We start from the raw sequence: 142,703 nt of genomic DNA on the forward strand, positions 1-142,703 counted from the left end.
ACCATCATTATCTAATTACAGAACATGCTGTCACCCCAAAAGAAGTTCCATATCTATGACCAGTCACTTCCCCTTCCTCCTGCCCCCACTAATTGCCTCTCTGTCTTTATGGATTTACCCATTCTGAGCATTTCACACAAATGGAACCATACGTGTGGGCTGTGTGGCTGGTTTTCTCTCACTTGGCAGAATGTTTTCAAGATTAATCCATGTTGTAGTATGTATCAGCTCTTCACATTTCTTTATTGTCGAATACGAGTCCATGGTGTGGATACGCCATCTTTTATTTATCCATTCATTAGCTCATGGACGCTTGGGTTGTCTCCACTTTTTGGCTGTTATGAATAATGCTGTATGAACACTGGTGTGCACGTTTTTGTATGAACATATGTTTTTGATTCTTTTGGGGATCTACCTACCTGGGAGTGGAACTGTGGAGTCATATGGTGATTCTATATTTAACTTCTGAGAAGCTGCCCAAACTGTTTTCCACAGAAGTTATACCATTTTACATTCCCACCAGCTATGTGTGGTTCCAATTTCTCCACCTCCTCACCAACACTTGTTATTTTCTTTGCCTTTATTCTTTCGGCACATATATTGTTGAGCACCTAGCTGGTGCGAGACCTGTGCTTGGGCTAAGGGGTGCAGGGGGACTGGGCCCTCTGCCAGGGCTGTTCTGGCAGAGCCAGGGGGACACAGACATGGAACAGTGGCAGCTGGTGGTGAGTGAAGGAGTAACAGGGGCCCGACCTGCGAGGGACGAGCAGGGCAGGCTTCAGATGTGACGTTTATGCCGTGGCCCCCAGTCCCTGCCCTGGCCCCCTTCCCAGCCCTCCTGCCCCTGGGAGGCGTGATGGTCGGGTGCCAAGTGCCTTGGTGCTGCTTATCTGAAGATTCCCCTCCTTGCCCGAGCGTCACCCGCTAGAGCCTGTCCCTTTGTGTTGAGCTCTCATCTTTAGCCGCCCCATGTCAGCAGCCCGAGCCAGATGAGGAAACTGAGGCCTGGGGGAAATGATTCACCTAGAAGACAGTAGCAGAGGGAAGACCAGAGCCCAGATTGCCAAACCCGCAGTCTGACGTGTTCTTCGCTCTTCTGGGATGAGGCTTGGCATAGCATGAGGCTGGGGGGAGGGAAGAGGAGCTGGCAGAAGCCTGAAAGGGGGGCCCAGGGAGCAGGAAGCCAAGCTTCGAAGATTTTTCCCAGGCTAGGGGGAGGAGACGCTGACCAGATTTGTGTGAGTGAGGGGTGAAGAGGGGAGGTCCCTGGGGCCCGCTCTGACCAGTTTCTCCTCTCCCCAGTTTTGGTTGTTTCACTTGCCCCCTGAGACCCTGGGGTTGGCGGGGGGTTGGATGATATTGGGGTAACTCTTAGTCAAGCCCATCTTCTTCTTGGGGGTGGGGGTAGGGAACATCAGCCTGCCTTCCTGTCCCCACCAGATCCCATGGCCTGAGGGAGGAGGCCTGGCTGGGCCCAACCCCAGTGGGTGCGGGTCAGCTAGGGCGGGGCCTGGCTGACCGAGAATGTGACCATGTTGATGGCCTCTCCCGCTTTCACATTTGGAGCCTCCAGGAACTAGTGACTGTCCCCAAAACAATGCTGGGGGGATGTTTGCTCAATGAACTCATACTTTATAGGGTTAAGTCAAAATGCGCTCACTGCCTTACTCCAAACTCAGTGACTCACCGGTCCCCATGGTAAGTCCCTGGCCGGACCAGGTGTTGAGGGTGAGCGGGGATAGGGTGGAATGCAGTCCCTGTCCTCTCAGACAGTAGGAGAGGCCCTGGTTCCCCCACCAGCACACTCAGGGCACTGGAAAGCCAGTGGCGGTGGTGCTGATGGGGAGCAGACAGCTGGGACCAGCCTGACTGGGGTGCCCAGGGGGTGGGCTGGCAGTCCCAGGCCCAGCCTGAGCCTGGAACAACATTTTGCATCTCCCCATGGTGACCTGACCTGGAGGAGGGCATGGCAACCGACTCTAGTATTCTTGCCTGGAGAATCCCCATAGACAGAGGAGCCTAGTGGGCTACAGTCCTTGGGATGGCAAAGAGTCAGATACGACTGAACAACTAAGCACAGCACACATGGTGACCTGAGCTCAGAGTGGAGGGGAGGGGAGCGAGAGGGGAGGGGAACGAGAGGGCAGGTGGGGGGCTTGAGAGACACGTGGTCCCTCCCATCCCTCAGAACCGGCAGGTCGAGGAGCATGAGGGAAATTCACGCCCCAGATTTATTAAAGACAGTCCCCATGTGGGGTCTTGGCTTGGTCAGGGAACTTTGTGGCTCTGTGGGAGAGGTATCTGTTCCCATGTCTTTGGTTCTCTCAGGTTTCTCCGGGGCTGGGGTACATCCTTCAGGGGCTCTGGGCACTGGCAGAGAGACCTCAGACCTGCCTTGCCTTTCCCTCATGCTCCTCAACCTGCCGGGGCTCTGAAGGATGGGAGGGACCACATGTCTCTCAAGCCCCCCACCTGCCCTCTCGTTCCCCTCCCCTACCTCATTTCTCCTCTCTGGGGGCTCAGCTCACTCTGGCTGACACTATCTCTTGACCTTGTCCCCCGGCAGCCCCCAGGCCTGTCCCAGTGGCTGCTGTGAAGAAATGTGAGTGGTGGGGGGAAGTCCAGAAGATACTATCCTCGAAGTGCCTCCTGCCGCCCTGCCTGCTCAAGGCCTCACTTCCTTATCACGGAGCTTTCGTGGGGCTTCGGGGACGATTTTCAGCTCTTGAGCAAAGGGCTTCTGAGGGATTGGCTTTTCCTCAGAGCTGCCCTGCTACTGTGGCAATGTGGGATGGGGATTTTGGCGTCGCCAGGGACTCAGTGTGGCTGAAACTCCCTCTGGGCCAGCTTAGCTGCTGAAGCATTAGCCCTTGGGGCTGCCACAGCCAGGCCTGTGGCCCTGTGAGGACAGAGAGCAGGATGGCATCGTGCCTTGGGGGTGAGCCCTCCAGTGGGGCCAGAGCCCTGACAGCAGTGAACCCAGGTGGAGGATTTAAAACCAATGAGGTGTAGAGCTGATTCATTTTGCTGTGCGGTAGGAACTAAAGCAACATCGTAAGGCAGCTGTACTCCAGTAAAAATTAATAAAAAAGAATGGAAACTAGTGAGGTACTACCTTAGGCTGGTCAAAGTGGTTCTTGAATCCTGCCTTTGTGGACAAGTGGAGTCAGCTAAAAAAAGAAGGAGCACAGGGAAACTGTGTGGTCAAAGGCACAGAGGTAGCGAGCAGAATGACCTATTGGGGGAACTGCAAGCGTTTCCATATGACTGTCGGGAGTGGAGCGGGTGTGTGGACTCTGGAGGGCAGAGGGTGAGCAGAACAGCTCAGAAAGGACCCCAAGGGCTCAGGCGAGGAACTGGAAACTTCCCTGAAGCCAGCAGTGTCAGGGAAGAGCTGGGACCCTCCTGGACTCCTTGCACAGCTGTGCATGGAGGGCCCTGCACGAAGCTGGCGTGGCAGATGGCAGCTGACTCAGCTCTGCCTCTCTGAGGGCCAGTGGGAGACTGCTTGCCCACATGAGCCACCTGAGCTGTGGAGTGGCCCAAGGCTGGCTCCTCTGGGCTGGCTCCTCCGATCCCTTCATGAGCTCAGGTCCTACTTCTGAGGGCAGGCAGGTTGCAACAGAGGGGAGGGCATGAATTTGGAATCACCCAGTCCTGGGTCCATGTCCAGGCTGTGAACACCAGGTGGTGAGATAGTGAGAACGCAGCAGTGACATAAAGGTAGCCTAGCTAGTGACCTTTAACCCTGCCATCCCACCTCTGGAACTTTGTCCCCCAGAGATACCTGTAGACACACAGCGTATGCACAAGATCATCCATAACGGTTGTGAGAGCTAAAGATCGGAAACACCCTCTCTACCTGTCAACGTGAGACTTGCTCAGACGACGGTATGTCCCCATGACAGAATACTACGCAGGCGTGAAAAAGAATGTGGATGCTTTCTATGTATGAATGTGCAAAAAAGTTCTGGGATTTTTGTCAAGTCAGAAAGCAAATTACAAGTCACTGGAGTGCAGAGAAAAATCATGCCCAGGCCAAAGGGCCCAAAGCAGTATGATGTGTTCATGCTCGTGATGAGAGTTCAGTGTGCCTGGAATGAAGGGGCAGTTTCTGGCGAGTGAGATGGAGACCAGCGTGGGAGGGCCCCTAGGCTCAGAGAAGAAACAGAAAACCACCAGGAGCCAAGGGACAGTTTTCAACAGGTGCTGATCGACTTTTTCTGGTAATAAGATCTGGCAACTGTAAAGCAGTAACTCCCACTGATAATGGGCTTTATACACATCGTCTCCTTTCAACCTCTCAACAACTCCAAGCCCCATGAAGGAAGTGCTGTTGTCATCCTTATTTTACAAATGAGGGGATGGAACTCATAGAGTTTAGGGAACTAGCCCAAATGCACAGCAGCAGAACCAGAGAAATAACCCAGGCAGTCTGGCTCCTGAACCCACACCTGAATTGCTCTGCTATCCTGACTCTCAGAACGGGGGCCTGGAACGGGGTACCCTGAAGAGTCAGGAGGCTGTTATAACAACCCAGACAAGGGGCAGAGAGGGCCTGGGGGGAAAGTAGTAGCTTTGAGGATGGGGACTCAGGTGTAGATTTGAAAGCTTTCAAGGGGTGGAAACAAGATCTGATGGTGAGTGGGGTGTGGCTACTGTGGAGGGGGAGGAGTCCAAGACCCATTCATTCATTCACTCACCTTAGCAAGATCAAGTGCCCTGTGGGTGCCAGGCACTGTTCCAAGAACTGGGCTTGCCTCCGCCACCAATACAGATAAAGATCTCTTAAAGTGCTTTCTTTTTAGCTTTAGGTGGAAACAGACAATACACAGTACACATAACAGCTATGTTAATTACAGAGTCTGGTAGAACTGTGGAAAAAATTAAATAATGCTAAGAGTGATTGGTAGTCCTGGTCAAGAAGACTTCTGAAGGTTTAAATGGGGTGGTCAGGGTGAGCCTTATCAGGAAGGTGACATTTGAATGAAGACAGAAAGAGGGTGAGGGAGTGAGCCTTGCAGAGACGTGGGGGAGGGGTGTTCTGGCAGAGGAGCAGGAGTGGGAACACCTGGAAGGTTTGTTAGACTCCAGCGGGGCGTGGAGTGGGCAACTGGGCAGAGATCTGGACGGGGGATGGTGGGATGTGCCTCTGGGTGTCTGGATGTCAACAGCATACCTGGCATTTGATGTCTTGAGTTAGGAGGAGATCAGGAGGGAGAAAGTGAAAGGTGGTTGTTGGTTTCAGCATCTGGTGAAAGAGGAAAGGGAAGGTCTGGGGAAGAAGACCAGCTGTGAGTGCCTGAGGGGCATCTGGGAGGCAGGGTCCCGCCAGCACTTACATTATCTGGTCTGGAGCTCCTGAGAGGGGCTGGAGGGGCAGTGTGTTAAGGATGCAGGAGGGAAAGCTGAGGGTGAAAGAGGCCTGTCTCCTCAAGGTGGGCAGGGGGGCAGAGAGAGGAAAAGGCCCAGGACAGAGCCCTGGGTGGGGACCCATTTAAAGGTGGCATTGGGAGGAGCGGGGGGAGTACCAAGAAGGGGCCGGTAGGGGCAGCGATCAAAGAGGCAGGAGGAGGTCTGGGTGTGTGTCTCAGGAGTCAAGACGGCCCATGTTTCAAGAGAGAGAGGAGTGATCAGAAGCATGGAACAATGCTGAGGAGCACAGAGAGATGTGGGCAGAGATGGGGCACAAAATAACAACCGGGACGTTGCCAGTGACCTTGGTGGAGTGTTGAGTGGGAGTGAGGTCTCAGGTTAAGAGGTGGGAGGTGGTTGGTGATGGTGGTTTGCTTTCAAGAGCTGCCAGGCAGAGACTGGAGGTTGGGGTGAGGGAGCTATTGAGAGAGGGTTCCGGTAGGATGGGAAAGACTCGAGCAGTGGGTTTGATGCCAAGAGGCAGCAGAAGGAGGTGGGGGAGGCTGAGATGCAGGCGAGACAGGGCGGAGGCCGACAAGTTCCCGGAGCCTGTCTGGGACAGGTCTGACGTGCCACGCTCCTGCTTCCTTCTGGTTCCCATCCCGAGGAGGGAGGAGAGGAACATGATCTGAGGGGGTTATGGGAGGGGAACATGGACAGAGCCTAGTGAGGAACAAAGGCAGGAGCAGAGGGAAGTGTTGACATCCTTTACAGAAAACGTGATGGCTGTTTCCACCATGGTAAGAACATAAAGTGGAGAAGGCAATGGCACCCCACTCTTGCCTGGAAAATCCCATGGACGGAGGAGCCTGGTGGGCTGCAGTCCATGGGGTCGCTAAGAGTTGGGCACAACTGAGCGACTTCACTTTCACTTTTCACTTTCATGCATTGGAGAAGGAAATGGCAACCCACTCCAGTGTTCTTGCCTAGAGAATCTCAGGGGCTGCCATCTATGGGGTCGCACAGAGTCGGACACGACTGAAGCGACTTAGCAGCAGCAGCAGCAGCAGCAAGAACATAAAGGAAACCTCATGGAAGCAGGCGTGGGGGTGCCTTTTGAGAAGATTTCCTGAACATGCAGGTTCAAGCCCTGCTCCCAGCCTGTCCTGACCTCACACCTAAAGCTGGTGAACCTCGGAGGGCTCCCCCAACAGAAGAGCTTCCAATGGGAGCAAGCCTACAGAACCAGTGATGGAAGCGGGGTGGATGGGGTGGGAGGGCAGCCTTAACCAAGAGCTGGAGGCAGGGGAGCTTGTGACATCTGGGAAGCAGGGCCAGAGGCACTGCCGGGGAGAGAGGCTGAGGCCTGACTGCAGAGACCAGCCGACCAGGAGAGGGCATTGAGACCCTGTGGTGCCCAGGAGTCTCTGCTGAGTGTGACCCAACCAGAAATGCCCACTGGCCCTGGGTCTACCTGATATCCCCCGGCCTGGGGCAGCCTCCAGGGGCTCACTGCCCTCTCCAGTGGTGGTTTAGCCACTCAGTCATGTCCAACCCTTGCGACCCCATGGACTATAGCCCGCCAGGCTCTCTGTCCATACCAGGCTCCTCTGTCCATGGAATTTTCCATGCACGAATACTGCCTGGAATGGGTTGCCATTTCCTTCTCCAGCAGATCTTCCTGACGCAGGGATTGAACTCAGGTCTCCTGTATTGCAGGCGGATTCTTTACCAACTGAGCCACTGGGGCCCTCTCTAGGGCCCAGGCCAAAAGTGCAGGGAGGCAATGGCTGTCTGGGGGTGTGGTGGGGGCTGACGAGGGTTGAGGGGAGGGGAAGAGCTGCTTTGTCATCTCTTCTCTTTCTGGGCATACCTGGACCTCACCTACTTTTAATCTTCAGAGCTACCCATTGGCTCGGGGGTGGATATTTCCCCTCTGGCCCAAGGTTTCTTAGGAATCCACCTACTTCTTCTTTTCTGAAAATTGAAACTACCTTTAACTTCAGGGAATAGGAACTAACCCTGTTGGTATTAACTAACACTGTTGGTATTAGTGAAGTGACGTGAAGTCGCTCAGTCGTGTCTGACTCTTTGCGACCCCATGGACTGTAGCCTACAAAGCTCCTCTGTCCATGGGATTTTCCAAGCAAGAGTACTGGAGTGGGTTGCCATTTCCTTCTCCAGGAGATCTTCCCCACCCAGGGATCGAACCCGTGTCTCCTGCATTGCAGGCAGACGCTTTACCACCTGAGCCACCAGGGAAGAATTTGGCATTCTGTTGGTATTAACCCACCTTTAAATGAGTCCCTACCCAGGGCTCCCCATACACACACACATACACACTTCCCACCCTTGTGTGAATAGGTGCCAGACTCGGAGATGATTCATGAAGACCCCACAGAGAGGACACTGTCCTCCCCACTCAACAGGTGGGGAGGCTGAGGGGGAGACACAGTGACTAAGCTAAGCAGGCATCATAGGGAGAGGTGAGGTCACTGATGTGATGTGGAGAGGCCTGGCCAGGGGGTTATCTGTCCTGCATTGTCTGCATGTGGCTGGCCACACGCTCTCTTGTGACAGCGGACGTTCTTAATCTCCCCCTCCTATCTAGGGTGCTGTTTTCCCGGATGCCTTGGGTTCCTGTGGCTCTCACGGACATGAGAGAGTTCCTTCTACCCTGGTGAAAGGTGCTCGGGGCCTGAGAAAGGCTCCGAGGTGGTACTTGGCACACGGCCAGCTTTGTGGACACTCCTCAGTTCCCACGGCACCCCACTGGGGACTCAGCATTGACCCCTGATGGCCAGAGCTTGGGATCCACACACGGAGGCTGGACCAGACTCCCAGTTGTGACTCACAGCAAGCTGCTCTCTGCTTAGCCCTAGCGCCCCACAAATGCCCCAGTCAGAAATGCTCCCCACTTCTCTTGGCCTGCTTGAGTAGAGAGTGCAGGCTCTGCGCTCAGGGATGAAGTCTTGAGGCCACCCATGTGACCCTGGGCCAGAACTGTGACTGGTCTGGACCTTCATTTCCTCACCTGCTATAGAGGGGTGCTCACGACGACACTGTCCCCAAAGGGTTGGTGAGGATTAGGGGAGATAGTTCCAGAGCCTGGTTCATAGGAGGTGCTCAGAAAATCCTGTTGCCTTTCCCCCAGGGCCCCAATTTCCTGGGATGACCCCCCACTGTTGGCTGCTAAGTGCCAGGAAATGGGGAGTGGAGCTTTAGGACTTGGCCCTGCTCGTGGGAGCTGAGGGTTCACCCTGGGTTTTAGAATTCATTTCCCTTTCGGGGCCTCCCTTAGAAAGGAGGCCACAAGCTTCAGAGTGAGAATGAGGATGTGTTGCCTGAAGCGCCCTGACAGGCTCACCCCTGACATATGTGAAGCTCAGGGCAGAAGTACAGATGGAGGTCTAGAGAACAGATGTCTAGATATTTAAGTTATAATCAAGCTTTGTTGTTCATTGTTGAGTCGCTAAGTCAGGTCTGATGCTCTGTGACCCCATGGATGTAGCCCGCCAGGCTCCTCTGTCCATGGAATTTTCCAGGCAAGAGTACTGGAGTGGGTTGTCATGACCTCTTCCAGGGAATCTTCTCAACCCAGGGATCGAACACGCATCTCCTGTGACTTCTGCATTGCAGGCAGATTCTTTACCAGTGAGCCAGCAGAGAAGCCATCATGAAGTAGACACACTGCTAAACGGAATATCCTCCAGCCTCCTACACTGGCGAACACATCTTCCTCATCACCTGGAAGGCCAGGTGCATTCAGAATTCTTGGACTTGCGGAGTCCAGTGCTGGAATGTGGCGGCCCTGGGAGAGCCAGCCCCAGCCCCACCCCCGGCCCCTACCTGGGCCTCACAGGTCACGTCCCCGGGCCATTGGTCCATGGTCCATCCACACACCTGGCAACAGCTGTCCTTGAGGAAATGTCCACGCAGACTGTGGGGCAGGGAACTCGGGGTCCTGCACTGGGAGGAGGAGCAAGACCCTGCCATCGGTTGAGTCCCCTTGGCTCATGGACTTTCTTCGCTTCTCTTGGGGAGTGAGGCCAGAGGAGGGCCAGAGTGTATTCTTCTGGAATGCAGGCTCCAAGGCAGGGGCCCTTCTTGCCCAGGCCTAAGTTTGATGCTGCCCCTGGGGTACTCCCAGGACCTGGCTCCAGAGAGAATGCCTCCACCCTGCTTACATCCCAGGACGTGAAGCATCCTACAGCCCCAGTGGTTCAGTTGTTAAAGAATCTGCCTGCAATGCAGGAGACCCAGATTCAATCCCTGGGTCAGGAAGATCCCTTGGAGAAAGGAATGGCAACCCACTCCAGTGTTCTTGCCTGGAGAATTCCATAGACAGAGGAGCCTGGCAGGCTACAGTCCCTGGGGTCGCTAAGAGTTGGACACGATTGAGTGACTAACACACACACACAGAGCCCTAGTGGAGTGAGGAGATGCGGGGAGCTGGCCCTCCCTGTGCCCCAGACACCAGGGCTCCTGTCCAGCACCAGCCCCTCCCTTCCTACCCCACACACCCCAATTTCTTCTTGCAGTGGTGGGGAAAATGCAGCAGGGAGAGGGGAAGAGGGTCTGCCACTGGCTGCCCCCACCTCTCCAGGACCCTGACCTTCCCCTGCCTACTCTGGTTCTCTGCACTCCCGGTGCTAGGCCCTGCAGGCAGTGGGCAGCCCTCCCTAGCTTGTGCTGGGAAAGTGGGACACTGACTCTACTTTAGCCAATGTTTCTTGCTCACTCAGCTGAAAAGCCACTGCTTCCCTGAGGCTCCTAATCTTCATCGGGCCTGGCAGCTCCTTCCCTGATGCCGTGTGACAGGTCCGACCTCAGGGATCCCGCACCTGTCCTGCCGCCTGTCCTGCTCCTGGGTGCCTCCCTCACGGGGGCATGGCATCTGCCACAAGGCTGCCACCCTTCCCCATCAGTGCCACCTGCCTTTGGGCTGGGCAGGACCCATTCTCAGTTCCCGTTACCGTAGTTCTCCCTTCTGCCCTAGGGTGAGGTGGACAGACCCTGCCATTGGGATTGAGATGCAACTCAGAGACCTTGTCCATGGGGAGAGGCCAGCCCTGGGCCCTAGGATTTTATGGGAAGGCTGATGCACGCCCTGAGCTGTGGCCAGGAGGGGCCTGTGCTGATCCTGCTCCCAAGTATGTATCCAGGAACACTCTGGACCAGACATTCACGGGGAGGTGATCTTGAGCCTCCTCCTTCAGCCCCGTGGCCCGTGGTACCATCTGCCACCTTAGGGATGAGTCCTACACACGAAACCCTCACCCCTACTTTTGTTCACTGGTGGCCTTGCTCTTGCTGTGACAACATCACCCCTGCCCTCAGCTGACACAGCTCCCTGGGGGTGGGGACGGTGGGGACAGGGTCTGGCACCGGATGTGGGGTGCCCACCTCATCACCCCTGGGCTGTGGGCCACCCTGGAGGCCCCTCCTCCCTCCTCACCTAGATGGCCCCTGTCCCCTTCCTGGTGAGCCGCCCCTCCTGGCTGGCTCAACAAGGGGGGACCAGTTGCCTGATCTGTCGGTCAGTGAAGGGACTCCATGATGGGGGGCAGTGCCTGGGATAGTCACCATGTGTGGGGGACCCACATTCTCCCCTGCAGGCAGCCTCCCTGGGTCAGGTGGGATGCAGGTTGGCGGCATTAGTCTGAGAGGAGAATCACTGAATCTGTCCTCTTTTCACACCTTTGCACCTGCCGTGCCCTGCTCAGCGCCATCCTGCTCGTGGCCCTTGAACTCAACAGTGCCCACTTTCTGCGAAGCGCTCTGGACTGCAGAGCTCCCCCAGCCAGTCTGGGTGGAGGACCATGACTGGTTCCTGGGAATTGGCCTGCGTACTTCCTTGGTCTTATCCTGCCACCCTTCTCTGCACGTGCCCAGCCCGTGGGGTCTTACAAGAGGTGACAGGCTCATGATGCTGTCAGCACTCACCTATGCCTCAGTCGCTCATCTGAGAGACAGGCACACCCTGCCCTCCACTCCATATCCCAGACAGCATGACCCAGCTGCATCCTGGTGGGAAGCACCTCCCTTCTCTGGGAAGGGCTCAGGAAGAAATCGAGGATCTGACCTCATGTTTGCACTTATCCGGCTCTGTCTCATGCCACCAGATGTTGCGGGAACTTCTGCAGGAGAACGGGCAGTGTGTAGGCGGTGGGGCTACTGAACCCAACCCTAGCCCCTTTGGGGGGCAAAGCTGTCCTTCTCTCTATCTGGGGTTCCAAGTTGAGGGCTAGCCCAGGCTGCACAGTGAGACTGCCCATGAACTATCCCTGACACATGTTAGAGATTTGCAGGGGACAGAACACCAGTGGATACCAGGCTTGGAGCCCACCTGGGGGCTGAGAGAAGCGAGCTGACACAGAGAGGAGGCTGCTAGGAGCAAGGGACGGGAGATGTTGGGACACCATGTCCTTCTGGGAGGATTATTGAGCTGGGCTTGCAGGATGGGCTGGAGGACCAGTTATTTCCTCTTTCTGGATGGTGACTTTTTAATGAGATCATCCCCTACTTTATTGCCCACCTGGCGTCACAGGAGCAAATGAGGTGAGGCAGAGACTGAAAAGCATAAAGGTGTCATTATTATTAGTAGGAGTCATATTTGACTTGCTAATTAGCTTCCTAAAAATAGCCACGTTTATTATAGCACGGGAGAACCCTAAGCTGGAGCTGGCACCCTGGATTCTGTGGCAGCCTTGCTGTGTGACCTTGGGCTGGGCCCTGACCCTCTCTGGGTATCTGGTTCTAGATGGAGGCTAGACAGTCTCTGAGAGCCATAGGCTCTGAGTGTGAACCAGCTGTCAGATGCAAATTCAGGGAAGAGGGCTCCTCTGAGGGACTGGATGAGGGTAATTGATGTCACTGAGACTGTCCCTGGTGCCTGTTGGGGAATTTACAGGGGTCTTGAGTTTGGCCTTGATTTTGGGGCCTGGGGGCAGGTTGCCTTCCCAGTTCCCACCACATAGCCCAACCATTAGAAGGCTCTGGGAGAAGGAAATGGCAACCCACTCCAGTATTCTTGCCTGGGAAATCCCATGGACCGAGGAGCCTGGAGGGCTACAGTCTATGGGGTCGCAAAGAGTTGGACAGGACTGAGGAGAGGAAATGGTCCCAGGAATGCTGAGGCATTTGCCAAAGGCCCCTCTAGATCCTGGAGCTGCAGCTACTGAAGCCCGTGTACCTGAGAGCCTGTGTTCTGTAACAAGAGAAGCCACCACGATGAGAAGCCTGCGCCCCACAGCTGGAAAGTAGACCCTGTTCGCCTCAACCAGAGAAAGCCTGCAGAGGAACAAAGACCCAGCACAGCCACAAATCAATCAATAAAATCATTGAAAAAAGAAGTTTCTGGGATTGCAGATGAGAAGGGTTAGAGAGAGAGGACCTGGGTCCTGGTGGGGTGGGGTTGGGTGTGGGTGGGAGGGGAGGGGCTGCAGACACACCATGGGACATCCCAACGGCTGGGAATCCATTCATTCACTCTTGTTCATTCAGTGTCTACTGTGTGCCTAGCGCTGTGCCACAAGCGGTGGAGGTGATGGAGGCCAATGAACGTAGACCCACTTCCGATCTAGCAGGGGAAGCAGGCACTCATCACTTACCACACAACTGAACCTCACTAAATACATACAGCTCTGACAAGGGCTGGAGAGAGGGATGCATGGTGCCAGCGCACAGGTCATGGGGAATTTGACTTGCTTTGGGAGGCCAGGCGGAGAAGGCAATGGCAACCCACTCCAGTACTCTTGCCTGGAAAATCCCGTGGATGGAGGAGCCTGGTGGCCTGCAGTCCATGGGGTTGCACAGAGTTGGACACGACTGAGTGACTTCCCTTTCACTTTTCACTTTCATGCATTGGAGAAGGAAATGGCAACCCACTCCAGTGTTCTTGCCTGGAGAATCCCAGGGACGGGGAGCCTGGTGGGCTGCCGTCTATGCGGTCGCACAGAGTCGGACATGACTGAAGTGACTTAGCAGCAGTAGCAGGGAGGCCAGGGAAGTCTTCCTGGAGGAAGTGACATGGGTTGAAACTTGAAGACGGTAATAACAGGGCAAAGCAGTTGTTATTAATAATCAGTAACAACTGGGCAAAGCAGGGGGTGGTAGGGGAATCCCAGGCAGAGGGAATAGAACAACCAAGATGGGCGAGAAGAGAAGAGGCTGAGGAAGAGCTGGGGTGGCTAGAGCAGAGAGGGGGCCCCCCAGGAGGCCTGCCTTTACTGACAATGTCAACGTGATGAAAGCCCCTGGAAGGGGGAGGAGACTTTTGATTTGAAGCTCTTATTGTGGTCCTTGCAGAAGGTTGAACTACAGTGCTGGTGATGGGGGTGGGGGTGGGCGGGGCACCCTATTTGTAATGTAAAAACCATTATAGCAGGACCTGGGCCAGACCCAGACGTCAGCGTCAGCATGAGGCAGTGGGAGGGGTCCGAGTGACTCACATGCAGACCTGGATGTACACCTTCAGAATAAAGCCTACCTCCCGGATGGAATGTTTCTCCCTCCCGCACTTCCTTGTCTGGTTTCAGCTCCGGGAGGAAATGCCCCCTGTCTGGCCCTGTGAGTCACTGGTCCCTCCAGGGAGTGCAAGCCTAGGACCTGCCAGGACTCTGCCCCCTGTGTCTCCACTCTGATTCTCCTTGCCCCTCTGGGGTCCCTGCTGTGGCTCCCTGGCTCCCCATCCCACCTGTCAGCTCTCTCTGGGCAGAAGAGCCAGGCAGCTTGTGACTGGGACAATGGGCACTTACAGGAGGCTTTTACTCCGTCCCCTGTGGTAAGCCCATGGAGCTGCTGGGACCCTAGAGGCTCTGATTCTTGTTTCTCCCCAAGGCCCGGCTGCATGGCCCCCTGAGAGACCCAGGGCAGCTCAGGACACTTAGAGTGGAGTTCGAGCCCTAGGCTAGGAGGCAGGTCCCAGCTGGGCATCTGGCAGGCTCCGTGGCCTGAAGCAAGTTTCTGTTCTTACCTGGGCCTCAATTCTCCCATCTGTACAAGGAGCAGGGGGACTCCAGGAGGTTTCCCCCAATCCGCAGCTTTGGGGCCCTCTCTCAGCCTCACTCTCACCCCCATTCCTGTTCTCCTCGCCCCTGCCCACCTCTCTCCTTGGTGCCTGGCAGGCTCCAGCTCCGGGAGCCCTCCTTGGGGGCACACCCACCCGCACCTCCCCTCCACTCTCTGTGGCCCCTCTCCCCACTCCATGCTCGACCATCCCTCTGCCTTGGGCCTGGTTGGCGAGGTTGACTTAAACACTTCCTCCTTCTCACCCGGGTGCTATGCGTTCTGAGCAAGTTCCTGATGGGTATGTAATGGGACCGTAACATTATTTTGTTTGCCCCCAGTAAAATGGAATAATAACACCCAACTCCCAGAGGTGTTATGGGGATTAAACAAGCTAATGACGTTTGCGAAACAGCTTTGCAGGTGGTGCGCCTGTGTGAGAGGCCAGCTTCCCCACCCCCTGCCAGCTGGGCCGTGCCTGTGCTGGTGGCATTCGCTGGCCACAAGCCCACCCTCTGAGGCTTGGAATTCAGGTCAGACCCCTGCAGTGTTGTCTGGTCCTCTTTCTCAAGGTGAGAGAGGCCTGAAGTCTGGTGAGAGGGGAGGACTGAGCCAGGCAGAACTCGAACTACTTACGCATACTAGAGTAGTCCAGGAGGTTGGTGGGGGCTGGAGCGAGACACCGCCTGTACCCCTGGGCAGGGGAGGTTTCAGTTCTTCAGGAGAGAAGATGCCGGGCATCACCTGGCACCATCTAAGATAGCAAATGGATCAGAGACTTTATCCTGAAGCTTCCCCACTCATCTCAGGAACAAGCCCACAGACTTCAGTGGAACATAGAAGGTGTCAGGGACCAGGCCTCTGTGCTCTTTCTGCCTTATCTCATCTCTCTTCCTCCTACCCGCTCTGGCCACTCTGAATTCCTTGGGAACCATGCTGTTCACAGGTGATCCTAGGTGATGGGTACTAATATTAAGTAAAGGATGCAGGGATGCCAGGCTTCCCTGGTGGCTCATTGGTAAAGAATCTGGCTGCCGGTACAGGAGCCATGGGTTCAATCTCTGGGTCAGGAAGATCCCCTGGAGCAGGAGATGGCTACCCACTCCAGTATTTTTGCCTGGAAAATCCCACGGATAGAGGAGCCAGGCGGGCTACAGTCCACTGGCTTGCAAAGAGTCAGACATGACTTAGCAACTCAACAACAGAGATGTCAGATGGCTTGCTCAAGGCCTGTGAGCCCAGGTAGCAGTGGAGGAACTGGGAATGGAATCCACCTGGAGCCACGTACCTGATCTCCATGCTCTGCTGCCCCTGGAGCCTCAGGGGAGGAACCAGTGAGGGGGCTTGGCAGTGTTCTGGGTGACAGGATGGAGGGCTGAGTGGGGCAGGGCCGGAGGTTTTGGAAGAGAGAGAGAGATTTGGGCATACTTGCGAAAAAGAGAAGGAAGTGCTGGAATTCGAGGATTTGAAGCCTGGGAAAACAGGAGACAGGGCCAGGAGAGCTGGCAGCGGTCAGGCTAGGTGTGGTGTGGGCACAGGTTGGGGGAGGGGCGTGGGTCTGGGGTTCGGGAGCAGAGCCACGTGAGGATTATCTGTCCAGAGCTGCGAGACTGGATGCGGGCATCTAGGAGCATGTACAGGGAAAAGCCCTGGGAGCCGCAAACCAGGGTCCTCCCAGAAGCTGGCTGGGGTGGGGGGGTCGTGGTGCAGCAAGAAACCAGACAAGGCCTGAAGGCCAGACACCTGTCTGGGAGAGGACCAGTGGGCAGCAGGGCCAGTTAGTGCCCCCAGGACAGAGGGAAGAGCAGCCCCAGTGGGGAGGGTGTGAGACGGGGCTTGTGGGCAGGAATTGCCCAGAGGGTGGGTTCTCTTGATTTGAGGAAGAATTTTCTCATCAACGGAGCCCCTGAAGATAACACAGGTTTCTTCTTTGGGCCCTGAGCTCCCTGTCACAGGAGGCGTGTGAGCCAGGCCTGATGGCCCCTCTGTAGAGGGGAACTGTTTCTGCGGGGATTTTTGCAGTGGGTGGTGAGCGAGGTGAGGCCAGAGAGTCTGCATCTGGTCAGGGAGCTTTGGTTCCTCCACACTGAACAGACCCCTTCCTTGGCTGCAAGCTTTGACCTGTGTGTGATGGGCCCCTGCCCCTCTGCAGATCTCAAGCCCTCTCCTTGGAGCCCTTCCCCTGCCTCCTTTCACCCCATGCCCGCTGCAGGGCAGCCCTCTGAGCCAAGGTTTCCTGCCTGTCAACACATGAAGAGAATTACCTTGGAGATCCAGCAGCAGCCGCGGCCAGTCCCTCATCCCATTCCTTGCCACACCCCCCCCCCGCCCCCACCATAGGCCTGAGGGCTGCAGTTGACAGGCTGGCCCTGGGGAGGGGGCTCCCGAGATGTTTCCTTAGATGTATAATTGAAACTGCACTGCTTGGTAATTAGGAGAAGTGGCACACTGCTCTATAAATGATTGTAATTATAGTTACTTTCTGCAGCCAAACCAGGAGTTTCGGGGATCACCTGGGGGAACCACGTGAGAGGGGGAGGGCAGGAGAGGTGAAGACTTGGTTGAGGAGGGTCTGCCATGGGCCAGACCCTCACCTCCAGTTGACTACACTCACAAGGGCCCTTCCAGAGACCCCTAGGGGCTCTAGGTAACTGACTGGCCTGGAGACCATGTAGTTCAAGGCCCCAGTTAGAAGGGAGAAGCCTGGAGAAGGAGGTGGTGGTTTAGTTGCTTAGTCGTGTCCAACTCTTGTGACCCTATGGACTGTCATCTGCCAGGCTCCTCTGTCCATGGGATTCTCCAGGCACGAATGCTGGAATGGGTTGCCATTTCCTTTTCCAGAGGATCTTCCCAACCCAGGAATCAAACCCGGATCTCCTGCATTGCTGGAGGACTCCTGCATTACAGGCAGATTCTTTACTGCTTGAGCTACAAAGGAGGAGACTTGCCTAAAATGAGAGAGGCATTGGATCCTAGCCTTCCCTCCAGCAGACTGAGCCTCTCACTGGGGGTTTTGGTCCATGCCAAGCACTTTCTCCTCTCCTGGTGTTGCCCCTCTTTCCGCTTCAGCCTCACACACTTCCCTTCCTTCTCTCCGGGCTACATCGGGTCGCTGTGTGATGGCACCTCCTCCAGGAAGCCTTCCCTGAACCTCTGGGCAGGGTCAGTGCCTCCTCAGGTCTCCATGGCCCCAGTGTTTCCCTCTGTCCTCCAATGACAATCCTATCCTGTGGACCTGTCTTCCTTAGAAATGATGGTCTTGAGGTCATGGATCCCATTCAATTCCCAGCAAGGAACCAGAGATGGCTTGGACTGGCTTTTGAGAACTGGTGGTTAAGCTTTCAGGAATTTCATGAACTGGGTGTTAAATGTAGCCATTGTTAGTGATTAAATTATATAAACCTACAATTAATTTCATTAAAAGGGGAAATACACATAAAACCTCATCACTTTCTAATTCTTTTACTGTCTCCTATTCTCATAAGGTGATAGGGTGATGGGGACACCCTCTACGATGATGTGAACCAACCCAACCTTCAACAACATCACATTGGTGACTGGACCCCAGCCATGGTGGGAATTTTGACACCACAGAAATGGGTCAGTTCCACACATCTCAGAGAACTGGTTGTTAAACATTTTCCAGCTTCCCATTCAATTCATCTGTGACCTCCTGCCTTGGCACACAGCAGGGGTCAGTGGAGGGCTGCCCAACAAGAGGGGAGAAAGAATTATCTGCTTCCAACACCTGCCACTATTGCTGACTCTGGCCGCTGCCCCATTTTCCTCTCAGGGCTCTCAGGGAGGAAGGCACAGGCAAGACCTAGGGCGGGGGCCTGCATCTTCGGGCACTGGGGCAGAGGGGTGCCATATTGCCCAAGACAGGGCTGAGGGGCCCCAGAGAGTCGGCAGGTGTGGGCGGCCTTGGCAGAGCTCATGGAGAACTGGGCCCGGAGGAGATCCTGCTATTCCCTCTCCCAAACGGTCCATGGCAATGTGCCACCTTCCTGCACGCCTTCCAGCCTGCGCAGTGAGCTGGCTTCAGAGAGGGTGTCTGAAGTCCCCCCTCCAGCAGCACTTTGGGTAAGAGCTGGTCCTTCAGGTTCTTTCTTTAAAGTGGCACTCCTGGACTTCCTTGGTGGAGCAGTGGATAACAGTCCATCTGCCAGTGCAGAGGACACAGGTTCGATCCCTGGTCCGGGAAGATCCCACGTGCTGTGGAGCAACCCGTGCACCACAACCACTGATTTCGCGCTCTAGAGAATGTGAGTTTCAACTACTGAGCCCGAGTGTCTCAGCTACTGAAGCCTGTGCACCTAGAGCCTGTGCTCCACAACCTCTGCTAGCCACAGCTAGAGAAAGCCCACACAAAAGCAACGAAGACCCCAGTGCAGCCAAAGATGAAATAAATAAATATTTTTTAAAAGAGGTACTCCTCTCCTTGGGGAGCAGACCCTTGAGAATCCCAGGTCAGGGATGAGGAAAGAGGGAAAGCTGAGTACTGTCTACCCATCGCCTCACAGGCAGCAACCCTGCTCTACCCACAGTCTACAGAGGGCGGTACTGATGAATTTGCTCTTCAGCAAATTCCAGGATTTCCTGTAGCTCTGTAGTATAGTGATTCTCAACCAAGGGCAACCTTGCCCCACCTTCCACCCCCAGGGCACATTTGGCAATATCTGGAAACATTTTTTTTTATTGTCATAACTGGGAAAGTGGTGTTGCTGGCATCTATTGGGTAAAGGCCATGGATGTTGTTAAATATCCCACAGTGCACAGGAAAGGTCCTCACAGGCAAGAATGATCCAGACAAAGATACCAATCATGCCGAGGCTGAGGAACCCTGACCTGGAAAAATGTACCTGGGCACACATAGGCATAATGTCAGAGGCCTCTTCAGGTAAACAGCTTGTTCAAGGTCACCCAGCAAGTTCTCCTTATGACCCATGCAGTCAGCATAGAAACAGCACACAGCAGCAGCTCAATGAATGGTTGTTAAATCAGGAAGAAAGCCAAGAAAGGATTGGACTCTGGCCTGAAACTCTTCTCTAGGTGGTCCTGGACAGGACCCCCCAGCAACATGCTCTTGATTCTCATTGGACCCCCACCTCTCAGCAGCCATCACCACTCTTGACCAGACCCTTTTTGACTGCGGTGAGGAGGACTGAGCCAGGCTGATGGTGGGGCAGGCAGGGCTGTCTGAGGATGAGCAGAAGGGTGGGTCGAAGCCAACATCACACAGTTGAACCAAAGAGGCCATGCGGTGTAGGGGTACACCATGGAGGTGGGCACCCGGGGGTAAAGGAGGGCTGGGTCTTGTTGCAGGTGGTCATGAGAACTGGTGTTGCCTCCCCATGGCCCTGTAGAGGGAAGCTCAGATTTTCTGACTTTACCTGACAGGTGGCCAAGGTCCTTAATTAGCTAGAAGCTTTGTCTGATGCCTGCATCTGGAACGGGCCTTGGAAAACACACTGGGGTTATAGTGTAAGGACCTCAGCTGCCTCCTCCATTCTCCGTCCTCTTCACAGAAAGAACTGCACAGTGTGAGGCATGCAGGCTCCGCAGCTCTACTCCAGGGATTATATCTGGGATTTACTCTCAATTGGCCACGTGACTTCAGGCAAGATACTCAACCTGTTTCCTCACCCGTAGAATGGGGTTAGCACAACTGTATCTGTCTCATTGGAGAGGGAAGTGGCAGCCCATTCCAGTACTCTCACCTGGGAAATCCCGTGGACAGAGGAGCCTGGTAGGCAACAGTCCATGGTGTTGCCAAGAGTCAGACACGACTTAGTGACTAAACAACAATCTGTCTCACAGGGTTGGTGGGAGGATCAAATGAGGTAGTTTTTTTTTACAAAGCACTTAGAAGGATGCTTGGCCTAGAGCAAGCACTCAATGAAAGTGAATTATTACTATTGTTTTCATTAGGCTCCTCATGCCCTCTGGTGCAGGTGGAAACTAACCAATGGCTCTTCTCTCTGGCATCTCCATCTCTCTGCTGCCCTCTAGTGGCTACTGACTGCACTGTTCTGAAGGAAGGCAAGGCGGTTAATTTGCTGTGTCCACAAAGACAATGTCTTCCTTTGGATTCCGAAGGAAATCTGCTTTTGATTGATTAATGATTGATTCTTGGATAGAGTCAAACTAATTTCTTCCCCTTCCTCCCACAGGTTGGCATTTGCATATTAGTTTGCTTGAAGCAGTACCCTGCTACAAGAGGGCAGTGTATATCTTCTTGATAGTTAAGATCATTGATTATTTTCTGCTTTTACAGGTGTGATAAGCTTTGACCCCAAACACATTTCTGCAAACGTCCTTATCCACCGGCTAAGGCTAACATTGCCCACCCACACCCCCAGTGGTGGGGCTCACCTGTCAGTATCCTTAAATTCTCTCTCTCTCCCTGTCCTACAGCTTGATGTGAAAGTAGATAGTAGAGAGAGTGTCTGTTTTGCTTAAAGCTCTATCTCCGGTGTCCGCCCACCACAGGCTGTGGCACATAGTCGACGCTCAGTACATGTGTGTGGAATGAGTAGTGCACGCATAGTGACCAGGTGGCCATGTTGCCCCCCTGCTCCATCCTCCCCCTCTACAGACACTGTGAAAAGCCAAAGGACACCACTGAAGGTAGGGGTTCTGTGCTGAGCGCTGGCTGTGCGAAGCTAAGTGCGATGTATCCGTGAACCCTGGGGAAAGATTCTTTTAAAAGGGAATGATGAAGGTAAAGAGGGCATGGCTGCTGTGAGAGGTGGAGGGCAGGTTGGAAAAGGTCTGGACACCTATCTGGTTCAGCTGGTGGTAGGTCAGTGAGATCAAGGAGAGGGGAGGCAAGAGACCCGGGAGAGCCCCCTAGTTCTGGAAGTGACAAGGCTACCAGAGGGAGTCTGGAGCTTGGTCTTTCCGCAACACACCTGTGCTTGGGGACAACGTGGCCGATGCTCACCCCAGGTGCGGATCAACTCTGTATCTCCCGCCCTGGCCTCAGCGAAACACCTGAGGTCCGTGCATTGTCTCCAAGCGTTTTTCTCCCGGTTTTCACATCTCTCAGCCACGCCCTTGATCCCACCCCCTCACCCCCAGCCAATGCGAGAACCCCAGCAACCCCCCACGCCCAATGAGGAGCTTCTCGACTGAAGCCCCGCCCCACCGTCTCCACCTGCGGCCGAGGCGTGTGGATTGTTCAGATGCTGGGTCAGCTGCGGTCTTTTGCAGAAGCTCCGGCCTTCGCTTGAGCTACCTCGTCCCACCCTAGGGTGGCGGAGGGCCCGGCAACTTTGTGCCTGTGCCAGTCGTAGGCCCCGGGGCCCAGCGGGAGCTGCCGGCAGGGCACAGATTTCAGGAGCAGGGCAGGGGAAGGAGCTGTGGCGCGGGCTGTAGCTTCAACCGACTCCTGGATCCCTTTGACGGGCCTCAGGCTCGTCTGATAAATGAGGTTTTTCGGCTGCCGGGATCCGCTCTGGGACCATATAGGCATTACTGCTAGACGAGACTTCATAAACCAAATAGGCTGGGACCCGCTGTCCTGTGCCCTCCTTGGCTCTGCGTAGACTCAGCCTCTCTTCTGTCCTCTGCCTCCCGAGCCCACTGTCCTCAAACCCTGGCCGCTGAACTTCCCAATTCCATGCTGTTGCCGTGGGCTTTGGCTCCACCTAGTGGCACAATGTTTAACTTCCGAGGTGCTGACGCTGTGGGACGAGGGGGGCGGCTGGTACACTCGGTACCTTAAAGAGATGGGGCGGGGGCGGGGGGCGGACAGAGTGACATTTCTCTGCCTCGGCCCTTGCTGCAGACCAGGCTGAGGGCTGCCTCAGCCCAGGCCCTCCCTCCTGTTCCGAGGGGAGGCTGGGGTACTGGGAGAGGTTCTTGCCAACCCCAGATGCCCCTGCAGACCCCTCTGCCTCTGTGTGGAGAAAGCTTGGGTAACATCACGCGGGTGTTCCGAGAAATAGTGCCCCTGTCTTTCCTGGCTACATCACTCCCACCCCCGCCTCCATCCCTGGGTGACACCTAGCTGCTGCTGCTGTCCCAGGGCCACCCCAATCCTGGGAGATCCTCCTTCCCTTCCCCTGAGTACTGGCACACAGTCCAGCTCTCTTCCCACCTTTCTTCCTGCCCTCATTCCAGCTCCGTCTCAATGATTTTCTCTCCCCAGCCTCTCCCTCCTCTCCTCTCTGCATCTACCCCAACAGCCCTCTGTCTGCCTTTCCACATCCTCCCTGTAGGGCACTGTCTTTGTGTCAGGGAGAAACCTCACAGCCCACTAGCCCCGGGGTCACCTTCCTGGAACACGGAGGCTGTAGTCCCCAAATACGTTCAGGCAGCTGATCTGTGACTGGCTGTGAAAACCAGGGCAAGTGGTCCCCTCCCTTCTGCCCCCTCTACTCACCCTCCTTGGGAGGGTGGAGGCACCTATGCCAACTTCCAAGGCTGGCTTGTCTCAACCTCTGTGCCCTTAGCAGGTCCAGCCACTGGTTGTAGTAAGGAAGTTCTTTCTTTTATGATGTATGACATGACATGATGTGACCTGCTTCCATCTCTGCTCTTAACTGGCCCGTTGTCTTCTTCATTGGGAGTAGACTCTGACTTCACAGTCTAACCAAGGTCCTGTTTGTCTTGTGTGTGTGTTTATAAAGGGATGTATGCTTCAGGTGGAGGATAGGCGAGACGTATTGGCCCAGGTTGCTCATATATTGCCCACAAGAGCCTCCACAGGGGCATCATTTGAATATTTGACAGCTGGAAAGAAAATTACCTGCTCTAAAATAAGAACACTGCAAAATTGAAATCAATAAATCCTTAATCAAATGTCCAACTGTAACATTATATCAACCTCATTAATTGTTAAATTTAGTATTCATGAAACTTTCATTACATTTGAAGGAATGTGTGGGTTGGGTTTTTCTCATTTTACAAGAATTCCCCAATTGTAATTTAAATCAGTTACTCCTAGCCAAATGGTTTCAAGAGCAAAATTATAAATATCCTTTCAACAATTTTACAGAGGATTTTTAATATTTTAATATGTTTGCACTGATTTGGGGTGAAGCCATCAAAAATAAAAAATGTCTGGTCTTATAAAGGTCAAAAACTGTGCTTTGTCTTGCAGGAGGCAGTGAGGCTGCTGGGGTGGGGTGGGGCACAGGAAGGCCTGGAGACGCAGGGGGTGGAGTGGGGGGATGGGTGGGAGGGGTGGGGGGTGGAGAGGTGGGGGGCTGACAGTGATGGTGACTTGGAACCTGGCAGGGAGTACCCTGGGCTACTTTTTCACCTCTGGAGTTGGGGTACAGGGCTCCTCTATTTACAGGAGTCTTAGGGGTGCCAGAAGGGGCCCACAGAGTAGATGAGGGAAGAGTAGGGATCAAGCTTGCGCTCACTGCGTGGGAAGTCCCTGTGGGTGCTCAGCCCTTGGGGAGTATGTTCTCATAGGAGGGCTGTGATGGATGGCACCGGGGAGAATCAGTCCTTAGAGATGCGCTTTGCAGGGATCTCCAAACTGGAAACCTTCCTCTGTTGAGGGCTCTGGGCCCCTGGCTTCCAGGTCTCATCTTCTTCGCTCCTACACCCTGTTTTATTCTTACCCCCAAATTTCCATCAACTCTGTCCCATATTTTCCTTCATTTCACTCTCTCCAGTCAAAAAGAATAGCCCAGGATCCATTAATAGAAACAGTTTTCCAAGTGGGGTCCCTTTCCTCCAGGACATGAAAATTCAGTCTTTGTCAACCTTCATGGCCAGCCTGGGTAGGGAGGACAGATGTCATTCCTTCCTGGGAAGGTCTCCTGACCTTCAGAAGACCATATGACCCCTCCTAAGGTGAAAAAAAGGCAGGAAAGAAGCGGGGGAGGGAGAAAGAGCAAAAGGAATTTAATGCTAGTTTAGTAATAATAATAAAAATATGCTCGACTCACTTTCTGTTCCTCAAGATTAGAAAGGCCATAACCCTGAGACTTGTTTCCATGGCTGACTTCTCTCCAAACATCTCTAGGTCCTTCCCACTCTCTGATCCAGACTGTTTAAACTACTAGAGTCAGGGTGGGGTTAGAACATAGAAGATCACTGTAAGGAGGGAATGAGGCAGCGGTGGGGTATGGTTTGACTTAGTGACAATTTGACACAGCCTGAATCTGTGCATGTGAAAAGAAACACATCACCCTCATGAATGACCTCCACACCCTAAGCTAAGTCACAGCAGGTAGTAGAGTGCTCTCAAATGCAAAGAAGTTAGGTGGGCTACTTTGAGAAGCCACGATATTTGAAGTGCTTTATTATCTTACTTTATTCTTGCAACAACACTGAAGAGCAGAAGTGATTCTCCTCATTTTTTAAAAAGAAATTTAAAGTTTTTATTTATTATTTTTGGCTACACTGTATGACTTATGCGATCTTAGTTCCCTGACCAGGGATTAAACCTGGGCCATGGTAGTGAATGTGCTGAGTCCCAACCACTGGACCACCTGGCAACTCCTGATTATCCCCATTTTAAAGCTGAAAAAAATTAAGGCTGAAGTAGCTTGTCCAAGGCCACATGTTCACTCAGTGGTTAACCTAGGATTTAAACCCACATCCATTTGGCTCCAAAACTTTTGCTTGTTCCACAGTGCAAAATGGTATCACTGTGCCTGCCCAGTGCCTCCTTGCATTGGAGACTGATCCGCATCCTGAGGCCCTGTCAACCACGGAGGCTGCTGGCCCCTGGGTGCAGAGCTGGGTGGTGACACATGCCTGCCCGTCAGGCTGTGTATAGTGGCCCTGTCCACTATGATTGACCAAGAGATGGACATGTGACCCTGGTTGGCCAATCAGACCTCTACTGTAAGATGTGTGATTGTTGAAGAGGGCGGGGGTCCATCTACCTGTAGGCAGGTGAGCTCTGAGGATCATGGAGTCTGGAGTCGCCTTGGCTTCTTCTTGCCCTGTGAAGGTGGCCGCAGGAGGGCACAGACAACATGAAAGAAAGGAGAACCAAGAGTCAGGGAGAGAGCTGCAGAGAGAGCGAGTGAGCCCTGAAACGCCATTGGATCAGCAGCTTCTGTCCTGACTTTTTAAATTTATGTCTGTGGATTTTTATTTATTTATGTGTTTAGTTTTGTTTTAGCCAGTTTGAGCTAGATTTCTGCCACTTGTTACTGAAAGAATTCTAACAAATACCATTCTATAATTAAATGTGTTATAAATACGGAAGCTCTTCCCTGCTAGAAAGGGAAAGGCAGTCAGAGTTATTGATGGCAAGTGACAGAAAGCCAGCTTGAGTTGGGTGGCACAGACGGGTTCACCTGAAGAAAAGAGGTGTGTCTCGGCCTCTGGGGCTCTGAGAAGACAGACAAGGTCTTGGGCATGACCTGTGTGTTCAGAGTTCTTCTCTGAGTTTCTCTGAGGCTTTCATTCTTTTCAGTGACTTCTTCCCTCTCTCCCTGACTCCTCTCTGGTTGGCCACCAGGGAAGGATTGTTGCTCTTTCCTCACATGGGCTTCAGAAGGTTCTGGAAGGGACCATGAATGGCTCAGTCTGGGTGAGTTGATACTCAAGTAGAACTGTCCTCTGTGGTCAGAAGGGAGGGTTACTCAGGACCCATCTGTGTGTTTTTGGGGTCTTTCCCAGAGAAGAAGTGATTATCATGAGACAGGGAATTACCATATGGTATCTACCACAGAAATGAGAACATCATTGTTCAGTCGCTCAGTCATGTCTGACTCTTTGTGACCCCATGGACTGCAGCACACCAGGCTTCACTATCCTTCACCATCTCCCAGAGTTTGCTCAAACTCATGTCCATAGAGTTGGTGATGCCATCCAATCATCTCATCCTCTGCCGTCCCCCTTTCCTCCTGACCTTAGTCTTTCCCAGCATCAGGGTCTTTTCCAATGAGTCAGATCTTTGCATCAGGTGGCCAAAGTATTGGAGCTTCAGCTTCAGCATCAGCCCTTTCAATTAATGAATACTCAGGGTTGATTTCCTTTAGGATTGACTGATTGGATCTCCTTGCAGTCCAAGGGACTCTCAAGAGTCTTCTCCAGCACCATAGTTTGAAGGCATCAATTCTTTGGTGCTCAGCCTTTTTTATTGTCCAGCTCTTAAACGTACATGACTACTGGAAAAACCATAGCTTTGACTATATGCACCTTTGTCAGCAAATTAATGTCTCTGCTTTTTAATATGCTGTCTAAATATTTGTCATTGCTTTTCTTCCAAGGAGCAAGCATCTTTTAATTTCATGGCTGCAGTCACCACCCACAGTGATTTTGGAGCCCAAGAAAATAAAGCAAGTCATTGTTTCTATTGTTTCCCCATCCCTGTGCCGAGAAGTGGTGGGACCGGATGCCATGACCTTCGTTTTTTGAATGTTGAATTTTAAATTAGTTTTTTCACTCTCCTCTTTCACATTCACTAGAGGCCCTTTAATTCCTCTTAGCTTTCTACCATAAGGGTGGTGTCATCTGCATATCTGACGTATGAGAAATGAAAATACTGTTCATCTATTCTGTGCCAGACATTGTACTAGAGGTAGGGGATTTCTGAGTTTCCAGGCACATTCCTGGTCCCCACCCCCCTGGACATGTTCTGCAGTGATTAAGCAACAGACCCAGATGTTAGACAGGGTCAGATTTTCAGCTTTCTTTTTCAATGAAAGAACCAGGCTTCCTTCCCATTCTTCCTCCAGTTGGCCTAATTTACTGCAGCCAAGACTTGGTATGTTACCAAGAAAAAAAATTACATTTCCCAGTCTCCCTGTAGCTAGGTGCAATCATGCAGGTAAGTTCTGGAAAATTAGATATAGCTGGACTTGTGTGGGACCTCCAGGAAGCCTGCTTAGATGGATCTGGTTCAGCGGGGAGGAAAGGGCTCTTTTTGTCTTCTTTAGTTCTTCCTCCTTTTCTGCCTAGAAGCCTGAGTAGAGTTCTGGCAGTGTCTTGGACCATGACGTGTGGCCATGAGGCTACAAAGCCGTTGCTGGCATGCATGGAGACAGAGCTTGGGTTTTCCATAGGACTGATAAACTAGCCCTGGACTGCCCTATATGTGAGAGGAAATCCACTCCTATTTTGTGTAAGCCTGTGGTTTGGACTTGCTGTTTATTTATCCAAATCTGATCCTAGTCAAAATATTTACCTTCTCTGTCATAGGCAGAATTTTGCATGCATGTCCAGTTACTTAGTCATGTCTGACTCTTTGCCATCCTATGGACTATGTAGCCCACCAGGCTCCTCTGTCCATGGAATTTTCCAGGCAAGAATACTGGAATGTGTTGCCATTTGACTGCAGGGGGTCTTCCCGACTCAGGGATTGAACCCACGTCTCCTTCATTGGCAGGTGGATTCTTTACCATTGAGCTACTTGGGATGCCCAGGCAGAATTTTAGATGGATCTAAATGTGTACTACGCGCACTCTGAGAACTGCAGGGTAGTTCCAGAATGTCAGAGGTGATGGGAAAGGAGAGCAAAAGAGCTTGGCGAGCCCTGGCCGGCTCTCCTGAGAGACCCAAGAGGGGTTTGAGCTTGCCTGCCCATGAGTCCATCTGCACCCCTCAGATAATTCACATACCCCTTTGTGAAGGACTTGGTGAGGGTGGACCTTAACTTCCTGTCACTTTCAGTTTGAGCATCGGCAGAAACAGAAAGGGAGCGACAAAATGAGACAATAGCCATATGTATACATAATATATATAGGATTTCATTATTTCCTGCAATAGTTGGTGAGCTGGGTGCTAATTTTTCCACGAACAGATGAAGCAGCTAAGCATTTGCCCAGGGCCCCATCCCTGATTGGGTAGACAGGAATTCAACCACATACTTGTCAGTTCTTAAAATTGTTTGTAAATTCCCACTCCATTCAAGTGTTGAACTGAGCTGGTAGTTGAAGTCATATCTAGAATGACCTTCTGGAATTTGAATGATCTAGGACTCATCAAGGCCTGAGTACCCCAAACTGATCTCATTGCTGGGATTCAACTAAGAGGTCTCCCAGGGTTTGGTTTTTGATCTTAAAAATCTTGTATTTGAGCATTCTGTCTGGGAAACAAAGTGAGTGCATGGCAGATATGTGAGTGTCCTGGAGTTTCTTCTTAATCAAGTCTCTTCATCAGGTGGTGGACGCGCCTAGGCTGATTGGTACTTAGGAAAGAGTTCACTGACCCTGGTGTGCAGGGCAGCCCAGGGAGTGGCTGGGACATGTCCTGAATCCCCGCTCAGGCACTGGAGTGGGGGATTGTCCTTGAACTGTACCATGAGTTTGGAATTCCCTAGTGGTCCAGGGAATTCCACACCCTCACTGCCTGGATTAGGAAGCATTCAGTTTCAGACAGTAGAAACTATAGTTTTATGGAAAGTTTCCAAACTAGCTGAAACTATAAAGAGGGCTTGTTGGCTCATATAACTGGAAAGTCTCCAAGTAGACTTGGTTTAGAGCTGGTTTAATTCAGCATTCCTACAGTGGCATCAAGGGCCTGATTTCTTTACATCTTTCTAAAAACTGGATCCCCCTTTGTAATTGCGAAGATAGCTGCCCAGAATTTTGGGAGGTGCAGGCTTCCTCAGTGAGATTTAAAATATGTCTACACATTTAGAAGGTGCAAAGCCAATCCCCTTCTCTTTGAATGGGGCTAGACTTAGGGACTTGCATCTAACAACTAGGAAAAAGCAGAAATGACACCATGTAGGTTCAGAGACGAGGTGGTGAGAGAACACAGCTTTGAGCTGCTGTCCCTGAGATCACTTGCTCTGGGGAAAGCCAGCTGCTGATATGGTGAGGACACTCCAGTGACCCTGGAAGAGGCCCCTAAGGTGAAAAACTGACCTCCAACCAATAGCCAGGGAGAGCTCGAGTCGCCCTGCCAACAGCCACTGAGAGGTCTTGAGGAAGGGCCGGTTTAATCCAGTGAGCTTGGAGGCCGATCCTCGACTCTGGCCAAACCTCAGGTGACAGCAGCCCCTCAAAACAGCCTCTGAGCTAGCAGAATTATTCTTGGATTCCTGGCCCTCAGAAACTGAGGTAATAATTATCTGCTGTGTAAAGCCACCAGGTTTTGAGATAGTTTGTCAAACAGGAATAGATAACTAACATAGTTGTCCTTGCCCAAGGGGGAAATATGCTTCTAGAAATTCTTTCAGGAAAGTGAAGAAGCCTTTGTCCCAGAAGCCTCCAGCAAACCCTTCCTCACGTCTTATTGGCCCAGACTGATCACAGGCCTATTCTTCAACCAATGACTGGCCAGGGGCTCAGAGGAGGCCAATAGCCTCTGGCCTGGGCCACTCCTGGGGTAAGTGCCCCAAGAACATGGGCTGAGGGGGAGGGGTGGAGGCCTGACCAGAGTTGGGGTGCTGCCAAGAAGTGGCCATTCATGCTCCTTCCACAGAGAACTGTGGGGCCACTTAAAGAGATTGGCTTCATGGCAGAAATCCACGAATTTCACCTTGGTTCTGACAGTCTATGTATGAAGAGAAACAAGTTGACTGCTTTTCTTTGTGAGAGTTCGTTGCTCCAGTGCCGCCTATAAGACATGACCTTCCTGGGCTGATGTCATCATTGCAGGCTCAGGGCCATCAGTGAGGCAAAACAGGTTCCTCCAGAGTCTCTTTATCTGAAAGTCAGGCCTGGATGGGGCAATGGTTACCCCCCTAGGAGAACAACAACCGCTCTTGATAAGTATGAAGAGAAAAAATATATAAATATAAAATATACAAGTATAATATAAATATAATTTTTTAAATATATTTTTTTTCTAAAAAAAAAAGCTGCTGCTACAAATCTGTTGGAAGCGGTACACAACAGCGCTGGAATCCTAGGTCAAGTGACCGCGAGAGGACAGCTTTCACTGTCCCACGTGATCTATGGGCTGATAACACAGCAGAAGGGTTTGCAGGAGGTCAGCCTGTGAGTGTATGAGTAAGTGTGGTAACAGCCTTGTTGAGATGTCACTCACATACTACACCATTCACCCACTTAAAGTGTACAGTTCCCTGGTTTTTCATATGTTCAGAGTTGTGCAGCCATTACATACATCGATTTTAGAACATTTTCCTGCTCATCACCTGCCAAAGAAACTCCATTCCCTTTAGATATCATCCTCTCAGCTGGAAGCAACTGCTCCTCTTTCTCTTTTATGTGTGCTTTACATATATGCTTTGCCAGCAGATAAGATTTTGGGGGGAAATAAAAGAAGAAATATCATATTGTCCACTGTAAAACATAAGGTATAGTGTAGATTATAGTCGTCAAGTGCAATGCGTGGTGTGTGTGCTTCCTAACAAATATGCATTGATCAAGTGGGCTGTAGTTTTTCTAAACAAAAGATTTATGTATTTTTATTTTTAATTATTTTGGCCGTGCTGGGTCTTCGTTGCTGAATGCTGGCTTTTTCCAGTCGTGGTGAGCAGGGGTCACTCTTCATTGTGCACAGGCTTGTCATCGCAGCGGCTTCTCTTATGGCCGAGCGTGGGCTCTGGGCACTGGGCTTCACTAGTTGCAGCGCGTGGGCTCAGTAGTTGTGACATGTGGGCTTATTTGCTCCTCAGCATGTGGGATCTTCCAGTACCAGGGATCGAACCTGTGTCCCTTGCATTGCAAGGGGGATTCTGAACCACTGGACCACTAGGGAAGCCCAGGTTGTAGTTTTGTTGACTGATGTTGTACGATTGATCCTGTTGTCTGGGGAAGTGGTGGATGCAGGGAGAGGGTGTGTGGGGGGCCTGGGATGGGTCTGGGGTGTGGTGTGATGGGAGGGTTGTGGAGGCAGGTCAGTGAGGAAAACAAAAGAGCCAGTGGGTGGATAGGAGTTGACATCCTGACTTCAGTGGTGACCTGATTTGCCAAGATTTTGGAAAGAGTTCAAAGTGGCCTGACCGCAGACCTCAGCTCAAGGGATCCAGAGCTCTATCTGAGTCAGCCATGTTGAATCACAGCCCCAGATCAGGGCCAACTGGGGAGGGATGGCACGGATTGAAGTTCAAGGTGAAATTCCTTTGTTCAAGTTCTTCCAAGGCCTGGGGAAATAAAGACTTTCTCATCACCTCTTCCTCTTGCTCTGACCTTCCCCCCTGTCATCAGCCAGACACCTACTCTCTGGAAGTCTGCAGTGGGTGCCCAGCTGGCCTTTCACATGGCAGGCTCAGGGGATGGGTCAGCCATTCCTTTCGAGAATGGCCACTCCTGATCGGTCCCTTCAGGCTCTTTAGGGGGTTCAAGGCCTAGTTCAGGCCTGCTTCTGCTCCTGCCTTGCTCTAGTAACCCAGGGTAGGGCTCTGCCCTCTCTGGACCTCAGTCTTCCCATCTGTACAACAGCAGACCAAAGAAATGACTCCCAAGGGCCTTTCTAGGTCTTTCAGCCTAGACCAGTTAATGTTGTCATCGCTCTACAGCTTGTAGGGTTTGTCACATTATTATGCTCTCATTGGTGTCCTCAGGCTCACTTCTCAACAGCATGCTGAGAGCCCAGGCATGGGAGAGGGATAACCTGGGTTTGAATCTCAACTCTGCTTCCGGTTAGTGCAGTGTCTTTGAGCAAACACCCATTCTGTCTATGCCTTGGTTTCCTCATCTGTAAAATAGGGAAAGTATTAAAACCTACCTCCTAAGGGAGGTGTGATGATTAAGTGGATTAATGCATGTCATATGCGCTGCACATGCTAGACATTCACTATATCATATCAATACAGGTAGGAGATTGGGATTGACATAAATACACTCCTATGTACAGTAGGCTTCCCTGGTGGCTCAGATGGCAAAGAATCTGCCTGCAATGCGAAAGACTGGGGTTCAATCCCTGGGTTGGGAAGACTCCCTGGAGAAGGGACTAGCAACCCACCCCAGTATTCTTGCCCAGAGAATTCCCTGGACAGAGGAGCCTGGCGAGTTACAGTCCACGGGGTCACAAAGAGTTGGACACGACTGAGTGACTCTTTCATATACACACACACACGTAAAAAATAGTTAACTAATGGAAACCAACTATATAGCACTGGGAACTCTACTCAGAGCTCTGTGGTGACCTAAATGGAAAGGAAATCCAAGGAAGAGGGGATCTATGTGTACAAATGGCTGATCGACTATTCTGTACAGCAGAAACTAACACAACATTGTAAAGCAGCTATACTCCAATAAAAATAAATAAATAAAGCTTATGTGTGCACCACCACCACTGTACTACCAGGAAAAAAAAAAATACAGACAGGGAAACTTACAGGGCTTGTCCAGGTGCAGAAATGGAAAACCAGACTCTTACTGATTTTGCTTGGGTGGCAGGCTGCCTGGGGGCACACCTCTCTACTTCTGCTGGGGCTGTCTGCTTGACCCCCATCAGCAGTGTGTTGGAGGGGGCTGTGGAAAATTCTGGAGCTGTGGTCCGGGAGGTCAGGATGACACAGAGATGTGGGTGGCCTGTGGGGTGAGTGTCAGGCAGTAAACAAGGCTGTGTGCTGCTTGCTGGGGACTGAGTCCTTCCCTCTAGTTGGGGTGCTGTGTGGGGAGGGCAGGGCCCCAGTGCCCAGGGAATCATTTCCTTCTTGCAATTGGTTTTTCCCCTCCCTCACCCTGACACCTTTCACTGCTGGACATGGCATGACTCAAAAAGAATATTCTCTGGAGCTGATCACCTTCCTTCCTCACTGGCCTTGTCCCCACTCCCTCAATGCCCCGGCACCTGGACTCAAGGCCCTGCCTCCCTCAGCCTCTCCTTTTCCCTCTGCTCCTCTGCCTACACAGGTTTCCCTTACGCTGTGCTAAGTCGCTTAAGTCATGTCTGACTCGTAGCAAACCTATAAACTGTAGCCCTCCAGACTCCTCTGTCTATGGGATTCTCCAGGCAATACTGGAGTGGATTGCTGTGCCCTCCTCCAGGGGATCTTCCTGACCCAGGGATCGAACCCATGTCTCCTGTGTCTCCTGCATTGGCAGGTGGGTTCTTTACCACTCCCTGGGTGGTGACTTAAGCGCTACCTGGGAAGCCCCATAGGTTTCCCTTATTTTGCCCCAAAGAAGGAAAACAGAAAACACCCTGACTGGACCTGTCTGCCCCATCTGGGTCCTGTCCGGGTTCCTTCTGCCCATCACCTCACTGCTCCAAGGGAAGGTCCATACCCATGGTTCTAGAGTGCAAGGCTTCTGCAGAGGGCTCTGAGAACTGTGTTCTCTGACTTCCGATGACCCTGTCAGAATGACCGATGACCACGGTGGATATTCACTCTCAGCGAAGATGCATACATGTCTTGGGTCACCAGCTGGTAAAATGTAGAGCCATAGTCAACCTGGTCAGCTTGATTCCAAACTGTGATCTTACTTCTCCCTGTTTCATCTCTCCCATTCCCTTCTCCTTTGTTCTCTGGAACTCATCCTTCATCTGTTGCCTTGGAGAGGAGGAAATTGGCATGAAATCAGCAGGCGGTGGATGGCCCTTCACTTAGGCAAACCCCTCGCTGATCTAGCCCTCCATGAGACAGTCCAGTGTCAGGAAACCAAAGGCACAGGCACTCGAAGAGTGAAAAATGCCAATACTGGGACTTCCCTGGTGGTCCAGTGGTGAAGAATCCACCTTCCAATGCAGGGAACATGGGCTCAATCACTGGTCCAGGAGCTAAGATTCCTACATGCTGAGGGGCAACTGAGCCTCCATACCGCAACTACGGAGTCCGTGGTCTGGAATCCATGCGCCACAATTAGAGAGAAGTTCATGTGCTGCAATGAAGAAACTGCATGCAGCAACTAAGACCCAACACAGCCAAAAATAAAATAAATACAAGCTGAAAAAAAAAAAAAAAGAGAAAAAGAAAAATGCCAATACTGACAGCCCCAGACACACAGCCCCTCCCTTGGGGAGGTTTGACCACCTTATCCGCTCTCCTCATGAAACCTGCTCCCCTTGGCTTTCTCCTGGTTTTCTCCTGCCTCCTCTACATGCTTCTCCTTTGTCCTCTTTGCAGATTCTCATCTGGGAGCCCATGGGGGCCACCAAGCCTCAGCCCATGAATCCTACTTCATCCTTCTCTTTGGAGGCCAGAGTCCATCTAGTCTTTCCCTGCCTCAAGGCTTTCTCACTGCCTCCCCTGATTGTGCCCTCCACGGGGTCAGGGCCCGCATGGCCTTTGGACCACACCCCTGCCCCCAAACCACTACCTGGCCCAGTGTCTAGAGTAGAGATGTCAAATGCTGCAGTTGGGGAAATAAGTAAAAGCACCAGCCCCCCTCCCCCAACCTCTTGGTTGTGACCTGGCAAAATCTGGCCCCACCTAATCACCCAAGTAGGCCACTGAACCTCAGAGTTTTGAACTTAAAAGAACAAGGTACAGATAAACTCATTCACAGAATGTGATGCCACTTTTCCGAGAGACAGTCCAGGGGCATTTAATAACAAATGAGAAATGCTTATGAAGAGGTTGACAACCATGTGGCAGCACAGAAAATTGTATAAACATAATTATCATAGCTGGGTGGACAGGATGTCTGGAGGGTTTCTGGGTCAATGTGTTGAAATTTGCTCCTTGGATTCATTGAACCAAGAAGGCTCTGGGCCTGGGGATACCACCTGCAATGAAGTGAGTGAGATGTCTTGTACTGAAAATGTACAAGATTCTTCCTTAGGGAAAATGATCAGCCTAAGTGAAAAGCCATATAACCGCTGACACTGAAGATCTGTCAGGGTCCTCTCTCATGACTTTGCCCTGAAGCCACAGGTGGGCAAGCCTTGTTCACCTGCTCCAAACAGGACAGCCTTGTGTGTGTGTGTGTGTGTGTGTGTGTGTGTGTGTGTGTGTGTATGCTCAGTCATTCAGCTGTGGCTGACTCTTTGTGACCCCATGGACTGTAGCTTGTCAGTCCATGGAATTCTCTAGGCAAGAATACTGGAGTCAGTTTCCATTTTCTACTCTAGGGGATCTTCCTAACCCAGGGATCGAACCCAGGTCTCCTGCCTTGCAGGCAGTTCTTACCCTCTGGGCCACCAGGGAAGCCCCAGCCTTTTGGGTCCTGACTGTTAAATTTGGAGTCAAGGCAGGACTCCTAGGGAACTGCCAAAAATCAGTAGACATTTGAGGAAACTTCTGACATGAAAAGTACAGACTGAAACAAATAGAAAAAGGAACTCAGAGGAAACAGAGATAATACAGAGAACAAAAGAAAACTGAAAACAAAAAACTTAAAAAACAACCCTGTGATTAGTATCTTCAGAGATTTGAGAAGCTGTCATGTCCATGTTGTGTACACATTCAGACACAGGAAGGGGCCTGAGGAAGCTAAACAATGGATTGTTGTTCAGTCACTAACTCATGTCTGACTCTTTGCCACCCCATGAACTACAGCACTCCAGGCTTCCCTGACCGTCACCGTCTCCCTGAGTTTGCTCAAACTCATGTCCATTGAGGCAGTCATGCCATCCAACCATGTCGTCTTCTGTTGCCCCCTTCTCCTCTCGTCCTCAATCTTTCCCAGCATCAGGATCTTTTCCAATGAGTTGACTCTTCTCATCAGGTAGTCAAAGTATAGGAGCTTCAGCTTCAGCATCAGTCCTTCCAAAGAATATTCAGGGTTGATTTCCTCTAGGATTGACTGGTTGGATCTCCTTGCAGTCCAAGGGACTCTCAAGAGTCTTCTCCAACACCACAGTTCAAAAGCATCAATTCTTTGAAGCTCAGCCTTCTTTATGGTCCAACACTCACATCTGTACATGATTACTGGAAAAACCATAGCTCTGACTAGATGGACCTTTGTCGGCAAAGTGATGTCTCTGTTTTTTAATATGCTGTCTAGGTTTACCATTGCTTTTCTTCCAAGGAGCAAGCATCTTTTAATTTTCATGGCTGTAGTCGCCGTGAGACTGGAAGTTGAAGGAGAGAGTCTCTTATTAGATGGAATGAAGAGACAGAGAAATGTAGTATGGGAGAGAAAAGAAAAAAATGAGAGAGATAAATCCAGGAGGTTCACATGTAACAACTAGGAGATCTAGAAATAGAGAAAAGAGAAATCAAAAGGGAGAAATTATGAAATAAATTATACAAGAAAATGTCCAGGAATTTGAGGATGTGAGTTTCCAGATTAAAAGGGCTTACCAAGGATCCAGCCCCAGAACTGATGTGACAAGATGTATTGTGAAATTTGAAGCAACTGAAATAAAGATAAGGTTCTATGAACAATTGGAGGACGAGGGGTAGAAAGAAGGCAAATGTGAAGATTCAGCAATCAGAATGGCTTTGGACTTCTCAACAACAGTTCCAAGATTCTATATCCAGCTAAACTCGCCATCAAGGTTGAGAGTAGAATACAGACATTGTCAGAATAGCAAGATCTCAACTTTGACCTTCCATGCTCTCCTTCTAAGGAAGGTCCTGAAAATAGGACGGGGAGCTAGGAAACAGGACTAAAGGAAAGACATCAAAGTGTTTGCCCACCATCAAGTTCTACCTACAATTCACCCTGGAAGGAATTCAGGGCAAAGATCAAGAATGAGGCAGTCTGTGTCCTGGGAAAACAAGTAGAGGAGGCCTCCAGAGGCTAGATATTTTGAGGAGAAAACTGTCTGAACACAGATTACTCCACCTTGCATACTTACACAAGAACTAAAGTAATTTACTGAGATACCATTCCTCATGACTAACAGTAGCCTTCCAGCGAAATGTGTGTTTGGTTACACATACCCCTTCTCCAAAATCACGTATACACTGACTTCTCTCCTTACCTCTTTGGCACAGTTCTTCAGAGCTGTCTGAGCAGCTGTGTCCGGGGCTATAGTCCTCAGAAAGTCTCCCAATAAAACTGAAACTCACAGCTCTCATGTTGTGCATTTTTTTTCTTCAGTTGACATTTGGTTTATGTTTATTTTAGTTAGTGTGATAGAATGACAGGTTCTACAGTGGCAGTTCCCATGACAAACCCACGGCCCCCTGTTTCCATCAAACACCACTTTGTTTTGCTTCTTGGTATTTATTTATTTTTTTTGGCCATGTCCCACAACATGTGACATCTTTGTCCCCTGCATCGGAAGTGCAGAATCTTAACCAGTGGGCCACCAGGGAGGTCCCTCAAAAGCACTTTGTTATGAGACTTTGTCTCTTTGGTTCCTGGAATGTCCCCATAATAAATCTATAGGTTTATTCAAAATGGTCCAACTTAGCTTTATTTAGTTAGGTATAAATGATGATTGACATGTAGGAGTGTGATGGACTTTTAGCAATATAGTTCAGTTTAGTTCAGTTGCTTAGTCATGTCCAGCTCTTTGCCACCCCATGGACTGCAGCACACCAGGCCTCCCTGTCCACCACAAACTTCCAGAGTTTATCCAAACTCATGTCCATTGAGTCAGTGATGCCATCCAACCATCTCATCCTCTGTCATCCCCTTCCCCTCCTGCCTTCAATCTTTCCCAGCATCAGGGTCTTTTCCAATGAGTCAGCTCTTCGCATCAGGTGGCCAAAGTATTGGAGTTTCAGCTTCAACATCAGTCCTTCCAATGAACACTTAGGACTGATCTCCTTTAGGATGGACTGATTGGATCTCCTTGCAGTCCAAGGGACTCTCAAGAGTCTTCTCTAACACCACAGTTCAAAAGCATCAATTCTTCAGTGCTCAGCTTTCTTCACAGTCCAACTCTCACATCCATACATTACTATTGGAAAAACCATAGCGTTGACTAGATGGACCTTTGTTGGTAAAGTAATATCTCTGCTGTTTAATATGCTGTCTATATTGGTCATAGTTTTTCTTCCAAGGAGCAAGCATCTTTTAATTTCATGACTGAAATCACCATCTGCAGTGATTTTGGACCCCCCCAAAATTAAGTCTGCCACTGTTTCTCCATCTATTTGCCATGAAGTGATGGGACCGGATGCCATGATCTTAGTTTTCTGAATGTTGAGCTTTAAGCCAACTTTGTTTACTATTGATTCATTGAGAGTGCTTAGTTGTCAAGAATAGAATTCACTCCAGCTAGTATTTCTCAGGGAAGGAACTTATCAAGGGTTACTGTGTCATTCACAAAATCTCTCAGAGGGAAGTTAATCAGGCTTGGATGCCATGGTGTCAGAAACATCAGTTGAATCATATCCCAGGGCTGCCTTGGTGCCCACCCACTGATCCCTGCCCATGCCTTACTTCCCCCCGCACCCCCTGCCCCCCTCCCCCACCAGGCTCACACACTGCAGCTACCCAACCTGGAGGTCTCTGCCACAACAGGTGGCAGATACCTTCCACATGGTGCTACCTCTCCATGTCACTAGCTTCTCAACTAACATTTCACAAAAGGGGTGTTTGATTGGTGGAGCCCAAGTCATTGGCCTGCCACTGGGTACAAGGGATGCTGGGAAAGGGAGCTTCTGGCTTTTGCCTCCAAATGGGGTGTGGAGTTCTTAAATGGAGCATCTCTAAAAAGAAAGCAATGTGTGGGCATTTGTCCCTGGGACAGCACAGCCCTGGATGCCCAGCAGTTATTTTTTTTTGGCTGTCCTGAATCTTAGTTGTGGCAAATCTTCCATCTTCGTTGAGGCATGTGGGATCTTTTTATTTTTAGTTGTGGCCTGTAAGCTGTTAGTTGCTGTAAGTGGAATCTAATTCCCTGACCAGGGGTCAAACCTGGGCCTCCTCCATTGGGAATACAGAGTCTTAGTCACTGGGCCACCAGGGAAGTCCCCCAGCAATTTTTAGATAAAAGACAGTTTTTGATTCATTGGCCCCATAAACAGTGAGTCTGATGGCCACTTTCTGGGCCAGCAAGACAGATGTTCGGGTAGGGCGATGCTGTCATCCTTGCTGGAACCCACTGGGTGGACTGCTGCCCCTTCCTTACCAGAAGGGCGATGCTGTGCACAGCTCCTCAGGACCAGGGCTTCCAGTACCCTCCCCGGTCTGGTCGTCTGTGCTCTGTCTGCAGTGCTCACCCTCAGCCAAGGACTTCCTTCTTTCCACTGTACCTAAGGATCCGGGATCTGCTTGATTTGGATTTTACTCCTACTTGGTGAGGCAGTTTCCTCTTTGCAGAGGCCCATTCTTTTTCTTTATATTTTAAGTGTGTATATTTCATAAAATACAAATGTTGCAAGTTTATGGCTCAGGTGAATGTTTACAAATGTAAACACACAGGTTAAGACAGATAACATCCCTGGACCCCAGGAAGTTCTTACATTCCCTCTCCTAGTTACTATCCCACAAGAGAACCACTTCTAAACGGCACAAATTCGTTTTGCCAATTCTTGAACTTTGTCAAAATGGAATGCAGCAGTATATACCCTTTCATGTCTGGTTTCTTTCACTCCACACGAAAGGCTCAGGAGGTTTCAATTTTTCTTGTTTGTCCTTCTCCTTAGTGTTCTACAGTGAGCAAGCATTACTGTAATTCAGTTTATTTTTTACAGATAATAATATCTTTAAAAATAATCGCAATACCTGTCAGTTACAACATTTTCAGAAAGTATAGGGTTTTTTTTTTTTTTGTGAGCAGAAAAAGTAGAAGTTGAAAAATCATAGAACTGTACACAGTTGATAATCATATGCACAGAAATAATGAGGCGGCAACTAAGATGTATGTTGTCCCAAAGTTGCAAGGTGGCTCCAATCTCCTCTTGGGCCCCTCATCATTAACCCCAACACCAGGCTGTCTGCACAACCTTATAGATTCCTGCAGCAGCTAGCATTACTGAACCAAATTTGGGTCCACCTGCCTGACTTGCACCAAAGCCAACCTGCTGACACCAGGCTGTGGTGAAAGAAAGTACAGTGTTTATTGCAGGGTGCCAAGCAAGGGAGTAAGATACAGGCCTCAGAGCCACTCTGCTTGGTCTTTGAGTTAGAGGTTTTTATTTATTTTGTTAATTAATTAACTAATTTTAGTTTGGGTTGCCATAGGACTTTGTTGCTGCTCATGGGCTTTCTCTAGTTGCGATGCATCAGCTTCTCAGTGCAGTGGCTTCTCTTGTTGCAGAGCCTGGACTCTAGGTGCACGGGCTCAATACTTGTGATGCTTGGGCCTAGCTGTTCCTTGACATGTGGGGTTTTCCTGGACCAGGGATCAAGCCTGTGTCCCCTGCATTGGCAGGTGGATTCATTTCCACTGTACCACCAGGGAAGCCCAAGTTAGAGGTTTTTTAAATGGGGAAGAGCAAAGAGGCTGGAATGAAGCATGGTCTTGTGACACTTATGTGGCATTTCTTAAATGTAGTTTTGGGAGTCAAGATGTCCCTGATTTATAATTCTCTATGGCTTGGAGATCTGTTAGCTTATCCTGTCCTGAAGAAACAACTTGAGTTTTTATGTTGATGATGATATCTAGAACAGCAATTTTAGTACATTAATGATACTATTGACATTAACACTTTTATTCATTTAACTCTGATTAGCATAGGACTGAGGTCAGAGGGGATAAAGAAAAGGAATAAAGTTTTAGGCATAAAGGTTAATCAGGGACTTTCCTGATGTGGTCCAGTGATTAAGAATCCACCTTTCAATGCATGGGACTCAGATTTGAATCTTGGTGGAGGAACTAAGAGCCCACATGCTGTGGGGCAAATAAACCTGCACAACACAGCTAGAAAAAAGCCTGTGCACCACATGGAGATCCTCTGTGCCACAGCTAAGACCTGGCACAGCCAAATACATTTAAAAAAAGATTAATCATAAACTCAGTAAGGGAACTCAGTTTTAGGGGGATTCAGTTACAATAGGTCCCACAACAGAGGTGGTTAGCAAAGGGTCCCAGTAGAAGACAGGCATAAATCTGTACCATTTCTATATCATTACAAGGGCTCACTGAGGCTGGCACTGAGTTTAGAGACATAGGGGTCTCCTGTGCTTTGGGGAACCTCTCTGACTGCAGGAATTCCAGGTCAAGCCTTTGTACTATCAACTGAAAAAAAAAAAAAAAGCACACACACACACAGTGAGAACAGTGGATTTCAGTTTTATTTTGGGACTTACCTGAAGACTGTTGAGAGGAAGAAATTTTCCTTTACCTTTTTAAGTTCTTCTGGCTGGTATAAGAATGAAATTGACATGAGGCAGATTAACAGGAGAAAATAAAATGAAGTTAGTAACATGAATACATGGGAAAGACCCAGAAAAACTGAGTAAGTCACCAAAATGGCTGAAACCTTCACCATAGATACCATCTTCAACTGAAGACAAAAGAGGATGCTGGAGGAAGGAGTTTAAGACTTTGAAGGGGCAGGGAGACAGAAAAGCAAATGCTTGGTAAATAAATGTTTGGTGGGCCATGCAGAGACAGTGGGATGGAGTGGTCTCCTATCTCCAAGCATTGCCCCCGCCCCCATGCACGGGCTCGTGCCTGCGTGCATGCCTGATCAGTTGTTCGGTGGTGTTGGACTCTGTGACCTCATGGCACTTAGCCTGTATTCTTTGTAGATGTTTCTGATAATAAGTCTGTTTCTGAAACAGACCCTCTATCTAAATTCTTCAGGGAATTTGGGAGAAAATGAAAAGCTTCTACATGAGTCTTTTGTTTCCATCTTGAAACAATATGCATTTCAGAGATATTTTGGGCATGTTTTGCTTCCTTGCAGTCCTGCCTTTGAAATTTTTCAGAAGTTTCACATTCCAAAACTGAGTTGATGGATTGTTCTCTCTCTCTTAGTCCTGATAACAGGACTCATTTTAGGAGATGCTGATACAGGGGGATTCTCAAAGTTAGGTCTATAAGGTGCAAGCAATCAGGTGTTTAATAAGAGACATTTCTATGGAGGAAAACAAAGGTTAGTGATTGGAGCAAATTACTAATATAAACCGAGTGTCTGAGTCCTGAAAGCTACCAGTCAAGGTTTCCAGGTGTGAGGGCCAAACCACCTGCTGAAGTTTGAAATGTCTGTGATGATGCTGCCAGGTATTTAGGTAAACTTTCTGAGTGGCCCCAACAACAACAGAAGTGAAAGCTGTTTAAACATGAGCTGTTGTGGTGATTTCTCTGAAGTTTCTTTCCATTCATCCAGCTTTAGTTTGCAGGGCTTCAGGAAAAAGGGTAGTTTTTGTTCTCAATGATTCCAAGTCAAAGTAGGAAAAAAATTGGAAGAATGTGGAGGGCTGTAGTCAAATATTTGAGGAAACCCTAAGAATTCAGGATCCAGTCCAGCTTACTGATGGAAAAACAAATACCTCAAAGACGATAAACACAACCGGAATCTAACACCCACAACTGCTGTGTTATAGTTTCTGCCGAAACACTTTTTTTCTCTCTGTAAAATCACCCATCATCCCAAGCTATTTTTCTTGCTGATAGATTTTGTAAGAGGGATAGCATAAAATTATTTGGCTTTTGGTAAGCCTAAGTACAATAAAAGTTTTACATTTAATGCTGATAATAGTAAAAACATGCTTATTTTAATTAAACCAATAATTTTAAAATTTGCTTTTATTTACTAAAGATTAGTCCTAGAACCCTTGGAGTAGGAAATGGCAATCCACTCCAGTGTTTTTGCCTGGACAAGTTTATAGACAGAGGAGCCACAGTTCATGGGATTGCAAGGAGTAAGACACGACTGAGCACGCACACATGCACTAGTCCCAGAACATGTGAACTTGAAAAACGTTTGGATTAGTTTCTATTACACTTTTGAGATTTAGAGATATTTGATTTGTAAGTGTTTACTTTTAAGCCCATTAAATAGAGATCTTTTACAAATTAATTTTGGCAATACATTCAGAGGTAGAAAACTACCACATCTATAAGGTACACATTTAGACTTAAAGACAGACACAACCAGAGACCTTATAGCTTTCATTTAAAAATTTTAGTCGTGAATCAGACATAACAGTATAAAACTCATTAGTTTATAAATAGCAGTTGAAATAAGTTAAGTTTATTTGCTCTGATGGCTAAGGCTTTTTACTATTTGTGGAAAAGAGTTTTAAGATTTGTATTTGTCCTTAATAAAGCCTTACGTAGGCTGTGAACTAGTTTTTTAAAAATAATTTCATTGATTTATTTTTGGCTGTGCTGGGTCTTCGTTGCTGCGTGCGGCTTTTCTCTAGCTGCTGCGATCGGTGCCTACTCTCTAGTCGTCGTGCGGGTGGTTTTCTTTGCAGTGCCTTCTTTTGCTGCAGGGGCTCTAGGTGGCCCAGTCTCCAGCAGTTGTGGCTCATGGGCTTAGTTGCTCCACAGCAAGTGGGATAGGCCCAGACCAGGGATCAAATTCACATCTCATGCATTGGCAGGTGAATTCTTTAGCACTGAGCCACCAGGGAAGCCCTGTGAACTAGTTTTGGGGTAAGGGAAAACTCCAGCAATTTATATTTTTTCAAAGGTCTCTTCTTTGGTTTCAAGTTTTATCTGATCGAGTTAACTAGGCTCAGTCTCAGACTATCGTGTGCTGTATTTATATTTCTGACTTTGTAGAGTTTTCAAGACAAAGACAGTTACTTTCAATTTCCCAAAGAAGTGGACTGCTGTCTAAATGATATCAAAAGATTGATTTGCCCAACTACATTTTTTCTCACTTTGCTTCTTTGTATCAGTGAGATTTTTAACTAAATGGGAAATCAAAAGATTTTTATGTTCTAAAACTTTAGAGTTCAGTGTACTATGCCTTCGAAAGTTTGCACAAGGCATTCAACAAAGACCCCTTTTCCAAGCACATAAGTCAACCCCAGATCAATTCACCCTATGGGCAAAAAGCTTCCACTACTGCTCATTTTAGCCCCTTAATATCAGTAGGGGCAACTGAACCCACGCAGTGTGAGGCCCCAGTTTTTACCTCACATTGCATGGGTTCAGTCTTCCCTACTAGTCTCTTCAGCATGTTTAATTAACATTGCCTGAGGCTGGATTCCCACGCCCTGAGTTACACGTTGGGCGAACATTCCCAGTGAGACACAATGTCCCCACGAGTGTTGTTGTTGTTCAGTTGCTCAGTCGTGTTTCACTCTTTGTGATCCTGTGGCCTGTAACCTGCCAGGCTCCTCTGTTCAAATCAGGCAAAAGAGACGCCACCATCTTACAAAAAGCCCATTCAGATATTTCAGTTTCCCTAGAAACTTTCATCTCAATTCTGTTAACTCTTACACTTTTAACCATAGCCTCCATTAGGACCCCATCAGCAAGTCCTGGTCTTACAGCTGCTACCGAACCAAATTTGGGTTCCTTTGCCTGACTCTACAGCAAAGCCAATTTACTGACATTGGATTGTTGTGAAAGAAAGTACAGCGTTTATTGCAAAGCACGAGGCAACGAAAGTGGGTAGTTTTTGCTCAAAAGACCTGAACTCCCCAAGGGCTTTCAGGAAAGTGTTTTCAAAGGCAACATTAGGGGTGATAGGTGCAGCTTGTGGACTTTCTTCTAATTGGCTGCTTGTGAGGCAACAGGGTGATATTTCAGGAATCTTTATCAACCTTCTGATTCCAGCCAGTCTGGGGTCCGTGTCCTCGTGGTCAGTGAGTCTCCTTCCTATGCCAGGGGAGGGTTTAAGTTTCTGCAGAACAACTCAAAGCTCTGAATCAGATGGTTGTCTAGAGCCCTTGAGGAAGAACCAAGGCTCTTTTATTACTGAACTATTTGTTTAAGTTACCATTCTTTTTCTTGATGGACAGATTTTCATTTGATTTTGCATTCCCTCACTTCTCTACTTGCTGACTTCTTGAACCTGCTCTTTGGAACTCAGGGAAGGTCTAGGAGATGAAAGCTTTTTCTACAGACAAGAAGTGGGGGACACAGAGGGGTCTTGTCACTGGGAAGGTCTGACAGGATCTTGCTCAGTTTTAATCTCCCCTTTTCTTTGATATTCCTCAGTTGTGAGGGGAATAGGAATGGGACAAGAAAGAGAATAGAGTTTTGGACAGAGAAGTTAATCACAAACTTGGTAGGGGAACTCGGTTTTAGGGGGGACTCAGTTTTGCAATGAGTCCCAGAAACTTTTATCCTCTGGCTATTTTTAAAAAAAACTTTAAAAAATACTGGCATATAGTGAATTAACAATGTTGTGATAGTTCAGGCATCCCCTGGTATTTTGTCTACTCCAGTATAAAAGACTTTGGGTCATCACTGAAGGATGGAGCCAAGGGATTCAGGTTCTTTGGTCAGTCTTTAACTTGACTAATTGGTCTAACTGTTGCCGTAAGTAATTCTGGTCAGATTTTTCAGTGTATTTTTTTTTCCTTCCAGTTTTTAAATTTTTCTAAACAAGTCCACTCTGTTTACTCCCATTTTAGAAAAATTTAAAAACTGGAAAAAAATACACTGAAAAATCTGACCAGAATTCCAATCCCAAAGAAAAGCAATGCCAAAGAATTCTTAAACTACACCACAATTGCACTCATCTCACATGCTAGTAAAGTAATGCTCAAAATTCTCCAAGCCAGGCTTCAGCAATACATGAACTGTGAACTTACAGATGTTCAAGCTAGTTTTAGAAAAGGCAGAGGAACCAGAGATCAAATTCCCAACATCAGCTGGATCATCAAAAAAGCAAGAGAGTTCCAGAAAAACATCTATTTCTGCTTTATTGACTATGCCAAAGCCTTTGACTGTGTGGATCACCATGAACTGTGGAAAATTCTTCAAGAGATGGGAATACCAGACCATCTGACCTGCCTCTTGAGAAATCTGTATGCAGGTCAGGAAGCAACAGTTAGAACTGGACATGGAACAACAGACTGGTTCCAAATAGGAAAAGGAGTATGTCAAGGCTGTATATTGTCACCCTGCTTATTTAACTTCTATGCAGAGTACATCATGAGAAACGCTGGACTGGAAGAAGCACAAGCTGGAATCAAGATTGCCGGGAGAAATATCAATAACCTCAGATATGCAGATGACACTACCCTTATGGCAGAAAGTGAAGAGGAACTAAAAAGCCTCTTGATGAAAGTGAAGGAGGAAAGTGAAAAAGTTGGCTTAAAGCTCAACAGTCAGAAAACTAAGATCATGGCATCGGGTCCCATCATTTCATAGGAAATAAATGGGGAAACAATGGAAACAGTGTCAGACTTATTTTTCTGGGCTCCAAAATCACTGCAGATGGTGATTGCAGCCATGAAATTAAAAGACGCTTACTCCTTGGAAGGAAAGTTATGACCAACCTAGATAGTATATAAAAAGCAGAGAGGAGGTGGTCCTAAGATGGCAGAGGAATAGGACGGGGAGACCACTTTCTCCCCCACAAATTCATCAAAAGAACATTTGAATGCTGAGAAAATTCCACAAAACAACTTCTGAATGCCGGCAGAGGACATCAGGCACCCAGAAAAGCAGCCCATTGTCTTTGAAAGGAGATATTTTATCAACAGTGCTGTATAGATGGAGAAGTCTTGAGGCTACTGCAAAAATAAGACTGAAAACCAGAAGCAGGAAGCTTAAGTCCAAATCTTGAGAACACCAGAGAACTCCAGACTCCAGGGAGCATTAATCGACAGGAGCTCATCAAATGCCTCCCTCCATACCTTCACTGAAACCAAGCACCACCCAAGGGCCAACAAGTTCCAGAACAAGACATACCATGCAAATTCTCCAGCAACACAGGAACATAGCCCTGAGCTTCAATATACAGGCTGCCCAAAGTTACTCCAAACCCACTGACATCTCATAACTCATTACTGGACACTTCATTGCACTCCAGAGAGAAGAAATCCAGCTCCACCCACCAGAACACCCACACAAGCTTCCCTAACCAGGAAACCTTGATAAGCCACCTGTACACCCCACCCACAGTGAGGAAACTCCACAATAAAGAGAACTCCACAAACTGCCAGAATACAGAAGATCAGATCAGATCAGATCAGTCGCTCAGTCGTGTCTGACTCTTTGCGACCCCATGAATCGCAGCACGCCAGGCCTCCCTGTCCACCACCAACTCCCAGAGTTCACTGAGACTCAAGTCCATCGAGTCAGTGATGCCATCCAGCCATCTCATCCTCTGTCGTCCCCTTCTCCTCCTGCCCCCAATCCCTCCCAGCATCAAAGTCTTTTCCAATGAGTCAACTCTTTGCATGAGGTGGCCAAAGTACTGGAGTTTCAGCTTTAGCATCGTTCCTTCCAAAGATATCCCAGGGCTGATCTCCTTCAGAATGGACTGGCTGGATCTCCTTGCAGTCCAAGGGACTCTCAAGAGTCTTCTCCAACACCACAGTTCAAAAGCATCAATTCTTCAGCGCTCAGCCTTCTTCACAGTCCAACTCTCACATCCATACATGACCACAGGAAAAACCATAGCCTTGACTAGATGGACCTTTGTTGGCAAAGTAATGTCTCTGCTTTTGAATATGCTATCTAGGTTGGTGATAACTTTCCTTCCAAGGAGTAAGAGTCTTTTAATTTCATGGCTGCAGTCACCATCTGCAGTGATTTTGGAGCCCAGAAAAATGAAGTCTGACACTGTTTCCACTGTTTGCCCATCTATTTCCCATGAAGTGGTGGGACCGGATGCCATGATCTTCGTTTTCTGAATGTTGAGCTTTAAGCCAAATTTTTCCCTCTCCACTTTCACCTTCATCAAGAGGCTTTTTAGTTCCTCTTCACTTTCTGCCATAAGGGTGGTGTCATCTGCATATCTGAGGTTATTGATATTTCTCCCGGCAATCTTGATTCCAGCTTGTGCTTCTTCCAGTCCAGTGTTTCTCATGATGTACTCTGCATAGAAGTTAAATAAACAGGGTGACAATATACAGCCTTGACGTACTCCTTTTCCTATTTGGAACCAGTCTGTTGTTCCATGTCCAGTTCTAACTGTTGCTTCCTGACCTGCATACAAATTTCTCAAGAGGCAGATCAGGTTGTCTGATATTCCCATCTCTTTCAGAATTTTCCACAGTTTATTGTGATGCACACAGTCAAAGGCTTTGGCATAGTCAATAAAGCAGAAATAGATGTTTTTCTGGAACTCTCTTGCTTTTTTGATGATCCAGCTGATGTTGGGAATTTGATCTCTGGTTCCTCTGCCTTTTCTAAAACCAGCTTGAACATCAGGAAGTTCATGGTTCACATATTGCTGAAGCCTGGCTTGGAGAATTTTGAGCATTACTTTACTAGCGTGTGAGATGAGTGCAATTGTGGTGTAGTTTGAGCATTCTTTGGCATTGCCTTTCTTTGGGCTTGGAATGAAAACTGACCTTTTCCAGTCCTGTGGCCACTGCTGAGTTTTCCAAATTTGCTGGCATATTGAGTGCAACACTTTCACAGCATCATCTTTCAGGATTTGGAATAGCTCAACTGGAATTCCATCACCTCCACTAGCTTTGTTCATACTGATGCTTTGTAAGGCCCACTTGACTTCACATTCCAGGATGTCTGGCTCTAGGTCAGTGATCACACTATCATGATTATCTGGGTCGTGAAGATCTTTTTTGTACAGTTCTTCTGTGTATTCTTGCCATCTGTTCTTAATATCTTCTGCTTCTGTTAGGTCCATACCATTTCTGTCCTTTATCGAGCCCATCTTTGCATGAAATGTTCCTTTGGTATCTCTGATTTTCTTGAAGAGATCCCTAGTCTTTCCCATCCTGTTGTTTTCCTGTATTTCTTTGCATTGGTCGCTGAAGAAGGCTTTCTTATCTCTTCTTGCTATTCTTTGTAACTCTGCATTCAGATGTTTATATCTTTCCTTTTCTCCTTTGCTTTTCACTTCTCTTCTTTTCACAGCTATTTGTAAGGCCTCCCCAGACAGCCATTTTGCTTTTTTGCATTTCTTTTCTATGGGAATGGTCTTGATCCCTGTCTCCTGTACAATGTCACAAACCTCATTCTGTAGCTTATCAGGCACTCTATCTATCAGATCTAGGCCCTTAAATCTATTTCTCACTTCCACTGTATAATCATAAGGGATTTGATTTAGGTCATAACACAGCAATATAAACAAGATGAAGAGAAAGAGGAATACCCAGCAGGTAAAGGAACAGGATAAATGCCCACCAAACCAAATAAAAGAGGAAGAGATAGGGAATCTACCTGATAAAGAATTCCAAATAATGATAGTGAAAATGATCCAAAATCTTGAAAACAAAATGGAATCACAGATAAACAGCCTGGAGACAAGGATTGAGAAGATGCAAGAAAGGTTTAACAAGGACCTAGAAGAAATAAAAAAGAGTCAATATATAATGAATAATGCAATAAATGATATAAAAAACACTCTGGAGGGAACAAATAGAATAATGGAGGGAGAAGATAGGATTAGTGAAGTAGATGATAGAATGGTAGAAATAAATGAATCAGAGAGGAAAAAAGAAAAACGAATTAAAAATAATGAGGACAATCTCAGAGACCTCTGGGACAATGTTAAACGCCCCAACATTCAAATCATAGGAGTCTCAGAAGAAGAAGACAAAAAGAAAGGCCATGAGAAAATACTTGAGGAGATAATAGTTGAAAACTTCCCTAAAATGGGGAAGGAAATAATCACCCAAGTCCAAGAAACCCAGAGAGTCCCAAACAGGATAAACCCAAGGTGAAACACAGCAAGACACATATTAATCAAATTAACAAAGGTCAAACACAAAGAACAAATATTAAAAGCAGCAAGGAAAAAACAACAAATAACACACAAGGGGATCCCCATAAGGATAACAGCTGATCTTTCAATAGAAACTCTTCAGGCCAGGAGGGAATGGCAGGACATACTTAAAGTGACGAAAGAAAATAACCTACAGCCCAGATTACTGTACCCAGCAAGGATCTCATTCAAATACGAAGGATAAATCAAAGTTTTACAGACAAGCAAAAGCTGAGAGAATTCAGCACCACCAAACCAGCTCTCCAGCAAATGCTAAAGGATCTTCTCTAGACAGGAAACACAAAAAGGGTGTATAAACTTGAACCCAAAACAATAAAGTAAATGGCAACAGGACCATACTTATCAATAATTACCTTAAACGTAAATGGGTTGAATGCCCCAACCAAAAGACAAAAACTGGCTGAATGGATACAAAAACAAGACCCCTATATATGTTGTCTACAAGAGACCCACCTCAAAACAAGGGACACACACAGACTGAAAGTGAAGGGCTGGAAAAAGATATTCCACGCAAATAGAGACCAAAAGAAAGCAGGAGTAGCAATATTCATATCAGATAAAATATACTTTAAAACAAATGCTGTGAAAAGAGACAAAGAAGTATTCTACATAATGATCAAAGGATCAATCCAAGAAGATATAACACTTACAAATATATATGCACCCAACATAGGAGCACCACAATATGTAAGACAAAAGCTAACAAGTATGAAAGGGGAAATTAACAATAACACAATAATAGTGGGAGACTTTAATACCCTACTCACACCTATGGATAGATCAACTAAACAGAAAATTAACAAGGAAACACAAACTTTAAATGATACAATAGACCAGTTAGACCTAATTGATATCTATAGGACATTTCACCCCAAAACAATGAATTTCACCTTTTTCTCAAGCACACACAGAACCTTCTCCAGGACAGATCACATCCTGGGCCATAAATCTAGCCTTGGTAAATTCAAAAAAAATTGAAATCATTCCAAGCATCTTTTCTGACCACAGTGCAGTAAGATTAAATCTCAATTATAGGAGAAAAACTATTAAAAATTCCAACATATGGAAGCTGAACAACACGCTGCTGAATAACCAACAAATCACAGAAGAAATAAAAAAAAGAAATCAAAATATGCATAGAAATGAATGAAAATAAAAACACAACAACCCAAAATCTGGGGACACTGTGAAAGCAATGCTAACCTAGATAGCATATTGAAAAGCAGATACATTACTTTGCCAACAAAGGTCCATCTAGTCAAGGCTATGGTTTTTCCTGTGGTCATGTATGGATGTGAGAGTTGGACTGTGATGAAAGCTGAGCGCTGAAGAATTGATGCTTTTGAACTGTGGTGTTGGAGAAGACACTTGAGAGTCCCTTGGACTGCAAGGAGATCCAGCCAGTCCATTCTGAAGGAGATCACCCAGGGATTTCTTTGGAAGGAATGATGCTAAAGCTGAAACTCCAGTACTTTGGCTACCTCATGTGACGAGTTGACTCATTGGAAAAGACTTTGATGCTGGGAGGGATTGGGGGCAGGAGGAGAAGGGGACGACAGAGGATGAGATGGCTGGATCGCATCACTGACTCGATGAACGTGAGTCTCAGTGAACTCTGGGAGTTGGTGATGGAAAGCAAGGCCTGGTGTGCTGCGGTTCATGGGGTCGCAAAGTCGGACATGACTGAGTGACTGAACTGAACTGAACTGAAGGGGAAGATTCATTGCAATACAGGCATACCTCAAGAAACAAGAAACAAGTCAAATAAATAACCTAACTCTACACCTAAAGCAACTAGAAAAGGAAGAAATGAAGAACCCCAGGGTTAGTAGAAGGAAAAAAAAATCTTAAAAATTAGGGCAGAAATAAATGCAAAAGAAACAAAAGAGACCATAGCAAAAGTCAACAAAGCCAAAAGCTGGTTCTTTGACAGGATAAATAAAATTGACAAACCATTATCCAGACTCATCAAGAAACAAAGGGAGAAAAATCAAATCAATAAAATTAGAAATGAAAATGGAGATATCACAACAGACAACACAGAAATACAAAGGATCATAAGAGATTACTATCAGCAATTATATGCCAATAAAATGGACAACTTGGAAGAAATGGACAAATTCCTAGAAAAGTACAACTTTCCAAAACTGAACCAGGAAGAAATAGAAAATCTTAACAGACCCATCACAAGCATGGAAATTGAAACTGTAATCAGAAATCTTCTAGCAAACAAAAGCCCAGGTCCAGAGAGCTTCACAGCTGAATTCTACCAAAAATTTAGAGAAGAGCTAACACCTATCCTGCTCAAACTCTTCCAGAAAATTGCAGAGGAAGGTAAACTTCCAAACTCATTCTATGAGGTCACCATCACCCTAATACCAAAACCTGACAAAGATGCCACAAAAAAAGAAAACTACAGGCCAATATCACAGATGAACATAGATGCAAAAATCCTTAACAAAATTCTAGCAATCAGAATCCAACAACACATTAAAAAGATCATACATCATGACCAAATGGGCTTTATCCCAGGGATGCAAGGATTCTTCAATATCTGCAAATCAATCAATGTAATACACCACATTAACAAATGGAAAATTAAAAGCCATTTGATTATCTCAATAGATGCAGAGAAAGCCTTTGACAAAATTCAGCATCCATTTATGATAAAAACTCTCCAGAAAACAGTAATAGAAGGAACATACTTCAACATAATAAAAGCTATATATGACAAACCCACAGCAAACATTATCCTCAATGGTGAAAAATTGAAAGCATTTCCCCTAAAGTCAGGAACAAGACAAGGGTGCCCACTCTCACCACTACTATTCAACACAGTTTTGGAAGTTTTGGTCACAGCAATCAGAGCAGAAAAAGAAAAGGAATCCAAATTGGAAAAGAAGAAGTAAAACTCTCACTGTTTGCAGATGACATGATCTTCTACATGGAAAACCCTAAAGACTCCACCAGAAAATTACTAGAGCTAATCAATGAATATAGTAAAATTGCAGGATATAAAATCAACACACAGAAACCCCTTGCATTCCTATATCCTAATAATGAGAAAATAGAAAGAGAAATTAAGGACACAATTCCATTCACCATTGCAATGAAAAGAATAAAATACTTAAGAATATATCTACCTAAAGAAACTAAAGACCTATATATAGAAAACTATAAAACACTGGTGAAAGAAATCAAAGAGGACACTAATAGATGGAGACATATACCGTGTTTATAGATGGGAAGAAACAATATAGTGAAAATGAGTATACTACCCAAAGCAATCTATAGATTCAATGCAATCCCTATCAAGCTACCAATGGTATTTTTCACAGAGCTAGAACAAATAATTTCACAATTTGTATGGAAATACAAAAAACCTCAAATAGCCAAAGCAATCTTGAGAAAGAAGAATGGAACTGGAGGAATTAACCTGCCTGAATTCAGGCTGTACTACAAAGCCACAGTCATCAAGACAGTATGGTACTGGCACAAAGACAGAAATATAGATCAATAGAACAAAATAGAAAGGCCAGAGATAAATTCACACACCTATGGACACCTTATCTTTGACAAAGGAGGCAAGAATATACAATGGAGAAAAGACAATCTCTTTAACAAGTGGTGCTGAGAAAACTGGTCAACCACTTGTAAAAGAATGAAACTAGAACACTTTCTAACACTGTACACAAAAATAAACTCAAAATGGATTAAAGATCTAAACATAAGACCAGAAACTATAAAACTCCTAGAGGAGAACATAGGCAAAACACTCTCTGACATAAATCACAGCAGGATCCTCTATGATCCACCTCTCAGAATACTGGAAATAAAAGCAAAAATAAACAAATGGGACCTAATTAAAATTAAAAGCTTCTGCACAACAAAAGAAACTATAAGCAAGGAGAAAAGACAGCCTTCAGAATGGGAGAAAATAATAGCAAATGAAGCAACTGACAAAGAATTAATCTCAAAAATATACAAGCAACTCCTGCAGCTCAATTCCAGAAAAATAAATGACCCAATAAAAAAATGGGCCAAAGAACTAAACAGATAGTTCTCCAAAGAAGACATACAGATGGCTAACAAACACATGAAAAGATGTTCAACATCACACATTATCAGAGAAATGCAAATCAAAACCACAATGAGGTACCATTTCACGCCAGTCAGAATGGCTGCTATCCAAAAGTCTACAAGCAGTAAATGCTGGAGAGGGTGTAGAGAAAAGGGAACCCTCTTACACTGTTGGTGGGAATGCAAACTAGCACAGCCACTATGGAGAACGGTGTGAAGATTCCTTAAAAAACTGGTAATAGAACTGCCTTATGACCCAGCAATCCCACTGCTGGGCATACACACCGAGGAAACCAGAATTGAAAGAGACATGTGTACCCCAGTGTTCATCACAGCACTGTTTATAATAGCCAGGACATGGAAGCAACCTAGATGTCCATCAGCAGACAAATGGATAAGAAAGCTGTGGTACATATACACAATGGAGTATTACTCAGCCATTAAAAAGAATATGTTTGAATCAGTTCTAATGAGGTGGATGAAACTGGAGCCTATTATACAGAGTGAAGTAAGTTAGAAAGAAAAACACTAATACAGTATACTAATGCATATATATGGAATTTAGAAAGATGGTAACAATAACCCTGTATGCGAGAGAGCAAAAGAGACACAGATGTATAGAACAGTCTTTTGGACTCTGTGGGAGAGGGCGAGGGTGGGATGATTTGGGAGAATGGCATTGAAACATGTATAATATCATATGTGAAACGAATTGCCAGTTCAGGTTCGATGCATGATACAAGATGCTAGGGGCTGGTGCACTGGGATGACCCAGAGGGATGGTATGGGGAGGAAGGTGGGAGGGGGGTACAGGATGGGGAACACGTGTACACCTGTGGCGAATTCATGTTGATGTATGGCAAGACCGATACAATGTTGTAAAGTAAAAAAAAAAATTAAAAAATAAAAAGCAGAAACATTACTTTGCCAACAAAGGTCTGTCTAGTCAAGGTTATGGTTTTTCCAGTAGTCATGTATGGATGTGAGAGTTGGACTATAAAAAAAGCTGAGTGCTGAAGAATTGATGCTTTTGAACTATGGTGTTGGAGAAGACTCTTGAGAGTCTCTTGGACAGCAAGAAGATCCAACCAGTGCATCTTAAAGGAGATCAGTCCTGAGTGTTCATTGAAAGGACTGATGTTGAAGCTGAAACTCCAATACTTTGGCCACCTGATGCAAAGAACTGACTTATTTGAAAAGACCCTGATGCTGGGAAAGATTGAAGGCAGGAGGAGAAGGGGACGACAGAGGATAAGATGGTTGGATGGCATCACCGACTCAGTGGACATGAGTTTGGGTAAACGCCGGGAGTTGGTGATGGACAGGGAGGCCTGGCATGCTGCGGTCCATGGGGTCGCAAAGAGTTGAATACGACTGAGCGACTGAACTGAACTGAATGTTTGTGGAGACCAGTGGAGGGGGGATCTCATTGACCCACCCAGCGTTAGGTAAACCTAAAACCTTTGTTTTAATCCCATCAAAGTCTGTTTTATTTATCCGATTGGTTAATAAATATCTAAAGATTTTCATTCTGCCTGAGGGGTCATGTGACTCTTCCCTTTTGATTTCTCTTTATTCTACCACTTACAATATTTGTTTTATTTACTTTATTTTAAAGTAACCCCTTAAAATTTCCACCTTGTTCCCCATGAGGGAAAACTGAGACACCAAACTCCGTAAGGCTTTCCAAACCATTTTTGTTTTTGTTTTCCTTTCTTTCTCATCAGGGATTTCTTAAAGTTAGTTGCTATATCTCTTTGTATCTACCCTCTTAATTTATTATTTTTCATCAGATCAGATCAGATCAGATCAGTCGCTCAGTCGTGTCCGACTCTTTGCGACTCCATAAATTGCAGCACGCCAGGTCTCCCTGTCCATCACCAACTCCCGGAGTTCACCGAGACTCATGTCCATCGAGTCAGTGATGCCATCCAGCCATCTCATCCTCTGTCGTCCCCTTCTCCTCTTGCCCCCAATCCCTCCCAGCATCAGAGTCTTTTCCAATGAGTCAACTCTTCGCATGAGGTGGTCAAAGTACTGGAGTTTCAGCTTTAGCATCGTTCCTTCCAAAGATATCCCAGGGCTGATCTCCTTCAGAATGGACTGGCTGGATCTCCTTGCAGTCCAAGGGACTCTCAAGAGTCTTCTCCAACACCACAGTTCAAAAGCATCAATTCTTCAGCGCTCAGCCTTCTTCACAGTCCAACTCTCACATCCATGCATGACCACAGGAAAAACCATAGCCTTGACTAGATGGATCTTTGTTGGCAAAGTAATGTCTCTGCTTTTGAATATGCTATCTAGGTTGGTGATAACTTTCCTTCCAAGGAGTAAGAGTCTTTTAATTTCATGGCTGCAGTCACCATCTGCAGTGATTTTGGAGCCCAGAAAAATGAAGTCTGACACTGTTTCCACTGTTTGCCCATCTATTTCCCATGAAGTGGTGGGACCGGATGCCATGATCTTCGTTTTCTGAATGTTGAGCTTTAAGCCAAATTTTTCCCTCTCCACTTTCACCTTCATCAAGAGGCTTTTTAGTTCCTCTTCACTTTCTGCCATAAGGGTGGTGTCATCTGCATATCTGAGGTTATTGATATTTCTCCCGGCAATCTTGATTCCAGCTTGTGCTTCTTCCAGTCCAGTGTTTCTCATGATGTACTCTGCATAGAAGTTAAATAAACAGGGTGACAGTATACAGCCTTGACGTACTCCTTTTCCTATTTGGAACCAGTCTGTTGTTCCATGTCCAGTTCTAACTGTTGCTTCCTGACCTGCATACAAATTTCTCAAGAGGCAGATCAGGTTGTCTGATATTCCCATCTCTTTCAGAATTTTCCACAGTTTATTGTGATGCACACAGTCAAAGGCTTTGGCATAGTCAATAAAGCAGAAATAGATGTTTTTCTGGAACTCTCTTGCTTTTTTGATGATCCAGCTGATGTTGGGAATTTGATCTCTGGTTCCTCTGCCTTTTCTAAAACCAGCTTGAACATCAGGAAGTTCATGGTTCACATATTGCTGAAGCCTGGCTTGGAGAATTTTGAGCATTACTTTACTAGCGTGTGAGATGAGTGCAATTGTGGTGTAGTTTGAGCATTCTTTGGCATTGCCTTTCTTTGGGCTTGGAATGAAAACTGACCTTTTCCAGTCCTGTGGCCACTGCTGAGTTTTCCAAATTTGCTGGCATATTGAGTGCAACACTTTCACAGCATCATCTTTCAGGATTTGGAATAGCTCAACTGGAATTCCATCACCTCCACTAGCTTTGTTCATACTGATGCTTTGTAAGGCCCACTTGACTTCACATTCCAGGATGTCTGGCTCTAGGTCAGTGATCACACTACCGTGATCATCTGGGTCGTGAAGATCTTTTTGTACAGTTCTTCTGTGTATTCTTGCCATCTGTTCTTAATATCTTCTGCTTCTGTTAGGTCCATACCATTTCTGTCCTTTATTGAGCCCATCTTTGCATGAAATGTTCCTTTGGTATCTCTGATTTTCTTAAAGAGATCTCTAGTCTTTCCCATCCTGTTGTTTTCCTGTATTTCTTTGCATTGATCACTGAAGAAGGCTTTCTTATCTCTTCTTGCTATTCTTTGGAACTCTGCATTCAGATGTTTATATCCTTCCGTTTCTCCTTTGCTTTTTGCTTCTCTTCTTTTCACAGCTATTTGTAAGGCCTCCCCAGACAGCCATTTTGCTTTTTTGCATTTCTTTTCCATGGGAATGGTCTTGATCCCTGTCTCCTGTACAATGTCACAAACCTCATTCTGTAGCTTATCAGGCACTCTATCTATCAGATCTAGGCCCTTAAATCTATTTCTCACTTCCACTGTATAATCATAAGGGATTTGATTTAGGTCATACCTGAATGGTCTAGTGATTTTCCCTACTTTCTTCAATTTAAGTCTGAATTTGGCAATAAGGAGTTCATAGTCTGAGCCGCAGTCAGCTCCTGGTCTTGTTTTTGCTGACTGTATAGAGCTTCTCCATCTTTGGCTGTAAAGAATATAATCAATCTGATTTCAGTGTTGACCATCTTTTTCATAGGTACCAATAAAACAGGTACTTATGGTGAGAGCTCTGTAAAATATTATATCACTTTAGAAGCTTTTCCAATTTAAAGGATCCATTATCTGGCCATTGACAAGGATCTTAATAGTGACTCAAACCAAAAAAATGCAAGAGACATCCCCACAAGAGAGTGTAAAGAATTCAGCCTTCACAAGATCCAGAAAGTTCAGTCTCAAATATAGTCTAAGAAATTAAAGACCTTTGTTACATCACTAATAAAGCAATGAGGGTTGCGATAACAAAGGCCCATATGGACTGAGACTCCATATGACAAACTCCCCTGAGAATTGGCATGGCTGGACAAAGAATCCCAGTCTATTCAACTGGCTCTCAAGTGCACGCTGGTAGGTGCACCTTGTGAGAGCTGGACCATAAGGAAGGCTGAGCACTAAAGAATTGACATTTTCAAAATGAGTTGCTAGAGAGGACTCTTGAGAGCCCCTTGGTCTGCAAGGAGATCAAACCAGTCAATCCTAAAGGAAATAAATCCTGAATATTCTTTGGGAGGACCAATGCTGAAGCTGAGGCTCCAAACATTGGCCACCTGATGGGATGTGTCCACTCATTGGGAAAGACCCTGATGCTGGGAAAGATTGAGGGCAGGAAGAGAAGGGGGTGATAGAGGATGAGATGGTTGGATGGCATCACCAATTCAATAGACATGAACTTGAGCAAACTCCAGGAGACAGTAGAGGACAGAGGAGCCTGGCATGCTGTAACCCATGGGGCTACAAAGAGACAGACTAGACTTAGTGTCTGAACAACAACAAAAGTGCACCTGCCAGAATTCTCTCTAAAATAGAGAATATTCTCACTTGTTTACAAGCCCAGCTCTCAAGACACAGAACAAGATGAAAGGAAAACCTAATCAGATGAATGATTTTCTTCCTTATGACAAAGGACACAAAAAACGGACAAGGGAAAACAGTGACAATTTCTGAGAGGAAAAGAATCAACAAATCGACAGTACTCTGCCAAATTTCAAGCCAAGAGTCGCCAAATCCAGCTAGCCCTATATCTGTTTTCTCCAGATAATCTATTTTAGGAAAGGGAAAAACTTACCACTCTTGTTTCCAACAGATCTAGAAGATAGAGACTCAGGAGATAGGCATAGTAAGAATTCTTAAATTTTGTCAATCATCCTAGGGTCTCTTAACTGTAGCAGCTTTGAAGTGAGTAGCATCCAGCCAGTAAAGCTGCATCCCATCTTTGTTGCCAGCTACTGGGGAGGAAGAAATTTTCCTCTGCCCTTCTAGGTTCCTCTGGCTGGTCTAAGAATGAAATTAACATGAGATTGATGTCTCATCAGAAGAAAATAAAATGAAGTTTAACAACACACATAAATCGGAGAGATCCGGAAAAACTAACACACTGAAATACTTGAAACTTTCACCTTAAATACTGTCTAATTAAAAAATAGTCACAGCCTAAAAGTTGAGAAATATGTTTCATTTGGTGGGGATTTTTAGGACTTTAAGCCTGGGAGACAGCATCCCAAGTGACCCTGAGAGAACTTCTCTGAGGAGGTGAGACAAGGAGCCAGGTTATATAGAAGTTTTGTAACAAAGGGCACGTAGTCTGAATATCAAAGTATTATAATTAAAGGAAACCAGATATCCTAAGTTAATGAATTTAGCACTTTTCTATACATGGGAAGATGTTAGAATCTACTTCTGCTTCATTGGCTATGCTAAAGCCTTCGACTGTGTGGATCACAACAAACTGTGGAAAATTCTTAAAGAGAAGGGAATTTCAGGCCACCTTACCTGCCTCCTGAGAAACCTGAGAAACCTGTAGGCAGGTCAAGAAGCAACGGTTATAACCGTACCTGGAACAACAGACTGGTTCAAAATTGGGAAAGGAGTATGTCAAGGCTGTATATAGTCACACTGCTTATTTAACTTATATGCAGAGTACATCATGTGAAATGCTGGGCTGAAAAAAGCACAAGCTTGATTCCTGGAATCAAGATTGCTGGGAGAAATATCAATAATTTCATATATGCAAATGACATCACCCTTATGGAAGAAAGTGAAGAGGAACTAAAGAGCCCCTTGATGAAGGTGAAAGAGGAGAGTGAAAAGCTGGCTTAAAACTCAACATTCAAAAGATGAAGATCATGGCATCCAGTCCCATCACTTCATGGCAAATTAATGCGGAAATAATGGAAACAGTGAATAACTTTATTTTCTTGGGCTCCGAAATCACTGAGGAAGGTGACTGCAGCCATGAAAATAAAAGACACTTGCTCCTTGGAAGAAAAGCTATGACAAACCGAGATAGCATATTAAAACCAGAGACATTGCCAACAAAGGTCCATATAGTCAATGCTATGGTTTTTCCGGTAGTCATGTATGGATGTGAGAGTTGGACAATAAGAAGACTGAGTGCTGAACAACTCATGCTTTTGAACTGTGATGTTGGAGAAGACTCTTGAGAGTCCCTTGGACTGCAAGGAAATCAAACAAGTCAATTCTAAAGGAAATCAACCCTGAGTATTCATTGGAAAGACTAATGCTGAAGCTGAAGCTCCAATACTTTGGCCACCTGATGCGAAAAGCCGACTCATTAGAAAAGACCCTGGTGCTGGGAATGGTTGAAGGCAGGAGGAGAAGGGGATGACAGAGGACGAGATGGTTGGATGGCATCACCGACTCAATGGACATGAGTTTGAGCAAGCTCTGGGAGATGGTAAAGGACAGGGAAGCCTGGCGTGCTGCAATCAAAGGGCTCGCAGAGTTGGACACAAGTGAGCGGCTAAACAACAACTACAAGAGTCTGGGCTCACTGAAATAATTTTTTTCATTTGTATCTCAGCTATCTGGGGCCAGTATCCTGTGTTTTTCCCATAAAAGAAGATGTTGGAGGTAGGGGCTTAAGGGCTTTGAAGAGGCATGGAGATGGAATAGCACATGTTTGATAAATAGATGTTTGCTGGCCTATGCAGAGACAATGGGATACAGAGGGGTCTCATCTCTGTCTCTAAGCCCATATTCTCTGCAGATGTCCCTGGTGATTCCTGAAACAGGCCCTCTGTTTAAATTCTTCAGCAGTTAGAGGGAAGGTCAATTTTTCCCAAGGCTTTTGGGCTTTGATTGTTTTCATTTTTAAATTATCTGCATTCTAAAGAGATATTTTGGGTGGCAGATTTTGCTCTCCTACAGGACTTTGTCCTAGGAGACGGCTCTCAGCCAGCTCCGACGATCTGTTCCAAAGAAGTAAGGGAAAAGCTAGGGTTTATATCAATCTTTTTTTTTTGCTGGGAGAAGGGGGATGAACATGTAGTCAAACATAAAAAGATCACTGCTAATCCCAAACAACAGACACCTCAAGTGAATGGTTTTAGTGTTTTTCTATATATGTTGTTGTTTAGTCACTAAGTCCTGTCCGACTCTTTTGCGACCCCATAGACTGTAGCCCACCAAGCTCCTCTGTCCATGGGATTTTTCTAGGCAAGAATACTGGAGTGGGTTGCCATTTCCTTCTCCCTGGGATCTTCCTAACCCAAGGACTGAACCCTTGTCTCCTGCATTGCAGGTGGATTTTTTACCGACTGAGCCACCAGGGAAGTTATGTGTGCAAGAATCCGGGGTCATGGAAATTTTCCCTTAGATATACATCGTATCTAGGGACCAGTACAATGCAAATGCTTCCTGTTTTTCTTCATCCTGAAGTCTCCTCAGGGTGCATTGAGGGAGGGAGTCCCCTCAGGTGGGTGACCACAGTGGCTGACGCTTGATGTTTGTAGAACTGGAATGATGGGTTACATTCTTTCGTTTACAGTACTGAGTCTGGGAGGAGCTGTGTGGGCTGAAGTCAGCCGGAGGAGGCTGACCGCCCTGTCAGCTTCTCACTTAGCCTTGAGCTGGTGATTATAAGCTGGGTCCCAGGGCCCCAGGGCCAGAGTCACCTGCTGCAGTACGAGCAGAGACAGCAGCAGCTGTGGGGGCAGCATGCTAGCCAGGGGGCTTCCCCTCCGCTCAGCCCTGGTCAAAGCCTGCCCACCCATCCTGAGCACAGTGGGGGAGGGCTGGGGCCACCACAGGGTGGGCACTGGAGAGGGAGCTGGCATCTCCACAAAGACCCCTCGCCCCTACAGTGAGATCCCCTCCCCTGGTGACAATGGCTGGCTTAACCTCTACCAATTCTGGAGGGAGAAGGGCTCACAGAGAATCCACTTTCGCCACATCGAGAACTTCCAGAAGTATGGCCCCATTTACAGGTAAGCCTGGCAGAGGATTGGGGCTGGCGGGATAGGGAAGCCTGTGGTGGCCCCCTCCCTGAAAGGTCTGCCCTCCCCTTCCAGGCTCTGGTTCACCTCTGACTTTATTTCTTCCTGCCTGGCGGTGGCAGGAGTAGAGTTAATGCTTCCTGGACAGTGGGTTCACTTCCCAGCCCTGAGGCCTCAACAGTCCCCAGGCTCTACACCCTTAGAAACTTTGGGGAGGTGGGGAGGCCAAGAAAATAAGCCCCGGTACCTCCATTATCTGCAGGACACTTTGCAAGGTGTGGTTGTCATCCCCATTTTCAGAGGAGAAGGAAGTTCAAAGAGGTTAGGACTCTAGCCCTGATCACTCAGCTAGAAGACTGTCCTGCTACCCGGGGTGCTGGTCTTGTCTCCCCTTGGCCTGTGGGACTCTGAGTGGCTGATTGGTCCCTTCCACTAGGCCTGGCTGCTGTCCCTCTTCCCCAAACATCTGCCTTGCTTCCAGCCAGGAGGGAGAGCCTTTGGTCTTTTGGCCTCGCTGTACCCCACCTTCTTGCCCTGGGGTGGGGGTGAGGTCCGGGGGCTGCCCTTGGGAGGGAGGCCTCACTTGTTCTGGTTTAGCAGTTTCTAAGGTAGGTGGGCTTCAAGAGACATTTGGGTTCCTTTCTGAGAGCATAGGTGAGGGGGATTAGAGGTGGCAAAGATGATGGCTGAGGGCAGGGAGGGGACACCAGGAAGTATAATGCTTTACTTTTACTTTATTTTTTTATTTTTTTTTTTTGGTTGGGGGGATGCACCGCATGGCCTGTGGGATCTTAGTTCTCTTCAGGGATTGAACCTGTGTCCCCTGCAGTGGGAGCACTGAGCTGTAACCACTGGACTGACAGGGAATTCCCCCTTTTACAGTTATAAGTGCTTTTTTAGAACTGGTTGGAGACAGGGCACCCGCTTAGCCCCAGGCTGAATGTTAGATTTGGAAGAAGTTTGCTCCTTAGTCTCTCTTCTTTGTCTTTCTGTCTCTTTCTCTCCCTTCTAAGCCTCTCTCCCCAGTCTTACTTCATGAAATTTTTCATTATTCCCTGCTTCCTCCCCTCCTCCTCCTTCCTGTTCCTAGCCCCTTGTAGGAACTCTTTATTTTATAAAGTCCCTATTTTCCGAGTCACTTTCATCTGAGTCTTGCAACCTGTCCTTAAATTTGGCATTATTCCCAATTCACAGATGGGAAAACTGAGACCCAGAAAGAAGGGTCTTGCCAAGGTCACACAGTTCATCAGGGCAAAGCCAGGGCTGGAACCCTGATTGTTTGGCTTCCAGTTCGGGGTGTCAGGCTTCCCAGGGGGCGCTAGTGGTAAAGAATCCACTTGCCAATGCTGGAGATCCAAGAGATGCAGGTTTGATCCCTGGGTCAGGAAAATCCCTTGGAGGAGGACATGGCAACCCACTCCAGTATTCTTGCCTGGAAATCCCATGGACAGAGAAGCCTGGTGGGCTAGAGTCCATGGGGTCGAAAAGAGTTGGACATGAGTGAGCATGCATATTATTATATTATTCAGGGTGTCAGTAGTCTAACTATAGCCTTGAGATAACAAACTTCTAAATGAACATGAGGAATTTACAAGTTTCATGGACTTTCCCTTAATGCAAGTCTGTTCCTGTTCTTTATTCAATAGTTTAGAAAAATTGATATCAAATACAATCTCAGTTTTGATAATATTTATGTACCATTCAGAATGTGAATGTATTTATATGCTATTTTGTGTTGTCCTATAATAATGTACCAAGGACTTCTTTTCTCTTTTCTCTCTTTAATATAATTTTAAAAGGCAGCATAGTAGCCCATAGTATGGATAGCCATATATTTTTCAGCTAGCTTTTAAAAGTGGATATTTAGACCACTCTAGGGTTTTTTTTTTTAACTATTAGACATCCTTATACATTTTTTTTTCTATGAACATTTTCATCCATCAGGCATCACTGATGTCAGATAGCTGCCTTGGGCTAGATTCCCAGAGGTAGAATTGATAATAACAACAGCAGTTCAAGGACTTTGCTTAGCTGTTTTTAATGGAGTCAGTGGTTTGAGGATGTGTGGCAGCTGGAAAAACACTGAGGGGATTTTCTGGGAGGCCATCGTCAGCCAAGGAGACTTGGGGAAGATAGGCCTGGGCTCTGTGGGTTAGTGGCTAAAGCCATGCTCTCTCCCACTCCCCAGCCTAGCCTTCTCCCCTCCCCCTCCCTCTCCATTCTCAAGGAAGAGGGAGGAAGAGAGGGGAAGGAGGGTAGAGAGAGGGAGAGAATGAGAATTTGGCTTATACTTGTATGCTTTTATGTTTTACCTTGAAGTGTATCTTGAATTAACTTTCTTATGCAAAAGGCAGATACAAGTCAGAAGCAGAATTTTCTGTTGTTTCATGACAGTTGTACATTAATACTCTGCAAAGTGCCTTAAGGTATATTTATACCTGGGGCTTGATGTTTTACCTCAGTTTTATTTTAATAGTGACAGAGTACTTTGTTGGGCCTCTAATTCCTGGGGGAGGGTGACCAGTTCCAGAACTTCAATCCTAGAGCTTAGAAGGGACTGCCTGGCCTGGTGTGTGACCTGCCCAGCAAGCTACATGGAGTCACTCTAGTCCAGGGTTACTCCCAGCTGCCATGAAAGTGCCATGTTTCTGAGCTCTGCATAGGTGAGAGGGTGGAGGGTGCTGAGAGTGTAGACACACAGGAAGAATGAACATTGGAGGACCTGATGATCCAGGGGAGGCCCTGGGTAGGGGTGGGCTTGGTCCTGAGGATGTGCAGGAGCCACTGTGATGATAAGATGAGCACGAAGCTGTTACTTAGAGAATGTCTTCCCAGGTGGCACAGTGGTAAAGAATCTGCCTGTCAATGCAGGAGACGCAAGAGACGAGGGTTCAATCCCTGGGCAGGAAGATCCCTTGGAGGAGGGCATGGCAACCCACTCCAGTATTCTTCCCTGGAGAATTCCATGGACAGAGGAGCCTGGTGGGTTACAGTCCATAAGGTCACAAAGAATCAGACTGAGCACAGATACATGCAATAGGAGCCACACTCATAGATTTCATATCATCTTATTCTTCAGCAATCCTGTCAGGCAGGTACTGTATTTATCTCCACTAAAGAAACTGAGACTCAGAGGATGAGACTAAAGTCATACTGTGAGGAAACTATGGGCCAGGATCCACTCCCAGGCCGGTCTGCTCCGTGCTGTCAGCCGCAAAGTGATTACAGAGGAGCTGGGTCCTGTGCCCTGATTGTGCAGGGTCTGCAGGACTCTCCTCAGATCCTTACCTCACAGCAACCCTCTTCTGCCCCTCCAGGGAGAAGCTTGGCAATTTGGAGTCAGTTTATATCATTCACCCTGAAGACGTGGCCCATCTCTTCAAGTTCGAGGGATCCTACCCGGAGAGATATGACATCCCGCCCTGGCTGGCCTATCACCGATATTATCAGAAACCCATCGGAGTCCTGTTTAAGTGAGTCCTGGGTCCTCTCCCAGGGGCTGGAGGGAGATGCTGGGTGGCTGGAGCAAGGGCAGAGGCTGAGGGTGAGATGCTGGGACCGTGCTTGTCCTGCCCTTTCTGTTAACAGCTGGGCCTCTAGACAAACCCCTGTCCTCTTCCTGCCTCCATCAAACAGATGATGGGGAGGGTGAACTGCCCTGCCAACCTTCAGGAACATGGTCAGGAAGAAGATCTTACTGAGTAATTAAAGGCCTTGAAAAGTTCTCATTCATTGGTTCATCCAGTAAGACCCATTTTATTGAGTGCCTCCTATGTGCTAGTCCTGGTGCTGAACTCTGAGTGACAAGTAGGGTGGAGCCCTGCCCCTAGGAGAGTCCCTTATAGTCTAAAGGAGCAGTAAGAAGCATGAACAAATCAGTGTATCTAAATGCATAGATACCATTTTCCACCAAATTGCTCATCAAAAAAAGGAAATGTGACCATAACAAGTGTTGATGAGGATATGGAGCAGCTAGAGTGCTCCTAGCTTGCTAGTGGGACTGAAAGCCGATGCCACCACTTTGGAAAATGGTTGGACATTACTTCCTGCAGTTGAATGTTTATAAAGCAGCCATTATAAACCCATGCTTATAATGCAGTCATTCTGCACTCAGGAATATACTCCAAAGAATACCCGCACCCCACCCACTGAGACGGATATGTACTAAAATGTTTGCAGTGCAGTTGTTCATAATAGCAAAAACTGGGAAATCACCTAAATGCAGAACAGGAGCATGAAAAGAGTGACAGAGGCAGACCCCAGTCAACAAGAACAGACTCCGTGTCTCACACAATACAGATGATACAACAATACAGAAGATACTAGAGATATAAGCTGAGTGAAAAAAAGCAAATCATGACAGCTTTTATAAGAAGTTGAAAACAAGCATGCATTTTTGTTTTATTTTATTTTTCAACATGCATGTTGAAAAGCATGCATTTTTAAAAAGCATGTTTTGGAAATATATGTTGATCAGATAAAACTGGAGAAGGCAATGGCACCCCACTCCAGTACTCCTGCTTGGAAAATCCCATGGATGGAGGAGCCTGGTAGGCTGCAGTACATGGGGTCGCTAAGAGTCGGACGGGACTGAGCGACTTCACTTTCACTTTTCACTTTCACGCATTGGAGAAGGAAATGGCAACCCACTCCAGTGTTCTTGCCTGGAGAACCCCAGGGACGGGGGAGTCTGGTGGGCTGCTGTCTATGGGGTCCCACAGAGTCGGACACAACTGAAATGACTTAGCAGCAGCAGCAGCAGCAGCAGTAGCAGCAGCAGCAGCAGCTAAAGCTATTTACAAAAGCAAATAAGAGATTTAGGTTGGGAGGCAGGGAGGCAGGATGTGGGAGGACTGGGTTGGCATCTGAAAGTTATCATCAAGTTTCTAGTATTCATGTTGGACTGTGAGTTTATAATAACATTCTTGTAAGCATAAAAAGCCCCCAAATAACAAAGAGGGCTTTGCACAGATCTATTTTCAAGAATGGGCGTAAGTTGAGAATAGGAATGGATATTAACCCAATTCTGGGCACCTGAGGTTCCCCACCAATGAAAGTAATGAGACATTGGGGGTGCAGAGGTTGGTCAGCTGTGCCCATGCAGGCGCCAGAAAAGGTGATGTAGAGGGACCCTTGAATGGTAGGAGGTGAGACTGACCAGGAGGAAGTGGAAGTGGTGGGGAGGGCAGGCCTGCAGCAGAGGCCAAGACTAGAGGGCTTGACAGTTACTTAAAGGCTCTAAGAATAGGATTTCCATCTTGTTTAAAGCAGCAGCAGCAGCAGCAGGAGCAGAGGGAGTAGAGTACGGTTGGGGGTTTGATCTTCACCCTTTTTTTTTCTGTCACACAAGCCTCCCTATTCCCTCCCCTCTGTCCCGCCCAGGCCAGGCAGAAGCTGGGAGGAGGGGAGGGTAGGGAGGGCTGTGGATGTGAGCAGTGGACTTTGAGCTGTGGCTCAGCCTCCTGGGAAAGCCTAGTCAGTTCCCTCTGTGTTTGCCAGGCCTGGGGTTTGTGACCATGAGGGCCTGAGGGCCCATGTTTTCTCAGGAAGTCAGGAACCTGGAAGAAAGACCGGGTGGTCCTGAACACGGAGGTGATGGCTCCAGAGGCAATAAAGAACTTCATCCCACTGCTGAATCCAGTGTCTCAGGACTTCGTCAGCCTCCTGCACAAGCGCATCAAGCAGCAGGGCTCCGGAAAGTTTGTAGGGGACATCAAGGAAGACCTGTTTCACTTTGCCTTTGAGTGTAAGGAACTTGAACCTACCTGGCCACAGTCCTGGGGATGGGAGAACCCAGCATCTCACCTTGAGACCCAGAATAGACTCTGAAGAAGTGTCAGGATTGGTTTCTGGGAGGAGCCACTGAACACATTCTCTGTCATCAGCTACCGGGGGGAGAGCTGCACGCTCTCATCTGATTCATGATATGGGGCCAAGAATTTCTAGAATGTGGGTCCCTATTGCCCCTTTCCTCCAAAAGCCAGGGTTTGACTTGGCCTTTCATTCAGCAAATCTCTCTCTCTCTTGGGACAGAGACCTTCCCTTTCAAGTCTGGGAGGGGAGGGGAGGGTTGGGTGGGTTATTGAAACAGGGTATTGGAGGATGTGTAGGAATTTTCCAGATGGAATAAAGAGGTTGGGCAGTATAGGCAGAGGGAACAATACATACAAAGGCCCTGTGGCTTGATAGGGATCATGTGGTCACTGCAGGAGATTTGGAGTGCCCAGGGTTTGGCATAAAATTCCTGACCCAAGCGGCAGGAAACCCTTGGGGGTTGTTGTGACTTCTTATGACCAGCCAAGTGGGCCCTGGATGGCCAGTTACTGGGGATTGATGTCCCCCCAGACACCCATCTGACCTGTTCCAGGAAGTATTTAGCCACTCTGGTCAATCATAGATGAGAAGTCTCTCTTCCCAGGAGGAAAGCTGAGAGGCTGCTGGGGGGTGCTGTTGGAAGCGGGAGAGGGCAGTTTCCTCCCAGTCTGAGCCTTTTCTCAGCTGTGCTGGAGGCTCTGCCTCCCACTTGAGGGATCCCTTTTAGGGTCTGTCCCATGACCCTCTGAAGGGCCTGACTGACTGCCACAAAGGCAGTTTTCCTTACTCCTGCAATTTCAGCCCTTTGGGACTCAGCTGTCAGTTTCTTTACTGAAGGAGGCTGAGGTTGGATGCAAGGGCTCCCATGTGTTGGGGAGGGGGGCGATGGTTTCCTGGGAGCTGAGGCTCTCAGATGGTCAGGTTGGATGAGATTCTTCAACTTTGCAGCCATCACCAATGTCATGTTTGGGGAGCGCCTGGGGATGCTGGAGGAGACAGTGAACCCCGAGGCCCAGAAGTTCATTGATGCCGTCTACAAGATGTTCCACACCAGTGTCCCTCTGCTCAACGTCCCTCCAGAACTGTACCGTCTATTCAGAACCAAGACTTGGAGGGACCATGTAGCCGCATGGGACACAATTTTCAATAAAGGTGAGGGCTGTACCCTGGGCAGTCACAGGTGGAAGCCAGGAGAGCCCTGTTTGCCTCTGGAGATGGGAAATCCAGGCCTGGGTTGGAGGGTTGAGGGTTGGGGGAGTGGGGAGAAAGACACAGAGGGAGAGAGAAAGTCAGTTGGGAGCCTCAGACCTTGGCCTGCCGCTTTGTCCCAAGTTATGACTTGCCGTGTAGAAAACCCATGGATGGCCATCGGGAAGGCCCAGGAACCCCTGCATATGGTATGCAGAAAGCTGGCTCCTGAGGATGATCAGATTTTTCTGGAGAAAGAGGATTAAAGAAGTCTGTCATATTCTTCCAAGGAGCCCAGGATTCCCAACATGGGTTAAAGACCAGCATTTCAGACATGGCTGTGCTTGGTGACAGAGCAGGGCTTCGGTGACAGGGATTCGTAAAGGGTGGAGAAGGCTGACTGGGATGTGGTGATGATGCCAGGTCTGGAGTTAAATCCTGCCTCTGCCCTGACACCCTTGTGACCTTGTGCAAGTTATCATCTTAGATGGACTTCTGTTTCCTTATCTGTAAAATGGGCATGATAGCACTTACCCTAAATAATAATTTAAAAAAACCACAACAGGTATGAGGAACTTTATAGAGCATGCTCCTCAGAGAAACAGCAGCCAAGAAAGTGCAGGGCTCCAGAATCCTCAAGCCCTTGTGCTCTTTCTTGCCCCTCTGCAGAGAGCCTCGCTGCTTTTTCTTTTTTTTGGCCATCTTGAAACATGTGCGATCTTATTCCCCTGCCCAGGGATTGACTCCGTGCCCCCTGCAGTAGAAGCATGGATTTTAACCCCTGCACAGCCAGGGAAATTTCTGGCCTCCCTCTGTTTTCTTTCTTCCTGCCCCACAGCTGAAAAATACACTGAGATCTTCTACCAGGACCTGAGACGGAAAACAGAATTTAGGAATTACCCAGGCATCCTCTACTGCCTCCTGAAAAGTGAGAAGATGCTCTTGGAGGATGTCAAGGCCAATATTACGGAGATGCTGGCAGGGGGTGTGGACACGGTGAGGACCCAGTGAGGTGGCCGTAGAGGTACATCCAGTCCCTTCCTGCGCCCTTTCCCCACAGCCTTCCTCATTGTCTGAAACCCCTGTCCATGAGGGCTCCATCTCCCTCTCCTGACCCCACTTCCTAGATGCTAATCTTCTAGGAGGGCGAGCTCAAGTCAGTCATCCACTGAGCGTGCCTTGAGGCTGATCCACCTTTTTTTCTTTGCCAGTGAAGAGGGGGTGACTAGGTACAGGTGGGTGACAAAGCTTACTTGGTATCAGGAAGGCAGGCGGGATCTCAGAGAAGCTGGGAGCCAACCAGTGGAATTTGCCCTGGGCTTGCCCTCCAAATCTTTTTGTTGCCTTCCATGCCCCCTCTTCCAGACCTCAGTCCCCCTTGATGCCCCCAGTGTCTGAAGGCATCATGCATGGTGTCTCCCAGAGGTCCACAGGCAGAATAATATCCAAGAAACTTCTTTTTCAGTATTTATTTTATTGTATTAATTTGGCTGTGTCAGGACTTGGTTGTGGCACGTGGATCTTTAGTTGTGGCCTGTAGGGTCTGGTTCCCTGACCAGGGATTGAACCCAGACCCTCTGCACTGGGAACGTGGAGTCCTAACCATTAGACCTTCAGGGAAGTCCCAGAAGCTTCTGTTCTTGAATGTCAAAATTTCTCTGTCCTGTGTGCCTTCCCTTTTCCTAAACCTTAAACTTCCTCAAGCCAATGTGATGGTGAGGGTTAATTCATTAGCGTTTCTTGATTGCTAGTTACGATTCAGGCCCCAAGACTATAAAGATGAATACAGCAGACCTCAAATATCCTAAATGGCTCAGACGGGAAGCGTGTATAAGTTTGTGAGAGGTGCCATGACAAAATAGTACAGACTGGGTGACTTTAACCACAAAAGTGTAGCGGCTCATAATTCTGGATCAATGTATCAGCAAGGTTGCTTTCTTCTGAAGCCCCTCTGCCTGGCTTGTTGATGACTGTCTTCTTCCTACATCTTCACATGATTTTCCTTACTTCCTTCTTTTTCTTTTCAAAAAAATATTTATTTATTTGGTTGAGCCAGGTCTTAGTGGCAGCATGCAGGATCTTTAGTTGCAGCATTTGAACTCTGATTCCATGCTGTCAATGTAGGGGGCCTGGATTCGATCCTTGGTTGGGAAACAAGATCCCACATACCTCAACTAAGAGTTCCTGTGCCGCAACTAACACTCCCTTTTCTTCTTACACGGACACCAATCCTATTTGATTAGGGACCCCCCCATATGACCTCATTTTACCTTGTTTAGTAGCTAAGTTGTGTCCGCTCTTTTGCAACCCCATGGACTGCAGCCTGCCAGGCTCCTCTGTCCACGGGATTTACCAGGCAAGAATACTGGAGTGGGTTGCCATTTCCTCCTCCAGGGGATCTTCCTGACTCAGGGATCGAACGGTGTCTCCTGCATTGGCAGGCGGGTTCTATAATGCTGAGCTACCAGGGAAGCTCTCATTTTACCTTAATTATCTTATTAAAGGCCCTCTCTCCAAATACAGTCACACTGTGAGGTGCTGGGGGTTATGACTTCAACATATGAATTTGGGAGGGACACGATTCAGCCCAGGACAAGGAGGCAGCATGGGCCCAGACGACCACCTCTTCACCTTAAAGGGCTGGATGACGAGGTACTGGGTACTGACAATGCTAAGAAGAGGGGAGAGACCAATGTGGCCTTACAGGACAGGGAGAGCACTCCACAGAGTAAAGTCAACTTGTCTTCCCTCTTGTGCCAGGAGGAGAGAGAGGAAATAGCATTTCAGGACTGGGGAGAAGCAGGTGACAAAGCCGCTGGGTGAATAACTTCATTTCCTAGGTATTCTATTTGCATTGTGCTCTAACCTCCAGTGCAGGAGTTTCCATTCCTGGGCTGCAGATGGAGGCTTTGAGCATATTTTAAACATAGTTCATTGTCAGTCATGTAAAAGGGATTCCCCCCTAAAAGCTCACCTGCACCAGAGCAGCTGTTATTCTTGGGTAACATTTATTAAGCAAGCAGTATACAGCAAGCAGGATCCTAAGCTTTTCACATTAACTCTTTTAACCCATTTAGCATTCACAAACAACACTTTGCAGTATTTTACTGTTCCCCTTTGTTGAGATGAGGAAACTGGGGCACAGAGAGGTTAAGGAACTTCATTAAGGTCACACAACCAGTAATTCAGGTGAAAGTGAAAAGTGAAAGTGAAAGTCACTCAGTCGTGTCTGACTCTTTTCCACCCCATGGACTATAGCTCACCAGGCTTCTCTGTCCATGGAATTCTCCAGGCAATAACACTGGAGTGGGTAGCCGTTCCCCTCTGCAGGGATCGAACCCAGGTCTCGTGCATTGCAGGCAGATTCTTTTACCATCTGAGCCACCAGGGAAGCTCTAACTTAGTTGAATACAGCCAGTAGTCCCTCTCCTCATCCTGCAAAAGCCATGTTGGTCTCTCCTCTTTTCTCAGTGTTGTCAGTACCTGATGCCTCGTCACCAGCCCTGTTACTTATTAAACAAGTATCTCCTGAGTACCCACGCTGTGTTGGGCCTTGGAAAAAATGAGACAATTACATGCATTTGATCTGAGCCTTGAGGGAGGGGTACACACCTGCTTCCTAGGCTGGGAAGGGAACTGTAGGAAAAGGGAACAGCATGAGGAAGATTTCTGGGCTTCAGGAACTGTGTGTAGCTCAGGGCGGCTGGAGCATGCTGGAGAGAGGTGGCAGTGGGCTGGGAGCAACCGGCAGGTATTGGAGGGGGTCCATGGGTCTGGTCACAGCCTCTGGACTTGATCTGGGGACTCCAGGGATCCAGGCAAGAATTTCAAGCTGGGAAGTGACTGGATGGCATTTTTTCACAATTGCTTCCACTGGGAGGAATAAGAAGCACGTCCAAACCTCTTGGACCAAAATATGATCCTTGGCAAGTTAATATGCCAACACCATGTGTCTAGCCCTAGGTCATATTCCAGTTCCATCACTGAAGAATCTGTACTATGGGGCCTGAGGAGGATCACTCATACCTCCAGTGAAAGTTAACACTCACTACATTAGCCCTGAGATTAGCTGGTCAGTCTCAGTATAGACCACATGCTAATTGCAACTCTGACATAAAACAGGTCTGGTTGTTCTGGTTTCAGCATTTATGAGCCTCACTTTATGCTATACTACTATAGGCAGATGCTACATTTAGGGGGAAGTTCTACTGGGGAGCTGCTGCTGCTGCTGTCACTTCAGTCATGTCTGACTCTGTGTGACCCCATAGAAGGAAGCCCACCAGGCTCCCCCATCCCTGGGGTTCTCCAGGCAAGAACACTGGAGTGGGTTGCCATTTCCTTCTCCAATGCATGAAAGTGAAAAGTGAAAGTGAAGTCACTCAGTCGTGTCCGACCCTCAGCGACCCCATGGACTGCAGCCTACCACGCTCCTCCGTCCATAGGATTTTCCAGGCAGGAGTACTGGAGTGGGGTGCCATTGCCTTCTCTGCTACTGGGGAGAGGGCTGCTCATTTAACAGGCATTTCAAGAGGAATGGCAGTCATCAGGAGTACAATCATTACAGAAGTAGGATTTGGCCTCTTAAGGCCTCTGGAGTCCTTTGGAAGAAGGCATTAGTTATATGGCTGACCCTCTACTGGCGGGGAAGATGGGAGGGCTCTGGTGACATGAGTGGGGAGGGCAGGGATAAGTGCTGCCCCAAACATTCCTGCTTGGACCACAAGAAAAGCTTCTTGGACATTTGCCTCAAAAAAAAAAAATTTATTTATTTGGCTGCACCAGGTCTTTGTTGCAGCAGGCAGGATCTAGTTCCCTGACTAGGGGTTGAACCTGGGCCACCCCTGCTTTGAGAATGCAGAGTCTTAGCCACCAGATCACCAGGGAAGTCCTGACATTTGCCTTCTGAATTGTGTTTTGCTTTATGTGGATAGTGGTTTCTGGATCCCTGGACGAGGGTGAGGGGAAGTGTTTGGCAATGAAAATTTAGCATGGGTCTAGATGCCCCATGAGTAACCAGCCCTCTGGGTTTTCTGCACCCCCACACTCTCCACCAGACATCCATGACATTGCAATGGCACTTGTACGAGATGGCACGCAGCCTGAATGTGCAGGAGATGCTGCGGGAGGAGGTTCTGAATGCCCGACGCCAGGCAGAGGGAGACATAAGCAAGATGCTGCAAATGGTCCCACTTCTCAAAGCTAGCATCAAGGAGACGCTGAGGCAAGCCCACTCCCACCTATGCCTGCCCCGCCCCACCCCACCCCCTCAAATCCCTGGGCAGGGACAGGGTGCTGCCTGAGCACAGGGTTACAAGGATGGGCTGGTGGAGAAGATGGGTAGCAGGAAGTGAGGAGTCTGGGGAAGACAGCTGGGAATGGGGAGGAGGGGTCCTGCCTCCAGACCACCACCCCCTGCCAGGGTGTGCAGCTGGAGCTGAGCTGCCATGCTGGGGGCTGGGCCTCTGTCCAGGCCTTGGGGCATCAGCTTCTGAATGCTTTTCACTGGCAGACTCCACCCCATCTCCGTGACCCTGCAGAGATACCCTGAAAGTGACTTGGTTCTTCAAGATTACCTGATTCCTGCCAAGGTAGGTGTGGCAAGAAGGCTGCAGGCTCTGTCAGTCAGACAGGGGAGGCCAGGGGCAGACTGCAATTGCATAAGATAGTGGCAAGGGGGGCTTCTGTCCTGCCTTTCTTCCTGGGGCTGGCTGGTGGGGTCCTTGGCAGCAGTGGTCCCAGTGTGAATGAAGGGCAGAGGGGATGGTCACAGTGGACGGTGGTTTTGGGATGTTGCTGGACTTCTAGGTTAGGAGGGAGATTCCATGGGCTGCCTGGGTTTCTGAGGGTCCTCTGGGACTGAGGAAAAGGGCAGGACAATCTCTTGGCCCGTCCCCAGCCTAGTGTCTTCGGTGGTACGCATTGGATGGGCGAGGCTCAGGGAGAGGTGAGGCCTTATTCAAGATCACATAGTGGGTATTATGCTGTGCTGGTATTGTTCCGGGCTGTGAGGAGGTAAGGCCTATTCAGACCTCGGCTCACCTTGTCCTCAGACACTGGTGCAAGTGGCCATCTATGCCATGGGCCGAGACCCTGCCTTCTTCTCCAGTCCGGACAAGTTTGACCCAACCAGGTGGCTGAGTGAAGACAAAGACCTCATCCACTTCCGGAACCTGGGCTTTGGCTGGGGAGTGCGGCAGTGCGTGGGCCGGCGGATCGCCGAGCTGGAGATGACCCTCTTCCTCATCCACGTGAGTCTGACCTGGGGACATCTGTCTCCCGGGACTTGGTCTCCCCTCCCCAACAACCTCCTGCGGTCTCCTTTTGGGGCAAATCCACTCACCATCCACGGGTGCTCCCTGGCCATAAGTTCCCACAGAACTTATGATGGAAGGGGGGTGGGGTGGAAAAGGTTTCATAGAAACCAAAGTGAAAGCCTGAACCAGGGGGACAGAGGGCTAGTGGTATTTTCAGGCTCTGCACAGGGTTCAGTAGGAGCTGGAGGGAGACCCACTTGGAGCATCTCACATCACACGCAACTGCTCCCAGGTGAATGAGCCTGGGCTGGGGGAGACAGACCCACCCCGCCTCTCCCCTAAGCCCACTATCCCTCTTTCTCAGATTCTGGAGAACTTCAAGGTTGAAATGCAGCATATCGGTGACGTGGACACCATATTCAACCTCATCCTGACGCCGGACAAGCCCATCTTCCTTGTCTTCCGCCCCTTCAACCAGGACCCGCCCCAGGCGTGACCGGAGAGGGCGGGCACTGCCCTTTTCACCAATCCAGCTAGCTGGGGTGTGGGAAGACGGCCCGAGGGGGTGGGGCCATGGAGGTACCCGCACCTCCATTGCTCGCTCAGTCCACACCTCTTGCCCCTTTCTGGCTAGGTCTGACCAGATGAAGCTGGCACTCAGGGGTCAGCTGCTTCCGCTCAGCTGAGGCACCCCTGTCTCACCCTACCTCTTCCCCTTCTTCGCCCATCCCATGAAGGCAATAAACGAGTGAACGCTGCAAAGTGCTTTCATTTTCCATCTGACCCCCTAAGGTAGTCATCACACTTGGAGAGATGCTCTCTGACCCAGGTCAGCAGATAGATCTGAGTATGAATGGAGAACTGCTGCCCTTGAAGCCATTTCTGCTGGGACCCACCCACCTATAGCAGCTCAGGAGCCAATAGGCTCCACCTCCCTGTTGTCCCGTTGCTTATGAGGCAGAGCAGATGGAGGGCTATTGCCATTGCACCCCTGGAGCAGCTGGCATAGGGATAAAGAACTTGGCAGAGTTCTGTTGAGAGAACAGGGCAGCCTGAGAGGTTGTGGGCCAATCCTGGCTCCCGGGGCCCGCCTCTCATGGGTGAGGCTCCCACAGTGCTCTGCTTGGCTGAGCCTTGGGTGGGAATTCCCTGTGGGGCCATGAGGACTTCCTGCCAAGGGCCAGTGAGAGTCTCGAGCATGATGTCTGGGGATGATGTGGTGAAGAGGATGTGGGTGAGGGGCTGGTGTGAGGTGACTGATTCTGGGAAGAAGAGGCCCGCATGCTTCCTCTACCCCACCTGACCACCCTTTTCTGGACTTCCCCAGGCCTTAACTTCCTGCCCCAGTGGGATGGGCCCACAGGTCCAAGCTCTGGGCATTAGGCAGGGAGACTGGGGCAGTCTCTGGTGCATTATTTGGACCGCCTGACAATGGTCTCAATTTTAACCCTCTTGGCCCCCTCTGAGTTCTGTGACTCCTAACTTGACCAGGTACCTGATCCTCCCTGGCCCTTGGCTACCCAAGTCCAAGTCAGGCAGACATAGGGGGCTAGTGCTGCTCAGGATAGCAGCCCAGATGGCTTGGCCTCTTCTACCAGGATCTGCAGGTTCTGAATTCACTCTTGGAGCCTTTCTGCTTTTCCTCATCACAATCCTCTTCCTTGTTGTCTTTATCCTTCCTGCTTCCTTTCCTTTCTCCAGGCTTGAGTCAGTTTTGCTTGGAAATGTTAGAGTTGGAGGGCCTTACAGTCACAGATGTTAGCCCAGAGAGGTTGCTTGAGTCACTCAGGGTAACACAGCAGGCTTGTAGCTAGAAGCCAGGCCTTCTAACTGTCAGTGGAGGGCTCCTTCTTCTAGCCCCTTCTGCTTTTCTGTCCCTGGATGTGTTTAGACACAACACTACCAGCTCAGCCTATCCCTCGTGAATGGAGTATTTCATACTAACACGTAACTGATTGTCACAGGCAGGCTTCAAGTCTTTTGCTTCCCAAGAAACAGATAAACCAAACTTGAAATAAAGGATTTCAGATATGATACATGTTGAGGGGCAGGTGGAAAATCCCAGCCTCTCTTACCAGCTGACCTCTGGTGGTCTCAGTTCTTTTGGAGGTCTGAATGGGACTTGTCTCCCTGGCTCCTGCTTTGAAAGGCCTCTTCCCTCTCCCTGCCCACCCCTGTCCTGAGTCCACTATGGCATTGGACTGTCTAAAGAGAGTAGCTCCTGGGACAGGCAGGAGGCTACAGGGCTACAGCAGAAGGCCCAGACCCAGAGTGGGGTCTGGAAGGAGGAAGCTTAGGTACCCCAAGCTGCCCTGCTCTGGGAAAGGGGTGAATGCTCACTGACATACAGCATTTAATAAAGTCATTTTAAGGGGGTGGGGCTGCGACTCCAGCATGCAGAGGGGGTGGCCTGCTAGGAGTCAGTCTGTTGAGATTTCGAGAGCTTTTTGAGCTTAGTCTCTGAGCTGGGCATCAAGGGGTCCAACTTGGAGGGTTGCGTTTGGTCCTTGGAGGGGTTCTGTGGTGGCAAAGCAAGATGAAGTGAGTATGCCCCTGCCCCTAGAGGAATGAACCAATAAAATGCATCTTTCTTGGAAAGTCATGCCTCAGACAATCCGAAATCCAGTGGGTCATGACTTCTCAAATATTTCCAAACTCATTTAACCACAGTAGGTCATACCTAATTTTTCCCAGAGTCTTCAGGGCTCAGTGGGTGAGTCTACTAAGGTAGCCTGGTATTCCTCCCACCCCCCAGCCCCCCATCCTTTTCAGATCTGGCCAGGAGCCAGGAAAGAAGCAAAATACTGATAATTCAAGAGCAGGAGCAATCAGGGGGTTTGCTTTGTGGGGCTGGGTGGCCCAGGGCTGAGCTTGAGGGGCCTGTTTGTTCTTGGGAAGCTGGCAAGGTTTCTCTCTGGCAGCACGATCCCATCTCTGGCAGGCCTGCAGCACTGCACTTGCCTGAGAAGGGCATGTTCACTGGGGAATCTTAGGCACTGTGCGGTGGGGTGGGGCCACAGCTACTCTGCCCATGAGCAAATCCGGTCCTAAGGTACAGCCAGTGCCAGGGCATTTGAGAAATGCCCTGTGGGCAAGCTGTCAACCACAGCCACCTCATTGGTGATACTCATCACTACCTGAAGGGGAGGACATGTCTTGGCAGGATTCACTTCCCCTTAGACCAGGGGCATTGAGATGGGGCAAGAGCTTCAGCTGGTAACTCAGCAGAAGCTGAGCCTGGGTCTTCTGACTACCAGCCAGGAAGCAGGGCCCCCTGGACAGTTTTTCTCAGGGTCTAGTGACTCTGGAGGTGGTGTGGCTGCCAGACTCTCCACCCAAGCCCCGAGAAGCTCCCCCATGGGGATCGCTCACGGGCACGTCTGTGGCGACTGTTGGAAGGGTGCCGCAAACCATATTCTTGTTCCTGCAGCCGGGTGGCCAAGTCCTGCTTCTCTCGTCCCCAGCGCCGAGCTGAGTCCTCTAACTATAGACATGAAGAGGCATAGATGGAGAACCACCAGGCAGCATGGCCCCTCCCTGAGAGCTAGGACAGCCTACCTGAGCCTGCTCTTAGGGGAAAAAGCAAAACTCCGGTTCATGTGGGCTAGCTACTACCTTCCCAAGAGACCTCAGGGTGACAAGAGTGGGTGAAGAGGGACTAAGTGACAGCTTGACTATGACTGATGGATCTTCTCTTAGTTTCACCAGCGGACTGAGCCCAGACGCTATTACAATGGGTCCAACCAATCCTCCACCATGGGGCTCCAGCCCTCCTTGTACATACGGGAAACCCTGTCTCACCTCTACCATTGTCACGAGTTGAGCCCCCAAACTCCTCATTCACTGAACCCCAAACCTGATCACACAGGGAGCCCTGATCCTGATTACAAAGTGAAAGTGAAAGTCGCTCAGTTGTGTCCAACTCTTTGCAGCTCCATGGACTGTAGCCTACCAGGCTCCTCTGTCCATGGAATTCTCCAGGCAAGCATACTGGAGTGGGTAGTTGTTCCCTTCTCCAGGGGATCTTCCCCACCCAGGGATTGAACCCAGGTCTTGCCACCAAGGAAGCCCCCTTGGTCACAAATGGAGCCCCACCTCTCCTGACACACAGATCCCAGACCCTCCTCACAAACTGAGCCACAACCCTGATCACACATGGAGCATGGACCCAGTCACACACCAAACTTGGACTCTGGTCCAAGTGGAGCCCTGACCCTGGATGCAGACTGAACCCTGACCCTCCTCACTGAGCACAGACGTGGTCACACAGGGAGCCCTGACCCTGGACAAACACTGAGTCCTGACCCTGGTCACACATGGAGCCGCAACCCTCCCCACACACTGAGCCCCAACCCTCCAAACACATGGAGACCTGACCCTTCATACAAGGAGCCCCAACCCAGGTCACAAATGGAGCTCTGACCCCAGATGAAGACTGAACCCTGACCCTCCTCACTGAGCCCAGACATGGTCAAACAGGGAGCTCCATCCCTGGACAAACAATGAGCCCAGATCCCGGTCACATATGGAGCCCTGACACTGGTCATATACAGAGATCTGACCCTCCAAACACACAGAGCCCCCACTCTCGAGGCTTTACACATGGAGCTTCAACTCTTCTCACGCTCTGAGCCCCAACCCTCTTCTAACATGCAGACCTGACCCTTGTCACCAGTGAAGCCCCAATTCTTCTCACATAGCCCTAACCGTCCTGAAACACAAATCCTGGTCACAAAGCAAGCCTTGACCCTCTTCACACTTGGAGTCCCAACCTCCTCATACAGGGAGTCCCGACCCTAGCAAACACCGATCACCAGTGCCAGACACACACAGAGCTCTGACCTTGGTCACACAGAGAATTCCCACCCTGGTCATGCATGGAGACTGACCTGGGCCCAAGCCTACTCTAACATGCAGCCTTGACCCTGGTCACAAAGGGAACCCTGACTTTCTTCACACACTGAGCTCTGACACTCCTCACACAGGAAGTCCAAACCCTAGACCAAAACTGATTACTGAGACACCCGTGTCATCCAGCATTTGAGAATCTGCTTCGCAACGCAGGGGACGCAGGCGCGCTAAGCTCCCACATGCCTCGGGGCAACTAAGCTCGTGTGCCACAACTACTGAGCCCGTGCTCTCCACAACTAGGGTCTGTGCCCTGCAAGGAAAGATCCCGCACGACACAACGAGGACCCCGTGCACTGCAACTAAGGCCCGAAGCAGCCGAATAATAAATAAATATTAAAAATAAAACCACCCATCACCAACCCTCGACACACACAGAGCCCCCACCCTGATCACACACGAAGCCTTGACCCTCCTCTCATACAGAGCACTGACCCTAGTCACACACTGAGCCACGACCCTCCTCACAGAGGAAATTCCCACCCTGATCACCCCCCAGAGACCCAATCCCCCTCATGCACTGGACCCCAACCCTGATCACACAGGGAGCCCCGACCCTAGTCACACACCAGGCCCTGGTCACAAAATGGAGCCCCCAATCCTGGTCACAAATGGACCCCTGACCCTGGATGCAGACTGAGTCCTGATCCTACACATACACACTGAGCCCAAATGTAGTTAAGTAGGGAGTCCTGATAGTCTAAATACAGGGAACCCCAGTCCTGGTCATGAACTGAGTCCTGACCCTCCTCACACATACAGCCCTGATCCTTTTCAAACACAGAGCCCCGACTCTGGTCACAAATGGACCCAAACCCTCCTCAAACTTGGAGCCTTGACCCTCCTCACACACGGAGCCCCCAACCCTCCTGAAATATAGAGGCGGAGCCGGGTCTCTGACTGAGTGGAGGCTCTCTGGCCTGTGTGGCCCCTTCACCTCACCTACCTGGCTTTCCAGGGACAAGATCCGGCTCTGAGCTCGTTCCAGCTTGGCCAGGAAGTTAAACTTGTCTGAATTACTGGCAAGGAGATCCTGTGGGCAAAGCAGAAATTCGCACATGGTCCCCGTCAGGGGCTGTAGCTGTGTGAGCTCGGGAGGCCAGGTGACACTGAGGAAGAAATCAGCCAGGTCCAAGCTCCAAGTTCAGCTCCCAATGCAGAGCCCCAGTTGTTGTTCAGTCGCTCAGTCGTGTCCGGCTCTTTGCAGAACCTCAGACTCAGGGCCAAAGCCCCTGTCCAGGGTTTCACACTTGGCATGTGGCTTTTTCACAGCTGTTCTCCCCATATATTTCGAGTGTATGAAATTTTTGTACATCAGTTAAAAATTTAAAAATATACCAGGGAGGGCTTCTCTGGTGGCTCAGGGGTGAAGAACCTACCTGCCAGTGCAAGGTACACGAGTTTGACCCCTGATCTGGAAAGATCCCACATGCTGCCGAAGCAACTAGGCCCATGCGCCACAACTATTGAGCCTGTGCTCTAGAGCCTGGGAGCCGCAACTACTGAGCCCACGTGCCTGGAGCCCACGCTCTGCAGCAAGAGAAACCACTGCAGTGAGAAGCCTATGGACCACAGCGAAGAGTAGCCCTTGCTCACTGCAGCTGGAGAAAGGCCCCACACAGCAACGAAGACCCAGCACAGCCATAAATAAATGAATAAATCTTTTTTAAGAAAAGATGCATTAATACTAGGGAGCACTAGGTTAGTGCACAGAAGGGAATCTTGAGCTGGGGGGGGGGGTCTTTCTGTAAAGTAAAGGATCTGTTTGTAAAGTGAGGGTTCCCCGTCTTCCGCTCTTTACCTGGATGTCCGCGCATCGAGGGTGCTTTCAAACAGAACTCACCTCCTGAGAATCCTGGGATGAAGAGAAAAACTTTGCTGTGCCCAGCCCACCTGGCTTGTAATTCCAAATGTTCGGTCTCTGGGTTTGCATAAAGCAGGGACACCTGTAACAGCCTCAGAAGGAGAGAGGGGCCAGGGACACCCACCTGTGCGGGCAGGGTGCCCCTGGAGTGGCCCGGGGGCTTCTGTCTCTTGCAGGCTCTCTGCCAGGTCTCCTCTTGCTCCCAACTCCCCAGGGTCCACCTGGGATCAGGGAAAGGGTTCTCCAAGGCTGTACCAACCCCAGGAAATGCTCCAGGATGGAGTTCTGAGAGCCCTGTGTGGAGCCCCACTGCAGGCCAGCCAGTGGCAAATGGGCTCAGGGGTCAGCTAGGGGCTTGCTTGCTCTCCCATGATACTAGATGAGGGTAAGGGTGAAGCTTTCAGACTCGTGAGTGTTCTCCAGGGGAAAAAAGCCAAGGCCCAAGAGCTAGAGACTCTCCAGAGATTCCAGGCACACTGAAGACCCTGGGAAACCTAGCTCCTGGTCTGGGGCTTCACCTCGGATTGTGTGGTGAATGGTTTCTGGGCACCTGGTGACCTGGGTAGGCAGGCCCAGGATCACGCTTGTGCTGGTGGCTCTTACCGGCACGGCCTGCGGCTGCAGAATGATGGGGGCCAACTGGTGGCAGCTCTTATCCAGCTCTGCCTGCAGTCTCGAGTTTTCCGTGAGCAGCACTGAGTAGACGTCAACAGGCGGATTCTCGCCCGTAGGACCCGGGGGAAGGCCAGAGGCTGAGAGTATGGGGAAGGCTGTGAATGCGGCCATAGATGTGCATGAGATAGGCTTTCCTGCCTCCGTGTGCCTGGTCCAATCTGCCTCAGTGTTTTCCTTCTTTCTGCTCGTCCTCTGCTCCCCAGCCATGGCTCCCTACTGCCAGTGAGATCAGGTCCACATGCCTCCTGAGGCCATGGTTTTAGGCTCTTTAGAATCTGACCTGGGTGATCTCCCTAATCACTGCCCTGCCCTTTGTCCTGGGTCTGTTTCAGCTCCTCATCTCTATCTTTCCTCCTTTTTCTGCTTCTGGCATCCTTACTCCCTGGGCCAGGGCCTGGCTGTTTCCTTTCCCGAGATTGCCTTCTCATCTCTCATGCTAACCTCAGGGTTCCTGAAAGGCGGGCCCAACTTTCATTGTTTGTTAAAGGCCTTCAAAAATACCCCCCCACTGACACCCCCATGCAGTGAAGGCTGTCACAGGGCTGGGCTTATGGGGGTCTCCAGTGAGGTGGCACAGAAATCCTCCGCTTGGGCTGACCTGATCCCGTGTGACCTGGTTCTCTTTTGCTCATCAGAGCTGCCTCGGATGGGCAGTTCTGGATGGCTTTGGTTAACATTGATGGAGAAAGTAAATCATGGACTTAACCAAAATATTTTTTTTTTCTGTTTATTTTGTAGAAGCAGACTCTTTGAAAATGTAGGGAGATGAGCATATAATTTGAGGGAACTGCTGCCTGGGAAAGCCCCACTTTGCAGGTAGCCCATTTCTGTTCACTTGAGTCTCAGAGCTGCTTCTGGAAGGTCAGAGCCTCTTTCTAGCATGGTGCACACGCTGTGTCCTCTCCCTTGTGTTCTGAGGGGCTCCCTGGCAGGAGAAGGGAGTTCAGGGGCCTCTGGAAGTGCTGAGTGTCTGAATGAATGGGGAACTAGCACCCTCTGCGCAGTTTGAAGGTGCTGCTGAAACTGAGAGGCCTCAAGAAGGCAGGGCCTGCAGGGGCGGGAGCAGACTCACGCATGCTGGGCTTTCCCTGCGGCTTGTCCTGCAGGGGCTTGCTCCTCTTGCGCAGCTTGTCCTCCAGCACTTGCTCCATCTTCTCGATCACCTGGAGGGTGGAGCACAGAGGCTGGGCTGGCCCGGGGGCATCACACCTTCCCTTCAGTGGCCGGATCCGGGGCAGCCTGGCCCTTCTGCTACCTGCCTTCTCCTGGTGCTTCACGGTCTCCTCCAGCACCTTCATCTTCTGCAGCTTGTCCTGGTAGCGCTTCAGCAGCGCAGCCTGTGGCTGCTGAGCCTGGTGTAGGAGGAGCAGCTCCTTTTCTCGATCATTCTTCTGATGGTGGTGGGGGTTGCAGAGAGAGGGGAGAAGGGGGAACAGGGATGCCCTTGGCCCTGAGGGTCCACCCCAGGTCCCCCTGCTCAGTTCACCACTTCCCTGGCCCCCTGGCCCCTATGTCCCTCTCCCTTCTACTTTCAGGTACTCCCTCCCGAGCGCCCTTCCCCTCTGCCCTCTGAGCCCTGGCTTACTAGAGTCAGTTCACTCTGCAAACGCTGCACCTTGTCCCTCAGCTTCTTCATGTCCAGCTCACTCAGCAGCAGTTTCTGCTTCATGGATGCTAGTGGTGGTGGAGGAGCTGGCTCAGGGAGGAGGCACCTCCCAATTCAAATTGGAATACTTGAGACGGGAGCAGGTGGGAAGGGCAGATGTCTCTCAGTCCCGGGGCTTGAGACAGGACTGGACTCTCAATTTCCTTCCCCGGAGAGACCCCAGGCTCCTACTGATTAGCCTGTGTCCCGCAGCACGCACACCTGGGAGAGGCCCCCACCTCCCTGTTCCCTCGGTGGCCTGCACGCCCTCACCCAGGTTCTGGGCCTTGTTGGGGCTGGCTGACTCCTCTTCTACCTCCTTCTGGGCCAGCTGGCTTCTCAGCATGTGGTTCTCTGCCTCCAGGATGCTGGTCTGTTTCCGCAGTGACAGGATGTCCTCTGCCATCTTCTGCATGGCCCGCCGGTAGTTGTTCATCTCCTGCAGACCCCGGAGCTCAGAGCTGAACCCCCAGCCCCTTGTGGCTGCCACCCAACATCGACATTCACACTTAGAGGTCAGCGGGTCACTCCCGAGGCCAAAGAACAGAGAGAATCCCAAGCTGTGCCCTCAAGTCTTAGCAACTCCTTGGAGGGGTGGTCACGACAGGGTCTTCACCCCTCCTGGTCAGTGAGAACAGGTCTGTAAATGTGCTCTTCTGGGGGTTACATCTTTTCCTGAGATGCCTTCTAGGGGGGACCCAGGCCTCAGACACCATTGAGGAAGCCCCTGAGCGATGGAGACTTGAAAAGCTCTGGGCCAGCTCTCCAGGGCCTGGCTAAATCAGGGCCATTCTCACCTTCTCCCTTCTCCTTTCTTCCTTCTCTAATCCCTCTTCTTCCTTGAGTCACTGAGGACCCAGGGAAGAATCTTTCTGAAATCTCCCTGAAGGCTCCTTGGGAGCTGCCCCTGGACACCAGCCTCCCAACGAGCCCAGGGGTCTTGAAGGGACCCAAGGTAAGCCTGGGAGACCCAGATAAGGACTCAGGGTCAGTGCTGGGATCCAGCTATAGGATCCAGGGTATGAGGTGGGGCCAGGATGCCAGGCTCTGTCGTTAGGTTAGGAGTAACAGCAATACTTGGAGAAGGCAATGGCAACCCACTCCAGTGTTCTTGCCTGGAAAATCCCATGGACGGAGGAGCCTGGTGGGTTTCTGTCTATGGGGTCGCACAGAGTCGGACATGACTGAAGCGACTTAGCAGCAGCAGCAGCAGCAACAGCAATACTAATATCTGGTGTTCATTGAGCATTTCCCATGTTCTAGGTCAGGCCCACCTCCTTCATTTAGCCTGTGAGGATGGGTTCTATTATCATCCTCATTTTATCGATGATGAAGACAAGGCCCAGAGAGGTGAGTAGCCTGCTTAGTCACAAAACTAATGAGTGGCAGAGTCAGGGTCTGAAATCCAGGCCTGCTGGCCCTTGAATCCTTGTTCTTAAGCACTGTGCAATCCTGTCACGATGCCCCATGTAGGGAAACTTCACAATATTTTGAGAAGTGATGAAAACAGGTTACTACAAAGAATTATGATTTCAACTTGGGAAAAAAAGTTCATGTTTACCCTTGTGTGTACATAGGAGAATTCATAGGTTATATTTACATTATTTGTTTTATAATCAGAAATCCTCTACTGTTATTTACAAACACTTTTGTGAAGGTAGTTTCTTAAATATAAACAGTACAACAAAATAGAAAAGAGAGACTCAAAATGTGAAGCCAGAAAGGTCCGCGGAGAGGGAGGAGGTAGGAGCTAGGTTGGGGGTGGAAAAGGAGGAGGAAGCAAGGCCAGGGGGAGCTTGTGGTCTGTGGCCTTCCTGAGACTGTGCAGGCCTTGCAGGCGGGGGGTGGGGGCTCCAGCCAGGAAGGGGCTCCCAAGTCCTCAGGAAGCAGAGCTCAGTCCTCAACTCCCACCTGGGCCCCATGCTGACTGGGGATATGGCCTGGCTCCCAGTCACTGCCTCCAACCTGTTGCATGGTGGGCTGCTGGCTTCCTGGGGCGGGGTTTCCAGACAGCAGGGGCTCATCAGATACCACTTGTCACCTGCTTCTGTCTAGCCTTCTGGCTAGACTGCCTCTGAATGGTGCCAGTGCTGGGCCCATCTCCCTAGCACCTGCCCCAGTCAAGTTTTAGGTCTTGGCTCCTGTAGATCTGCCCATCTGGTGCCCTCAGACAGCTACGTTAACTAGGACACTCAGCCCAGAGACTGCACCCTCACAGGGCTTTGTGGTCGGGCCCCAGGCAGAAGCCCAGCTTGGCTACTGACTCACTGAGTAAGCTTGGATGAGCCCCTTCATCTTACTGAGCCTCAGATTCCTCTGGCAGGAGGAGCATGGAGTTGCTGCAAGCTCAGAGGTCAGGGGCCCTGCCTCAAGCAGGCAGGCCTTGGAGAAGGCAGTTCCTATCCCACCCCATCTCTGTTCTAGTACCAGCTTTAGTTAACAGGTCAGACCCCTTCCTCTTCGTCCTTGCTACCTTCAGCCTGGGTTCCTTTGCTCCCTCCTCTGCTGTGCTCTACATCTTCAATGTATAGCAGCCCTTTGATGGACAGGGGTTTGGGAGGCTCAGCAGACCGTCAAGAGGAATCACATGATATTTTTGAAAAAGAAAATTCATCTCTCCTTTCCCTCCCTAGCCTAATTCAGGCTCTTCTCATGTCTTCTCTGAACAATTACAGCAGTATCAAGTGGGTTTCCTTGATTTAGAATTATCTTTTAGAGAAAACACAACTTGTCCAAGAAAACAAGTTCAAGGATGCTCCACACACTGCAGTTAGTGATTTTATTCTAGGAAATGCTCAGTCTCTGGATACAGGCGGTACTTACAAGGAATGACCTAGATTCAATTATTCTGAGGCAGAGATGTCCACACTGTATTTTTAAGTGGAAAAAAAAAGTAAGAATGTGGCAAATTAATATGATCACATCCACAACTGGTATGTGTATGTGTGAATGCACGTGTGTACATGTGTGCATGAGTGTATACATACAGATGTATAGTAACAGTAGTAACTGCTCAGTTTGGGAAGGAAAAGGAACACTTGCTTAATCTCTGCATTTTTCTAAGAATTTGCTCATGTTATTCATCTAATTAAAAATAATTTAAACCGAAATACATTGAGGGCTATACCATGTTCACAGATTGAAAGACGAAATGTTTAAAGAGTTAGTTCTTCCTTACACTGATTCACAAATTAAATGTATTGTCAATTAAGATCATAACCCTCTTGTATATGTGGAGAAATAGATAAACTGGTTCTATGAGAAATAAAAAGAACAAGTATCGCCAAAATACTTTTGAAGAGAAACAGGTGGAAAGACTTGCTGTATCAGCTGTCAAGATTTATGATAAAGCTACAGTAATTAGGCGGAGAAGGCAATGGCACCCCACTCCAGTACTCTTGCCTGGAAAATCCCATGGACCGAGGAGCCTGGTAGGCTACAGTCCATGGGGTCGCTAAGAGTCAGATACAACTGAGCGACTTCACTTTCACTTTTCACTTTCATGCATTGGAGGAGGAAATGGCAACCCACTCCAGCGTTCTTGCCTGGAGAATCCCAGGGACGGGGGAGCCTGGTAGGCTGCCGTCTCGGGTCGCACAGAGTCGGACACGACTGAAGCGACTTAGCAGTAGCAGTACAGTAATTAAGATAGGGTAATATAACTGCAAAGTTTGATAAGCAGGCCAAAGCATGAGAGAGCCCTAATACAGATCCACACATATATGGACTCTTAACATATGATGGTGTTACAGGGTGGTAGGGAAAGGATAGTCATTTTAATAAAAGGTGCTGCATCAATTGATATCTATCTGGAGAAAAGGGAAACTTGGCTCTTATTACATACCATAATTAAAAATAAATCCAGCTGGACTGTAGATCTAAGTGTAAAAGGTAAAACAATAAAGCCTCCAGGAGACAAGGAAAGGAATATCTTTATAAACTTGGGATAGCGAAAGGTTTTTCAAAACAGGACAGCTCAGAAAAGGGGGAGATTTCCCTGGTGGTCCAGTGGTTGAGATGTGGGCCTTCATTCACCACTGTGGCCCCAGGTTTAATACCTGGTCGGGGAACTAAGATCCTACAAGTCACACAGTGTGGCAAAAAAACAAAACAAAACCCAAAACAAATCCAAAACAGCCAAACCAAAATATGCCAAAAAAGCACAAATCAGGATGGAAAAGGTTGATAAATTTATACATTTAAATTAAGATATTTTATTCATATAAAGACATCATTAACAGGGTGAAATGGGCAAGGAAAGTGGGAGAAGATACTTGCAACAAACACAACCAAAGATGAACTCATATTCAGATATGAAAACAACTCCCAGGCTTCTCTGGTGGTTCGGTGGTAAAGCGTCCACCTGCCAATGCAGGAGACACAGGTTTGATCCCTAGTCCAGGAAGATCCCACATGCTGCAGAGCAACTAAGCCTGAGGGCCTCAACTATTGAGCCTGTGCCCTGGATCCCGGGAACCACAACTACTGAAACCCAAGCGCCCTGCAGCCCAGGCTCCACAACAAGAGAAACCACCGCAGTGAGAAACCCGCGAACCACAGCTAGAGTCGTCCCTGCTGAAAGCAACTAGAGGAAACTGCACAGCCACGAGGGCCCAGCATAGCCAACGAATACAGAAGACATAAATAAATAAAATGATAAAAACGACGCCCACAAATCAGTAAGAGAAGGACAGACTATGCAATAGAATAATGGACAAGAGATTGGAACTGACCCTCAACAAAATAAGCCAGTAAGCATCTGAATCGGTGGCCACCCTCTTTAGTCCTTTAAAACCAAAAAGATTCTGCTATACAGCGCCACATTGACTAAAACAAAAACAAAACAACCCTGACCACATCAAATGTTGGTGATGATGTAGCGCAAGTAGAACCCTTAGTCCCTGCTGGGGGAACACGAAGTGCCCCCATCCTTTCACAGTCTGTTCGGAAACTGGATCCTATTGAAGTTGAATGCCTGCATAGCCTATGATCTGGCAATTATACTCCTGAGTATATACCCCTCAAAAAATGCACGTGTGAATGCATCAAGAAGCTGGTGTAAGAACATTACTAGTAGTATTATTTGTAATAATCTTAAACTGGAAATAACACAAGTGCCCATCGCAGTAGAATGGTGGGAGAGTCATGTGGTAAGATGCTACGCAGCAATACAAATGAATGAATGATGGTCATGGACAACCACATGGAGAATCTCTCAAACTAATTGTGAGCAAAAGAAGAAAGACACAAAGTACCTACTCTACAATTCCATATAGATTTTCTCTAAAAGCAAGTAAACTTTGGCGAGTTAGAAATCAGGGTATTAGATCCCCTTGGGAACGTAGAGAGATGACGAGGGCATGAGGGAGCTTCTTGGGTGCTGGCAGTGCTCTTCTTGACCTGCAGGGCCTGTAGGGGTTACATGTGTGTGTTCACCTTGCAATGATTCATCCCTTGAATACATTTATGTTTTGTGTGTTTGTTTGAATGGGTGTTGTACTTCACATTAAAAAGTTAAAAATGTTTAATGAATTAAAAAAGAAATGAAATCCTGGTTCAACTTTGGTTAAATACAGGAAGCCTCCACATTGCCACCCCTTTGGAGATCATCCTGGTTCTCAGCAATAGTGGGTTCCTTTCCAGCCCTGAGCTTTGGATGCTCCCTGTGGGCCCTGGTTCTGGGCCCTGATCGAGCCTCTCCACCCTGTGAGGCTTACCCAGTCCTGTCTGGGAGAAATGGCCAGATCTGCTCTACCTCCCTGGAAGGGGCCCTCTGAAAGCAAGCAGGCCACACGCTGACCCTTGCTGAGGGCCTAAATGATGCCTCAGAACATCCTATGAGACTCAGATTAATTCACGTCTCCCATTGCCTACAAATGTGAAGCGAGCCTTTGCACCCAGACCCTGCTAAAACCTGTGCTTTTTGCACCTACTGGATTGAGGCAGGTTGGGGCTTCACCCAGAGGGAAGAACACTGGGATCCTGCCTTGACAGTAGCTGAATCTGTCTCCAGAAATTGAGGGACACTGATGGGGGTGGTGGCCAACACAGGCACCAGTGTCCATATGATGTCCCAAGGTCCCAGGATACCCTCTGTCCCTGAAGCCAAGGCTGCCTGGGGTGGAGATGGAAGAAGGGCATCCCCAGCCTGCTCCTCAGGGAGCCAGAAGTGCCCAGGTCTCCCTGTGTTGGGACAGGTGGGCATGCAGCCTGCCTAGCACAGTGAGAAAACTGCTGGCCTGATCCCATTGCTGCTTCACCAGCTTCTCCTTCAGTAGGTCCTGCTCAAGGTAGGGGTGGAGCGAGAGAGGCCCTGGGCAGGGAAGAACTTGCTGGATGCTAGGGTCCGGGTACCTTAGTCTATGTGTGTGCGGGTGGGGAGGGCTGAGATCATCACGGCTGTGGTTCCTGAGGTTTGGAGCAGCTTTCTTCCCGCCCTGCTTCAACTTAGAGGCAAAGTCTAAGGCTTGGGATTCAAGGCCTCTTATAAACCACCCCCTTATGCCCATCAACCCCGCCCTTCCCCTCCAGCACTCTTATCTCCCCCTTCACATCTCTACTCAGGCTGAACTATTAATATCTGCAGAGAACCTCTCCCCCATTTCCACTACCTAATCTTTGATCTTTTATAGTCCACTCAGTAATTTGTAGTCTAAGGGACTGCAAGGAGATCAAACCACTCAGTCCTAAAGAAAATCAATCCGGAATGTTCATCGGAAGGACTGATGCTGAAGCTGAAGCTCTAATACTTTAGCCACCTGATGCGAAGAACTAATTTATTGGAAAAGACCCTGATACTGGGAAAGATTGACGGCAGGAGAAGGGGACAACGGAGGATTAGATGGTTGGATGGCATCACCGTCTTGATGGACATGGGTTCAAAGCTCTGGGAGATGGTGAAGGACAGGGAAGCCTGGTGTGCTGCAATCCATGGGGTCGAAAAGAGTTGGACATGACTGAGTGAATGAACAACAACAACAGTAATTTGTAATTGCATGAGGACTGCTAGTGTGTGTGCGCCTGAGTGTGCATGTGTGTGCACCTGTGCACGTGTGCGCGGAGGGAGTCCTGGGGAAGGGGCTGTGGCCCCAGCCTACCCCACGGGTCTAATCAGCTCCTCTTCTTATTGGGCTCACCCTTTCTAATGCCCTATTACCTCTCACTCAGGAGTCTTGGGGGTGAACAAAGCTCTATTATTAACACCCCTCCTTGACAAAGAAAGAGAGATGAGGTCTAGAGGAAGGGAAAAAAAGAGATGGAGAAGGACAGTGTGGCTCCTGCTGAAGTGGGGGGAGCCTTACATCAGCCACATGGCCGATGGGTTCTTGGGGGCTCCATCCCTCGGAGGTTAGCCCTACTGAGCTTCCACAGGCCCCGCCACCACCCCTAGCCAAATCTCCCCTGGATGGGTGGAGAGGGACCTGGCCCTGGATCACCTGCCCTCAGGCTCTACTCTTGCTGGCTCCCTCTGTCCCAGGGGACCCAGAGGGGCGGCAACCTCCCTTCCTCTCCAACTCCACTCACCCCCACAGCTGAGCCCTGCTTCTAGACAGCAGCCCTGACCTCTCCCCACAGACTGGGCTGGGCTCCCGGCTCAGGGCCACATTCTGCGTCACAGTGCAGCCTTGAGAAAACCCAGGACACCACGACCCAGATTCCTGTGGTGCGCCGGCCCTCCGTGCCCCCTCCCCCTCCAGCTCCCAGGCTGCTCTGCTGTGGGGGTCGTGGGCAGGACGTCAGCCTCACTCCTATCTCTCTGGGCCTGCACATGCTCTAGCGACAAGGACTCTACCTGTGCCTGACCCTGAGTTCCCACTGTACCCCCTTCACACACTGGGACCCCAGCTCCCTGAGCAGCTGATGGGAGAAGCACCAGGTGGCCCTGGGTTCATAACTCCCCTGCTATAGGGTGTTGGTGGCGTTTGCTGCATGCACCTCCTCTCTGGCTTTGGAAGGGTAGTAACTATGCTCTGAGCCTCAGTGTCCTCATCTGTGGAATGGGAAAATAGTCTCATCTCAAGCGGTGGCTGTGGAGTCAGGAAGTGTGATGAGGGCCTGCCTGGCTCTGGTATATAGGCTGCCTGTAGACACCACGGAGAAGGCAATAGCACCCCACTCCAGTACTCTTGCCTGGAAAATCCCATGGACCGAGGAGCCTGGTAGGCTCCAGTCCATGGGGTCGCTAAGAGTCGGGCACGACTGAGAGACTTCACTTTCACTTTTCACTTTCATGCACTGGAGAAGGAAATGGCAACCCACTCCAGTATTCTTGCCTGGAGAATCCTAGGAACAGGGGAGCCTAGTGGGCTGCTGGCTATGGGGTCGCACAGAGTTGGACACGACTGAAGCGACTTAGCAGCAGTAGCAGCAGCAGTAGACACCACATCCCATCTTCGTTTCTTTGGCCACCTTGGCTTGTGGGATCTCAGTTCCCTGACCAGGGATTGAACCTGGGCCACAGCAGTGAAAGCCTGGGATCCTAACCACTAGGCCACTAGGGAACTCCCTCTACCTCCCATCTTTGTACCACTTTTGATAACCTACAAACTGGATACAAAGTAGAAATCACCTTACACATATAAAGAGCGGGTGAGACAATGAGGAATTATTGGACATAGATTAAAAAAAAGTATCTGTGTGATAGCCTTGAGTACCAAGTCCAGAAGGTATGATTATCAGGCTGCTCCCATTTTACAGAAGTTGAGGCCCAGCATCCACCTCAGCCTCCCTCACCTTTAATAAAGAAGGAGGGGCGGTGGCGATCTTTCACAAAAGCCTGAAGAGGGCAATGCTTGCCCTTCTCCCCCACAAAGAACTTTCTTACGGTGGAATCAGAGGCACTTCAGCCACTTGAGGATGTTCAAATATCCCTGTGGCCACAACCAACTATGTTGACCAAAGTGAAAGTGAAAGTCGCTCAGTTGTGTCCGACTCTTTGTGACCCCATGGACTATATAGTCCATGGAATTCTCCCGGCCAGAATACTGGAGCTGGTAGCCTATCCCTTCTCCGGCGAGTCTTCCTGACCCAGGAATCAAATGGGTCTCCTATGTTGCAGGCAGATTCTTTACCAACTGAGCTATCAGGAAAGCCCAGGTATGCCTTATACCTTCACTGTTCAGATGGGGAAACAGAGGCTAGAAGGCGGCAGTGTGCCCAAGGTCACAGAAACTCAGTTATAAAGCCTTGACTGGAAGCAGCTCAGTAAACACCCAGTCAACCAGTACTTGCTGTGTGCCACATGTGAGCTATGCTGGGGCCTCGGAGCCCAGAGGAGTCCAGACTGTTCCAGGCTGTGGTGGGCTCCCCTCTACACTGAGGAGGTGGCAGGAAGTGCCTGTGACAGAGGGAAACTCAGAGGAGGCTCTTAACCCAGCCTCGGGGCAGGATGGGGCAGGAAGGCTTCTTGGAGGAAGTGATCATCTGAGTTGACTCTTGGGAATGAGCTCTCTGGAGGTGGAGAGAGGGCTCTCCGGGCAAAGGAATGTACACTGCTCAGTCGATCAGTCATGCCTGACTCTTTGGAACCCCATGGACTGTAGCCTGCCAGCCTTCTCTGTCCACTGGATTCTCTACGCAAGAATACTGGAGTGGTTGCCCTTTCCTCTTTCAGGGGATCTTCCCGACCCTGGAGATGCAGAGTCTCCTGCATCTCTTGCATTGGCAGGTGGGTTCTTTACCATGGAGCCACCTGGGGAGCCCCTGGGCAGAGGAGACGCTGTGGCAAAGACAAGGAGGTGAGATTAGGAACAAAGCAGAAGAGAGCAGGGTGCAGGGAGGAGAAATAGGGGTTCAGCTGGAGAGGTAGTCGGGCAGACAGAAGACGGCCTTGAAGGCCAGTCTCAGGGCCTCGGACTCTGTTCTGAAGGCCATGGAAGGGCCTAAGCTGTGGGGCGGGGGGTGCCTGTGGCAAGACCTCTCAGGATGCTGAGCCCAGAAGACAAATCAGGAGAATGAAGGCTGAGAACAGCGAGTCAGATGAACTCGTTGGGACCTGTATCGGGGGAGGCAGTGGGTCTTCAGGGGAGGAGGTGCGTGCATGGAGTACGGAGGCTGAGGAGTTGGCCTGAGGTGCGGCCCAGGCTGGGTGGGAGGGACCTGTGTGGCCTCCAGGTGAAGGTGGTCACAAGCAGCTGATGGTGGTAAGCTAAAGAATCTCAGCTGGAGATAAAGGGGTGGGAAGACAGCCTCCCAGATGTGATGGAAACCTTGAAGGGAGGCGATTTCCAGAGTCAGAGGAAGTGTAGGGTGGGGAGAGGGGTTCAAGGACAAAGGAAAAGGGTGGTGGTGGGACAGCCTTCAAATTCAGGGAAATTGCCAGAGGGGTGGGAGGAAAAGGGTGGGTGCAGCTCTGGTCAAGGCCACAGAGCTTAAGAAAGGAGGGGAGATAGCCTTCTGCTCTGGACAATGGCACATGCAGTAATATAGACCAACTTTCTCTGTAGATAAGCTGCAAAGCTGGATACAAAGTAGAAATCGCCCTCTGAAACATATAAAGGACTGGTGTGACAGTGAGGAATTAATGGACATAGGTAAGAGAGGAGGTTGGGGTGGGGTGAGGAACCCATACAGTAGAATACTTTACAACAGTGTAGAAGAGGACCCACAGCACCCAGCAACCATACAGATGCCTCTCACACATAAAGCTGAGCAAATGAACCGTACACAAAATAAAACATACACGGCGTGATGCTCTTTATAGAAAGTTAAAAGCAGGGACTATTAGGTCATCGTGATTAGGGAGGTGTTGATAGTATAAAGAGATAAAGCAAATGGGACTCCTCTGGTGGTCCCGTGGCTGCCTGGCTCCCAGTGCAGGGGCTTGGGTTTGATCCCTGATCAGGGAACTAGATCTCATGTGCGGCCAACTAGAAATCCTCATCCTCCAGAAAACCCCGCCTCCATCCCTAGGTCTCTTTTCCACCCTGTATCCTCAGCTAAGGATGCCACATGCCACAACTAAGACCCAGCGCAGCCAAATAAATAAATAAATAAAGAAGCAGCAGCAGCAGCAGAGTATAAGACATGAGCGGGTCCAGGGGTCATGTCGAGGAGATGAGCAGCACCAGGGACTTGGGGTGCTGGCGATGTTCCATTTCCAGACCTGAGTGCTGGTTTCATGGATGTTTACTTTAAGATAATTTGGTTGTGTTTAATTTTTCTGTTCAGCACAACTGTCTCCATAGGGGTTGTAGTTCACAATTTAAAAGGGTTTTGATAAAAGGTGAGGTTTACTAGCTTCCCAATCTGCAGAGGAAGCCTCTAGGTGTGACCTAAGGAAATGGCCCCTGGTGACCTTGGTCAGCACTCTGGGTGCCAGGAGGAGGGTATGCGGGAGGAGGACAGAGGATGAGAAAGGACAGAGGTAGCTGGGGATACGGGGGGGGGGGGCGGGAGAGAGACCTGGGGATGGAGAAGGGGTTTTCTGGAGGATGAGGAGACACGCAGGGAGAGGTGTTTAGGGGTCATGGATTGGAGCAGAGGGATTGAGGGCATTGGCGGGGGCTTCATGCTCCAAGGGGAAGGAAGAATCCTGGGGTGTCTGGGTCAAAGGTGGCATGGGTGACAGGGCTCTGCAGGGGTGGAGTGGGTGCAGAGGGTGGGTGGGGAGGCCCAGCCAGGGGGTGGGTTTGCAGGGTTGGGCATGCACCCTTCCAACTTTGCCCTTCCTTGGGGAAGCACGCGACATCTGGGTCCCCAGGCCTCAGGGATCCCTGACTGGCAGGCTACTTGCAGTGTGGTCTGCCTTTGCAGCCGGCAGAGGGCACTCGCCTTCCGCAGATGCTCTGGCTTCGGCCTGCAGTGAGAAGTATGGCCTGAGTGGGCCCCGTGCTCTTGGGGAGCGTGTCTGGGGGTGCTGTCCAGCCCCAGGCACACATGTTCTTCCTCCAGGCAGTCCAACCTGCCATCTCACACCTCCTGCCCCAGAACTCTTTATCTAGGAGATTCTGCTGAGAACTACCCATGGAGGCCAGAGAGGTGCAGTAATTTACCCGAGCTCACACAGCAAATCCTGATCCTCAGCTGGGACTTCTGTCCTGAGCGAGCCCCAGGGAAGATGATGGGGTGAGTAGGGAGAGATGGGACTTGGGACAAGAGCCATTTCAAAGCACTGAAGTGACCCTGACGGAAGTAATACATACATAGCTGACCACTGTGCCAAAGGAACAGTTGAGAGGGACTAGGATGCAGGGCTTCCCTGGTGGCTCAGAGGGTAAAGCTTCTGCCTACAATGTGGGAGACCTGGGTTCGATTCCTGGGTCGGGAAGATCCCCTGGAGAAGGAAATGGCAACCCACTCCAGTACTCTTGCCTGGAAAATCCCATGGTCTGAGAAGCCTGGTAGGCTACCGGCCATGGGGTCACAAAGAGTCGGACACGACCGAGCGACTTCACTTCATAACTTCATAACACCACCCCCTCACGCACACACCCCGCACACACCCCAAAGCCTAAATCTTTACAAGTCCTCTATCCACCCAGGAAGATACACAAAGCCCAGGTTGACCTGTAAGGGTCACGGCGCCTCATGACAACAGTTCCCCTTTGTTGAATGTCTGTCACTGGCCAGGCCCTTTATATACTTTTTCTCTGACCTGAGCAATGAGTCTGCGAGGGAGGCATTTTCAGACCCAATTTGCTGAGGAGGAAGCTGAGGCCCAGAGTGGGAGGAGCTGAGTGATGTGTTCAAGGTTGCCCTGCTCACAGGGGCAGAGCTGCAGTTCTACCTGGGTCGCTCTGGGCATTGTTGAGGGAGGCTGCTGTGGAGCCCAGGAAGCCAAGCCTGGGGTGGGGTTACTGAGCTGCTGTCTCCAAGGGGACAGGATGAACTGCCACCCTGCCCTTGACCTTCTCCATTCTCCAAGGACTGGGGCTATCTCTTAGGCAACGTGTCTGCCTGGGGGTGGGTGTGTGCACATTCCCTTCAAGCAAGGTGTTTTTGGAGCCCTTAGAAGCTGCTTTTTTGAGTCAGAGACAGAAAGATTCATTCCTACCCACACACCCCCTTAACCTGGTGTGGCCAGGCCTTGGTGTTCCTGGACTCCTACACAAGCAAGGAGGGCCCATTTCTATCCCTCATAATCCCTCTGCCTGTGTGTGTGTGTGTGTGTGTGTGTTCAGTCGTGTCTGACTCTTCATGACCCCGTGGACTGTAGCTTGCCAGGTTCCTCTGCCCATGGGATTCTGCAGGCCAGAATACTGGAGTGGGTTGCCATTTCCTCCTCCAGCAGACCTCCCCAACCCAGGGATCAAACCCGTGTCTCTTGCATCTCTTGTATTGGCAGGCCGGTTTTTTTTACCATTAGGACTACTTGGGAAGCCCCCGGTCCCTGAGAAACCAGCTAAGAATGTAGGTATATCCACCCTCCCCTCAGGGATTCCCTCTGCCCAGAAGGGCACAAGGACGGGCAGCCTCCTCCACTGCTCCTGGCTGACTGGTCTGATCTCTGGAGCCTTCTGCAGGCAAGCCTCATGGTTCTCCGCTTCTCTTATGCTTAGTCTTTCTTTGTGCTGCCTCAATACACAGCCTATCTCTCTGATCAATGAAAGAGGGCTAAAAAGGCTGTGTTCCTCCTCTTACTGAATCTAATCTCCCTCCCCATATAACTGGCTGAGCCTCAGAGACTTTGCAGAATGGCACATTGCAAAGTTCTGGGACTTCTCAGGCCAGGTCATCAGAATCTTCATAGCGTCCCCCCTTCCTCCTGGAAACCCTGCTGTTCCCCCAGAGAAGAGTGTCCACTATCCTGAGGTGGCCACGCTGTGAGGAAGCCCAAACTAAGTGTGTGGGAGAGAGATGCCTGCCTGGCCCCAGCCTCCCTGGGCTGGGAAGTCATGGCGGCTGGGAACCCACATATCATGGATTGAGACCAGGCCTCCCTGTTGTGCCTTGGCCTAGCTCCTGACCCACAAAACTGAGAATGATAAAAGAAGACATTACTGCTTTAAATCCAGGATGCTTATTATGCAGCAAGAGGTAACTGGAACCTTCTCCCTGGCCTCTGGAGCCCTCCAATGGTTCCACGTGTCTGCATAATAAACTTCCAACTCAATTTCAGGGCCATCTGTCACAGCACAACTATATCACCTGGCCACCAAGTTCACAGGCCAGCCTTCCTGGGCTCCTCCCTATCTCTGAAATCTTACTGCTCTGTCTAGAAGCCATCCTTGACCTCCACCCCCACTCTAGCTTGGCACTCCTTATCCCACCAGTCTCTGCTTAGCTCCTAGAAAGTGTTAGTTGTTTGGTCATGTCTGACTCTTTGTGACCCCACGGTCTGTCAATGGGATTTCCCAGGCAAGAATACTGGAGTGGGTTCCCATTCCCTTCTCCAGGGGATCTTCCCAATCCAGGGATCGAACCTGGGTCTCCGGCACTGCAGGCAGATTCTTTACAGTGTGAACTACCAAGGAAGCCCTTAGCTTGTGGAAGATCCTGACTTATGGAAGGACCTCTCCTCCTCTCCACAACCTCTGGTTGCCATTCTGAGTTGGGGAAGTAGGGTCAGGAAGACCCCCAGCCCCGGACTGGTGGCCAAGGACCCTGCCAGATGTGTCATCATTTGATGGACAGAGCTCCTATAGGTCCCCTCAGGATGTCTGAGAGGTCACTCTTGGCTAATCTGTAGCTTTAAGGGGAAATTAACCACATTTCTTTAAAATGGAAACACTCAGTTCGTACCGATTGGTGTGGTTTCTGTAGTTCCTGAGATCGGAAGTCTGAGCAAGAGCTCAGTTCAGGGGAGCTGTCTCAGGGAGGCAGAGGAGAGGACAGAGGTTGTGCCTGACCACAGCAGTCAACAGCAATTCTGAGACGCTGGACCTGATCTGTGTGATTATTTATAGTGTTTTTGTGGTCTTGAACTTTTGCATATGAATCAAAAGTTTTTTCTATCATGAGCATAAGCCTATGCAGAACTTCAAAATTAATCCAATTGTTGGGTTTATGGTCAATTACCAATATGACCAGTACTTCTTGGTGGATTTCTCCTCTCTGAGGCTCTAATTGGATAGCCCTTAGGAAATTTATTCTAGACGAAAGAAGTTGTAGTTCTGTCTGAGTCACTATTGATCTTACTAGATGGAACTCACTTGGCCAATCAATCATACTGGCTCTAAGCAAGATCTTTAAATTTACTCAGGCTCAATCAGAGAAATGACCTAAATTTCAATCAAAGAATACAACTTCTCGATTATTAGGAGGGACCCCCCGCTCAGTTATGGGATGGATTTATACAGCTTACATCAGGCTATTATGGCTTAAATTGAAGGGACCCTCCTCCCCTTATGTCAGGAACAGTTAAATCATACTAAGGATAATCAGCCTAATAACACTAGGAAATTGGGGCTGGGTGCCTTACGAACAGGGCCAAGACATCATTGCCCTTAAAGATAGAGATGGATACTAAACAGATTGGGTCAGCTGCCCAGGGATGTACTGGGCAGCATCTAATGGAAGTTCTTGGCTTAAATTCTTACTTATGACCTTATAAAGCCTACTAGTTACACTGGAGGAGGAAATGGCAACCTACTCAAGTATTCTTGCCTGAAGAATTCCACGGCCAGAGGAGCCTGGTGGGCTACAGTCCATGAGGTCTCAAAGAGTCAGACACAACTGAGCAACTAACACTCACTCACATTATATTCTGCCTATTTTACAAGATTATTATTTCTTGTATTCTCCAATGTGTGACAGCTACGGATAAAAATGAAGGCTGGGTGACTTGAAATGACCGACCAGATAAATAGTTCTACATAAGATCAATGATTGCAATAGTGTAATTGCAGATATGGGAAGAAGCAAAAGAGGGAATCTTCTCCTAGACCATAACAGATTAGACATGTCCAGAGACTTTGGGCTGCGTTTAACGGGGTCTAGTCCAGTAATAATCCACTGAGGGGTAGCAATGGAACCCCTGCCGACTCAGCAACGAGCCTTTCTACTAAAAACTGGTCATGCAGCGCCTCCCAAACCTTGGTTGAATTTATAAATATTTTCCCTCATCCAGTTCCATGTATAGTATACTCTGAAAGAAATTCAGGGCAAAAATCAGGAACGAGGCACTCTGTGCTCTGGGGAAAACGGCAGAATAAGCCTTCAGATAGTTAGGTTTATTTTCAGGAGAAAATTGTATGAATCCAGAATTTTGCATCTTCCCCTACTTAGAAAAGCACTAAAACCATTAACTGAGATATCTGTTCCTCGTAACTAAGAGCAGCCTTCTACCGAGATGTGTGCTTCACGGCTAACCCCTTTCTCCACAGTCACATATGTGCTTGCGGACCTCCCCCACTACCTCTCTGAAGGAGTTCCATCAGAGCTACGAGAGAGGCTGTCTCCTGAGCTATTGTCCTAAGACCCCACAGAAAACTGAACTCCCAGATCTCAGGTTGTGCAATTTTTTTTTTCCAGTTGGTGCCTCCACCCGACACCTCCACACCTCAGATGTCAGCTGAGCCTCCCAAACACAAGCAAATCTGTGCAAATTGCAGTTTAAAACAGGTTCCCTGAGGGGGAGGCAGTTGCATCTTTGTTCAGCCCAAGGTTACAGCAATGAAACAAAAGGAGTGAAATTTCCTTTCCTCTGTTCTTTCTTTTCCCTTCCAGCAGCAGCAGAGATGGCGCCTGGAAAGCTTTTGTGTTCAGCACACTGAAGCTTTGAGGGGTGGTGGCAAGGCCTTGGTTGCTGACCCCACGCGCTGCCTAAGTGGCCCCTGCCGAGCCAGGCTGGCTAATTGAGCAGGGCCTGGACAATGGAGGATGGGTAGGGCTGGCTTAGGGGAGGGGCTTCTTGGAGGATGCTTTCTCCCATTCCCATTTCCCTTCCCAGGCCTCCCTGTGGACCTTCAAGGCTCCACTCTGGACCCTCTTCCTCCAGGAAGATCTCCTGGGCCACCTCCATTACACCTCCTCAGGTTTGGAGATCAGAGACCTGCCTCTCCTACACTCAGCTTGGGGTTGGTCTTTGACCTCAGCCCAGGGAAGTCGAGGGCCAGGCACTCATGGCATTGGTGAGCAGACAGATCCCTTCCCTGGCTTTACAGGTTCTGCTTACTCTCCCATAACAGACCCCTTCTCCTGTGCTCATGTCCTGCCAGCCTCCTCCCTAGTTAGAGCTTTGCTGTCCCTGAGTGCTCCATGTGGGATGTGAGGAGAGCCCTGGTTGGAGTCCACAATTTTGGGTTTTAATCTAGCCTCTGCTCAAATCAGTTGTGTGACCCTAAGCAAGGCCCTGACCTGCTCCAGGTCTCCTGATCTGTGGGCTAGAGATATGCTCCCTCGTGGGCCTGCTCTGGGTTCTTGCCACGAAGAAAGAACAAAGGCTTTGGCTCCTGGAGTCTGAATGAGAAAGGTGTCCCTATCCCAGGCAAGGCAGGCCCCTTGGCCTAAGGCTGATTCCCCTCCTTTTGGATGACCCCATCTGCCTCTGATGCTGGGTAAGATGGAAGGCAAAAGGAGAAGCAGGCAGCAGAGGACAAGAAGGTTGAATGGCATCACTGACTCAATGGGCATGAATTTGAGCAAATTACAGGAGATAGTGAAGGACAGGGGAGGCTGGCATGCTGCAGTCCATAGGGTTGCAAAGAGTCTGACATGACTTAATGACTAAATAATCTGCTTTGCTCTTCACCCTCACTGGCCCTTATGAGTTCTGGCCCTATCAACAAGACCTCCTGGCCTGACTTCCCCAGGCTAGCCCAGCCCCAGTCACTTTCTAGGATATAGGGCTGGACCTCCAAGAGACCAGAGCCAAGCCCCGTGTTAGCAGGATGCAGTGGTCACTTTCAGAGGTGTTCCCAGAAGTCGTTCTCTCTTCCCTTTCTGGGTTCCCAGGTGTGGGCTCGGGTAGCCTGGGCTGGGCCTGGGAGCCCCACAGAGGTTCCAATGACCACAGGCATCCAGTGGCCAGTGGCTGCGGGCCTGATCTTCTAGTCCTCCCTCTACCTTGCTCTAGGAATACCTTTATTGGTTGCCAGGCAACACACCTCAACACACCTGGCTGCTAGGTAAGCCAACCCATCCTCCCAGAACCAGCGGTATGGGGGCAGACTTACAGAGTGGCTGTCCAGGAGGCCTGGGGCAGCCTGGGGGGCTGGAGGGGCTGGAGACTCTGGCTCCCCCATCTTTCCTGTTAGCAGTTCTGTTCTCCAGGATGGGCCCCCGGAGACCGTTGCTACAACAAGTGCCTGCCTGGTGACTGAGCCCTGCCCTGCGCTGGAAGCAGGCAGGCCCAGGGGACCACTCCCGCTTTGTTCCAGGGTGAGGGCATCGGGGTGGGGTGGCTGGAATCAGGCTAGGCTCATTCCTTAGCCAGGGAACTTCAAGGAGATGGCAGGACCTGGAAGGGCTGTGGAGCCAGGAGACCAGGAAACAGGCAAGACCCTGAAGGGCTCCGACCTTCTGTCTCCCCAACACTAGTCTCAGTACCCCCGCCCCGACCTGCCCTCTATGTAGACCTCAGTCTCCCGTTAGTCTCGCCCTCCATCCCCACTGTCTCTGCCTTTTGGTTACCTCGCACCCTAGTCTTCCCCTCTCCTCTTCCCTTTAGCCTCCTCCTATTTCTAGCCCTCAGGCTCCCTTCTCTCTGGCCCTTGAACCCCCAGCAATCCTCTGCAGTGGTCCAGGCCGGGCTCACTTTTCTCCTGCAGCTGCACACCGAGGCCTAGGGCCCCAACCCTACCCCCCGGGCCTTCCCATCTCCGCTGTCCTGATAGTCTGAACAAATTCCTTTCCTGTTAGTTCAGTGGAGACAACATGGGTGGATGTCTTTAAAAGGAACTCCCTGGGAAGCAAATGGAAAACAAACCCAAACAAGGCAGCCCACCACCTAGAAACGGCCTTGGTCTCTAAGGCAAAGCCATCTGCTCCAACTGCCCTTGGCCTGGGACTGCCGAGACACCCTCCTAGTGCTTGGAGTTGTCTGTCTGGCTTTGCCCCAGCTGAGCTGGGTCCAGCCTGTCTATCCCAGGCAAGCTTGGTCCCAAAGTCTCCTCTGATAGCCCCACCCCTCCATCTGCCCCTAGCAAGATGCTTACATGAAGCTGGGACTCCATATATATTTGTTCATCTGTTTAGTAAATGAATGGAAGGATGACGGGGGTTTCTGGGGTTTCAGTGGGGGTTCAAGAAGACAGTCCAAGACAGACAGCTTGACCTGTTTCCAAAGCTCCAGTCTGTCTAAGGCACCCCCACCCCTGACTGCTGGGTGCCAGCCCAGCGTTCTGTGTGGGTGGGGGCCCCTTGTTAGTATTGTAGGTGGGCTCTTACTCTTTTCCTTGGCAGGCCTCATTTCTCATTGAATTTACTGTGAGATCCTGTAGAATTCACTTGTTCCTCATGGGGTTTCTTCCTCTCTATCATAGGGATATGATATCATAAAGGCAGGAGTATGGAGCAGGATAAGCCCCACACAGCTCTGGGGCTCATACCTGAGCTGGCTGGGAGCCGTGGGAAGGCAGTCAGTCGGCTTTGTGTTTGCTCAGCACTGTGTTCGAGTCCCACCCTGGGCCTCAGTTTCCTCCTCTGTGAGATGGAGAGTGTGACCACACCCACCTCCCAGAGCTGCTGGGGGGCAGCGGGGCGCGTAGAGCTCTAAGCAGGTGCCTGGGACGTGAGCAGCTCTGGAAATGTTATCATCTCCTCTGTGGGACCCCTGGGGGTTCTAACCCTTCTCTAAGGAAATGAGGCTTGTAAGGAATTTGGCCACCCTCTCTGGGCAGCACCAGCCTCTCAGATGGCATCCCAGATATGGGCCTAGACCTTCCTGATCCTGCCCCTCAGCCTCCCCACAGGGGAAACGGGCTGCTGCCTTCTGCTGTGTCTCCCATCTCCACCCACCTCTATCCCAAGATCCTGGGGCAGAAGCCTGGGATACAGGCAAAGCCAGAGTAACACCCCCTCCCAGCCTGGCCTTCAGCTGCCCGCCCCCTCACTGAGGGGGGCCCTGGGCTCCCACGCCTGCTGCGCTGCCTATCGATTGAATCTGCTCCCATCCTCGGGCGTGCCATGAATTTTTCATCAAAGGCCTGTAGACTTTGGGAAACGCACAATTAGAAGCCCCATCAATAATGCACCATGCAGAGGCATTGCTGAGCTCAGCCAGGCCCCAGACACGGCTGTCTTCCAGTCTGCTCTGGTGGGAGGCGGGAGTGGAGCCCTCAGGGGTCCATCACTGGACCCCGTAAATGTGGGATGCTGGCAGGTGGGAAGAAGTGGGACCCAAAGACTTGAGCCTGCCCCCTTGAAGCCTTGTCTCAGTCACTGCATCCCTAGAATGGGTGCTGAGGAGCCCCCTACTCCTTAAAGCATGGTGAGGCATGGCAGAGAGTTGCTAGGGGAATTCTAGGGTTCTTTGTGGGGCTGGGGGATGTCCTCCCTCTGTGGATTCCAGGAAAGCAGGGTAGGCACCAGGCTGGGGTGGGGAGGCAGTTGAGGGAAGAAGAGAGAAGCCTGGTGGCACTGAGGCAGGGGTTATTCACCCAACTCCATGGTTAAGGTCCAGTGTGGCCCCGGCCCTGCCCTCTCCAGCCTCAAAGCCCAGCTCCCCTTCCACGAGTGCTTCTATGGTCTCAGAACCAAGGCTGGGGGAAGAACAGAGGCTCTGTTCTGTTCTCCTCTGAGCCTTTGCAGTTCTTCCACAGGCAAGATGGAGGCGCCTTCACCCTATCTCTGTAGATCCCTTCTTAAAGAGTCTCCCTCCTGACAAAGCCTTTCCACTCTCCTTGGCGAGAAGGGATGGCAGCTTCCTTTGGTGAGTTTCCAGAGCTTGAACCAGACCTGAGCGCTCACCATGGGCAGGCTGTGTTCTAAGTACTTTGTAGAGATGAATTTGATTTTACCCCTCTGGAACCCAGTGAGGCAGCTGCCACTACATCTATTCTACAGAGCGGGGCAGTGCAGCAGGAACCTGTCCCAGTGGAGGAGATGGCTCCAGAGTCCACTCTCTTGACCACCTGCCCAGACTCTGGGACTGGCTCTCCTGTCCTCAGTTGGCCTTCGGGTCCCCCGAGGCAGGGCTTATGCTCCCCACTTCCTTACTGACTAGGGCTGGGGTATTGCCATTGCAGGGCCTAGGGCTCCCCTGCTCCCAGCTCAGGGGAACTTAGAGCAGAGCCTGGAGGTCTCATAACACCCACCCTGACCTACTCCCCCCACCCTCCGGGCTCCAAGAGTGGCTCCAACATTCTGAGGCTGTCCTGAGCGCCGCCCTTCCCTGCAATAAAGCACATCAACACACGGAAGAGGAGACTGGGACTGAGGTGGTTTGTCCCATGGTTTCTGGATCGTTGCCGTATTTCTTTGGGCCCTGCCAAGCTATGGGCCTCTGCTTCAGCCTGGGAGGGGGCTTGTGGGCACCCCGGGCTCTGTGTCCCTGGACACGGGCTGTGTGGGGCCTCAGACACCAGTACCTGGAGGCCCGGCATATGCCAAGGGGGTGTGGGTCTCCATTTCTAAAAGCCTCTCCTGGCAGAAATGCCACCGTGGGTCTGAAATACACATGGAAGCCGTGAATCACATGTCCCTCCCCTTCTGCCACCCAGGCAAATCCCTGCTCCAGGTGCCCAGGCAGGATAAGCTTGGAGCTGTGGCAGGGGACTCACTATGACTCTAACACCAACATCTACACAGGGTTCTTGTGCTGGGCCTGGAGCTGGGTTGGGCTGGGGGAGGGGGGTGGGAAGCTGGGTAGAGCCCCCTCCTTGGGTGCCTCCCTGGTGGGGCACTGCACTGGGCCCTAATGAATCCATAGCCCCCTCTGAGACCTCCAGGGTTCTATTAGCAGGCAGCCCAGGGAGAAGGCAGGGCATAGCCCCCCATCTGTGGGGGAGGCTTGAGTACCTCTCTTCTCCAACCTGGGATAAGGACACTAGGGCCTATCTATTCAACACACAAGCCCAGCAGCCCTGTTTGACCAGGCCCGTACTGCACACCAGGGACACACATGTGACCGAGGCTTGGGGCTTGTGCTGTCCCCGGGGAGCCTGTAGTGGATGTGGCAGCAAGCAGAGTGTGATATGATACACAGGATGGTCAGCGCATAAGTGGGGGAGCCGCTCAGCCAGCCCTTCCTCACCCCAGGATGCATGCAGGCAGAAGAGTAAAGGGAGGGTATCCCGGAGCTGAAACGAGTTTTGAAGGGTGAGTAGGAGTGTGTCAGGTGAGAAGGGAGTGAGGAAGGGGTGGGTTCCTGCAGAGGGAGCCACAGGAGCAAAGGAGGGAAGGTGAGAAGCAGCCTGGCACACTGGCTGAAGGGCAGACAGTCTGGATGTGTGCTGAGGAGGGGTGGTGAGAGATGAGGCTGGTGTGACTGCAGGGCCCAGTCATGGGGACTTTAATGCCAGGCTGGGGTCTAAGCCCATCATAGTCAAGAGAGGTGGGTTGGGCTGGAGCTAGATGCTGGCACCAAGCCTGACGATGAATTTCCCAGGACCTTTGGGTGTTTCCCTGGTGGCTCAGATAGTAAAGAATCTGCAATGCAGGAGACCCCAGTTTGATCCCTGAGTCAGGAGGATCCCCTGGAGAAGAGCATGGCTACCCACTCCAGTATTCTTGCCTAGAGAATCTCATGGACAGAGGAGCCTGGCAGACTACAGTCCATAGGGTTGCAAAGAGTCGGACGTGACTGAGCGACTAACACTTTCACACTTTTCCCAGAATAAGACCTGGTTGCCTTGTAACCATGCCCAGCGAGCTGCAGAGGGCACCAGAGCCCAGAGAGGGCAGGGAGTTGCCCTGCCTCCTACAGACCTCAGTGGCAGAGCCAGCTTGGCATTCATAGCTCATCAGGGTTGGGAAAGCCAGCTGCTTCAGGATCCATGTGGCGGGCTGGAAAACAGTCTATCAGAGTTGGAAGGACCGAGACCTTCTGGAGGAAAGAGTGGCCCTGAAGGGGTTGCGCTGGGATGTTGGCTGCTGAGAACCTGGGGATGATGGGCAGTCAGCCTCGGGCAGGTGAACTTAGAGTGCTGCCCTTTGTCTGGGTGGGCCACCTATCCTGACATCTTGGAGCCACCAGGCCAGCCCTATCTCACCTCACAGGAAGCAGACTTGGCCGTGACTTCTCAGCGCCCTCCCACCCTGTGGCTCCGTGATGTCCCTCTTCTTAGAGCAGGAACCTGAAAACCTCAGGCTCTGCCTCTCAGCTCCCCCTGGGGCAGCCAGCTTTCTGGGGGACAGTTTGATTGGGATGGGAGGACCAAGGCCCTGCCTGGTGGGGGAGGGCTCAGAGGGGATCTGCAAGGACCGCAGGTCAGGCCCGGCTCATCGGCTCACCAGGTGAGGGGCTAGAGGTGGGGGGGGAGATGAAGGAAAAGGAAGACTTGGTCCTACCTTCAGGGGGATGGTCCTAGATTGAGGGAGGGGACGGTGCCCCTGCCTGTGGAGCTTCAGTCTGAGGGGGAGCCATGGCCCTGCTCAGGAGCACGTCTGGCAGGGAGGCAGGACCCACACGCTCCCTATAAGGACACATGAAAAGAACAGATGGTGCCAACAAGTGCAGATTAATTGAGCGAAGCCTGTGTACATAGGTGCCGTGAACAGGCAGGCTGACAGGCCTGGGAGGGATGGAGGGGGGCGGGGAGGACGGGTGAGAAGCTGTAACGAGCACTTATCGATGTCTCTCTGGGTCTGCAGTTGCTAGCACAGTTATTGACAAAGCCTGTCTATAAATCTCCTGGCCGTGTCTCCAGAAACCTTAATTACGGGGCCTCATTACCCCTCACACCTCTAGGCACAGGGGACCAGCCTGAGCCGTGGCGGCTGCTGACACTCCGGCTGGACTGTGACAGCGGCTTGAGCCGCTGCAGCAAGAGGTGCCCATCTGGGATGCCTAGGGGGACACGACTTAGGGTCCCAGGCCCCAAAGAGTGGGCAGAGGTTCAGCCTCCAGATGAAAGGCATCAGGGTAGAAGAGACTTTGAGGCCAGGGAGCTCAGGGTTCGCCTGCCAGTTACTCTTGGCTCTGCCAGGCACTTGGCCACTCTGAGCCTCAGTTTCCTCGTCTGTACAGTGGGAACAGGACTGGGGTGAAGACTAGGTGGGCAGTGTCTGTCACAGTCAAGCACCAGGCCTGGCACCGGTGCATGTGCAACACAGCCCTTCCCTCTCCTCTTGGTCACGCTGCTTGAAGCCACTGAGAAAGAAGGCAGCAGCCCCTTGCATGCCAGGAGCTGGCCCGGCACACCCAGCTGGACCTTGGTGTTCTCCTATTGAACATAATTTCACAGCATCATACAAGGCTACTCTCTGACCAGCAAGACACTCCATAATCGTGTCTGAACACAGCTGAAATGTGAACATTGCCCAAGCCACAAGGGTGACAAGACTGCAGCCTTCCCTGGCTAAGACAAGTGCCCGCTGCTTCTTTACCAAGAACAGCTGTAGTTTTCGTCGTTTCCCCGCCTCCTGGGTGAGAATCACTAAAATCCTTGCTTATAGAACTATCCCCCCTCCTGAGAGCATCTGACTAGAGAAAAGCCCTCTGTCCTTGAAGTCTCCCCTGAATCACCCAACGGGAGCCTGAATCCTTCCTGTCCTTTCCCAGCACAACTTCCCGAGGTCCCCATCCACCTTCTCTGTCGTCTTTGGCTAGAGGAGTTGGGATTATTAGTAGACCATCATTTGTTTCTATTAGCGTGCTCCACACCTGAATTCTAGACTTTCATTTTCAGCACCCCTCCCCTGCACAATTCATCATTTCTGTGAAGGTGTGTGTCTCCACCGCTTCCCATTCAGTGTCCCCTCCCTAGGCCAGAAGCAAACTGGAGCAGACTGCAGTAGAGAGAGGTCCTCAGGCTACCTGCCAGGTCTCTGGTGCAGAGGAAGGAGCCCCAGGCTGGACGTCTGGACCTCTTGCATGATTCAAGGGGGCTGAGACAATCTGGAGCTGAGAGAGGGACAGTGAATGGGGAGAGGCTGGGGTGACGGAGGAGTTGGAAGTGGGGTCTCTCTTCCTTCTTTCTCGGGCTCACCTTAGCCTCTGGAAAGCCAGGTCCTCTACTCCAAATGCCTGGACCTGATGTGCCCAAGGGCCAGACTCCCAGGGCTTTCTCTGGCATGCCTGGGCAACGCCCCAGGGTACTTGGGGATGGGCAGGTATAATTCCCCACCCCTGGGAGCTCACGGACCTTATCTCTGCCTCTCTAGCCGCATCGAGTTTCTTTTTAAGAAACCTTTATGTCGTCTGCCCCACGCCCTCAGTGTCTGGACCCTTTCTGGCTGGTTGTCCCCTCCTGTCTGCAAGCCAGCCCAGAAGTGCTAGACACTGGGCTCCGTTTCTGCCAGGCTCCAGGCTTATCCCCTAGCTTCACAGTGTTTCTGCTTTCAGCCTCCTGGGCGGTGCTTCTGGACAACCGTGTTACGCTTTGCCTTCAGAGGCTTGAGCCACAAGGCAGTGGGTCCCTTCAAAACTCCTTCTCACTTGACTGGTGACCCAGCCTCTTTTAGGCACTTTGCCCTCATGACTTGGCCCCTCCCCATCCTGGGAATCCCACCAACCCCACACCAGGCCCTGGTCCTCACAGACTTAGGCAGCAGTGAGGGGATGGGCTTCATGGGGCGATAGAGGTGGGTGGTGGTGCTGCTGAGGGCTCCCTCTCTACCCAGTCTCTTGGGGTGCCCATGCCCCTGGCCAGCTAAGGCCCAGGTTCAAATCCTGACTAGTCAGACTTGCTCCAAGCACAAGTCCTGCCTCAGGGCCAGCTCCCCTCCCATGTCTAATGTCAGGTCCCAAGTCCCTCCTGCTGAGACGCAGTAAGATCACGCTCTCCAGAGGATTTGGGAAGGTCTGGATTGGGTAAGGCAGAGATCCATACACAGTGGAGGACTGGATTCCCCAAGGGAGTGGCTATGTAGTCTGATATGAGGGTCTTAGACGGGCTGAGAGAGAGGAAATCTGGTCTCACCCCCCATTCCCCAAACTCTCCCATACTGTCCTCCTCACCTCCTGCTGTGAATATTAAGGCACTCAAGCCCCTTCACAGCTCACAGAACCCTTTCCAGGCACCATGGGATTTTAAAAGCCAGTCTGTATCGTTAGCGTAAGCATTATCACTATCCCATTTCACAGCTGAAAAGACAGGTTCCTATAAGGTGCTGGCTGGGTATTGAGTGGGAAGCAAACTTCCTATCTCTGATCCAGACCTATTGTCTCCCCAGGTCACGTGGTTGCTTAGGAGGGACATTTTATGCATCCATGGACCCATTTATGGAGCATCTATCGAGGCTCCCCAGAATGTGGGCAGAGAGAGCAGAGGAGCAAAGGCCTTGAGCTGTGAGCAAGCATGAGTAGGGTTGGGTGTGGGCAGAATATTCTGGGTTGGGGCACAGGCTTCAGAGGTCGCAGGGGTCATCAGGCTGAGGGGCTCATGCAGCAGGTAAGGGAACTGTGGAAGGCTTAGGGAGCAACAAGCTGGGTGGCTCTGTGCCAGGGCGGAGGGGTTCAGGTGTACAGGAGAGTTCCATCTGGACTGCTGGCTCCTGGACCCTGAGCTGGCTTCCCGAGGGAGCCCCTCCGGCACTCCACAGGAGCCCCCACCTCTGAAAGAAGGTGAGAGGGAGGGGCCTTCATCTTGGCCTCCAGGAGACTCTCCTCCAGCAGCGAGCAGGACTCAGGGACCGTGAGATGCTGCCAGTGGCCCACACCAGTCCTCTGAGGCGGTCCAGCTGCCAGGCCCGTGCCCTGGCTGGCCTTTCAAAATCCCTGAGCCGCTATCTGGCCATCCCCAGTGTCCACACATCAAGGTGGATTTGCATATCTGAGGGTGAAAAAAAAAAACATTCTGCCGCAGAAGCTTAGCGCCACCAGGGCTTCGAGCCCCCTTTTGTCTGTTTGAGTAAGAGCGGGCTGAAGGCTGAAGGATAATTAGTCCCCTGTGGGCAACCTGCCCCCCCTCCTTGAAGATTTAAAGGCACAGCCCACCTACTCAACCCCTTCTCGTCTCCCACAGTTCCCGCCGGCCTCTCAGCCCTCCCCTTGCGCCCCTCCCGCCCTGTCTGCTCGGTCCTGGCTGCAGCGCTGAGGAGGGGAGGGCTGCGGCTGGAGGAGCGATGAATGGGCATTTTATCTGATTAAACTGGGAGTGAACTGGCCCTTCTCTATTATCTTTGGACCTGATTGGATATTTAACACCAAGTGTAGTGTGTGTGTGTCTGTGTGTGTGTGCGCACGCACATGCATGAACTGGGCTTTTCTAGTCCACATCGGGAGGAAATTGGATTGTACTGAAAAGCATTTAATCTGAGCTCAGAAGCCCACCCTAATAGAGTCACTGAGCTGGGGGAGGGACAGTTCTGCCCTGGACAAAAAAGGGCCCTGCCTTGGGCCCTGTGTCTTATATGGAGTCCTATTCCAGCTCTCCTAGGGCCGAACCCTCCCCATGGGGTGGGAGGAGCTGATGGGCCGAGGGGCTGTGCCCATGCAGGGTCTGAGTACCACTCTAGACCACACCCTGGTACAGGGGACCCTGGAATCCCCTCCTGCTTCAAATGCCTGTCCTCTTAAAGGGGACAGTGCACTCTTATACAGGTGAAAGGTCTCCCATGGTCACTGGGTCCGTAGGGTGTGGGGCTGAAACAGCCTGATGAAAAGGAAAGGGGGTGCCTCCTGTGTGATGTGGGGGCACTAGGGGCGGGGGCTGGGAGCTGTGCTCCCCATGTTGCCAGGGTTCAAGGTGGAATCTGAGAATCCTCTGAGGTTGTTTCTAAGATATGCATATATAAGACATATATTATTAACATATATCAGTTCAGTTCAGTTCAGTCGCTCAGTTGTGTCCGACTCTTTGTGACCCCATGAATCACAGCACGCCAGGCCTCCCTGTCCATCACCAACTCCCGGAGTTCACCCAGACTTACGTCCAACGAGTCAGTGATGCCATCCAGCCATCTCATCCTCTGTCGTCCCCTTCTCCTCCTGCCCCCAATCCCTCCCAGCATCAGAGTCTTTCCCAATGAGTCAACTCTTCGCATGAGGTGGCCAAAGTACTGGAGTTTCAGCTTTAGCATCATTCCTTCCAAAGAAATCCCAGGGCTGATCTCCTTCAGAATGGACTGGTTGGATCTCCTTGCAGTCCAAGGGACTCTCAAGAGTCTTCTCCACCACCACAGTTCAAAAGCATCAATTCTTCAGTGCTCAGCCTTCTTCACAGTCCAACTCTCACATCCATACATGATCACAGGAAAAACCATAGCCTTGACTAGACGAACCTTTGTTGGCAAAGTAACGTCTCTGCTTTTGAATATGCTATCTAGGTTGGTCATAACTTTCCTTCTAAGGAGTAAGCGTCTTTTAATTTCATGGCTGCAGTCACCATCTACAGTGATTTTGGAGCCCAGAAAAATAAAGTCTGACACTGTTTCCACATCTATTTCCCATGAAGTGATGGGACCGGATGCGATGATCTTCATTTTCTGAATGTTGAGCTTTAAGCCAACTTTTTCACTCTCCACTTTCACTATCATCAAGAGGCTTTTTAGTTCCTCTTCACTTTCAGCCATAAGGGTGGTGTTATCTGCATATCTGAGGTTATTGATATTTCTCCCAGCAATCTTGATTCCAGCTTGTGTTTCTTCCAGTCCAGCGTTTCTCATGATATTTGTCGAGATAGAAGAATAGAATGTATATAAGAGTTAGGGGGTCCGGCTTGATTTATAAGTTTTGATTATTTGGGATATAGGTAATGTGATGTATAGATCTCCACATGTATTCTCAAGGGTTTGGGGTGGGCTTGGGGAGGGGACCTGCAGCCACAGAGCTCTGTTTTGGAGTCTAATTGAGACCAAGGCAGTCCTCCCACCCAGACAGGCTGGGAAGACGATGATTCAGGCCCTTGACTTCTGAGTCACGAGGCTTGGCCAAGGCAGCTGCAGGAGCAGGCCCTGGGCGGAGAACCCAGACCTGCGCTGGACCAATGAATGCTCTCCCTTAGTCTCACCCTGCAGCCCCGAGACGGTTATCGAGCTTCCAGCAGTTTTCCCAACTGGAAAATGGGGATGATCATTGTACATCCTTGATCAGATTGGTGCAAGGATGAAATAAGATTATGACAAAGATATGGGAGCAGAGTAGGAACTCAGTAAAAGATTGATGGAATAATTAGTAGTATTAAAAGGAGGGCTAAGCTGGCTGTTTGTGGAAAGGGATGGGTCCCATTTCCCAGCTTAGCAAATCTCTCCCAGTCTCCCCTGGTTCTGTAGTCCCCTCCTACCTTCTGCAATCGATGACTGGAGCGCTCAGCAATTTATGGCCTCATCATCTAGGCTTTATTTACAGAGAGAGCTGCACTCCTGCCCCACCCACCCACTGTTTAATCAAGGAACTGAGTTGGACAGTGATACAGGGCAGCAAGAGCCGTCTCACTAGGGAGCGAGCCAGAAGGCCATCCTGCCCTCCGTCTGCCTTGTTTGCTGGGATGAAGGAGGACATCATGAAGACCAGGCTTCTCACTCCACAGAGGAGGGAGGCGGAGGCCCAGAGAAGGAAGGAGTCAGCCAGGGTGTCTCCTCCAGTTAGTGGCAGAACAGAAACTGGGCCCCAGGCCTTTAGATGCCTTTTCCGTCAGGTGCTCTCTCAGTTGTTAATTTCCTCTCTTCCCAGTGGCCCCCTCATCCTCTCCCTCTCTGAGCCCAGTTCTTGGGTGCTTGGGGCTAGGCCCTGATTTGGTCAATTTCCATTTTTTAGATAAAGAAATTTAAGTCCAGAGAGGGAAGAGACTAGCCCAAAGGCTCCACAGGACCTCTTGGTGAGATACTAGGCCAGGGTCCCACTTGGGGGATATAGGGACACACACACACACACACACACACACACACACACACATGTCATCGCCACTCAACAGACTGCTCTTGCAGGAACAAGCTCACTCACCTACACTTCTCTTCTACTGGCAAATCAATAATCCACCATGGTTTTCATACCAACAGTGCCATCTGTGGGCCCTACCTGGCATTCTCTATGAAATGTGCCCTGCCTGCCAGTGGGGTTAGGGCTAGGTGTACTCCCCTCTGTGCTCCTACAATCCCCTGAGCCGACTGTTCCCCAGCCCTGGACATACTCTCCTCCTGTGAATTCTGATGTGTCTCTTCTGTCTCATTAGAAAAGACCAACTCATTTGAAAAGACCCTGGTGCTGGGAGGAGAAGGGGACAACAGAAGGTGAGATAATTGGATGGTATCACCAACTCAATGGACATTAGTTTGAGCAAACTCAGGGAGATGGTGAAGGACAGGGAAGCCTGGCATGGGGCAGTCCATAGGGTCACAAAGAGTCGGACATGACTGAGCGATTGAACAACGATTGTTCTGTGGAATTGGGCTTCCTGAGGATAGGGACCTTTGTAGGGGGTTATTATCATGTTGGGCTTCCCTTGTGGCTCAGCTGGTAAAGAATTCGCCTGCAATGTGGGAGACCTGGGTTCAATCCCTGGGTTGGGAAGATCCCCTGGAGAAGGGAAGGGCTACCCACTCCAGTATTCTGGCCTGGAGAATTCCATGGACTGTGTAGTCCGTGGGGTCGCAAAGAGTCAGACACGACTGAGCGAACTTCACTTCACTTCACTATTATCATGTTACTGTCACTTAACCTGGGGATAAGCTTCTGGAAAGGGATCAGAAGGGAGGGTCTGGGTGAGTTGTGCCACCTCCCTCTTTCTCTCTCCATCTGGAAGGACCCCATGAATGCAGTGACTATTAATAAGGTTCCTGCAAAGTGGACAACCCTTTACAGTTTCCCGTGTACCACCATCCACTCTCTTATAAATCCTCTCAAAAGCCTCAAGAGTCGGGTAGGGGGAGAGGATTCCTTCCTTTTAACAGATGAGGTGGCCTAGAGAGGTGGAGTGACTTTTCCAAGGTCCCACAGCTCCTGAGTGGTGGAAACATGACTCAAACCTGTTATAGCTGCGCAGATGAGTAGATGGGTCTGCAAGGGGAGATAACAGGGCTTGGCACAGAGTAGATGCTCAAAAACCTGGTTGAATGAATGAATGAATGAGTGAATGAATGAACAAGTGAGTTCATATGCCTGACTGCAAAGTCCACTGGGAAGGGGAGTGGCTCAGGGGATGTAGGGGTGGGGGAGTGCTTGACATTTTTGTTCCCTGTGCCCACATGCCCTTGTTTTGGCTCCTCAAGCCCCGCTCAGACTCAGGGCAGAGCTCTTTCCCCTTTGCAGTCCCTGGGGAAGCGCTGCTTTCTCACTCACCTACCCAGGCTGGCTCACTTCCCTTGGCCTCTGCAGGCTCCTCCCAGTTAGGCTGGGGGCCTTCTCCATGGAATCATGCCTCCCCATCTCTAGGTCTGCCCCTGATATCTGTGAGGCCCAGGATAGGGGCATAAATAGAGGCTACCAGCAGGTGCCCACACTCCCCGATAAACAGCTATCTCCTGGGCTTATGGGTGCAGCCCAAAAGTATTGGATCTTGGGAGGATAGACTTTGGCAAGAGGCCTGCACAGGCCTCAGAAGCAGGCTCAGGTCCATTCGGGCAGGGAATTCTGAGGTCTTGGATACTGAAAGACTGGTCTAGACTGCGAGGCTTGGGCTCCAGAGTACATTTACCTGGCCCTGTGGACCCCTTGCTCTCTGGGGAGAGATGAGGCTGGGGGCAGCCCAGAAAGGGCCCTTCTAAATCATCTAAGGATGATATCCCTCTCCTGTCCTGTCTAAAACCCTGGTTCCAAGGGCCCTGGGGACCTTTTCTGTGGCCAAGCCATTTACCACTTTGGTCAAGTTAGTTAGAAAAACAAACCCACTCCAGCGGCCAGTGGATTTCCCTGGACTGGCTACTGGTTGACCCTGGGCTCCCCAGCAGCTCCAGGGGCCTGACAGGGGTGTGGGATGGTGTGGGAGGGAGTGAGCCCACAAGTGAAGAGAATATGTGCAGTGGGGGAGGTGGAGCCAGCCTGCAGGGGGCCTCGCTCAGCTACACACACACACACACACACACACACACACCAAGACAATAAATCGACAAACACTTAATCTCTCTGCAAATTGAAACGAAGCTGTAAATATCTGCCGCATCCCACAGCTGAGTTATGAGTCTCGTTTATTAATCTCTTTAGTCCCAGGTGATGGATGGAGGAGGAGAATGGCCCACCGGGGAGATGCCGGGGATGGGGGGAAGGAGGGAGAAGTGGGTCAGGGGTCTGGGAACAGCCCTTCTGCAGAAGGGGTCAGAGTGGGGAGGCCTGGGAGATGCGTGCTTCCCCCCTTTCATTCTCTGGCTCCAAAAGCCCCACCAACACAGTAACTATATAAGCCTCTGTAAAGTGGACAGCCCCTTACAGTTTCTAATGCACTGTACTGTCATCCACTCTCTGGTTAACCCTCCCTACAGCCTCAGGAGGTTGTGTATGGGTGGGGAAGGGGTGGATTTCTTGCACTTAACAACAAGGAGACAGGCCCAGAGAGGTGGAGTGATTTATCCAAGGCCACACAGCTCTTGCGAGGTGGAGATGGCTCACGGCTGAGAGGAGGAGGGGTCTGCAGAGGGAGATGCAGAGGCATATAGGATGAGATCCTTGTTTCTCTCAAATGCTTGGTAAGCACCTTTTCCTCTCTCACTCTGTAGGGACTGGAGGAGGAAGAGAAGGACAGAGAAGAAGCAGAGTGGAGCTGGTGATGGCTTTCAGCCAAGCCCGGGAGCTGTGACTGCTGCACCCTCACAAGATTTATTTTTAGACAGCCCCCAAGTGCCAGCATGCAGGGCTTACCACTCGGGCTGCAGGAGTGCAGGGGAGGAGCTGAGGCGGGCTGGAGTCCCGAGAAGACCTTCTACCTGCAGGAGCTGGGCTCGGGATGGGAGTGGATCTGGTGCCCATGTGCGATGAACACGTATCCTTAAATGAGCCTTAAGCCAGGTGGACAGAACAGGGGTGCTCGTAGAGTGACAGGGACAGAAGCCTGACCTGGCAAATGGGACCACGGGCGCTGGGCAGTGGAGTCGGGACTACGGAGACTGGGGTGTTGGAGCAGGAAGGATGGGGTGACAGTGATGTTTCTGGAACACAGCTGGTGGTCCACAGTGGGCACTGAGTCAGGGCCATCGGACTGGAGGCTGCTGAGGGGCCACCAGAGGGCTGTGCTTTTTCTCTGTCCTCATCTGCCTCTCTCGTATCTTTCCTCCCTCTTGTGGACCAAAGATCTGGGTGGGGCTCAGACTCTCAGCACTGGGCAGTCTGCCTCCCAGGGTGGGCTCCGTGTCACTCTGGTTTCTGGGGGCTGACCCCAGGCTCTTGGCCTTGTGACGCTCACAACCTGAGCTGATATTCCGGCTACTAGCTGCCGCTGATGTGCGTGGTGTCCGTACTTGGGGACCAGTGTTGGCAGCTGCCTCCTACCCAGGACCCATCACCTGCTACCACGTGGTGCCCGGGGAGCCGAGGTTGGTGCTGAACCTCATCAGTCTGCAGTCCTCTTCCCGGGCCAGAGCCTGGGGGCAGGACCAAGGCTCCAGTCACAGCCCAGGGGCTCCCGGGGGCTTGGGAACATCTGCTCCAACCTCCTCTGCAGACAGAGGAAGGGACTGGGGCCCAGAGAAGGGAAGAGAGTTCAAGGTCACTTCAAGGAGGAGGCGAGAGTGCTGTGAGTGTGGGGCACAGTGTGGCGCTGGGCTGACAGATGGAGGGTATATGTCCTATGGCTGTGGAGGGCTGAGGGGGCTACTACCTTGAAAGGAGCAGGGCTGGCACAGGGGCAGGGGAGCGCCCACGTCATGACCCCATCCCGATTTGCCTGGGACTCCGGTTTAGCACTGCAAGTCCTGTGTCCCGGGATCCCTCAGTCTTGGGAAAACAGGGACAGTTGGACTCCACAAAGGCCATGCCAGGCAGACTCGCAGGCCCAGGCTCACAGGTGTCTCTGCTACACGCCAGCCCTTTCTGAAGGCCCCTCACCAGTTCCATTTGACCCTGAGAGGAGGTAAGAGGGAGAAATCAAGGCCCAGGGACACAAAGGGCTCCAAGCCACCCTGGGAAGGCACAGCAGAACCAACCCCTCTCTGCCTGGCTGGGAAGGAAGCCGTCCCTGGCCTGGGAGGTCTGCACTTGGGTCTCCCGAGCCCCGACCTCCACAGCTGTGTGACCTGGGAGAAGCCACAGCGCCTGCCGCCTTCCTTCCTTACCTCATCCTTGAAATGGGGCCCTTTGTCTTGGGGAAATGACGTCTAGAGGAGCTGAAGTCAACCTACCAGGTTAAATGGGGATGGGGACAGCTGGGGAAGGGGACACAAAGGAAACGGGGGTAGGCGGAGATCAAGGGATCGTTCGGAGTTCAGCAGACTCAAGAGAGGAAGAGAAACAGAAGTGTGATGCTCAGAGCGGGGCAGGCATGTGGGGACCAGGAAGGGGAAAGATGAAGGGAGGGGGTTAGGCTTTCAAACAGAGAATGAAAGAAATAAGTTATTCTAGTGCGGTAAGGTTGGAAAAACTCCTCTGAATCTTTAAACAACCCTCGTCAATTATTCATCTGCTGGTATGAGGGTCCTCTGGTCTGCCACAAATCTCCTCTGAGCAGTGGAGGAAAGGAGGAGGGAAGGAAACAGAGGGGGCATGGTTTGGGGGGGCACTGGAGGAGAGAGACAGAGAAAAGGGCAAATATTTACCAGCTACTGTGTACCTACTCTGCCCCTCCTACCTGCTGGGAACTCCTAGAGCTGGGTGCCTGGGCCTCTTCCCACCCCACCCCCTACCACCACCTTCCAGGCCCCTGCACAGTTGGGCACACGGCTGGGCACCTGGCGCTGGGGCAAGTTCTTTTTTTCTGGCTGGTTGGAGAAATTGCTGATGGAGCTGCTGGAGAACAGAAATCTGGGCAATGGCAAGGGTTTTACAAGCCCCAGTGAGTGGAGCTGCTCTATCTGGAGGCTGCCTGGGGCCCCTCATCTATTGCCTGGCTCAGCAGGAGGTGGGCTCAGGGTGTCTAGGGAGCGAGCAGGGAATGCTTACCAGTTGTTTGGAGTCTGAAGAGTTAGCATGTTTGGGATGGCTTAAAAAAAATTATTTATTTATTGGGCTGTGCTGGGTCTTAGTTGTAACATGTGAGATCTAGTTCCCTGACTAGGGATTGAACCCGGGCCCCCTGTATTGGGAACTCAGAGTCTTAGCCACCGGACCATCAGGGAAGTCCCCTGGGATGACTCTTAATATCTCATTCTTCACCCTCACTCAAAAGCCTACTTCTTCCAAAGAAGGCTCCCTAGGCTGTTCAGAAGGGAAGTGAAGGCTTTCTTTAACTCTGCCCAGGAGTAACTCTGGACCCAAGGTCACACCCACAAGGCCCTGACCCGCGTGGGTCCACTCAGGACTGGAGCTTTGCACCTCTTGGACAGAATGGAACTTGAAAAGCCTGCGTCAAAATCAGGTGTCTTGAATGAAGGGAGGAAGAATTGACTGCCCTGAAGGCAGATCCAGGGGCACACTAGGGCACACGAGGGCACACGAGGGCAAGCGTGGCCAGTAAGGGAAAGGGGGTGTGGGGTTGGGACAGGCAGGCCCAGGGCAGCAGGGAGCATCAGTGGTATCCTCCTGGAAGAGGGGGCACAGGCCCTGGTCTCCTCCACTCCCTTCTCTGTTCCCAAGGTGATCCTTTCTCCAGAAAATGTTCAATTTCCTATTAGGCTCTGGAGGAAATCAGCGGCAGAATCGTTTCTGGGCTCTGGGGTGTGCTCAAGACCAGACACAGATTAATGACTCCTGGAATCAGGTTCAGATATAGCGGCTGAGAGCCGAGGGACACAGCCAATCATGTGCCCACCGCTGTCCCCCAGGCTCCGCTGCTGCTGACCACTCCCTGACGGCACACCCAGGAGTCACACACCTGCAACGGTGCCACGGCCACCCAGATGTGTTCTAGTGCGGTCAGGTGTCTTTCCACATTCCGTGGCCACGTCTACAGGGTACATACTGCAGTCTTTGCCCACTGCCGTGCTTCATGGCTATGCCTTCCTCTACGCCGGGCTGTGTGATATCATTGTGTGGCTTGAGTCTATTGCTATGCTACGACACTCCACAGCCCCCTGGCCGTGGCCTATAGCTTGTCATTGTGCCTCTCGGTCACATGAGCTCACTGATTGCTATGTAATTTTGTTTGGTTGCTATGGAACAGCGACCCATTGCTGCATGCTCCCTGTCACGGAGCTGTGCACGGTTGCTACCCACCCACGGTCTAGTGCTTGTTCTTGGGCTCTGCTGGCTGCATGAATGCTTGTCTGGCTCCTGCGCTGGTCCTTCGAGGCTCTGGCTAAAGGCTTGGAACTGGAGTTGGGGACTGAGTCTCGGACTCAGCCAAGGCAGAGGTGGGAATGATTAGCATGGTAAATCTGTGCTGATAAGAGACAGAGAGAGAGACAGGAGAAGGATGCACTGGAGGATGGAGGCTGGGCTGGAGGGTAAAGGGAATGGAGCCAAAAGTCAGCAGAGAATAGGCTGGAAGCTGGGCGCGGGACAGGATGAATGGGAAAGGGAGACAGGCAGGCCTGTTGCCTGAATACTCTGAGTGTCTGAGGGATCCAGCGGTGTCAGGGTGGCCAAAGGGCCCAGGGCTGGATGTGTGGGCTTCTGCAGCCATCTGGTGTTCACTCGGCTGTGTGCAGGACACCCTGGGGTAGTGGAGTCAGGAACCTCGGGCAAGGGTCGTCCCACGGCTGGGCTTCCTCACTGACATCCTTTGCAAAATTAGGATATTGTCCTGGATACTCTCTCTAAGGTACTTTCTGATGCCCTTGCCCAGCTAGGAATTCTCTCACATGGTCCCCAAAGCATTCACCTACATCTGTGTAGGACCAGGCCTGCCCTGGGCCCTGGAGCTCAGAGATGAGGAAGCCAAAGTGTTCTTAGTTCAAGTCCTGGAAGGTGGTGGCTGAGGGTACTGAATTCAACAGGAAGCTAGGGCGAGAAGCCAGTGCTTGAGACCTTGCCAAGTACCTGGCAAGGGGGAGGATAGAGGACTGAGTCCGCCAGCGAGGGTGCTGCTGTGATACCCAGAGAGGGCATGCTGGAATTGGTTCTCCATATAGACCCAGCTCACAACACCTCTCACAGGGTACAGGGCACCCCTGAGCCCCCTTATTCATACTCAGAGCCTCCTCACATCCTGCCTTAGTGCTCTGCTGCTGCTGCTGCTGAGTTGCTTCAGTCGTGTCTAACTCTGTGCGACCCCATAGACGGCAGCGCACCAGGCTCCCCGTCCCTGGGATTCTCCAGGCAAGAACACTGGAGTGGGTTGCCACTTCCTTCTCCAGTGCATGCAAGTGAAAAGTGAAAGTGAAGTCGATCAGTCGTGTCCGACTCTTAGCGACCCCATGGACTGCGGCCCACCATGGTCCTCCGTCCATGGGATTTTCCAGGCAAGAGTACTGGAGTGGGGTGCCATTGCCTTCTCCGGCCTTAGTGCCCTAGGGCCACTTATTTCTCCTCCTACCCTCTGTCACTAATGATATTCATTCAACCCCTCGCTCAAAAAGGGTTCCTCCTGGTGGCTAGCTTTGGCTTCTCAAGTGCAATCTGGACTCATCTCCACAGCTTAATCCTAATCCTTAAGAGAAGATCAAGACTAGCTGGCCATACCCAAGTTATACTTGAAGTATTAAAGGATATTAAATATATATATATATATATATATATAATGTTTAAATTTGCCCACCTGTTGGATCCATCCTATATGTAAAGGCCCTTTCCCCTCAGCTCTGCTTTTTTTTCTCCTTCTTACCCCCATCATGGCCATTAAAACCAATGCATTTTGTATGCAGTATGAAAAGTCCAGCTCAGCCCATTCCAACCCTTTCTATTAATAAGTCATACCCTCCCCCACCAAACACAAAGACCATACTAAGTCGTCTCTATCCTTGTGCATGGGTGCTAAGTTGCTTCAGTCGTGTCCGACTCTTTGCGAGCCTATGAACTGTAGACCACCAGGCTCCTCTGTCCATGGGATTTCCCAGGCAAGAATACGGGAGTGGGTTGCCATTTCTTCCGCCAGGGGATCTTCCTGATCTGGAGATAAAATCTGTGTCTCTTAAGTCTCCTGCTTCGATAGGTCTTTACCACTAGCGCCACCTGGGAAGCCCCCATCTCTATCTAATTTCTTTCAAATAATCCAAAGCCACTGACTTCAGCTCAGACCTTGGATCCTCTGCCAAGCAGAAATGTTCACCAGACTCCAAACCAGAGAGGGCTGCCATGCACAGTACCCGGAGTGGGACCCATATGGCTCCCTCCTTGGTCCCACTGGGCCAGCACAGTGGCTGAGATGAGAGGCTCGTTCTGCTCCCTGGGGATGTGTGAGGTCTGCATCCAGCAGTAAGTAGGGTCTCACTAGGTGATGACCGAGGCTTGGCTGGCTCAGCACCCCAGGGGAGACCCCTGGAGCTGGAGGGGTGAGGAGAGGAGAGTGCCCTGGAGGGGTGAGGTCTCTTCAGGGTTGTGACCAGGGAGGGAATGCCTTTGCCTTTCTCCTTCCTCCTGGTCTGCCTTTCCCCTCCCATGGCACCTTCCCTTTTCCTTTCTTCCCTGTTTGTTTCCCCTCCTCCTTTCTCCACTGCACATCCTCTGCTCAGAGGCACAAGAGGGGTGTCACGAGGTCAGGCTGTGGGGGCAGCAGGCATTGGATTATTCACACTACCCAAAGTCTCCAAAGTCAGGCCTGAATCTTTATTTTCAACCCAACTGATGGGTGGGCTGGCAGGTCAGGCCCGAGAGTTGCTTTCCCAAGGGGCAGAGGTGAAAAGAGTCTAGAAGATGACCTGAGTGCTCTGGGTCTCCAGGGAGGGCACCGTTGGGGGTGGGCAGGGGTGCTCCATGTGGGGGCATCCTGGCATACCCAGCGGACGGCTCCCTTCCTATTGGTCTGATGGGACGTGTTCCAGGAAGGTGCAGAAGTGCCAGGGGAAGATGCGGAGGCTGTTGGTGGAAAGGCTTAAATCCTGGGAAGAGGAGGCCCAGGGCTCCCCTAGGGGCCAGTGGCCTCGGCTTGGGCCTTTTCTCAGTGTCTTCCAGAGCAGGGTTCCCCATGGGGTCCGCTGGGGGGGAAGGGAAGAAGCCACGTATGAATTCACCCGTGGTGGCTGGGGCAGGACTTCAGTGGGGGCCCTGGACTGTGCTGTCTTTCCGGCAGCCAGTCTGGAGCTTTCTGCCTCAAGGGTCTGGGACTGGGTCATCCCTCATCCAAGGAAGGCATCATTTCAGCCACCTGCACCATCCCTCTCCCAGCGTCTGATCAACAGGAAGCCAGACCAACTCCCAGGATTAAAGGCAGGGACTCTGTGACCCAAGACCGAGTCTCCTTTTCTTTGAGCCCCAGTTTCCTCTTTCAAAAGTTCAAACTGGTCTCTTGGGGGCTTCCCATTACCCAGAGGGCGAGCTCCCAAGGAAGTTCTGAGTTGATGGCAACTTGAGTCAGAGGAAGGAACCCGGTCTTACAAGTGTGGCAGGGGTTTGTTTGGAAAGAAATCCCTTGTGTGTGTGCTCAGTCGTGTCTGACTCTTTGCAACCCCCTGGACTGTAGCCCATCAGGCTCCTCTGTCCATGGAATTTTCCAGGCAAGGATACTGGAGTGGGTTGCCATTTCCTCCTCGAGGGGAATCTCCCTGACCCAGGGATCAAACCCAGGTTTCCTGCCTTGCAGGCAGATTCTTTACCACTCTGCCACCGGGGAAGCGCAAATGGGAGTTTCATTCAAAAGGGAAAGAGACTAGGTAAAATGAAGAATTCACCTGTTTAGGGTGACTCACATACAGAAGGAGCCTTCCCTTTAGGGAAGGTCCACTGGCCACCTAGGAGTGAACAGCCCACAGGTAGCGGGTAAGCCCCTTCCCCGGCCCTATCCCCACTCTGGCCCTCCTAGCCCTGGCGGGAAGGGGACACATTCACCACTTCTCGGGACACCTTGGGCACCTGAGACTCGGCCTCTGTTTCTGGGATGTGATGGACCCGATCGTGGAGCTCACCATGGCCTTGGACCAGAACTCACGGATGGCACCCAGCTTCTCATCTAAGATCTTGGGGCCCAGGACGGGCAGGCCTTTGCTGTAGTTTGGTGTCAAGAAGTTTTCCAGTCTTTGTGGAGAGAAGGTGCAGAGACGTGGCTCTGTGACTTTTCTACCATAAATGTGCCCTTCCACACCCCCAAGCCATTCCTGTTTATGGCTCAGGAGGCCTGCATGCCTGGCCCCTGTTTACCTCCTACCACCTGCCTCCTGCTCACTGTGCCCTAACCACACTGTCTTTGCCTTTCCTCCAATGAGTCAAGCTCTTTCCCGCTTCAGGGCCTTTGCATCTGCTGTTCTCTCTACCTGGAGAGTCCCTTACATCTTTGCATGGCTATCCACTTCTCATCATTCAGGTCTCAGCCCAGATGGGATCTTCTCAGAGAGGCCCTGCCTTGGAAATAGAGGCCCATCCCACCCAAAGTAACCCTTCCTCCAATACATTCTATTCACACTATCCCATTTTACTGTCTTCACAGTATTTACCAGAAAATTCATTTTCAAAAAATGTGTTTACTTGTTCACTGTCTGCCTCCCTCCTCCACTCTCCACACTAGAATGCAAGTTACTAGTGAACAGGGACCCCATTTATCCCGAGGGTCTGCCTCACTGTAGGTACTCAAGAAGTATCTGTGGTTTTTTTAGTATTTATTTTATTTATTTGGTGTGCTGGGTCTTAATTGTAGCACATGGGATCTTTAATCTTTGCTGCAGGGTGTGGGATCCTTAGTTGTGGCATGTGGGATCTAGTTCTCTGACCAGGGATCACACCCAGCCCCCTGCATTGGGAGCATGGAATCTTAGCCACTGGACCACCAGGGAAATCTAAGAAAATATTTGTTGAAAGAATAAATAAATTGTGCCATCTATGACTCCAACCCTTGGTCCAATAACAACAGATTTGAACATCTCTCTGCTCCTTTGACATCCTTTGCTTTGTAGACTTGCTTTCCTTTCCATCTTCCCATCTCATCCTCTTATCTTCTCTACTCTGATGGGCCTCTTTCTCCATCCATGTTGTTTTTCCTAATTCTCTTCTTCCTCCCTTGGCATGACTAATACTCCCATCTCTGCTTATCCAGAATTTAACCCCACTCAAATACCAGCCCCTCCAAGAAGCCTTGAGAGTCCCTTGGACAGCAAGGAGATCAAAGTAGTCAATCCTAAAGGAAATCAACCCTGAATATTCATTGGAAGTGCTGAAACTGAAGCTCCAACACTTTGGCCACCTGAAGCAAAGAGCCGGTTCGTTGGAAAAGACCCTGATGCTAGGAAAGATTGAGGGCAGAAGGAGAAGGGAGCTACAGAGGATGAGATGGTTGGATGGCATCACTGACTCAATGGACATGAGTCTGAGCAAACTCAGGGAGACAGTGAAGGACAGGGAAGCCTGGCGGGCTGTAGTCCATGAGGTTGAAAAGAGCTGGACACGGCTTAGCAACTGAACAACAGCAACGACCAGCAACAACCCTCGATGGCCTCCACCCACACTTGCTCGAAGCTTTTCTGGGTTCTCCTAGCCCAGCAGCTGGCTTTTTCTGTTCTCACAAGCATGTGTGTTAAGTCGCTTCAGTTGTGTCCAACTCTTTGCGATGCTATGGACTATAGTCCACCAAGCTCCTCAGGCCATGGGATTCTCCAGGCAAGAATACTGTTGTGGGTTGCCATGCCCTCCTCCAGGGGATCTTCCCAACCCAGGGATAGAACCTGCATCTCTTACATCTCCTGCATTGGCAAGCGGGTTCTTTACCACTGGAGCCACCTTGGGAAGCTTTCTTCTCTCACACTTTCCTCCAATTCTAGGTTTATTTGCCACTTCTGTTTTTCTGGCAAAACTTTAAGTTGCTCAGGCTTAGGGATATGTCTCATACTCCCTGTGGGGAGAGATTACTTGAAAGCTCTGTTGAAAATCCATGTTAGCCTCCAAAATGTGCCCACTGTTCAAAGAACTGTGTAGTCAGTCTGAAGTTTGTAGGGACCTCAACAGTGACCCAATCCCACCCTACGTCAGCTGTTGGAATCCTGTCTTGGCCACACAGGGGACAAATTATTCCACTGTCTAGAGTGTTGTGCTAGAAGCAAATTGAACAACGGGCACCATGCCAACCAGGACAAACGTGCTCAAGGTTAGACATGCTCGAATGTCTGACATTGAACAAAACAGAATGAATGCAGGTGGTCCTCTCTTTAAGTGGATGCTTTATATGAAAATCTACACATATGAACCACATGAGGTAGGACAACGACACTTCCCATTACGTGTGCACGCGTGCATGCATGCTCAGTTGCTAAGTTGGTTCTGACTCTGTGACCCCATGGACTATGTAGCCCACCAGGCTCCTCTGTCCATGGGATTTCCCAGGCAAGAATACTGGAGTGTGTTGCCATGTCTTTCTCCAGGGGATCTTCTCGATCCAGGGATAGAACCTCTTTTCCTGCACTAGCAGGCAGATTCTTTTACCACTGAGCGACCAGAGAAGCCCATTACCTTTAAAAAGAAATGTGGTGGGGATTTCCCCGGAGGTCCAGTGGTAAAGGACCACCTCCCAATACAAGGGACAAGGGTTTGATCCCTGGTCGGGGAACTAAGAGCCCACATACCGAGGGGCGACTAAGCCCAAGCATCACAACTACTGAGTCCCTACACTATGGAATCCATGAGTCACAACTAGAGAGAAGCCTGTGCACCACAACGAAGATCCGGTACCCCGCAAACTAAGACTCAATGCAGCCAAATAAATACATAGATAAGTCGATGTTTTTTTAAAAAAAATAAAATAAATTTGGTGTGCAGAACTTCATTAACAAGAAGCATTTTCAGGCTTGTATAAGTAGATTAAGGGACATTCATACAAGTACAGAGGTATCCTGTCCAGTCTGGGCCTCACCCCTACCTCCCTCCACCATCAAATGGGTACCAGGAGAAAGCTGCTGTATGAAGACTCGGGATGGGAAGAGTCAAGCACTGGGTGACCTCGAGGCTGACTTTGGCACGGACTGCACTTCATAACCAAGACTTCAGGGGCTGTTTTGTCCCTGGATATGAGGCCTGGCTGTCTCTCTCATCGACTCCTCTCAGTAAGTTTCATTCGTTCAGAGATTCCCCACTGAACATGCCCTCTGTATAGCATCTGAGTCAGATGCTTTGGGGTTTTCTGGTCGTCTGTGTGTTTTAGATAGGAGAAAGCACCACGTCTGTCTCCTGTTCAGAACAGCTGAACACCAGACTGCCTGTAGCAGAAAAATGGCAGAATGTATACTGGATGGATGGATAGGCGGGAGGATGCAGGAGAGAGGGAAGGAAAGAATAGCTAGCCAGAGCAAAGAGCAACTCCCCATTGACCAAGTGGCCCCTGGGACTGGGGTGAGATGCTGATTCAGGACCTATAATGACATTTCTCCTCATTTCCAGGCAGAAAGCCAATCTGGATGCCCTGGATTTCATAGACTGCCATCTAATCCAGTTAGGGGAGGAAGTAGAAGTAATGAAATCAAGGGCGAGGTCTCCAGAGGTGCCCCCGTCAGTTCTGAAAGCAGGGACACATTGCTGAGAGAGTCCCTCCCCCCACAACCTGCCCTGATAGCCACCCTGTGTGGTCCCAGTACCAGGTGGGTCAATTTGGTGACCCAGAGCCAACACTTACTGGCCCCCTGATCCGGGCTGGCCACTCACCAGGTACTATTTTTATGTGGATTCTGAAATGTATTATGTATAATTCATTTAATTTCATCACAAAGATAAACACGCGACAGACCCCTCAATCCAAACCACCCTATCAGTTGCTGGTGGGCAGAGGGGTTGTTCCAAGGAGGAGGGAAGGAAAGCCAGGCTATTTACTGACATCAGTCTGTCCTGCCCGTCATACCCGCTGTGGACTCCTCTCGGCTCTTTCTATAGCCTCTGCCAGACTTAGTTCCTGCTCTGTCCTCTCCTTGGCTGGCCCTGGCCTCTACCTGTTTCCACGGCTGCTTTATGCCAGTACCTCCTCAGCCCCTACTGCTGCAGCCCTGCTGCCCACATTTCCAATCCTTGCCCCCGTCAGCTTTGCCAAGATTCCTCCTATCCTGGGGGTTGGGGCAAGGCGGGTGGGAGACTTTTCTAGAAAAATCTTTTTCATTTCCACATAATGCAGGCTCCGAAGGGAAGGTCAGAGGCAGTTGTTCTAGTCATGTTGATGTAAGGGGCCCCAGGACCACCATAGCACCTCACATAGTGCTTAAATTCTCCCCAGTCGTTCCCTTTCTTTAGGGCCAACACTGCCTGCCCACAGTTTGGGGAGGGGGTCGTGCCCTCCTCTCCTCGCTCCTCATGGGATGGAACTTGTCTGACACTACAGGTAGAAGCCAGGCTGCAGGTAGCAGTGAGCCAGGCTGCAGCAGTGCTAAAACGGGGATGGAAAGAGGGTGGGGCTTTGAGGACTAGCTCTTCCATACTCAGGTCCAGCCTTGCCTTGCTCTCCCCGCTTCTTCCAGGTGGGGGAGGAAGCTGCTGGTTCACCCCACAAGGCTGCTTATTTGCTTTGCTATTGGTAAGCTTGGCCCTGCCTGCGGAGGAAGCTTGGGGCTGACAAGTGGCCCCTCGCTCTGTGGCTCCATGGCTACAGCATGTCCTGCTTCATTAATGCTATAATTGGGAGACTTACTTTGAAAGCTCAAAGTGATGCACAGCCGTGCACTGGCTCAGACTCAGCGCCCAGCCCATTGCTCCTTGTCTTGCTGCAGCTGCCCCACACCACATGAGGCATGGAGGGGAGAAGACACCCCTTCTTTATCCTTCTCAGCCCTCGCTGTTGCCTGCAGAGGAGGGTCTGTTGAGACAGACCAGGCCAATAGCATTAACAGGCTCAAGGTGTCTTGGGTCACTTGTCCTCCCCCCTCCCCTAACATCTTCTGCCTCCCTCCTACTCAGTTCATCCCCTAGATCCCTGATCATGCAAAATGCAACAGTTCCAACCTGCCCTGGCAATTACAGACTAGCTGGGTTGCAGCTGCTGTCCTCGGTTCTGAAAGTGCCTGTCTTGAGGCCTGCCTGCCTCTCGCCCCGCCCAGAACCTTCTTGCTGGAGCGCACAGGCTTTTAATTCAATTAGCTGGCCCTGAACCCTCCCCAGGGAGCCTGAAGCGGAAACTGACAAATTCTGTTTAACAAAGACATTTGTCCCCCGCCCTACTGGCTTTGGGCTCTGCCTGCCTGTATCCTGCTCATTAGGTATCTAACAAAGTGCGTCCCAAGAAATCTGCTTCCAATCGCTAGTAATTCAGGAGGCCTGATGCAATTTTCTCCCTGATAAGGGTGTCTCGCCCGCTGGCAAGCACTGTAATGAGCCCTGTGCAGTGGATCCCCCGTCAGTCGCGCTTTGTCATTTCCTGTGGTTGCAGTTGTAGGTTCTTATCTCTTCAGCGGAAGGCGAGGCTCAGCAACGGGTCCCTCCAAGAGGGCTTGCCGCCTCCCTTGAATATCGAAAGCCTCAGTTATGACAAACCATGTGGCCTGGCAGCTGCAGTGGGGTTTGAAGTTCTGAGTCTGTCTGCCGGCCAAGAAAGGCCCAAGTGTTAATCCTCACTGGGGCCATGATTCATTCTCCAGAAAATGGTGTCACAGGGTTAATCTAAAAGCAAGTTGTGGGGTCAGAGGAGGGAAGCCAGTGATAAAGATTTTTAAAAAATTCTGGCAGGGATTTTAGTATTAAATAGAGCCCTGCCTATGGCTCAGTGGATAAGCTGTGGGCTTTCTCTTGTTAGCCTGAAACCTTGTCCTTCTGCGCTGAATCTTTCCCCTTGGGTTCCCTCTATTCGTATCTAGAGAGATCCTTCCAATGTATAGATCTTACTGCTGATCAAACATCTTCCTCAGCTTCCTATTGTGTGTCTACGTGTGTTAGTCACTCAGTCATGTCCGACTCTTTGGTACTGTGGACTGTAGCCAGTCAGGCTCCTCTGTCCATGGAATTCTCCAGTCAAGAATTTTGGAGTGGGTTGTCATTTCTTTTTCCAGGGGATCTTCCTGAACCAGGTATCAAACCTGGGTCTCCGGCATTGCTGGCAGATTCTGTACTGTCTGAGTCACCAGGGAAGGCCAGCTTCCTACTACTATATGACAAAGTCTAAACTTTATATCCTGGCATCCAGACACTCCGCAATCTAGGCCTCATCTAACTCTCCAGTCTTGCTGCCCACAACAGTCCCCTCACGTCCCGTGCGCTCCAGACATGCTTTTGGGGCTTTGCACTTGTGGTTCCTCTGTCTTGCCCACTTCCAAGCCACTCTTTGAGGCAGAGTGTAAACCATGCTTCTCTATGACTCATCCCCTGTGCTCAATGCACCTACCTTAACTAGAACCCTTCGGAAGATGGATACTGATGATCTTTTGGAGTGCTTTACTGCTTGGTGCAGGTTAGGGATCTAATAAACGGTTGATGAATTCATGCCTGAATGACCTCAGCTGGACCCAGGGCACACATGGTTTGGCTGAAAGGACATCTAGACTGTGGTAGTCTGGCTCTGAGATAGGGAAAAATCCAAGAGCAGCCTCCACTTTCTAAGAAATTTGGTCTGAAAGTTGCCGCCCAGTCTTACTTCCCCACCTCCCCTTCTTCAATCCATCAGCTATGCATTGGGCTCATGGGAAGAGCAGAGCAGGCCAGGGGAAGGCCCAAATGTCCAGTTTCCAAGTCTGTATCCTGACTCAATCCATTCCATCTGTGGCTGGGAGTCGTAGGCTCACATTCAAGGCAGCACAGGGTGATCAGGGAGGCATTCAGGATAAGCCTGCAGTGTGGCTCTGGGTTCAGCTATGACTTCCCTGACCTGGGAGCTCACAGGTCTTCATTTTCTCTATCTTCTCTCCAGCCCCCAGCTCAGGGCTCTGGCCTCCGGAGACGTGATTGTCTGTCTGTTCTGTGTTTCTTCATTCCCTGAAAAATTGCTGTGAGACCAAATGTGGTGCTGGTGACGTTTATCTTCAGCACTCGACAAGGCCTCCTGATGTCCTTATGGATGGGAATCTGGTGGAGCAGCTGTCATGAGGGGCGGGCGCTGAGTGATGGATTAGCAGGGCTCTGTCGTTCCCCTCCCCCAGGAGCCTTGTCCTCATCTCTGATGAGTTCAGCGTGTTTGTCAGCGACTTGGGTGAACAATAGGAAGTACTCACTTTACTGAGCATCTGCAAGACCCTGTGCTGGGCACTTACACGTGCTTCCTCATTCAATGTTCACTACATTCCTGGCCGGTAGGGATCACAGCCCCTTTCTATAGATGAGTGAAGTAAAGCTCAAGGTGGCTAAGATTGAGTGGAAGATTCAGAACTCAAACCCAGTTCTAAGGATGCATCTTTTTTTTTTACTGCACATTGCAGCAAAGTGTCCTAACCATGTCGACAGATGACCTGGAGCTTGGGGTGGGGTGGGGGTGGGGCTGTGAACTTGTGATCCATGATGAAATCAGAGTCCAGAATGATCTCAAGTCCAGATAATATGCCGAGACAAAGAAGGTGAAATACCGCAGTGAAGAGAAGCCCTGCCTAAGTTCGAAATGGAGCAGCAGGTGGTCAAGGTGGAGATGTGCTGCCTGACAATGGCTCACATACCAGACTGGACTTCTTGGCTCTAAAGGGACCCCCACAGCCTTGGTTAGTAATCAAATAAGGCAAATGATAGACTTCGGCTGTACCAAAGAGGAGAAAGTGTTTGCAGAAAAAGGGTGCTGGTCCTATTCCACCCACCAATACGGATCCAGTTCCACAGTTTGCAGGGGACACTTTAAGAGGAGTGTTGGCAAGGTGAGGTGACCAGGAGGATGAGAAGCAAAACACTCAGTGTGACCAAGGACAGTCAGAGGAAGGAGAGTTGGTCAGGCTGGAGATGACACAAGTTTGCAAACAACAGGGCTGACATGGGCATGGGAGCTGATTTCTCCGGAGCCGATCTCAGAAGGGAAAAGGCAGGACTGGGAGAGGCACCTGGAGAGAGGTAGGGAGGGAGAGGTCCATAAGGGAACTGATGGAGACTGGAGAGGGCTTCCTGAGAGATAGTGAGCTCCCTGTCATGAGAAGTGAGCAAGCAGAGTCTGTCAAACCTTGTGTGTTGGAGGGAGTGTCAAATGTCCTCTCTGAGGCAGGGAGCAGGGTGGGAAGGTTGAATCATAACCAACAGCCTGTGGAGGGAGTATGGAGCACCGCTGGGAGGGGTTCAGGCACTGTGAAAAGCAGGCAGGAGCCTCTTATGGTGGGATGGTGAACCCTGCCCCAACACTGAACACCTGTGAGCCAAGGGCCAGGCGGGCCCTGGAAAGGCACAGGCTCTCACCTCTCACGTATCTGTCTCCAGCTTCCTTTGGTTGTATGGGAAGATCTCTGAATTGGGCCTAGAGTCTGAGCAAGTGGGGAAAGGGTGCCTGGGAACTGGAGACAGACAGACAATTTCTCTGTCTCCTGCCATGTGGCCTGGGAGAATGGGAGGACAGGGAGGGAGGGGCTCGGGGTGAGGCTCGGGGCTGGGGGTAGGGCAGGGAAGGCAGTCAGGGATGTTGTGAGGTTGAAAGAGGGGAAAGTGTTTTTTCTCTGGATTCGCCATTGTCCTTACAGTAGCATTTTCAAAGCTGAAGTCTTGGGGGTGGAACTGAAGCTCCTGGAGGATAGAAGTGACTGAGGAGGCAGCTGTGCTACCCTGGACACGGGGTCTTCTGGGCAGCTGGGCTTGGTGAGGAAATGGAGGTGAGCTTGTGTTGGGGCTTCTCTGAGGACCAGCCCCTGGGCTGTCATGTGCGGTTTCCAAAAATCCATAAAAATTCATCAGAAGTCCGCATGGTTCTGCCTGTCGCCTGCCCTCCACTCCACATTTGCGAAACAGCCACTTGTCCCCACTCTGGGCTGGTCTCCAGAGAGAGCTTTGTAAGTGGGTTGAATAAAAGCAGCAGGGTAGCCTTTTGCATGGCATCAAAGCCCTGCCCCCCACCTTGAGAAGAACAAAGAGGGGGAAGGTCAGATCAGATGGGACTGTGGGAGCCACCCACAGTGGGGAGAGCAGGGGCCACCTCCTCGTCTCCTTCGATGTACCTCATCTGTGACAAACCCAAGGAAGCAGTGGGTTTTGAATTCTCCAGCGACTCTCAGGGCTATGGGCTAACGAGAGTGGCTACCCACCCGAGAGGCCCTAACTTGCCTGGTGACCTGGCACCCTGTTTTGGCAAGACTCTAGGTCCCAAATCCCAGCCCCAAGAGAACAGCCAGATGACAGCAAGGACTTGTCCCACCTCGTAGGGAGGCATATTTCCAGGCAAGGAGTCAGGAGCTGACACAATGAGCTCCTACTGTGTGCAAGCCAGGCTCCCATCCACATAGTCAGCCTAGGAAACCCAGTCAGTGATCTTACTTCAAAGAGGCTGTCTGCAAGCTGCAGGGCACCCAGGATGCTGTGGGATCCAGAAACCAGTTCATTAAAACAGGCAGACTGCTTAGCCCGGAGAAGCCCAGACTCCTGGGAGACAGATTGCACTCTTCAAAGAGAAGAGGCCAAGATCAGAGACGGAATGGAGGAGGCTATGGGTTTATTCATGTATGTATATGTGGAGTGGCCATTGACTCCTGGGTTCTCAGAGTCGAATAGACCTCCAAGGTGAACTCCTGCTGAGTAGGCCACGAAGAGAAGTTTTCCAAGTATATGCAGACATCCATGGTTTCCTAGTTTTTTGTATCTGCTGCTGCTAAGTCGCTTCAGTAGTGTCCGACTCTGTGCGACCCCATAGACGGCAGCCCACCAGGCTCCCCTGTCCCTGGGATTCTCCAGGAAAGAACACTGGAGTGGGTTGCCATTTCCTTCTCCAATGCATGAAAGTGAAAAGTGAAAGTGAAGTCGTTCAGTCGTGTCCGACTCTAGCGACCCCATGGACTGCAGCCTACCAGGCTCCTCTGTCCATGGGACTTTCCAGGTAAAAGTACTGGAGTGGGGTGCCACTGCCTTCTCCTTTTTTGTATCTATGTGTAGTTATATGTGTATGTACTCATCTACACACATACACAACTCCAGCTTAAGACAGGTCACTCTAAGCAGTAGGTGTCCATTGAGGAGTTCCCTCGGAGGGAAAAAGCTTAACCTGTCACCAGCAGAACCTGCTTCAAGCCCAGTACCCCAAACCAGGGAACTGCTCCCTCTTGCCATTGACTGTGATGGCAGGCTTTGTTGTGTAGTCTGCCCACCAGTGTGCTGGAGGGCTCGGAAGGAGGCTTGCTGGGGTTGCGCAGTGGCTCCAGAGGGCAGAGTCAGCAGCCTGGGCAGAGGGAGAGCCCCTAGAGGCAGGGTGGGCTCAATATGGAGTGAGCACTTCTATCAGCTGTAGCCACTGAACTGGGAGACTGGCTGCTTCTGGAGGCAGTGAGCTCCCAGACTGGGCAGAGCAAGAGGAAGAGGTTGGGATGACCATCGTGGTGGGCAGCATCACAGAGATTCCTGTCCAGATGAGCTGTTGAGAGACACTTCTGTGGTCTCTGCCTATTTGAAAGTTCCACAGTGTTGTTCCTGGAGCTCTGAGAATGGATGATATGGAAGCTGTGGCTGTGAGGAAACTGTGTTTATCAGAAGGTCAAGTAACCAGGATGGCCTGTGCCCAAACTTGCAGGACATGTACGTTCTCAGGAAAGAGGCTGGAATGCAGAGATGAAGGCTGCGTGACTCCCACCACAAATCGGTGGACAGCACCTTACGTGGATCAATAAGATGGAAGGAACCCAGTCTTCTCTGACATAGCAGCTTGGCTGGTAACCTTGCTCAGAGAGCCCATCAGATGCAAACAGCCTGTCCAAACACTCCCTATCATGTCAACTCATTTGGGGTTCATCCGGCCTCGTATCCTGAACTGATATCTGCTCATGAATTGATTTGCTCATTGTCTGGTCCACACTCCCTTCTCTCTAAGAATATAAGCTTTGTGAAGACAGGGCCTTTTCTCATCTTTTTCAGTGTAAGGCCCATAAACCTAGGACAGTATCGATTACACAGCAGGTGCTCAGCAAAGACTTGCCGTTGCATGGAAAACGGTGGCGGTGTTATAGTAAAGACAATGGTGAGGAGTGGAGCGGGGACGCGTCCTTTAGGCGGAGCTGCTATACCCTCTGATCTCTTCATCAACACTCTCCTACCACCCTTAGGGAGGAGGACGCCAAAGGGCTCTGACACTAGCAAAGAGCCATGTCCACGCCTGAGGAGGGTGAATTCAAGGCAAGCGGGCTCCTTGTCTGCCTGCTCCTCCCTCTCCTCATTGCAGTCCACAAGGGCCTCTGAAATTCTAGTCCTCGTCAAATATATGTGGGATAAAAGAATGAATGATTGGGTTACCAAGCCTGCAGGAACCTTATGCCAAAGCCAACCATGTTAGCTCTTCATATTCAGGCCCCCACATTGGACTTCAAGATTCTAGAATCAAAGCGAGTCAGTTATTGGCCAATTCTCAGATGGTTTCGCCAAGAAACAGTTTAACCACAAAAAGATTGCGCTTCTGTGTGCGCCAATGCTGGTGTGAAAACATCTGTGTGTCAGTTTGCCTGTGTATGGGGGGGCATGCATCTGTATGCATTAAATGTGTACACCCTTGCAGAGAGGTGTGTAAGTTTGTGTGTGCACGTCTCTGCATATGTGGTTGTCTGTGTGTGTGTTTTCAAATGCGATTGTGTGAGAGCATGTGTAGAGCTGTGTGTGTATGAACACTTGGCTGCAGAATCTGAATTTCCTTCAGTACTGTTTTCCTGGTCCACACCCAATCTTGATCCCTTTCTTTTCCTTTCTTCTCGGAAATCCATTACTGAAAGGTTTTTTTTTTTTTTTTTAACCCACCTCCAGGGGGAGGGGGCTGGGAGAAGGGGAAGCTAAAATCACAAGGCCCAGATCAAAACACTCAGCAGCTAAATGAATTCGGCAGCATTTTCCCGCATGACTTGGAGGGATAATTTAGTGAGGCCGCCAGCTGGAAGGAAAGGGATTAATTCTGCACTTAGCACAGCTCCAGTGAATAATTCATCACTGAGACCTTTGTGCCCAGCCCCTGGGCGATGGAGGAAACATCCTGCCCACCTGCCTGTTGCCTGCCGGGTCCCCCAGTGCCCTGACCAGCAGCACGTGACGCTCCTTTCCTTCCTCAGGACACATGTGCTCCAGTAAATGGGTAGAAGGTGGGGCCGGGGGTGGGGGGTGGGGGGTGGGGGGTTGAGCAGACCCTGAGAAGAGCCGTGGGAGGGTTGAGCTCCAGTCTGGGACATTTTTCTCCGAGGACTTTGCTTCCCCTTCCTTGGGTTCTTTTGTTGCTTCTGTGTCCTCCCCTCTTGGTAACTTCGCCATCTGTCCCTGGTTTGGTGGTGGTGGTGGTGGTGGGGTGGACATCAGGTGGTATCTAACAAACCTTCTGTGACCAAGAACCAGAGGAGACTCTGAGAAGGTGATGCGGAACATTGCACAGTGGGGAGTGCAATGGGAGGTTTCCAGCACTCACCAGAGGGCTTGTGGGGAGACACTTTGGGGCTGGCACCTTTCCAAATACCCCCTCAGATGCTCCCACAAGGAAGTCCCTGGGTTCTTCACAGGTAAAGTCACAGGGCCAAGTATTACCCTAGAGCAGGTGGCTATTTCTCCCAGCCTGGGAAGCCAGCAGGAGTGGGCTGATTCAGCCATCAGCCCCCTGCAAGCATTTCCAGGGTTCATGGTCCTAAACTGCCCACGTTCCAACCTCCTGCCTCTCTCAGCACCTCAGAGGGAAAAGTGGAAAGAATCCAGCCTATCATGTGCCCTGGAGCCAAGCGACCCAGGTTCAAGCTGGACTCAGAGCTCAGGTACAGCTGGTGGAGGGAGAGAACCCGTCCATCAGACAGGGCTCAGCCCCTGGGGTTTTTCTACTCAGGCCAACTCAGCTGCAGTGGGCAGGATTCCAAAAACAAGCCTCCAAGATTCCACACCCTAAGCCCCGAAACCTGTGAATATGGTGAGCTATCATTCCTAAAATTATGTCACGTGGCACCACGGACCTCAATATAGGACATCAGCAGAAGCCTGATCGAATCACAGGAGCCCCTTTACAAACAGATCGTTTTCTCTGGCTGCCGACAGAGGAGAAAGTCAGAGTGCTTTGCTGTGGGAGGGGGGCTTGACATGCGGACTGGCGTAAAGATGGAGGAGGCATTGTGAGAAGGAATGTGGGTGCCCTTCAGGAGTTGAGAGAGGCCCCTGGCTGAGCCCAGCCAGCAAGGGAACGGGACCTTAGTCCTGCAGCTGCAGGGAACTGGATTCTGATGACAACCTCAGTGAGCCTGGAAGTGCTCTCTTCCTCAGAGCCTCTGGATGGGAACAGGACTCTGCCACATCCTGTATGCTGATTTCAGCCTTGCTGTATTGGACTGCCTACCTACAGAAGTGTGAGCTCTTATGTTGGTGTCGCTTTAAGCCACTAAGTTTGTGGTAGTTTTTTACACAGTGACAGAAGCGAATATCCTAGTTCATTAACTCTTGTGGCATCTCGATCCCAGGGAGCCAGGCTTGGTGTGGGAGGAGTTAGAGGCTGACTCCCAGGTCTGAGTGGCCCTCTGTTCTCAACTCTTTCTTCCTAATCTGTTTTTTTTTTCAAGCCTAAACTCACCCTCAGGAACAGTAGCCCCCTCCTTCCAAAAGCTCCTGAACAAGGTCAGCAATTGAGAAGGAGGTTGCAACCCGTTGAGAGGCCACACGAGCTGGCATGTGGGCTGCCAGGCCCTGAGCTTTCCCTGAATATGGTCTTACCTCAGAGGAAAGCAACTGGAAGGAGAGATCCATCGCGGGGGCCTCACTATTTATGATTTTCAGCTTGGTGTCCTGGGGGAGGTAAAGGGAACCGTTGGCCGCACTGGCCAGGGCAGGCAGCTGCTGTCACTGCTCTGCCCACTGTCCCAGGTTCTCTAGGATGGTGCCTGGTGGAGGCTGTGCCCAGAGGGTGGAAGAGAGGCAGGAGCTGGTCCCCCACCTCTGCTCACCCTAACTGCTTCCATACCCCGCTGAGCCCAAGCCCGCAGGAGAGCTGACTGGCTCCTTCAGGCTTGCCTCCTGGCGGAATGGGGAAGCTCTAATTTGTTGAGGCCTGTTCTTAACTACCCACTCCATTCTTGCCTGGAGGATTCCATGGACAGAGAGCCTGGTGGGCTACAGTCCGTGGGGCTGCAGAGTCAGACACGACTGAGCACCTAACACTATTTATTATGTCAGGGTGGCCAAGATATCTTTTTAAAATTACTTTTGGTTGCCAAATTGTGCTTCTTTGTTTTTTATGAGTTTAATTTTTTGGCCGTGCCACATGTGGGATCTTAGTTTTCTGACCAGGGATCGAACCCAAGCCCTCTGCTTTGGAAGCTCAGAGTCTTAACCACTGGACCAACAAGGGAAGTCCCTTGACCATAGTCTTTTAGGGAAAAACATGGCATAGAAATAGACAGTGATGATGATAACTCGTTATTATTGAGTATTTATTCTATTCTAAGTGTTATACAGGTGTTTCCTCAAAAACAAAACAAAACTCATAGCAACCATATGAGAAAAGTACTATTATTATGAACCCATTTTATAAATAGGGAAACTAAGGCACTGAAATCAAGTAATTTTTCCATGGTCCTGTAAGCTGATAAATACTAGAACCAGACAGTCTGGCTCCAGACTCTCCTGATATACAGAGAAATCATATCCAGCATGCTGTTTCCATTTTAGAGATGGGTGCTCTATAGGTTCAGAGAAGTTAAGTAAACTGTCCCAGGTTCTACTGTGAGGACTAGGGCAAGTCAAGATTTGAACTCAGGTCTGGCTGGAGACCAAAGAATTGATGCTTTTGAACTGTGGTGTTGGAGAAGACTCTTGAGAGTCCCTTGGACTGAAAGAAGATCCAACCAGTCCATTCTGAAGGAGATCAGCCCTGGGTGTTCTTTGGAAGGAATGATGCTAAAGCTGAAACTCCAGTACTTTGACCACCTCATGCGAAGTGTTGACTCATTGGAAAAGACTCTGATGCTGGGAGGGATTGGGGGCAGGAGGAGAAGGGGACGACAGAGGATGAGATGGCTGGATGGCATCACCGACTCGATGGATGTGAGTTTGAGTGAACTCCGGGAGATGGTGATGGACAGGGAGGCCTGGCGTGCTGCGATTCATGGGGTCGCCAAGAGTCGGACACGACTGAGAGACTGAACTGCACTGAACTGCACTGCACTGGCTGGTTAAAAGTCTGCTCTCCCCCAGGGCTTCCCTGTGCTTCTCCCATGTTGCTCAGGGGCAATTTCATCACTAGCCCAGGGGCAAGACTGAGTTTTGGTGTTGGAAGTACTCCTCACATCTGACAGTGGTCAGATGCCCTGGTAGAGGCCCTGCTGGAAGTTGCTGGAGAAGCCAGATTTGCTCTGTTGTTGGGGCAAGGAGGAGCAGGTTGGGGATGGGTGAGGCTAGGGGGACCAGCCATGGACTCTGTCCAGGGGACGAACCAGGGGGCTACTCACAGTGATGGGGAGCTTCTCTATGCACAGTCCATTCAGGCCTTTCCCTGTCAGCATCTTGTGGTACAAACGGCTCTTTAGTGGCAACACGGAGATGCCCAGGAGTATGTTAAGGGTCCATGATTCACTGCTTTTCACTGTGGTGGAAGATCAACTGGGCTCCCACCAAAGCCCCCAGCCCAGGCTTCTTGGATCCCAGCATCTGAGGCCCCACTGGGGCCCCTCTTTTGGTCAGTGCTGAGTGCTAAGTTGCTTCAGTCGTGTCTGACTCTTTGCGATCCTATGGACTGTAGCCTGCCCAGCTTACTTCCAGCTGGGAATCTCCAGGCAAGAATACCTGAGTGGGTTGCCATTTCCTTCTCCAGGGGATCTTCCTGACCCAGGGTTCCAACCAGCGTTGCCTGTGTCTCCTGCACTGCAGGCAGATTCTTTACCACTGAGCCCCCAGGGAAGCCTCCTTTAGTACCTGACATCTAATTCTACCATCCCTCACCACCCACCAATTTCTTGCCTCCTGACCTTTCCCTGCAGTCTCCTCCTCTGCCCTTCAGGGCTTCCTGAGTGCAAGGCCAACTCTAAGCATATTCCATGTCTCGAGGTGTGTATGTAGCTCTCCCTTGGCTCTGCGCTTTGGGGGCTTCAGTCCGATGGTGTGGAATTGACTGTGGATCACCTGGTCTCTGAATCCTGTATCCCTGCCTGCAAGGCTGTGAGGTCTAAGGGTTCCTCTCCTCCCTCGTCACTGACAGACTCAACTGGAGGCAGGTGGTGGTGCAATAAACACATGGGTCTAGTATGGGAATAGGGCCCGTGTGTCCTGGCCCAGGCCCCAGTGTGCTCCCCAATCTGTCTGCATACACCGGAGGCCCTCTTGGGACCCCTTCACCCATCCCCACAGGAGGCAGAGGCAGGATGGTCTGAACACTCTTTCATACATGTGTCCCAGTGTGTGGCTTCCCGAGGTGGCAATGGAGGTCACTCACTTGAAGACGAGGGGCAGTACTCTAGCACCAGGGCTGTGTCCTCTGAGAAGTTGGTGGCCCCATCTTGGTTTTGGAAAAGGAAGGACTGATGCCACAGGAGCAGCTCCGGGGATCCCCCAGGCTTGGACAGCTGCAAGGAGAAGGTGGGAGTAGGTGGTGGGGTCACAGCTTCTCCCGAATCAAGGAATGTTCAGACATCAGGTTGTGTACATGTCTGCATACGTCACAGAGATTTGTCCTGATTATGAAATCAACACACAGTTTTGGAAAAATACAGAAAATCAGAAAGATGAAATAAAACCTGAATTCCTACATTAGAGACAACTGTTCATAATACTGCATGTTCCTTTCTAGGTTTTTTTTTTTTTTTTGGCTGCACTGTGAATCTTGCAGGATCTTGGTTCCCCAACCAGGGATCAAACTCATGCCCTCTGTGATCCTAACCACTGGACTGCCAGGGAATTACCTCTTTTTATTGACAGTTTTTTTTTTTCCTATGCCTATTTTGTTTATAATTGCCATGTAATTGTCATCTTGCTTTTTTTTTTTTTTTCACATTTACCATTAAAACCTGAGCATATCCAGAGTCCTAAGTAATATTAATTACCCATTTGTAGTAGCTGCAGGACATTCTGTCATGTCCAAGCATCCTGGTTTCTCCCTTCCCATTTGTCCAATAAACTGCATCAAATAATCTTTGATACATAGCTCTGTATCTTAAATTATTTCCTTAGAACAAGTACCCAAAATAGAACTGTTGAATTAAAGGACATGCATATTTTAAGACACTTGATTCATCATGGGGAAACTCTTCCTCAACAATTATACCAGTGTTCTCACCCATGGCTGGTGGTGTTCTAGATGCCAAATTAGATGTGACCTCTGTCCTTGTCACCAGCCCCTCTCTGTCCTGCATTGGTGTCCCAGCCCCTTGCAGCAGCCACAGCAGGTCTTCAACAGGGCATCTGGGGGACTAAGCCAGGCTCCAGGGCACACTTGTGGCTAGTATTTAAATGACAAAACGAGACAGCATTAACGATAGCCCCCAAACAAGGGACTGTCTGAGACACTCCCACGGGTGATCAGAAAAGCCTGCCTGAAGGAAGCAGGACTAGAGAAAGCCTCTGAGAGAAAGGTCTGGCAGGTTGAAGGGAGGGAGGCTGTTATTCTGGGTGGGAAAACCTCCTGAGCAAAAGTGTGGAGGTGGCATCAAGTCTGGCGTGTGTGGACCCCCTAGAATGAGGAGGGAGTCCAAGGAGAGAAGGTCAAGCATCTGCAAAGGCCAAAAGGTGATGAGTGAGTGATGGGATTGGGTGTGTGGGTGTCGGGGTGGGGGTGGCGTCAGCCTGTAACACCGAGCAGGCAGCCCTGCATGGTCCCAGCCCAGGGAGGTGCTTGGGGGTCATTGGCATAGACTGTCCAAGTGGCTGCCGTGCCTGCGCCCCTGGCCCGGGGCTTTTAGCAACAGTGGCAGCCGCTCCCGCCTCTGGCTCTCCTGCGGGAATCAGTCATCTCTCGAAAAGGTCAGCACAAATGCACTGCCGGCTCCAGGAGTTATTGACATCAGGACTGCGAAGTAGTGTGGGTCCCCTCCCCCGCCGTGGCAGGGCCCTGATGCCTGTCACACTGGAGTGTCTCTCCTGTCCTCCCAGACCGGCTGCAGGCTCAGCTGTGTCTGCCTCTGTCCCCAGGGAGATGAGCTGCAGTCACTTTGGACCTGAATACAAGGGTGATGGGAGTGCTCCT

General features: G+C 50.3%; 2 protein-coding genes across 2 annotated transcripts; one reads left to right on the forward strand and one right to left on the reverse strand.

The window, feature by feature from the left end:
- Positions 1-61,739: 61,739 nt before the first annotated feature.
- On the forward strand, positions 61,740-76,183 carry LOC133234382 (cholesterol side-chain cleavage enzyme, mitochondrial). The gene is made up of 9 exons (XM_061394863.1): positions 61,740-62,156; positions 65,483-65,638; positions 67,712-67,911; positions 68,928-69,131; positions 70,006-70,163; positions 74,222-74,388; positions 74,677-74,755; positions 75,218-75,415; positions 75,786-76,183. Exons 1-9 carry the CDS (start codon positions 61,888-61,890, stop codon positions 75,915-75,917), a joined length of 1,563 nt encoding a protein of 520 aa, XP_061250847.1. The 5' UTR covers positions 61,740-61,887; the 3' UTR covers positions 75,918-76,183.
- On the reverse strand, positions 75,891-103,603 carry CCDC33 (coiled-coil domain containing 33). Its single transcript, XM_061394867.1, is given in 10 exon segments — positions 75,891-78,809; positions 78,811-78,905; positions 81,276-81,362; positions 82,318-82,350; positions 82,352-82,414; positions 82,797-82,963; positions 83,941-84,259; positions 84,454-84,542; positions 84,787-84,952; positions 102,570-103,603. Coding segments are annotated over 10 exon segments (1,188 nt in total). The 5' UTR covers positions 102,639-103,603; the 3' UTR covers positions 75,891-78,709.
- Between the last annotated feature and the right edge of the window lie 39,100 nt (positions 103,604-142,703).

Source organism: Bos javanicus, chromosome 21 (genome assembly GCF_032452875.1).
Source record: "Bos javanicus breed banteng chromosome 21, ARS-OSU_banteng_1.0, whole genome shotgun sequence".
Taxonomy (NCBI): Eukaryota; Metazoa; Chordata; class Mammalia; order Artiodactyla; family Bovidae; genus Bos; species Bos javanicus.

Bases quoted from the DNA above. Each gene is read 5' to 3' on its own strand.
- LOC133234382 (XM_061394863.1), top strand. From the start codon at position 61,888: ATGCTAGCCAGGGGGCTTCCCCTCCGCTCAGCCCTGGTCAAAGCCTGC. The intron at 67,912-68,927 runs GTAAGGAACTTG...TCAACTTTGCAG, and splicing joins GTTTCACTTTGCCTTTGAGT to CCATCACCAATGTCATGTTT. The intron at 70,164-74,221 runs GTGAGGACCCAG...ACTCTCCACCAG, and splicing joins TGGCAGGGGGTGTGGACACG to ACATCCATGACATTGCAATG.